Source organism: Dipodomys merriami, unplaced genomic scaffold, assembly GCF_024711535.1.
Source record: "Dipodomys merriami isolate MVZ:Mamm:240054 unplaced genomic scaffold, mDipMer1.0.p SCAF_6, whole genome shotgun sequence".
NCBI lineage: Eukaryota > Metazoa > Chordata > Mammalia > Rodentia > Heteromyidae > Dipodomys > Dipodomys merriami.
In genome coordinates, this window is record NW_027206179.1 from 1486040 (window position 1) to 1619233 (window position 133194).

The 133194-nt window shown below is 57.2% G+C and overlaps 11 protein-coding genes across 17 annotated transcripts in view; 6 read left to right on the plus strand and 5 right to left on the minus strand.

The window, feature by feature from the left end:
- The window catches only part of Pde4a (phosphodiesterase 4A), a 34825-nt gene extending 34247 nt beyond the window's left edge, over window positions 1-578 (minus strand). Inside the window, exon 1 of the mRNA XM_070002287.1 lies at window positions 262-578. Coding sequence (XP_069858388.1) covers window positions 262-563 — 302 coding nt within the window. The 5' untranslated portion in view covers window positions 564-578. The remainder of the gene's footprint in view (window positions 1-261) is intronic.
- A 12736-nt stretch (window positions 579-13314) lies between these two features.
- Window positions 13315-23396, plus strand: Cdc37 (cell division cycle 37, HSP90 cochaperone). The gene is made up of 8 exons (XM_070002292.1): window positions 13315-13559; window positions 20000-20275; window positions 20704-20812; window positions 20929-21044; window positions 21134-21256; window positions 21987-22169; window positions 22265-22336; window positions 22843-23396. Exons 1-8 carry the CDS (start codon window positions 13458-13460, stop codon window positions 22996-22998), a joined length of 1137 nt encoding a protein of 378 aa, XP_069858393.1. The 5' UTR covers window positions 13315-13457; the 3' UTR covers window positions 22999-23396.
- Window positions 23397-32154: 8758 nt separating this feature from the next.
- Window positions 32155-54558, plus strand: Tyk2 (tyrosine kinase 2). 4 transcript variants are annotated; one of them, XM_070002293.1, is made up of 25 exons: window positions 32155-32239; window positions 32911-33154; window positions 34650-34860; window positions 37557-37680; window positions 37756-37903; window positions 39421-39584; window positions 40457-40829; window positions 42031-42240; window positions 42324-42481; window positions 43743-43851; window positions 43947-44136; window positions 44232-44335; window positions 44683-44868; window positions 44984-45071; window positions 45939-46066; window positions 47454-47589; window positions 47673-47827; window positions 48802-48952; window positions 49159-49256; window positions 49478-49670; window positions 50362-50480; window positions 50894-51066; window positions 51322-51439; window positions 53479-53589; window positions 53664-54558. In XM_070002293.1, exons 3-25 carry the CDS (start codon window positions 34731-34733, stop codon window positions 53796-53798), a joined length of 3501 nt encoding a protein of 1166 aa, XP_069858394.1. In that variant the 5' UTR covers window positions 32155-32239; window positions 32911-33154; window positions 34650-34730; the 3' UTR covers window positions 53799-54558. The 4 variants fall into 4 exon arrangements, 3 of the variants coding, with proteins under 3 accessions (XP_069858394.1, XP_069858395.1, XP_069858396.1); XM_070002294.1 differs by having other exon boundaries at window positions 32157-32239; window positions 32951-33154; XR_011367867.1 differs by lacking the exon at window positions 53664-54558 and having other exon boundaries at window positions 50894-51034; window positions 53479-53566.
- A 1273-nt stretch (window positions 54559-55831) lies between these two features.
- Icam3 (intercellular adhesion molecule 3) lies at window positions 55832-61770 on the plus strand. Of its 3 annotated transcripts, none has more exons than XM_070002298.1 (7): window positions 55832-56233; window positions 57018-57284; window positions 58585-58890; window positions 59080-59361; window positions 60300-60554; window positions 61128-61376; window positions 61494-61770. In XM_070002298.1, exons 1-7 carry the CDS (start codon window positions 56029-56031, stop codon window positions 61685-61687), a joined length of 1758 nt encoding a protein of 585 aa, XP_069858399.1. In that variant the 5' UTR covers window positions 55832-56028; the 3' UTR covers window positions 61688-61770. The 3 variants fall into 3 exon arrangements, with proteins under 3 accessions (XP_069858399.1, XP_069858400.1, XP_069858401.1); XM_070002299.1 differs by having other exon boundaries at window positions 55832-56047; XM_070002300.1 differs by having other exon boundaries at window positions 55832-56047; window positions 57021-57284.
- A 237-nt stretch (window positions 61771-62007) lies between these two features.
- Raver1 (ribonucleoprotein, PTB binding 1) lies at window positions 62008-76438 on the plus strand. Its single transcript, XM_070002296.1, has 13 exons — window positions 62008-62266; window positions 64135-64201; window positions 66614-67083; window positions 71827-72018; window positions 72103-72232; window positions 72379-72485; window positions 72693-72780; window positions 72884-73095; window positions 73167-73460; window positions 74155-74229; window positions 74692-74832; window positions 75045-75128; window positions 75228-76438. Exons 1-13 carry the CDS (start codon window positions 62048-62050, stop codon window positions 75372-75374), a joined length of 2226 nt encoding a protein of 741 aa, XP_069858397.1. The 5' UTR covers window positions 62008-62047; the 3' UTR covers window positions 75375-76438.
- A 215-nt stretch (window positions 76439-76653) lies between these two features.
- On the plus strand, window positions 76654-84597 carry Fdx2 (ferredoxin 2). The gene is made up of 5 exons (XM_070001841.1): window positions 76654-76786; window positions 76853-76904; window positions 77375-77481; window positions 83822-83909; window positions 83977-84597. Exons 1-5 carry the CDS (start codon window positions 76660-76662, stop codon window positions 84131-84133), a joined length of 531 nt encoding a protein of 176 aa, XP_069857942.1. The 5' UTR covers window positions 76654-76659; the 3' UTR covers window positions 84134-84597.
- A 216-nt stretch (window positions 84598-84813) lies between these two features.
- Zglp1 (zinc finger GATA like protein 1) lies at window positions 84814-89694 on the plus strand. Its single transcript, XM_070002010.1, has 5 exons — window positions 84814-85232; window positions 85276-85677; window positions 88468-88553; window positions 88875-88968; window positions 89369-89694. The coding sequence occupies exons 1-5, from the start codon at window positions 84814-84816 to the stop codon at window positions 89496-89498; spliced, it is 1131 nt and encodes a 376-aa protein (XP_069858111.1). The 3' UTR covers window positions 89499-89694.
- A 2478-nt stretch (window positions 89695-92172) lies between these two features.
- Window positions 92173-99680, minus strand: Icam5 (intercellular adhesion molecule 5). Of its 2 annotated transcripts, none has more exons than XM_070002302.1 (11): window positions 99302-99680; window positions 98195-98464; window positions 97651-97971; window positions 97240-97527; window positions 96796-97050; window positions 96398-96646; window positions 95001-95243; window positions 94624-94902; window positions 94267-94506; window positions 93017-93280; window positions 92173-92579 (listed from the first exon to the last, which is right to left on the minus strand). In XM_070002302.1, exons 1-11 carry the CDS (start codon window positions 99381-99383, stop codon window positions 92308-92310), a joined length of 2763 nt encoding a protein of 920 aa, XP_069858403.1. In that variant the 5' UTR covers window positions 99384-99680; the 3' UTR covers window positions 92173-92307. The 2 variants fall into 2 exon arrangements, with proteins under 2 accessions (XP_069858403.1, XP_069858402.1); XM_070002301.1 differs by having other exon boundaries at window positions 98195-98467.
- Window positions 99681-101331: 1651 nt separating this feature from the next.
- Icam4 (intercellular adhesion molecule 4 (Landsteiner-Wiener blood group)) lies at window positions 101332-102487 on the minus strand. Its single transcript, XM_070001842.1, has 3 exons — window positions 102030-102487; window positions 101604-101909; window positions 101332-101509 (listed from the first exon to the last, which is right to left on the minus strand). The coding sequence occupies exons 1-3, from the start codon at window positions 102415-102417 to the stop codon at window positions 101379-101381; spliced, it is 825 nt and encodes a 274-aa protein (XP_069857943.1). The 5' UTR covers window positions 102418-102487; the 3' UTR covers window positions 101332-101378.
- A 1458-nt stretch (window positions 102488-103945) lies between these two features.
- Icam1 (intercellular adhesion molecule 1) lies at window positions 103946-111491 on the minus strand. Its single transcript, XM_070002303.1, has 7 exons — window positions 111384-111491; window positions 108843-109109; window positions 106377-106682; window positions 105790-106098; window positions 105124-105378; window positions 104716-104967; window positions 103946-104621 (listed from the first exon to the last, which is right to left on the minus strand). The coding sequence occupies exons 1-7, from the start codon at window positions 111439-111441 to the stop codon at window positions 104398-104400; spliced, it is 1671 nt and encodes a 556-aa protein (XP_069858404.1). The 5' UTR covers window positions 111442-111491; the 3' UTR covers window positions 103946-104397.
- A 5146-nt stretch (window positions 111492-116637) lies between these two features.
- Mrpl4 (mitochondrial ribosomal protein L4) lies at window positions 116638-121268 on the minus strand. The gene is made up of 9 exons (XM_070002304.1): window positions 121174-121268; window positions 121020-121086; window positions 120762-120912; window positions 119241-119292; window positions 118711-118828; window positions 118354-118460; window positions 118163-118272; window positions 117991-118067; window positions 116638-117430 (listed from the first exon to the last, which is right to left on the minus strand). The coding sequence occupies exons 1-9, from the start codon at window positions 121228-121230 to the stop codon at window positions 117285-117287; spliced, it is 885 nt and encodes a 294-aa protein (XP_069858405.1). The 5' UTR covers window positions 121231-121268; the 3' UTR covers window positions 116638-117284.
- Between the last annotated feature and the right edge of the window lie 11926 nt (window positions 121269-133194).

Genomic DNA, 133194 nt, shown 5'->3' on the forward strand with positions numbered 1-133194 from the left:
GCCTCTTTCAGGGCGCCCTCTAGGGTCCCCCAAGAAAGTCCAGCTCTCCCTGGGTGAACGCTGATCACAGCCCGCAGGCTGGTTACCCCCACCCCTAAACCTCGATCCACCCCCCCCGTAGGGAACCCCGGGCGCGGGCAGCGTGGGGGGGTCGGGGCCCCGCGCGCGCCCTCCCCCGCGCGCCCCCCCGACGCCGCCCGCGCACCGCCCCCCTCCCCGCGCCCCGCGCGCCCGGGACGCGCCCCGCCGCCGGGGTCTCACCGCCTGCCGCCGCCTCCGCCGCCGGTGCCGTGGAAGGACGAGGGCCAGGACATGCGGGTGGTGCGCAGGCCGGGCCGGTCGCCGGTGTCCACGGCGTCGGCGCGCTCCATGGGCCGGTGCGGCGGCCGCTCGGGCTCCGCGCGCTCCGCGCTGTCCGAGTAGCCGCGCTGCTGGATGCGGATCGGGGTCCGCGGCTGCCGCCACAGGTGCTGGGGGGGCGGCTTCAGCGTGGCCTGGCCCTCGCGGGGCCCCGGCAGGGACAGGGACAGGCTCCGCTCCGAAGGGGCGGCCGGGGGCTCCATGGTGCCGCGGCCCCCCACGCCCAGCCCGGACCCCCGCCCGGCCCGCGGCGCCCCCCGGCCTCTCCGCGCCTCAGCTCCGCCGCGCGCCGGCCCCGCGGGGGCGCCCGGCCTTAGTGGGGGCCATGGCGACCCGGGGGCGCGCTGGCGGGGCCGAACCCCGCGGCCCGAGCCCCGGGGCCGGGGCGCTGCGGTGTCCGCGCGGTGCCCGCGGGGGCGGGGGACGCGAGCCCGGCTGCGCTCTCCGCGCTCGGCGCCCCGCTCGGCGCCAGCCCCGGCTCCCCCCCGCCGCCCCGGCCGCCCCTCCCTCCCTCCGGCCCGCCCTCCGCCGCTGTCAGCGCCGCCCCGCCCCTCCCCCGCCGGGGGAGGGGGATCCCCGAGGGGGGAGGGGGAGGGGGGCCGCCGGAGCCCCGCGAGCTCCCCCGCGCCCCCGCCCCCCTCCCCCGGCCCCAGCCGCGGCGCCCGACCCCGGTCACCAAGGAGTTAAGCGGTTAATCCGATCGCGCAGACGACACCGGAGTGGCTGCCGGGGTGTCAGTCAGTCCGTCCATCACGGCGGGGGGCGGAGCCCGGGGCGGGGTGGGGGGGACCCGCCGCGTCCCGGCGGCCCCCTCCTCCCAGCCGCGGGGCGGGGTCCCGCCGCCCCTCCGCCCCCGATCCCCGATGCGGGATCCCCGATGCGGGGCGCGGGGCGCGGGGCGCCGGTCGGGCCCCCGCGCACGTGGCCCCGGTGTCTTGTTTTCGACGTCGGCTGCGAGTGTGGGTGCGCACGTGGTCGGCGGGCGCCGTCAGCCCGCGCGTCCCGGGGCTGCGCTGCGGGCGTCGGGGGTGCGGGGTGGGGGTGCGGGATGCGCGCGCACGTGCGCGGGGGGGAGGGGGCCCCAGCTCGGCGTCCGGGCCTGTCGGTGCGTCTGTCCGTGCAGGTCTGCGTTGGACGGCTTGGGGGGTGGGGTGGGGACCTCTTGTTTTGGGGGGCCACCCCCGCTGTGGTGGGGTGGAAGGCGCGGGGTGCGTGGCCGGCCCGCCCTCCGCTCTCAGTATAGCTGCTCTCGCCGTGGGTAAACTGAGGCAAGACCCCTCCGGCTCCTCGCTGCCCTTTCCGGGAGCGTAAACAGCCGAGCCTCTCCTCGGCGGGGGCCCCCCGCCCCTTTTTCCGGCACCTAAATCCGGAGTCGCCGTGACTCACGCTCCCGCCTCCCCCAGCGCCGCGCCGGGCGCGAGCCAAGAGCGGCGGGAGCCGCCCCCCCCCCGCCCGGGGGCTTCTGGGTTGGGGGTGCCCAGGGCGAGGGGGGTCCCCACCCCGGTCCCGCCCCCTCGGGGCCCAAAGCCCTGGGTGACCCGGGGCGCAGGTCGGTGTGACCCCCCCCCGTCCCACCATGGGGTCCCCGGGAGCGCGGGGCAGCCCCCCACCGCCTCCCCTGCCCCTCCTCACGCCATTGTTTTCTTTCTTTTTTTAAAAAACACAACCTTTCCATCTCCAACCTCCAAAGCCGCTTTCCTCCCCCGCGGTAGGGGGCTCGGGAAGTGTGGGAGGCGAATGCGGAGCAACAATGGGGTCCTCCCTCCCCCCATCACCGAGCCGCGGGGTACCCCCAAGGCCGGGACTCTAACCCCCCCTTCACCGCCGCACCCACCCCTGGCTTTGGGGTGGAGGCAGAGATTCAAGAACTCTGGGCCCTGCCCAGATCTGGAGGGGGTCCTGGGGCGAACCTCTGGATGAGGGGGTGGGGGGGCCAAGGTGGGGTTCGGGGCCACAGCTGGGATCTGCGGTAGGATGGAGGTGGAGGAGGAGGAGGGTACGAGGCAGAGGGCCAGGGCTCGTATTTTGGAGCTGTGATTTGAACCCCAAGATGGACCAAGCTGGACCTGAGCCAAGGAGAGGCTGGGGGGGGGAGTGAACCTCAGGCGCCCCTCGTTAGGCCCCATCCCCTTCCCTCTTTTCCCACCCCCCAAATCTGGAAGAGTGAAGCGGGAGCCCTCCAAGAGTGCACAACATTGGGGGTGGCACTGAGCTGCAGAGCCGAGGGGGGAGGGGGAGGGGGAGGGGGGCAGGACGAGGGACCGGCCGGCAGCCAGGACCAGCTCAGCTCTTTGGTTTTCAGACTCATCCATCCCTGGATAGAAGCAGGGCGGAGGGGGGGAGGGGGAGAGGCTGGTGCCCTAAGAAGACCCCAAATGAGAAATATCTAGAAAAAAATAACAGGATGATGATAAGGCTCTGGGATTCTCTCTCTCTCTTAAATTACATCTCTCCCAGAGAAAGGGAAAGTCTCAACTCAGACTTCTTTTTCAGATCTGGTTCTACTTCCAAAATCCTCCTAGCAGGGTAAAGTAGCTGGTGTACCCCCCCCCACACACACCCCAAGATTGGACCTGCGTGAATGTGGAGGGGCCCTCAGGGCCCTGGAGAGCGAAGCCCCTTTCCCTCCCCAGGCCCTTCCTGATCCAGGCAGCTTGGTTGGTTACCTGAGGCCCCAAGGCAGCCTGAGTCACCAGACCCACAGGGGTTGCCACCACCTGACCCACCAGTTTCCAGAAGTTTCTGTTTCCTTTTGCAAAACAACAAAAGAGCAAAGGGAGCCCAGCTGGAGCTTAGAAAGGGCTCGGAGGCTGCCAGTAGGGAACCCAGCTCAGTCCTGCGCCTTCCCCCCACCCCCCATTCTGATCTCCCCCCTCCCCCCCACCCCACCTGCCTACCTGGTGATGCAAATTCGCGGCAGGATCAGCAAGGGCAGCGTGGTGGGCCGCGGTGGCGCCCGGGGCCCCGGGTCCGAGGCGGCCTCAGGCTGCGCCCAGCCCAAGCCGGGCCCGGACGACAGGCGGCGGCGAGGGCGACGCAGGTCGGCCCCTAGCAGATTGGCACAGCCGGGCTCGGGGGTCTCCCCGGACCTCTGTGGAGGGACACGGGTCGGGTGGAGGCGTGGTTTGCCAGGTTTAGCACCCCTAATCCCTACCCCCCCAGGAACATGCCTGCTGCACCCTTCCTTTGGATCCCCAGTCTTGGACTCAGGGCCCTCCTGTCTCCCATCTTCTTTCTTCTGTGAGACCTCATCCTCTTGACTAAGGACTCTTTCCATCTTCCATATCGTTGTGCACTGGGGGCTTGAACTCAGGCCTTGGGTTCTGTTACTCCGCCCCCCCACCTTCAAGCCTGGAGCTCAGGGCTCCACTTTTGACCGTTTGGTGGTTAATTGGAGAGGAGTCTCATGGACTTTCATGCCTGGGTTGGATTTGAACCGGGATCCTCAGCTCTCAGCCTCCTGAGTAGCTAGCATGACAGGTGTCTCCATCTTATTTCTTCATGAGATTCCCAGCCACCAGCCCTCGTGTATAAAGGGTCTCATTCCGACCTCCGTGTCTAAAGAGGCTCTGTTTGATTGTCCTGTCCCCCCACCCGTGAGATCCTCAAGATCTTACCCCCAGGGCCCTGCGCACCACCTGGCCAGAACTGCCTCCCTGCATAAGCAGCCTCAAGAAAGACCCTTTCTCCCCGCCTCCTGTAGGCTGAGAAACCGTTCATCCGGGCAGCAAAAGTGGAAAGCCAACGGTGTAAACTGAGGCACCAAGCGCCCCAGACACCTGCTGGGCAGGTCAGAAAGCCAGCTGTGATCCGGTCACTAGGGGGCGCTGTCGTGCCTCCGCCCGGGCCCCGCCCCCTGCCAGGCCCCGCCCCCAGGGCCAGGCCCCGCCCCCAGGGCCAGGCCCCGCCCCCGCACCTCGTCCCCGAGCCCGGCCACCGACCACGCGCTGCGACTCCTCTTCATCCCGCCAGCCTAGCCGGTCCTGGGGGTCGCGGGGGTCATGCCGGCCCGGGGTCAGGACCACCTGCAGGACCAAGCGGAGGCATCTAGCCATGACCTCCCCAGGACGAGGGTGGGGGGGGGCCTGGAATCCGCCCCGCCCCCCCCCGCGCGGCGTGACGTCAGCGAGCGGCTGACGCACCGCCGCGGGTGACGACGCCAGCCCGTTGCCAGGGCGACGGCTGACGCACGGCCGGGCTGCGGACGCGCGTCAGTGCCGGGCTCGGCCGCTGGGGGGGGCCCGATCGCCGCCCCCCGCCCCGGGGGATCCCCGCGGAGGAGCCCGGGAGCTCCCCGCGAGCTGGCCGCCGGCGCCGCGCGTGGTCCGAGCCGGGGGCCGGAGGAAACGTCTCCTCCCAGCTTTGTGGGGCTTTTTTTTTTTTTCCTCCTTAATGTCTGTACCCCGAAATAGATGCGATGTGCGGGGGCCGGGCGCCGAGAAGAGCCGGCGGCTTGCGGGCGCAGATGGGGACGGAGACAGACAGGGACACGTGGAAATAGCAACAGACAGACAGGGCCGCAGACGCCGCCGGCAGCGGGGGCCGGGGGCTGCCTCACTTTACCCCTGCACCAGGCGCTCAAGGGTTGTGTTGTTGTTTGTGTTTGCTGTGTGACTTCAAGTCTCTGAGCCTCAGTTTCTCCTCGGGAACACCGAGTGATGATCATCTCCTCCCCCCCCCCATCTTTCTGCAGGGCTGACGTTGAGGACAAGAACTCACGCCAGATTGTGCAAAAAAGAAAAAGAAAAACCACAAGTGTCTGGGAGTCAGGAAGTGCGCTGCCAACATCTTGAGTCTGTGGAATAACATCAGATGACGGGAGGAAACCTCAGTGTCCTGAACCCCAGGCCCACGCACCCCTGCGGGGAGGAGGTGCTGCTCATCTCCCTGCCCTCAGGCCCCGTCCAAGGCTGGGCTGATCTCCTGGAAGATTCTCCACCGGTGAAGGGCGCTGCAGCCTCAGGGCCTTTGCATGTGCTGTTCCCGAGGAGCCACAGGTCCCCCACACCTCCTGCAGACCTCTGCTTATAGATCTCATCTTTTCCAGCACTTTTTCCCACTGTGCTGTACTCTTGATTTCAAGTTCTAATCCCTTGCAAAGCTTCTGAGTCCTCCTTTTTATTTATTTATTTTTGGCCAGTCCTGGGGCTCGAACTGAGGGCCTGGGCACTGTCCCTGAGCCTCTTTTGCTCAAGGCTAGCACTCTACCACTTGAGCCACAGTGCCATTTCTGGCTTTTTCTGTGTATGTGGTTCTGAGGACTCGAACCCAGGGCTTCATGGATGCTAGGCAAGCACTCTACCACTGAGCCACCTTCCCAGCCCCCTTCTGAGTCTTTTTAGCTTGTCCTGTGTTTCTCTTCCACATAATAGCTCAATCAAACTATTTATGATGTTTATTGTCTGCATCACATTAGAACATTACCTGTGTTTGGAACCAGTATGTGCTCTTACTGGGGCTTGAACTCAGGGACTGAGTGCTGTCCCCTGGTGCTTGGACTCAAGGCTAGCATTCTTCACACACACACACCACCACCACCACCACCATTTTATTCTATTCTATTTTGCAGTGCTGGATATTCAACACAAGATCTTGTGCATGCTAGGCAATGAACTCTATTACTGTAGCTTCCTAAATATTTGGGATGACAGACATATTAATGTCTCCCCAATGTCCTGAGCTTTTATTTATTCTTTCTGCTGGTACTAGGCTTGAACTCAGGGCCTGGGCACTGTCCCTGAGCTCTTTTGCTCAAGGCAAACACTCTATCCCGTTGAGCCACACCTCCACTCTTGGCTTTTTGGTGGTTCATTGAAGAAAAAGGCCAGGGTTGGCTTGGATCCTAGATCCTCAGATCCTGAGTAGCTAGAATTACAGGTGTGAGCCACCTGCGCCCAGTTTGTTACTTTTTTCGTGTCTTATTGCAGTAGCCAGAACTTCAGTTTCATGTGGGTGGAAGTGAGTTTGTAAATAGCACTTTGTGGTAGGGGAAAGTGCCACCAATTCACACATCTGGGCACAATCCCAGAGAATGTGGGAGTGGGATCTGGCTGCTTCCTAAATGTGGGGTGCCTGTGGCTCACGCCTGTAATCCTAGCTACTCAGTAAGGCTGAGATCTGAAGATCGTGGTTTGAAGCCAATGGTGGGCTGGAATATCTGTGAGATTCTCCCCATCTCCAGACAACCAGCAAAAAAGCCAGAAAAGCCTGGCAACGGTGGCTTGGGCCTGTAATCCTAGCTACTCAGGAGGCTGAGATCTGAGGATCACGGCTCAAAGCCAGCCCATTGAAGGAAAGTCCCTGAGACTTTTATCTCCAATGAGCCACCAGAAAACCGGAAGTGGCGCTGTGGCTCAAGTGGTAGAGCGCTAGCCTTGAGCTGAAGAGCTGAGGGACAGCGCCCAGGCCTGGAGTTCAAGCCTCATGACCAACCAAAAAACAACAACCAGAAAGTGGAGCTGTGGCTCAAGAGGTAGAGCAGTAACCTTGAGCACACACAGAATAAATCAGTAAATTAATAAATAAAGCTCAGGGACAGTGCCTAGGCCTTGAGTTCAAATCCCAGAATTGGGGCAAATAGTCGTAAGTGCCGGGAAACTCCACAGTGAGTGTTCTGGGATTTGCAGAGCGAAGAAGTGGATCTACCACATTAGGGGGCCACAGGACTCCCACATAAGGGAGAAACAGGACTTCAGGAGTTGGGGGTGGGGAGAGACGGGACAGGGGACTCTTAAGTCTGCCTTTCTTCTCTGGACAGCAGGCTGGCTTGGAGGGAGAGAGGTCCAGATGGCAGCTGGCACCAGACTCAGGCTGAGCGAGGCCATTTCCCCCTCCCTGTTCATCCACGTGGTCAGCTGCCAGCCCAGCCGGTGCCCCTCCCCCACCCCGTTCACATCCAGCCTGCATGGCCAGAGCAGTCCCAGGCCTGGGAGCCTGTCTTAAGGATGCAGGAATAAGTCATCCAGGCATGTACATGGAATGTGGATGCACCAGGCTGTGCAGTCTCACGCATGCAACTTTCTCTTATTTTTTTTGGTGGTCCTGAGGTTTGAACTCAGGACCTGGGTGCTGTCCCTGAGCTCTTTTGCTCAAGGAAAGCGCTCTACCACTCTGAACCACAACCCCACTTCCGGTTTTCTGGTGGTTCATTGGACATAAGAGTCTCATGGAGTTGGGCACTGGTGGCTCACACCTGTCACCCTAGCTACTCAGGAGGCTGAGATCGTAGGATCGTGATTCAAAGCCAGCCCAGGCAGGAAAGTCCCTAGACTCTTATCTCCAATAAACCACTCAGAAACAAGACGTGGCACTGTGGCTCAAGTGGTAGAGCACTAGCCTTGAGCTGAAGAGCAGAGGGACAGTGCCCAGGCCCAGAGTTCAAGCCCCATGACCGACCAACAAAAGAAAAAGTCTCATGGACTTTCCCACTTGGCTTCAGACTGTGATCCTTAGATCTCAGCATCTTGACTAGGTAGGAGTACCTAGGGCACCCTGGGCCCTAGATCCTCTTCTGCATACTTCCCACATGATACAGAGGTGAACCACCATACTCAGCTTATTGATTGAAATGGGGTCTTGCTAACCCCAAGGAAAGCCTTTTCTGTCTTCTGAGTACCTGGGATTACAGATAATAAACCATTGTGCCTGGTCTTGGACAGGCAGAACTCAATGGTAGACCATTTGCCTAGCAACATCGAGGTCCTGAGTTCAAATTTTAGTACCACAATTTTTTTTTGGTTGATGTTGGGGCTTGAACTCTGGGCCTGGGCAATGTCCTTGTGCTCTTTAGCTGAAGGCGAGCACTCTATCACTTGAGCCACAGCGCCATTTCCAGTTTTCTAGTGGATTTTCCTGCCCGGGCTGGCTTTGAACCATGATCCTCAGATCTCAGCCTCCTGAGTAGCTGGGATGACAGGTGTGAGCCACCAGCGCCCGGCTCACAATTTTTTTTTTTTTTTTTGTCAGTCATGGGGCCTGAACTCTGGGCCTGGGTGCTGTCCCTCAGCTCTTCAGCTCAAGGCTAGCGCCCTACCGCTTGAGCCAAAGCGCCACTTCCAGCTTTTTCTGCTTATGTGGTGCTGAGGAATCGAACCCAGGGCCTCATGCATGCAAGGCAGGCACTCTACCACTGAGCCACCTTCCCAGCCCCGACAATTTTTTTTTTAAAGCAGGTTTTGAGATGGGCTTGATGGCGTATATCTGTAATCTCAACATTTGAGGTTGAGGTAGGAGGTTCTGACTTCAAATCTCTGTTCAGCCACTGAATAGCCATAGAACTCTTGGGGGTGGGGTCTCATTCTCCTCCCCCCCCTCAACCCCTCCCTTTTTTCTAGGTATTTGAAAATGTGAATCTTTGTAAAAAGATTCTTTTTTGCCAGTCCTGGGGCTTGAACTCAGGGCCTGGGCACTGTCTCTGAGCTTCTTTTTGCTCAAGACTAGCACTCTACCACCTGATCCAGAGCGCCACTTCTGGCTTTTTTGGTGATTAACGGGAGAGGAAAGTCTCACAGACTTTCTTTCCTGTTCTGGCATTAAACTGAGATCGTCAGATCTCAGCCTCTTGAGTGCCTAGGATTACAGGTGTGAGCCACCAGCATCTGGCTGGTTTTCACTTCTCAATCCTCCTTCGTTCTGGGATTACAGGAGTGAACTACCATGCTGGACTTGAAGAGAACTTTAAGCATCTCTTTTTGTACATCTAAGTAGTACACTTTTTTTTTTCCCCAGTCCTGGAGCTTGAACTCAGAGCTTGGACACTGTCCCTGAGCTTCTTTTGCTCAAGGCTAGCACTCCACCACTTGAGCCACAGTGCCACTTCCAGCTTTTTCTGTGTATGTGGTACTGAGGAATTGCACATGCTAGGCAAGCACTCTAGCACTAGGCCACATTCCCAGCCCACTTTTTTTTTTTTTTTACTTCTTTTTTCCTGTGATGGCCTCAGTCTTATTTTATTATTATTGTTATTATTGCCTTGGTCCCCTTGTTTTGTTTTGGGGTGGCAGGAATCAAATCCAAGGCCTTGTAACTTGGTAGGCATATTCTCCCCTTCATTATAACTGCTTGTTAGATATTGATTGGTTTGCTTATAGCCTGTGCTGGTGGTTCCCACCTGTAATCCTAGCTATTCCGGAAGCTGAGGGCTGAAGATCCTGGCTCAAAGCCAGCCTGGGGAAGAAAATCTGTGAGAGTCTCATCTCCAATTAACTGGCTAAAAGCTGCAAGTGGAGGTATGGCTCAAGCTGTAGAGTAAAAAAAGCCTAGCACTAGCAACAGCACATACACAGGGAAAAACAAAAACAAAAAAACTTTTTTTTGCTTATTCTTACTTTATTTCCTCCACTAAACTTTGGATGTTGCGGGGAGTTGATGTTCTTTGCTGCTATTACTCCGCTCTTAGCACTGGGTCAATACTACTTTTTTTTTTTTTTTTGTCGGTCGTGGGGCTTGAACTCTGGGCCTGGGCGCTGTCCCTCAGCTCTTCAGCTCAAGGCTAGCGCTCTACCACTTGAGCCACAGCGCCACTTCCGGTTTTCTGGTGGTTTATTGGAGATAGGAGTCTCACGGTCTCTCCTGTCCGGGCTGGCTTTGAACCTCGATCCTCAGATCTCAGCCTCCTGAGTAGCTAGGATTACAGGCGTGAGCCACCAGCTCCCGGCTGGGTCAATACTTCTTGAATGAATGAATGAATGTAGGTGCTAAGTCCCTATCTATCAGGACTACCGGTCTGGTGTCAGCCCATTCCTTCACCTTCCCTCACATTTAGTGTTCTTGTTTTTGGTACTGGGGTTTGCACTCAGCGCTTTGAGCTGGGCATGCAGTCTACCACTTGAGCCACGCCCCGACCTGCCAAACCACGCCTATCCAGCACTAGCCACGCCCCCACTCAATGTAAGCCACGCCCCGATGCGCTAGCCACGCCCCCAGGCTCAACCTCATTTTTTAGAAGCTGACTACGTTGGACCACGCACCGCTAGACTGGCTTCTGGTCCCTTCGTTTTCTGGATCTATTCCGAATGTAATCTCGCTTTTGTGTTTCCTTTTCAAGGGACTACTTGGAACTCCTGCTTGATGGTGTTCTATGAGCCATGCCCTCAGCTAATGCTCAATTTAGTTTATTCAACACGGATTGAAAATAGAAAGAAAAGAAAAGCAGGGAGCTGATAGTTGACATCTGTAATCCCAACTAGTCAGGAGGCTAAGATGTTCTGTGAGATTCCCATATCCAATGAACCAGCAAAAGTCAGAAGTGGAGTTGTGGCTCAAGTAGTAGCATGCTAGCCTTGAGTTAACAAAAGAAAAAAAGCTTAGCCGGGTACCAGTCCTAGCTACTCAGGAGGCTGACATCTGAGGATTACAGTTCGAAGCCAGCCTGGGCGGGAAAATCCATGAGACTCCGATCTCCAATTAATCACAGAAAAAAGCCAGAAGTGGATCTGTGGTTCAAGTGGTAAGAGCTATAGCCTTTAGCAAAAGGAGCCCAGGGACAGCGCCCAGGCCATGAGTTCAAGCCCTAGGACGGGCCAAAAAATAAAGCCAAGGGAATGTTCCCAGATCCAGACCCAATGAATAAATAAATAAAATAAAACAATTGAATCCGCTCTGCAGTATTCGCTCTCCCCTCCCCTTTACGCCGCCAAGTCTGCCTGGCGACAGAACTTTTCCTTTCCTCTGTCTGACATCATCAGGGTTCTTGTTTATCCACCGGTCTTGGCGACCAGCAGGGATGCTGCGGGTTGGGTATCCCTGCCGGTCAGGTTGGTTGCTGCAGCCTGAGGATCTAGCCACAGTGCGTGGAATACAAAGCCAGGTACCTGGGAAACACGCAGGAAAACGGAGCAAGGAGAGAAAGGAGCCATGGGTCATCCTTGCCCACTTCATTCAGCCTGGGGAGGGGGGGGCGGGAAACTGAGGCTCCCGGAAGGCCCAGCGGCTGGGGCCCATCGGGGCGCCGCTGCGAGTGTGTGTGTGTGTACCAGAAGCCAGAGTCGTCGTCCCCAGCCCTCCCTACCCCCGCCCCACAGACACAAGACGGATGGACACGCTGATGGGGTTGGGAGACAGGCACATTGTACAGCGACTGGGGCGGGGGGAGCTCTTAGTCCCCAGGGCTAAATGGCGGGGGGTTGGATTCCTAGTTCTGGGACCTGGGACCCCCATTTCACCACCGAAGGCCAGGCAACACCAGTCTCTAAAAGCCTGGGAGCGATCCCCCGTCCCCAGCCGGGAACCCTAGCTATCCAGGGTCCTTTCCACACCCCCACACCCCCAAATCCCAGCGGTGTAAGGAGCGGGGCGGGGGGGGGGAGGAAGAAGCCCTCAAAATGCTTAGCGATGGAGGGAGCCGACTTTTCTGGGGGAGCCAGGAAGACCTCCCCCCCTCCATCGACTTGACTGCCCCCCCTTCCCCATCGTAATTCGCAACCCAAAGCTTACCTGGCTGGGGTGGCAGGGAGGGGGGTCCCCGCCCTCTCTCCGGCCTGGGGGGCCGGGGGGTGTGTGTCCAGAAGTGGATAAAGATGATCCAGACCCTTTGTTCACCGGCGTGTGTGTGTGTGCGTGTGTGTGCAATCGTGAGAGTCGCGGGGTGCAGGTCCGTGCGCGCGCGGCGTGCCCAGGCCCCGTCGGCCGCTGGTGTGCGGGACTGCCGCGGGGGGGGGGGGGGAGGAGGGGACGGAGGGGGAGGAGGCGGGGATCCCCGCCCACTCCCGGGTTTGAATGGGCTGCTGGGGGGGGGCAGAGGGAGGGGACAGCCAGGAGGGCGCTTGGGTGGCGGTGTGGGGGGAATCCCGCCCCTCCCCTCCATTTGCAGGCCTTTCCGCTAGGCCAGCCCCCTCCCCAACATCCGCTCCTGGGAACCCCAGGAAGAGGCGTCCCTCCCTCAGATGGCTGAAGAAGCCCCACCCCCGGTTCCAGCACCCCCCCTTCTCTGCCCCTGCGGAGCACCCGTTAATCTGCTATAATCCAAGCCCGTAGCTGCCACGGGTCGCGTTCTCCCAGTATTTGAGGAGGCGGCCGAGGTTCCCCCCAAAAAACTTGGAGTAGTAACAGAGTTCTTCAAGCCTCTGCGGTGGGTTTTTGGGGGGTGAGCGTCCCCAGACGAATCGGGAGAGGCTAGAAGCCCCGTTATCCGGCTTGCGACGTGACGGGGAGGGAAGGCCGCCCCCGACCCTGCCGGGCACCCCTTCCCACCTCCACTCACCACGAGCGGATCCAGCAGCATCGGTCGCCGGCGAGGCATGAGCGACACCCCGCGGCCAGGCGGGGAGCCCGGCGCTGGCCTGACACTTGTTAAGGGGGGGTGGCGGGGGTTTTCTGGGTGATTCCAAGGCAGGTGAGTGAGCACAGATGCTCGCCCACGAGTCGGCGGGAGCCGGGGGCCGAGGCTGGGCGGCGGGGGCGCGGGGGGATCACTCGTTTCCCCAGGCCGAGCGGCCATCGTCTTCCTAGCGCCCGGGCGATGTGTCCTGTGCTAGGTGGACCCCCCCCAGGGCCGGCCCGGGCCAGTCCCGTCAGAGCGCGGACCCCTCCGCCACCGAGGGCTCGGGGCCGCCGAGCCCAGGGAAGGGGGCGTGTCCTCCAGCCGAGGCCACGCCCCCTGCGGTAGGCCGGGGCTGACGTCGCGGAGACGTCAGCTAAGGGGGACAATCCTCTCCGTCTCGTCCACTGACACCCCACCCGGTGGCCGCGGCCAGGGTCCCTCCCACCCTCCCCGGGTAGCGGCGGAAGATGAAGAGCGCTCGAGGTTGGGGCGACGGTCCGTACGCCCCCCTGAGGCGCTTCACGGAGCCTCCCCGGCGCAAGGAGGCGGAGTTATGGCGGGAATTCCTGCGGCTCCGGACCACGTGCGTCACGCCCTTTAAGGCGGGCCGGGTCGCTAGGGCCGCCGGCACCGTTACCAAGGACGTGACGTGGGAGGGATGGGCCGGGCGTACGGAGTCCGCCCGGAAGCGGAAGGGCGGGGCTTCGCGGCCTGAGGCTCCAGCAGTACTGCTGCTGCCGCCGCCGCTGCCGCCGCCACCGCCGCCGCCAGCTCTGCTACCACCCCCACCACCACCGCCGACACCGGAACCCGAGCGGGCCTGGGCCGCTGAGGGAAGATGGTGGACTACAGCGTGTGGGACCACATCGAAGTGTCTGACGATGAGGACGAGACGCACCCCAACATCGACACGGCCAGCCTCTTCCGCTGGCGGCATCAGGTAGAGCGTGCGCGCCGCCCGTCCCCTTCCCCCGCCCCCCGCGCCCCGCTCCCCAGTGCTGACCCCCCTCACCCTGCCCGGGGGACCCCGCTGCTGACGTTGAGGAGTTCCGTGCCACAGTCTGGATTTGCATGCCCCGAGATTCACCTCAGGGGACCCCCCCCTTCCCCCCCCTCCGCCCCGGACCCTGAGACTCTTCTTCGTTCGCCATTTCGGGGGTCCCCTCTCTGCTTGCTGCGTGGGACTTGGGCGCTTTTTATTCTGGCCTAGACTCTCAAGCCGAGCCTTGAAGCGGGGGGCGGGGGGACACCCTGCCTCCCCGGGAACTTGCACGGAACACCCAGGATGTGTTCTTCAGCAGTCTGAACTTGAGAATTCTTGTCGCAGAACGATCCCTGATCTTGCTCATATATCCACTTTTGATTTGGGGGATTCCCCCCCCCCCCCCAGAGTCTCGTGCCTCAGTTACTAGAATGTTTTTCCCGGGGTTTTGATCAAGGATTCTCAGGTAGAGATCTCATTCCTCGTCCGAACGAAACAAGGAACTTTGTTCTAATCTCAAGATTTCTCTGCTCTGGGATACCGACCCTCCCCCCAACACCCAGGACCCCCTTTAGACCTTTTTTAGAACATGAGGTAGGGAAAGCCTGTTCTCCAAAGTCAACGACCAGTTCCACCCTGAGGTAGTGTGGACTGGCAGCCTCTCTTCTGGCCTCATCTCTTGTGGACCCCATTTCCCATTATTCCAGGAAACCCCGCCTACCTAGCTTCCGCCCCAGCCAGCGCCTTTTCTCCTGCCTAGTTTTGTAGTTCCCCATCGCTGCCCCCCCCCCCCAGACTGGCTTCCTTTTCAGCAGCACCTGATTCAAGCCAGGGACCCCCAAAGTCCACCCTGCTTTCTTCCCATTCCCAACTTGATGTGCTAGTCCCGGGCATTCAGAATGTCTAGCCTTAATTCAGGGATTTTCTTCCAAAATCAGTATCCTTTCCATCTTTTTTCAAAAGAAAGAAAAGGCGATGTACACAGGACAGATTCCCCTTGTCTGGATGGTCCGTATTTATTACCCTTTTCTATTTATTTATTTATTTTTTTGGTCGGTCAGGGGCCTGAACTCTGGCCTGGGCGCTGTCCCTCAGCTCTTCAGCTCAAGGCTAACGCTCTACCATTTGAGCCACAGCACCACTTCCGGCTTTTTCTGCTTATGTGGTGGTGCTGTAGAATAGAACCCAGGGCCTCGTGCATGCAAGGCAAGCACTCTACCACTGAGCCACCTTCCCAGCCCTCTATTACCCTTCTTTATGTCCAGCCTTTCTTTTTTTGGGGGGGGGCCCGGTCGTGGGGCCTGAACTCTGGGTCTGGGTGCTGTCCCTCAGCTCTTCAGCTCAAGGCTAGCGCTCTACCACTTGAGCCACAGCACCACTTCCGGCTTTTTTCTTTTTGCTTATGTGGTGCTGAGGAATTGAACCCAGGGCCTCATGCATGCAAGGCAAGCGCTCTACCACTGAGCCACCTTCCCAGCCCCTTTATGTCCAGCCTTTCTAAGGGACTAGTGGGATAGCTCGAAGACCCAGTGCTGTAGCTTCCTGTTCCTCCTAATCAAGTGCTTGTGCCCATGATCATCAAACGGAAGATGTATACACCTCCAAAGTTTCCAGTTAGGAATTTCTTTTCTTTTTTGATCAGTCCCGGGGCTTTAACTCAGGGCCTGGGCACTGTCCCTGAGTTCTTTTTGCTCAAGGCTAGTGCTCTACCATACCTCCACTTCTGGTTTTCTGGTAGTTGGTTGGAGATAAGAGTCTCACAGACCTTCCTGCCCAGGCTGGCTTTGAACCACAATCCTCAGGTCTCAGCCTCCTGAGTAGCTAGGATTATAGGCTTGAGCCACCAGTGCCCTGCTAGGAATTTCTTGGAAAGCTGTTCATCCCCCTCCCCCTCCTTTTCTGAGTATGCCTTGGTCTTCCCCTCCCCTCCCCAGGAAGCTAAAATCTCCTGGGCAAACCACTGGAGTGTGGGAAGAAAGTTCAAGTACTTCTGTGTCATGCCGAGTGTAACATTTCTTCGTGGAATACTTAAGATCTCAGCAGCCTATTCTTAGGAATGTCTATTTGTGTCACATAAAGAGGTTAATCTTACTACACCGTGATAATAATTTAGTCTTGCTGGGGGGGGGGGGGTGGCCTCCTCTTGCCTGCTGGGAGCTACAGCTTCCGGTCCTGGTGCTGTGGCCCCCATAGGGATGCGGGTGGCCTCAGCACCACCAGCCTTTCCTTTGAGGTCTGGGTTCTAAATCCAGCCCTGCCCCTTCTTGTCTCAGGATGGAAAGTGAGTCACAACCTCTCAGAGCCAGTGTGAGAGTCAGGGTCTCCAGGAAGCCCAAGCTGGCCTTGAACTCAAGATTCTCTTGTCTCAGCCTCCAGAGAATTAGGTACGCACCACCATGCCTGGCTTCTCTAAAATATTTTTTTTTCCCTTTTTCTTTTAATTTTATTTTCCTGTCGGTCATTGGGCTTGGGATTGTCCCTGAGCTTTTGTGCTCAAGGCTAGTGCTCTACCACTTTGAGCCATAGCTCCACTCTCAGGGCTGGTTCATTGGAGGTAAGTCTCACTGACTTACCTGGCCAGGCTGGCTTGGAACTGCAATCCTCAGATTTCAGTCTCTTGAGTAGTTAGCATTACCGCCACCAGTGCCGGGCTTGAGATCCTCTTTTTTTTTTTTTGCCAGTCCTGGTGCTTGAACTCAGGGCCTGGACACTGTCTGAACTTCTTTTGCTCAAGGCTAGCATTCTACTACTTGAACCACAGCACTACTTCTGGCTTTTTCTGGGTATGTGATACTGAGGAATTGAACCCAGGGCTTCACGCCTGCTAGGCAAGCACTCTACCACTAAGTTACATTCCCATCGTGGGGCTTGAACTCTGGGCCTAGACACTATCCCTCAGCTCAAGGTTAGTGCTCTACCACTTGAACCACAGCTCAACTTCTGGTTTTCTGAGTGGTTTATTGGAGATAAGAGTCTCATGGACTTTCCTGCCCGTGCTGGTTTTGAACCAGGATCTTCAGATCTCAGCCTTCTGAGTAGCTAGGATGACAGACGTGAGCCACCGGCGCCCGGCTCATCAGTGGTTTCTTATGTCTCTTTCCACGAGCTGTGTATCACTGAGATTCCATGAGCTTCAGTTTCTTCATCTGGAAGGCAGGATCATGACATGTCTAGAACCCTTTTCCTTCTACAGCTTCTGCCCTGCCCTGTGTGCCACAGCCCACACCCATCCCCCCCTGTGGAAGGTAAAACCTGGACCAGGAAGACTGCTGCCACCACCAGCTCCATGTGGCCTGGTTTGTTGTTTGCTGGCTTTGGAGTCCCTGGCAGTCATTCAGAGGACACTGGGGAGAATGGTGGCCGACCAGGAAGAGCCCAGCAGGGTGATAGCTTACCTCAGCGTTCTAGAACCAGCCCAAAGCCTGACCAAGGCCCCCATGGAGAGCATCAGGAAGGTTCCAGAGTGACATAGGCCCATGGTGGGGGCTTTGCCCAACTTCCAGAGGGGAGGGGGGTAATTGCTCTTCCCTTGGGCTCAGCACCGTATGTTTAGCAGCAGTGACAAGGACCTCAGGGATCACCAGGGGACACTGAGTGACACAGAACAATGTGCACTGTTGGGTCTCTTCCAGCACCTCCAGGAGCCCATTTCACAGAGAGGCAAAGCAAGGCCCGAAGAGCTGGGACACACCCTGGTCAGAGCTGGGACACACCCTGGTCAGAGCAGAAACAGCTGAGCACTGGTGGGAGCCGAGCTGTCCTCAGACTGGTCCCCAGAGAGAGAGAGAGTGTCCCCTTGAGCAGATGGTAATGCCAGTGCCCAGCTCTAGTGGGGCAGCCCTGCCTGGAAGGTTTCATTGCAATATTTCCTTTGCTTCTACTGTAGATAGTCCGTGCCTTACGATAATTGGTAGTTCCTTGGAGATTCCCCCCCCCCCCCCCACCTTCATTGTGAGGCTTGAACTCAGGGTGTGGGCGCTGTCTCTGAGCTCTTTTTCTCAAGGCTAGCACTCTATCACTTGAGCCATAGCACCACTTCCGGTTTTGGAATGGTTAATTGGAGATTAGAGTCTCACAGGGATTTCTCTGTCCCAACTGGCTTCGAACCATGATCTTCAGATCTCAGCCTCCTGAGTAGCTAGGATGACAGGCATGAGCCACTGACTCAGAGATTTTTTTTGTTGTTGGTCATTCATGGGTCTTGAACTTGGAGCCTGGTTACTATCCCTGAACTCTTTTTGCTCAAGGCTTGTGCTCTACTACTTTGAGTCACTGCCACTTCAGTTTTCTGGTGGTTAATTGGGCTGACTTCGAACCTCTATCCTCAGATCTCAGCTTCCTGAGTAGCTAGGATTATCATCTTGAGCCACTAGCACGTGGCTGCTAGGAGATTTTTTTTTTTTTTAATTGGAATTGAACTCATAGCTTCGACCTCTTGAGCCATGCGTCCAAGCCCTAATTGCTTTCATTCATTTTCAGATAGGGTCTGGGTTTTGCCTGGGCTGAATTTGGACTGTGACCTTCCTACCTTTGCCTCCCAATTAGCTGGGACCTCTGCTGTGTGCTACCATGCCCAGCTTATGTTTGAGATAAGGTTAGCTGCTATCTCCATGTCTCTTCCTCCTGAGTAGTAGCTGGGACAGTGGATGTGAGTCACCACCCCTGGCTGATTTCAGATTTTCTTGCTTTTACAACAGCAGTCCTTGTATATCTATCTATCTATCTCTATCTATCTATCTATCTATCTACTTTATTTTTGGGGGGAGGCGTCAGTTGTGGGCTTGAACTCTGGGCCTGGGCGCTGTCCCTCAGCTCTTCAGCTCAAGGCTAGCGCTCTACCACTTGAGCCACAGCGCCACTTCCGGCTTTGTTCTTTTTGCTTATGTGGTGCTGAGGAATCGAACCCAGGGCCTCAGGCATGCAAGGCAAGCGCTCTACCACTGAGCCACCTTCCCTTCCCCTATACTCTGTGTTTTACAGCAGTCATGAAATCACGGGTAGGGTGGTGCTCTCTGAGCGGCCCTGCAGCTACTTGGCAGGCCGATGCCGAGGACACTTTGACCCCAGGGTTTCCAGGCAGCCCGGGCGACTTAGGGAGATCCTGTCTGAATGAAATGAATAACACTTTGTTATAAAACAACTTAGTGTTATAAAATAACTTGGCACTAAGTGGTTTTTTAGCCTTACTGTGCGAGCTAAGCTGGCAGGCTCAGGATGTGAGTCTCTCAGCACCGTGTCTCCTTCCTGGTGTGCGGCTGTCACGTGACGCCGTTGTAAGGTAGGGCGCCTGCGCAGCCGCCTGTGCCTGCACCTGAGGTGCTGTGTAGACAGGTGAGGAAAACAAGGTTTCTAGAAGCTCGGAGATGGCTTCATCTGGGCTTTTGGGGTACATGATTGCCTTGGGTAGAGGTACGTGGGTACAGAATGAGGGTGTAAGCAGATAAGGGCAGAAGACTCCAGGGTTAGGGAGCCCTATGTGACAGGGCTGAGAGGAAGAGGGGGGCCAAACCCGGGGACCTCTGCCAGCCATGCAGAGCTCCATGGCAGTGCAGGCCTCCAAGATGGGTGTGTCAGGGAGGGCTACAGTCCCATGTTCGGGTTTCAAGGACCCCTCAAGTGGCTTTCCACGCCCAGATTGGAGCAGAAAGGGGTTTGAAAGCCAGGGTAGGGCTGGGAAGGTGGCTCAGTGGTAGCGCGCTTGCCTTGCATGCCTGAGGCCCTGAGTTCGATCCCTCAGCACCACATAAGCAAAAAGAAAAAAGCCGGAAGTGCTGCTGTGGCTCAAGTGGTAGAGCGCTAGCCTTGAGCTGAAGAGCTGAGGGACAGCGCCCAGGCCCTGAGTTCAGGCCCAAGACCAGACCCCCCCAAACAAAAAGAAAAGAAAGCCGGGGTACCCCTCAGCCATCACTCCGCAGCCCTGGGTGGGGCCACGCAGGGGTGAGGAGAGGAGAGGGCTGGTTGGGACGGAGATGGGGCCGCCGCCGCCGGCTTGGGGTTTGGGCAGCTGGTGGCGGAGGGGCTGGGCAGCAGCTTGCGGGGCGGACAGCAGGCAGGTGGGGGGGCTGAGTGGCCTCTGCAGTGGTCCTTGGCCAGGCTGGAGGTGCACAGAAGTGAAGAAGCAGGTGGAAATGAGATCCCAGGGGCTCGGAGCAGGCAGAGGGAGGAGGGGCAGCCAGGAGGTGGCGTGTGGAGGGGCCTTTGCTGGCCTGGGAGCAGCTAGTGCAAAGGCCCTGGGGCTGCCAAAGGAAGCAGTTAAGGGAACAAGCGACGAAGAGGCCGCTGGCGGCAGTCGGGAGGTGTAGGGAGTGTGCCCGTCTGCAGCGAGGCCTTGGTGGCCGCCAAGGGGCCGAAAAGCGCCCCGAGGGGAGTCCCGAGTGGTGGTCCTGTCGTGCCCGCAGGCCCGGGTGGAGCGCATGGAGCAGTTCCAGAAGGAGAAGGAGGAGCTGGACCGCGGCTGCCGCGAGTGCAAGCGGAAGGTGGCCGAGTGCCAGCGGAAGCTGAAGGAGCTGGAGGTGGCCGAGGGCGGCCAGGCCGAGCTGGAGCGGCTGCAGGCCGAGGCACAGCAGCTGCGCAAGGAGGAGCGGAGCTGGGAGCAGAAGCTGGAGGAGATGCGCAAGAAGGAGAAGAGCATGCCCTGGAACGTGGACACGCTCAGCAAGGACGGCTTCAGCAAGGTGGGCGCGGGCCGCGGGCCGGCCGGAGCCACGCATGCGCGGGAAGCCCCGCCTCCGGGGCGGGGCGGGGCGTGGGAACGGCCTGGGTCCAATCAGAGCCGGCTGGGGGCGGGACTTAGCCGTGCCTCACACCGGCAAGCCCTGGGGTTGGATGTCGTCCGCCCCCCCGCCCCGCCCCCGGCTCTGCTGAGAAAGGAATCGAGCGGGTCCGGGTGGGGAGCCCCGGGCCCTCTGAGCTGGGGTGGCGGTTAATGAAGCACCCCACCGGTCCCCCTCTGATCTGCCCCAAGGCCCGCGCCCACGCTCCCGCCACCTTGATGCACATGGCGTCGCCACCAGCTCCGCCGTGGACGGGATGGGCGCTGCGGCCGCGGCCCCCGCGCCCCGCAGCCGGACCCCAGCCCACTTCCCCTCTCGCCCTGTCACAGAGCATGGTGAATACCAAGCCTGAGAAGGCGGAGGAGGACTCGGAGGAGGTGAGAGAGCAGAAACACAAGACCTTCGTGGAGAAGTACGAGAAGCAGATCAAGCACTTTGGTGAGTGGGTCGGGGAGGAGGAGTGCCCCCCTCCCCACGAATGGAAGGTGAGGCCAGGGAGGGCCGGCCCTTGCCCTCCAAGGCCCTTCTAGACCTTTCCCCGTGGCCTTCCCTAGGCATGCTCCGCCGCTGGGACGACAGCCAGAAATACCTGTCAGACAACGTGCATCTGGTGTGCGAAGAGACAGCCAACTACCTGGTTATCTGGTGCATCGACCTGGAGGTGGAGGAGGTGAGCCGAGCCCCGCACGGGGACCCCCACTGGGAGATGGCCCGGTGGTGAGCCCCCTTGGAGACCTCGTGCCTCTTGTCCTCTGGCAGAAATGTGCGCTCATGGAGCAGGTGGCCCACCAAACCATCGTCATGCAGTTCATCCTGGAGCTAGCCAAGAGCCTGAAGGTGGACCCGCGGGCCTGCTTCCGGCAGTTCTTCACGAAGATTAAGGTAGGGTGCATCTCCTACTCCAGAAATCAGGGTTTGCTTCGGGACTCGGCCTCTGTGCTGGGGGGGGGGGGGGGAGGGGGCTAGGTAGAGAGCTTCAAGCCCGTGGACAGGTGAGCAGTGATGGACTGGCTGCCAGCGTTTGAACCTAGAGCAAAAGGAGGTGCCAGTGGCGTAAGTGGGGGTGTAAGTGCCCATGCCCGTATTTTTTGGCCCGGGCACTTGGAAAAGAAGCTGCCTTACTGAGATTGGGGAAACGGAGGCAGAGAAGCCTGGCACGGAGGAGTGATCAAAGCTGGGTGAAATCCCCAGGGTGGATCAAAGAGGAGGGAGGGGGCTGGGAAAGGTGGCTCAGTGGTAAAGTGCTTGCCTAGCATGCGAGAGGCCCTGGGTTCGATTCCTCAGCACCACATAACCGGTAAAAGCCAGAAGTGGCGCTGTGGCTGAAGCGGTAGAGGGCTAGCCTTGAGTTGAAGAGCTGAGGGACAGCGCCCAGGCCCAGCGTTGAAGCCTCGGAACCAACCAAAAAAAGAAAGAAGAAGAAGGTGTCATGGCACTGGAGTGGGGTTGAAGCTGGGGTTCAGCCGGGCACAGGTCATGAGCCAGGAGAGGGCAGAGGAGAGGGCAGGCCTTGGGGCATTGATTGTATAATTAGAGCCAGACCTGGGGAGCTGAGCCCCAGGGCTCTCTGGGATGGTCCCTGGTCCCTCAGTGAGCACCCCACCCTCCACAGACAGCAGACCACCAGTATATGGAGGGCTTCAATGATGAGCTGTCCGCCTTCAAAGAGCGCGTGCGTGGCCGCGCCAAACTGCGCATCGAGAAGGCCATGAAGGAGTACGAGGCGGAGGAGCGCAAGAAGCGCCTGGGCCCCGGTGGCCTGGACCCTGTGGAAGTCTACGAGTCCCTCCCAGAGGTGCGTGTCCCAGGCCGCCGCCGGCGGGCAGGGCAGTGAGGGGCGCCATGAGTCTCGAGGCTCTGACCCCTGACCTTTGACCCATGCCCTCGCAGGAGCTGCAGAAGTGCTTTGACGTGAAGGACGTACAAATGCTCCAAGACGCCATCAGCAAGATGGACCCCAGCGTGAGTAGCCCAGGCTCCCGGCCTCTGCACAGGGGAGGTGTAGAAGGACAAGGCTGCACCGGCCTGTGTTGGGCGCCTACTGTGTGCCCGGCACGCGGCCTGTGTTGGGCGCCTACTGTGTGCCCGGCACGCGGCCTGTGTGCCGGTCCTGGGGCTTGAACTTGGCCTAGGCGCTGTCCCTTAGCATTTTCAAGTCTGGGGATTCTGCCACTTGAGCCACAGCTCCACTTACTAGTATTTTGCCGTTCACTGGAGGTGAGAGTCTCACAGACTCCTGCTTGGGCTGGCTTTGAACCTTGACCCTCAGATCTCAGCCTCCTGAGTAGCCAGGATTACAGGCGTGAGTCACCGGCGCCCGGCCAGGGATACTAATGCCTGCCTGATGCATTCTGGGTTCAGTACCTAGCCCCAAAGACAAATTCCTTCCTTCAAGGCCCCGTAGGGTGCAGGTTCAGGGCCACAAGGTGTGGCCGGCCAGCCTCACCCCCTGCTCCTTCCCCCCGCAGGAAGCAAAGTACCACATGCAGCGCTGCATCGACTCTGGCCTCTGGGTCCCCAACTCCAAGTCCAGTGAGGCCAAGGAGGGGGAGGAGGCGGGCCCCGGGGACCCAGTGCTGGAAACCGTCCCCCAGCCGGGCGATGAGAAAGATGTCAGCGCCTGAACCCCCCACCCCCACCCCCTCCAGCCACTGCCACCAGCGGCCACCTGCCCGTGGACCTCTTGCACCCCTTTTCAGAAAAATGAAAATAGACACGTCTCCCCAGCTCCCAGCTTCCTCCACTTGCTGCTCTCCCAGCCCCCTCTCCCAGGGCGCCCCTTCTTCCTCTCCTCCCCCCCCACCCCCCGAGTGTCTGCTTTGAGTACAGGGGCCTCACTGCAGCCCCCATCAGCATTATGCCAAAGGCCTGGGGGTCCAGGGAGGGGGCAGAGGTGGCCGGGCCCATCCTCTGGGTGGGGCGTGCGTGCCAGCCAAGGGGCCATCACTGTGGGTCTTCATTTCCCGGTCCCTCTGCTGTCCGTTCTTCTATGAAATGGTCTAATAAAGGATGTCAGATGCTCGTGGGGGCCCAGCCCTTCCTTTGCCAGGGGGACAGGGCGGGGGGCAGGCGTGGAACCCAGTGGGCTTGCTGCTGCTTCCTCGTTTCCTGGCCCTGACACATGCTGTTCCGCCACCTGGAACAGTTTTCTTCCGATGCCACTGCATCAAAGGAGGTCCCTGGCTCCCTGTCCCCGCCCCATGCCCCCCCTCCCCGAAAAAGGGGGATCTGGGATCTCCCCTCTATTCCATACTCTTCCTTGCCAAGGCCTAGGTCCCCATTGCACCCTAAAACCTGTTGCCACCTCTTGCAGGACACCCAGGCAGCCGCCAGGGGGCGTCTGTAAGCCCCGCATCAGGGCAGCTCCCTCCGGAGTCCCGCTTGGGCTACTCACCAGGCTAGAGCCGCAGTTTTTATACCTGACACCCCTTTCTTTCCAGCCCACTCACGCTCAACTGAGCCGTATAAACTTTTTTCTTTTGCTCTCTCTCTTTGCCAGTTCTGGTGCTTGAACTCTGGCCCTGGGCACTGTCCCTGAGCTGCTTTTGCTCAAGGCTAGCGCTCTGCCACATGAGCCACAGCACCACTTCCAGCTTTTTCTGTGTATGTGGTACTGAGGAATCGAACCCAGGGCTTCATGTATGCTAGGCCAGCACTCTACCACTGAGTCACTTTCAGGGCCTGGGCCTTGCTTAAATCAGGCCGCTCTACGGCTGAGCCATGCCTAGGGCCCTTTTTGGCAATAGTGATCTTCACCTAGGATCTAGGATCTCTGGTTTTTACCCTAGCCAGCCTGGATCAAGACCCTCTTATCTATTCTTCTCATAGCTGAGATTACAGAAGGGGACTGCTATTCCCAGCTTTTTCTTCTCTCTCTCTCTCTCTCTCTCTCTCTCTCTTTCTTTCTCTTTTTTTTTTTTTTTAATTTTCCCTCTTCATTTTCTCATTTCCTTTCCCTTTCTTTTGCGTTCCTTTGCTGGAGGATGAACCCAGGACCTCATGCATTCTATGTATACATGGATTCTGCCCCTGGGCTGGCCTGCCCCAGTTCTTCATAATTTGTGCCAATGTCTGTAGTCAGCTGAGCCACTTTGTTGATTTTTTGTTTGTTTGTGTTGCTAGTCCCTGAGTTTGAACTCCGGCCTGCCCACTGCCCCTGAGCTCTTTATGCCCAAGGCTAGCACTCTACCACTTAAGCCATAGGCCTACTTCCAGCTTTTTCTCAGTAGTTAATTGGAGACAAGAGATTCACAGGCTTTTATTGCCCGGTCTGTGTTTCAACCGTGATCCTCAGATCTCGGCCTCCTGAGTAGCTAGGATGACAGGCGTGAGCCACCAGTGCCTGGCTTGTTGGTGTTCAGTTTTTTGTTTTTTGTTTTTTTTTTTTTTACTTTTTTCTTTTTGCACCAGTCCTGGGACTTAAAACTCATCCTGGGCACTGACCTAGCTTTTTGCTCAAGGCTAGTGCTCTACCACTTGAGCCACAGCTCCATGTCTAGCTTTTTCTTTCTTTCTTTTTTCTTTTTGCCGATCAGTGCATCAGCTTCCCCGTGTTCCAGAGGTGCCATGCCCTGTGGTGGCCATGTTACTGGTGAAAGAGCCTGGCACACAGCAGGCCCTCAGGAAACCTTTGCCAAAGCAGTATTTGAAAGAGCTGCCAGGATGCTGCTGTTCCCACAGAGTACCACCGGGTGGCAGTGGCGAGCTGCACACCGAGTGGCATCTCAGCGTACTTGGTGTATGTGCTGGTCCTGGGGCTTGAACTTGTGGCCTAGGCACTGTTGCTAGAGCTTTTTTTTTTTGCCCAAGGTTAGCACTCTACTGTTTGCTCCTTGGCTTCATGTCCAGCTTTAATTTTTTTTATTTTTTTTTATTTTTTTTTTTTTTTTTTTTGCTGGTTAAATGCACACAAGATAAACAGCAAAAAGAAAACTAGCCAAGACTTTTTTTTTTTACGTGTGCCAGACTTGGGGCTTGACCGGGGTGTGGCTACTGTCCCTGAACATTTGTGCCTGAGGTTAACACTACCACTTGAGCTTTTTTTTTTTTTTTAGTTTAAAGAAGATAAGAGTCTCCAGCTGGGGCTGGGAAGGTGGCTCAGTGTAGAGTGTTTGCCTCGCATGCATGAGGCTCTGAGTTCGGTTCTTCACTACCACATAAACAGAAAAGGCCAGACGTGGCACTGTGGCTTAAGTGGCAGAGCGCTCGCCTTGAGCTGAAGAGTTCAGGGACAGCTCAGGAGCCTCCTGAGCAGCTAGGATTATAGGCATGAGCCACTGGCTGCTAGATAAGGGATGTTTAAATGAATAGCTCCTCACTCTGGACTTCACTCTTCTCTGAATAGAGCCAAACCTCCAGCCTATTTTCTCTCTCTCTTTTTTTAATTCTGAGGATAACGTACAGAGGAGTTACAATTACATGGACAAGATAATGAGTACATTTCTTATCAAGCATTGTTGCCTCCTCTTTGTTTCCCTTTCCCATCCCTTCCCATGCTCCCCCCACACCCCCCTACCTGATCGTCCCCCCCTATTTTCTCTTATTTTCAGAGTATTTTCTTTTTTGCCCAAGCTATTCTGTGCCACAGGAGTGTTTATGCTTCACAGGTAGCTACAATGGCAGGTGTACACCACCATACCAGCTTATGAATTGAGATGGGGTCCATCAGATGTCAGTTGGTGTGCAGCCATGATTTTCCCTAACCTGCCCCCAGAGTTGCTAGGAGTACAGGAATACACCACTGGCCCCTAGCTTTGTTTTGTTATGAGAGTCTCACTCCATAGCCTTCAAACACAAGCTCCTCCTGTTTACCCTCCCCAGGTTCTGGGATTATACGCATGCCCTACCACAGCTAGAAATAGTTCCATTTTTACAGAGTCAAAAAAAAAGCCGGGCATCAGTGGCTCACGCCTGTAATCCTAGCTACTCGGGAGGCTGAGATCTGAGGATCGCGGTTCAAAGCCAGCCCGGGCAGGAGAGACCGTGAGACTCCTATCTCCAATAAACCACCAGAAAACCGGAAGTGGCGCTGTAGCTCAAGTGGTAGAGTGCTGGCCTTGAGCTGAAGAGCTGAGGGACAGCGCTCAGGAGCCCAGAGTTCAAGCCCCACCACTGACAAAAAAAAAAAAAAAAAAAGGCGGGCATCAGTGGCTCACACCTGTAATCCTAGCTACTCGGGAGGCTGAGATCTGAGGATTGAGGTTCAAAGCCAGCCCAGCAGGAAAGTCCAAGAGACTCATCTCCAAGAAACCACCAGAAAACCAGAAGCAGCACCGTGGCTCAAGTGGTAGAGCCGCTCGCCTTGGCACTGAGTGAGGTTGAGTTGCGGCCTAAAGTCATGCAGTGGCAGAATTGAGGTTTGATTCAGTGCCAGCCTTTGTCTATGTACCTTGCTGTGGTTGCCCGTGTGAAATTTCCCAGGGACTCTGGGTTCACACGTGTGTCTAGCGAGGCACGGAATCGTGAAAAGATTCCCAGGAAACTCACAACTCCCCTCATGGTCTCCGGGAAGGGCCAGCGACGGGCTGAGCTCTCACCGTGAAAAGCACGCGGGGCTTTGTTGGAGCTTGCCAGCTCTCGGCTTTCCCCAGGTCCAGCGGGAGCTGCCGGCTAGCTTAGGGGAAACCCCCAGCCCTGAAATGTAGCTAACCTTCCTGCTTAGACCAGGACAGTCCCCATTGTTGAATGGAAAGTCCCCAAGCTGGGGAACCCCCCTGAAAGCTCTAGTAAGTTTATGGGGCCTGGTGCCTCCCTGCTCGGCCCTGGTCAAGTCTAAAACAGGCAAGTTCTGGAAGAACCAAGACCTTACCAGCCCCCTGATCTCTTCTCCAAGGTGAAGAGGAAGGGGTGTTGGGGGTTCAGCCCCCCTTGGAAAGAAAGAAGGCAGGGCTGGGGGTAGAGCTGGAAGGGAAACCCCTTTGCTTAGCAGAAGTGAAGCTGCGGGCCAGTCACTGGGGAGGAAGAAGAAGAGGGGGGAGGAGGAGGGAAGGAAGGAAGGAAGAAAAAGAAAGAAGAGATCAGAGGAGCTGGACGCCAGTGGCTCAAGCCTGTCATCCAACCTACTCAGGAGATTGAGATCTGGGGTCAGGGTTCAAAGCCAGCTTGGGCAGAAAAGTCTGTGAAACTTACCTACTAATAAACGACCCCCAAAAAGCAACAAGTAGAGCCATGGTTTAAATGGTAGATTGCTAGCCTTGAGCAAAAAAAAAAAAAGATCAAGAACAGTGCCCAGGCCCTGAGTTCAAGCCCCAGGACTGCCAAAAAATAAAAATATTGGAGAGAGAGAGAGAGAGGAAGAAAGGAAGGAAAGAATCGGGCGCCTGTGGCTCACGCCTCAGGAGGCTGAGATTTGAGGATCAGGGTTCAAAGCCAGCCAGGGCAGGAAAGTCCATTAAACTCTTATCTCCGATAAACCACTAGAAAACGATAAGTGGCGCTGTGGCTCAAGTGGTAGAGCACTCGCCTTAAGCTGAAGAGCTGAGGGACAGCGCCCAGGCCCAGAGTTCAAGCCCCATGACCAACAAAAAAAAAAGGAAGGGGAAAAAAATAAACTTTGCAATAATAAACATCCAGCCCTTGCCCTCCTCTGCCTAAGGGTGAGCTGGTGTTTATTATTATTGCTGGGTTTATTACCTCCATTATTGTAATGAATTATGGTGCCAAACATTAACAGCAGGTCCTGGGTAGATGAATAGAGTCTCCCCCCCTCCCCCCTTCCACACACCCCTCCCTCTATAGTTCACCATCCAAACCTTGGAGCGAGCTGCCTGTTGATTCTGGCACCTTCTGTTTCCTGCCTCTAAGCCCTGGTGGGGACCCTCAGTAGAAAAGGAAGCCCCCACCGGAAGGCCATGGCCGGTCCTTCCGCTGCCCAAAAGACAATGGCCTAGGCCTCTCAGCTCTAGGCTTGGCTTCAGTAGCGGCTGCCAGGCCCAATTCCAGGTCCTGAGCAGACAAGCAGGCCCCTTCCTCCCTTCCTTCCCCTCTCACAGGGCTAACATTCCAGAACGGGACAGTTGCTCGAAGAAACTTCCAGCCTCACACTGGTGACTCACGTCTGTAATCCTAGCTACTCAGGAAGCTAAAATTCTCAGGGTTGCAGTTGGATAACAGCGCGGGCAGAAAAGTCCAGGCGATTCTTATCTTCCAGACTACTAAAATGCTGGAAGTGGAGCTGTGTGTGTACCTGCACACACGTGCACATTCACACACACACACACACACACACACACACACACACACACAGAATTGAGATCGTGCTTGGGTGAAAATGCAGCAAGGAAGTAGTCGCTGAGAAAAAGCTGATTGAAAACAAGAAGCGGATCTGAAACACTGCAGGTGTTTTGGGTTTTTTTTTTGGTCCATTTTGGGGCTTGAACTCAGAGCCTGGGCACTGTCCCTGAGCTCTTTGGCTCAAAGCTAGCACTCTACCACTATGAGCCACAGCGCCACTTCGAGTTTTCTGGTGGCTCATTGGAGCTGAGTCTCATGAACTTTTCTGCCAGGACTGGCTTTGAATTGTGATCCTCAGATCTCAGCCTCCTGAGTAGCTAGGATGACAGGCGTGAGCCACAGCACCTGGCAGGTTTTGTTGTTGGTTTGTTTTTGTTTTTTTGTGTTGGTCCTGGGACTTGAACTCAGGATCTACCTGGAAGTTGTCCCTGAGCATTTTTGCTCAAGGCTTGTGCTCTATCGAGGGACCCACAAATCCACTTCTGGTATTTTTCTTAGTTGATTGGGGAAGAGTTTCACAGGCTTTCCTGTTGGGACTGGTATCAAACCATGATCCTCCGATCTGTCTCCTGAGTAGCTAGGATGACAGGCGTGAGTTACAGGCCCCTGGCTATTTTGTTGTTGCTGTTGAACTGGTTCTCCACTTTGAACTCAGGGCCTGGTCACTGTCCTTGAACTTTTGCTCAAGGCTGGTGCTTTACCACTTGAGCCACAGCTCCACTTCTGGCTTTTTACTGGTTAATTAGAGATAAGTGTCTCACAGACTTTCTTACCTGAGTTGTCTTTGAACTGTGAACTCAACCTCCTGAGTAGCTAGGATTACAGATGTGAGCTACTTGTGCCTATATTATTTCTCAACTTGGGAGCTTTGTGGTTTATCATTTGAAATCTGTTTTTTTTTCTTTTGGTCAGCCATGGGGTTTGAACTCGGCCTGGGCACTGTCCCTCAGCTCTTCAGCTCAAGGCTAGCGCTCTACCATTTGAGCCACAGTACCTACTTCCATTTTTATATTGTGCTGAGGAATCAAACCCAGGGCCTCATGCATGCCAGGCAAGCACTCTACCACTGAGCCACCTTCCCAGCCCCATTTGAAATCGTCTCTTATTTTTATTTCTTAGTACTGAGGATCAAACCCAGGGCCTCCTGCTTGTTCAGCAGTTGCTCTACCACTTGAGCTACAACTCCAGGCTGGCTTTGCACTGCGATCCTCAGGTCTGCCTCTTGAGTAGCTAGGATTACAGGCCAGAGCCCTCAGCCCTCTGATTTTGTTATTGTAAGAGAATTCCACACATCCATCCCAGGGGACCACGCAGAGGCAGGCAGGCACAGGAGAAAGATTATTATAAGGTTTATTAAAGGAGCCATATTTCCCCCAAGAGGGAGCACATGGCCTCGGTCACCATGCAGGTAGCAGGAGGGTCTGAGGGAGAGGAAGTGACATGGATGGGAGTTCAGGAGGGTCTGGGCAGAGAGAGGGAGGGGCCAGCTGTATGGAGGGAACTCCAGGAATGGGAAGGGGCCTAGGTCTAGGTGGAGCTGAGGACTAAAGGTAAGCATAATACTAACAGTTATCGCTTATTTGAAAGAGAGTCTCTCTATGTTAAGGCTGGCTAGGAATTTCCAGGATCAAGTATTCCTTCTACCTCGGTTTCCCCAGTGTTCTAGGGAAGTGCTAGAGCTAGGAAGCCAGGCAGCCTCTGGCCAGCAACCATCTAGAAACTGCATCATTACGGTTGGATGCCAGTGGCTCATGCTTAATAGTCCAAGCTACTCAAGAGGCTGAGATCTGAGAATCAAGGTTAAAAGCCTGCTGGGGGCAGTAAAATCCTTGGGACTCTTTATTTCCAATTAACCCACCAAAAAGCCAGAACTGAAGCTGTGGTTCAAGTGGTGGGGGCTAGCCAAAAATGCTGAGAGCTATTCAAGTTCTAGCACTGTTACACATGCGGACAGACAGACAGACAGACACACACACACACACACACACACACACACAGCTGCTTGAGTTCAGAAGCAGATCTTATGAAGTTTTCCTATGACATCTCAGCCCCTGTTGTCCAGGTTTTGTGAGAGATCTGGAAACTCAGATGATCAATGTGAGGTCTTAGAAAGGACAAGGTGCTGGAGGGACTTATTATGAACAATAAAAGAGAATTAATTCAATAACATTAATTTCGTGTTGGGACTGGGGTTTAAAAATCAGGGGTCCTAGCCGGGCGCTGGTGGCTCACGCCTGTAATCCTAGCTACTCAGGAGGCTGAGATCTGAGGATCGCGGTTCAAAGCCAGCCCGGGCAGGAGAGACGGTGAGACTCCTATCTCCAATAAACCACCAGAAAACCGGAAGTGGTGCTGTAGCTCAAGTGGTAGAGCGCTCCTCTTGAGCTGAAGAGCTGAGGGACAGCGCCCAGGCCCAGAGTTCAAGCCCCACGACCGACAAAAAAAAAAAAAAAATCAGGGGTCCTTCTCCCCCATGGATAACCCCTGTTTTCACTGTATTTGATGTCGGTATAATTTGTGGAGGGGGAGGGAAAAAAACAAATCGTTTAAATAGGGATACAGGTGGACCCATTGCAACAATGAGATGTACAAGTCGTTATGTCAAAAACGAACTTTACAACTTTGGTGGGGGGGGGGAGGATTGGGAAGGGGGAGGAAACAAAGGAGGCTACAATGCTTGATAAGGAATGTACTCATTATCTTGCCCATGTAATTGTAACCCCTCTGCACAGTATTTTCACAATAAAAAAAATAATAAAAATCAGGGACCTTTAGCTATTTGGCTCAAGGCTGACGCTCCACCACTTGAGCCACAGCTCCAGGCTGGTTTTGAATCAGATCCTCAGACCTCAGCCTCCTGAGTAGTTAGGATTACAGGCGTGAGCCACCATGCTCGGCTGCTCTACCACTTGAGCCACAGCTCCAGGTTGGTTTTGAACTGGAGCCTCAGATCTGCCTCTTGATTTTTTTTGGGGGGGGGTGGGAGGGAGTCCCTCAGCTCCTCAGCTCAAGGCTAGCGCTCTACCACTTGAGCCACAGCGCCACTTCCGCCCTTTTCTGTGTATGTGGTGCTGAGGAATGGAACCCAGGGCCTCATGCATGAAAGGCAAGCGCTCTACCACTGAGCCACCTTCCCAGCCCCCAGATTACAGGAGTGAGCACTGGTGCCCAGCTTCAAGCTCACTTTCGCAAAGGCAGCCCGGATCTGACAGCCAAAGCAAGGGTCAAAAGGGCCAAGCCCACCAAGGACTTGACAGTGAACGCTCCAGGTCGTGCCCCGGGGTCACGATCGACCCACGGGATCCACACACTCTGCCCAGAGACCACACGCTTCCGCCCGCCCTAGCGGTCATCCTTTTCCACATCGCCGCGGGCACACTGGCAGCCAATCATGAGCTCAGTTTTGCTTCCGGGTTCCGGACCGACCAATCGCCTTTGAGTCGAGCGCCGCCACAACCAATCAGCGTGAAGCTCACCTGGAGACACCACCAATGGGGACACGCGGCGGGCCTCCCGCGGGCATGCGCGTATCTGGGAGCCAATGGGAAGGGGCGTCCGCGCGGCCCGGCGGCAGCGGCTCCCCGCGGCGGTGGGGCGGGTCCCGGGTTCCAGCCTGAGCCCCCTCCACCCAGGGTGAGTCTGGAACGGGGAGGGCAGGGGGAGGGGAGGGAGAGGGGCTCCCAGGGGGCGCGCCGGGGAGCCAGCAGGGCGCATGCGCCTGGCGGGTCTGGCGAGCCCCGGGTCCGGATGTCCAGCCAGTGCCCCCCGCAGTTACCGCCCGGAACCGCCGGGTTTGGAGGCGTTGGTTTATTCTGGGGGGGCGGGTGCAGGTTCCACCCTGGCTGGAGCTCTCCGGAGGCCGAGGAAGGGAGCTAGCACGCCCATCCCCAGCGGGAGCCGGCCCAGCCTCTGGGAAGCGCCGGCTGTATACCCAGGCAGCTCTGGCCGCCGCTCTCCAGTCTTCCTCACAGTCCTCTGCGGCAGGCACCCCGATCGATCGCGTCTTATTCTCCAGAGAGAAGCCCCAGGCCAACATTCCCCTCTTCCCAGTTCCTTGCCATAAACCAGTAACAACCACCCCCCCCCCCATCTCTGGAGTCCTGACTCTGGATTTGGGGGAACCTAGCTGGACAGGAAAGTCCGCAGGGCCTGGAGGTGCAGGGGATTGAAATCATGACAGGAAAGAAAACCGATCCCGATACTGAAACCCAAACCTTGGTTGAATTAATGAACTCCTACTTTTCCTCGGGCCCTCCCTCTTCCACGCTACGGTCCATTCTGATGGTGATTTTATTCTGATTTAGATCGCATTTGTTTGCTTGTTTGTTTCCTACTGGATTCAAGGACCGTGCTGAAGATGTAACACGCAGAACCATGTTGACCGCGGGCTGTTTTTCCACACCACCCCCCTCTCCTCCCCCCCCTTCTCTCCTCCCCACGGGCAACCAGGACCAGAGTAGCTGAGCGAATCGCCTGAGCTGACTCAGGAAACTACAGCACAATCCCCATGTCAGCATTGTTTGAACACAGCCTGATTATTTCAGAAAGGTTGGTTCCGGGTGGATTTTTGGGAGGGAGGGAGGAAGGACAGACTTTTCATATTGCCCACTACCGTATAGAGCTAGAGTGGATTTTTTTTTTTTTTTTGGTGCCTATCCTGGGACTTGAATTCAGGGCCTGAGTATTATTTCTGAGCCACGGTTCCATTTCCAGTTTTTAGTTGCTTAATTGGTGATAAGAGTCTCATGGAGGGCTGGGAAGGTGGCTCAGTGGTAGAGCACTTGCCTTGCATGCATGAGGCCCTGGGTTCGATTCCTCAGCACCACATAAGCAAAAAGAAAAAAGCCAGAAGTGACACTGTGGCTCAAGTGGTAGAGCGCTAGCCTTGAGCTGAAGAGCAGACGGACAGCGCCCAGGCCCAGAGTTCAGGCCCCATGACCGCACCCAAAAAAAAAAAAAAAAAAAAAAAAAAAAAGAGTCTCATGGGCTTTCCTGCCTGGGCTGGCTTCCAACTTGGATCCTCAGATCTTACCCTCCTGTGTAGCTGGGACTACAGGTATGAGCCACAGGTGCTCTGCTTCTTTTTATTATTTTTATTTTATTTATCTTAATTTTAATGTTATTTCTGAGTCAAATCTCTAGCCCCGAAGTGGATTCTTATATTGGTGCAAATTTATCCACAGAAGAGAACTTTCACACCACAGAAGAGAACCTTCACACTGTGCTTACTAGTGTCCACCTGTAGTCCCAGCTGAGGCAGAAGGATCTTGAACCCAGATATTCTCAAAAAACAAAAAAATAGGGGGGGCTGGGAAGGTGGCTCAGTGGTAGAGTGCTTGCCTTGCATGCATGAGGCCCTGGGTTCGATTCCTCAGCACCACATAAGCAGGAAAAAAAGCCGGAAGTGGCGCTGTGGCTCAAGTGGTAGAGCGCTAGCCTTGAGCTGAAGAGCTGAGGGACAGCGCCCTGACCCAGAGTTCAGCCCCCACGACCGGACCCAAAAAAAAAAATACTTGGACACTGGTGGCTCTGACCTGTAATCCTAGCTACTCAGGAGGCTGAAAGCTGAGGATCACAGTTCAAACCTAGCCAGGGCAAGAAAGTTTGTCAGACTCTTATCTTGAATGAGCCATCAGAAAAGCCAGAAATGGCTCGAATGGTAGAGCACTAGCCTTGAGCACAAAAGCTTAGTGATAGTGCCCAGGTCTTGAATTCAAGGCCGGGGACCAAGAAAAAGAAAGAAAAAAGAGGAGCTGGGTGCTGGTGGCTCACACCCTAAAACGTGGGGGGAAGGGAGGGGTTGATGTTAGCATGGCTGACAGGTGGTATAGGTAGGGTCCCGCCCACCCCAAATGAGTTGATTGACAACCCATTCTCCAATTAAGCATGGACATTATTGCCAGGGAGGAGAATTGGGTACTTAAGGTTCCTCAGACCCAGGGAGCCCCAAATTTGCCCCTCAGGCCTCTGCCCAGGTGGATGCAGCTAGTAGGGCTATCTAGTGAGGCTGGCCTCGTGGCTGACACTGTCTGTCCCTCCCCAGGTGTCTGCCGTGAGGAGCGTGTCCCTTCAGAAACGATTTCCAGCCCAGTCCAGCGAGCCCACAGCGGTGGACGCACGGCCCATGGCTGCCGTGGGAAGTGTGAAGGTGCTACTGCACTGGGTCGGCCCCGCAGGTGGGGAGCCCTGGGTCACCTTCAACGATTCCCTGCTGACTGCAGAGGAGATCTGTGTTCAGATCGCACACAAAATTGGTGAGTGGGGGGGGGGGGGGCTGGAGGCGGGGCACAAGACCAGCCCCAGTCAATTTTTTCCTTTTTATTTTTCACTCAAAGCTGGCATTTTACCACTTGAGCCACAGCTCCACGTCCAGCTTTTTGGTGGTTCATTGGAGATGAGAATCTCATGGACTTTCTACCTAGGCTGGCTTTGAACTGTGATCACCACATCTCAGCATTTTAAGTAACTAGGATTACAGGCATGATTGGGGTCTTGCTAATTTTGCCTGGGCGGACCTCACACCCCCTATTCCTGTCTCTGCCTCCTCAGTCGCTGGGATTACAGGTGTGCACCACTGTGCCTGTTCATCAGCTCCAGTTCATAGGAGGGAAGATGACAGAAAATGTAATAAGTGATATTGAGAGGATGACTATTTGGAGCGCTGAGAAGGTTTATTCGAGGAGGTGTTGTTTGAACAAAAACCCTTCAAATAGGGCAAGGGGAGATGGTACCAGGCAGAGCACACAATATGTGCAAAGGCCCTGGTGTTGGAACTTGCCAGGGACAGAAGGAAGCCTGTGGGGCTGGAATGGGGTGATTGAAGGGAAGAAGGGAGGTGGCGACAAGGGAGATTGCCTTGTGAACCTGTGGGAGGATTTGGGATTTTATTCAGTGTAAGGAGTGAGGCGTAAAGGGTTCTGAGCAGAGAAGGACGTGTCTAGACCGAGTGCTTACTCACCTGTGCTCTTTGGCTGTGGTCCAGGAAACAGAGTCTGATACAGAATGGATTCTGGGAAATGATGGGAGAGAGAGAGAGAGAAACAATCTCTCGCCAGGCTAGATGTTACCTTGCCTGGTAGGATGGAGGAAGGATTCTTTTTTTTTTTTTTTTTGGTTGGTCATGGGTCTTGAACTCTGGGCCTGGGCGCTGTCCCTCAGCTCTTCAGCTCAAGGCAAGCGCTCTACCACTTGAGCCACAGCGCCTCTTCTGGTTTTCTGGTGGTTCGTTGGAGATAAGAGTCTCACGGACTTTCCTACCCAGGCTGGCTTTGAACCTCGATCCTCAGATCTCAGCCTCCTGAGTAGTTTAGGATGACAGGCGTGAGCCACCAGCTCCAGGCTTAATTTCAGTGTTTTATTGTAGCTAGGATGACAGCTTCATACCACCAAACCTAGCTAGGGGTTGAGATGCTATTTCACTGAATTTTTTTTTGCCCAGGCTGGCCTTTAACCACAGCCCTCTAGATCACAGCCTTTTGAGTAGCTAGGATTGAAGGCATAACCAACTGGTACTTCCTTTTTTTCTTTTGGTCAGTCTTGGGCTTGAACTCAGGGCCCGGGCACTGTCCCTGAGCTTTTTCACTGTAGGCTAGCGCTCTACCACTTGAGCCACAGCGCCACTTCCAGCTTTTTTCTTTTTGCTTATGTGGTGCTGAGGAATCAAACCCAGGGCCTCATGCATGCAAGGCAAGCGCTCAACCACTGAACCACCTTCCCAGCCCCCTCCTCTACTTCTTATAAAGCCACAAATACCATTCTAGGGGCCCCACCTTCTAGACCCATGTAATTTCCCAGAGACCCTTCTGGAGATGAATATCCCAGCATTGATTCACTCCTCTGGCCATCTTTTCCCCCCTCACCACCCCACAGATGTCTTTCTTGATGTTCATGCTAAGAAAGGGGTGTGCCTTCCTTCATGGAGAAGTTGGTTCTGCTGTCAGAGGGGTACAAGGAGCCACAAAGAGCCCTGGATAGTTCCTCCAACCACCCAGCCGAGGGAACGGTGCCCCCTCTATGGGTTTGAGGAAGCAGGGGAGCTTCGGGGTGACTGGTGTCCATTCTCAGAACTGGGAAGGAGAAGCAGGAACAGAATCCAGGGCATGATAACAGATGCCGGCGAGAGCTGTTCAGGCTGAGGGCTCAGACCTTCTCAGCAGGAAGTGGGGAACTCAGACATTGTGTGACTGTTTTCTCTCACAGAAAACCAATGCCTCGCCAGGCGTCAGTAGCTCATACCTGTCATCCTAGCTGAGATCTGAGGATTGTGGTTCAAAGCCAGTCCAGGCAGGAGAGTCCGGGAGACTCTTATCTCCAATGAACCACTGGGGAAAAAAAAGTATGGAAGTGGAGGAGCTGTGGCTCAAATGGTAGAGAACTAGCCTTGAGCCAAAAAGCTCAGTGACAGCACCCAAGCCCTGACACACACACACACACACACACACACACACACACACACACACACACACACACACACACACACCAATGCCTGAGTGAATCAAGGAGAAGAGGTTCACTGTGACTCACAGTTTTGTAGGACGTGGCCCAGTACTGGTTGCTTTGGGCATGTGGTTGAGACAATGTAAGGGAAGCAGCTTGTGTCAGGGCCAAACTGCCCTCATCATAGCTAAGAAGCAGAGAAGTCAGCAGAGTCTAGTCTCTGGGACATTCGACTGCCAATAACCTAAAGACCTCCCGCCAGGCCTTGCCTTGTTCCATAACCTCCTAATAGCACCCTCCTCAGGACCAGTCCTTTAATGCACAGGCTGACTTGAAGAATGAGTCTTATAGAATGTATATTTGGCGGAGGGGACATACTTGGGGACCTTGGATGAGATGTGTCTGGAACAGAGCACATCAAAGGAGTCCTTTGACAGCAGGTCGTAGTGGGATATTTCTTTGGCGTTAGAGTTACAGGCAAATCTGAGCTGATCTCATTGCTTTCCTGTCCCAGGCATCACTCCGCCCTGTTTCAATCTCTTTGCCCTCTTCGATGCCCAGGCCGGAGTCTGGCTGCCCCCAAACCACACCCTGGACATGTCCAGAGACACAAATATGACGCTGTTATTCCGAATGAGGTGGGTAAAGCCTGAGGGAAGGCTTGTCCCTGCGTGTCCTGGCGTGGGCCAGGTATATTCCTTCCCTTCTTGCAGGTTTTATTTCCGCAACTGGCATGGCCTGAATTCTCAGGAGCCTGCTGTGTACCGCTGCGGATTCCCAGGGGCTGAAGCACCCTCAGAACGGGCAGAGCAGGGGGTGCAGCTCTTGGACTCAGCCTCGTTTGAGTACCTCTTTGAGCAGGTATGCGCAGACTGTAAAGAGTCGTCAGCTCCCTCTCTGATTCATGATAGCGAATCCGTCTCAGCTCATGTCAGCTGGTTTCCTTCAGTTGCCGGAAGAGTAAAAGACCTTGGGCTGGAGCTGGGGATGTGGTGTCTTTCAAAGTCAGGCTCATCGGGGCTGGGAAGGTGGCTCAGTGGTAGAGCGCTTGCCTTGCATGCCTGAGGCCCTGGGTTCGATTCCTCAGCACCACAGAAGCAAAAAGAAAAAAGCCAGAAGTGACACTGTGGCTCAAGTGGTAGAGTGCTAGCCTTGAGCTGAAGAGCTGAGGGACAGCGCCCAGGCCCAGAGTTCAGGCCCCATGACCGGACTCAAAAAATAAATAAATAAATAAACAAAGTCAGGCTCATCACAGGGACAGCGCCCAGCCCAGAGTTCAAGCCCCATGACCAACCAAAACAGAGAAATGTACTCATTGCCAAAGTTAGGCTCATGGAAGGCTGAAACAAAAGAACCATGAGTTTAATGCCAGTCTGAAATCCATAACAAGACATAGTTGTAAACCTATTTGGTTATTATAAATTCATATTTTTTTAAAAAAGTAAAAAACAGCTACTCAATGGGGCTGGGAAGGTGGCTCCGTGGTAGAACACTTGCCTTGCATGCCTGAGGCCCTGGGTTGGACTCCTCAGCACCACATAAGCAAAAAGAAAAAAGCCGGAAGTGGCGTTGTGGCTCAAGTGGTAGAGCATTAGTCTTGAGCTGAAGAGCTGAGGGACAGCGCCCAGACCCAGAGTTCAGACGCAATGACTGGATCCAAAAAAACAACAACAACAAAAAAAACAGCTACTCAAGAGGCTGTGATCTGAGGATCACAGTTCAAAGCCAGCCCAGCAGGAAAGTCCCTGAGACTCTTTTTTTTTTTTTCCCCTGCCCACCCCTCCCATTCTCCCTGAGACTCTTATCTCAAGTAAACCACCAGAAAACTGAAAGTGGCACTGTGGCTCAAGTGGTAGAACACTAGCTTTGAGCTGAAGAGCTGAGGGACAGCGCCCAGGCCCAGAGTTCAAGCCACATGACCGACAAAAACAACAACAACAACAACAATGGGGCTGGGAAGGTGGCTCAGTGGTAGAGTTCTTGCCTTGCATGAGGCCTTGGGTTAGATTTCTCAGCACCACATCCGCAGAAAAAGCTGGAAGTGGTGCTGTGGCTCAAATGGTAGAGTGCTAGCCTTGGGCTGAAGAGCTGAAGGACAGCGCCCAGGACCAGAGTTCAGGCCCCACAACTAACAACAACAACAACAAAAAAACAACAAACCAGTGTGGATTGAGTACTGGGATTGATTAGTGATGTCTATTAGTGGCCTAGGATTAATTAGTGATGTCTGTTACAGGCACAGGATTGAATTGATAAGATTGTATTTAGCCTTTCCTAAAAATGATGACTTCTCCCTCTACAAAATGCTTACAGCCAAGCAAGTAAATTTCTCTAGCTATAGAGAGTAAATCTGTTCTCCCTCTTCTCCCCACTCTCAGGGCAAGCATGAGTTTGTGAATGATGTCGTCTGCCTATGGGAGCTGACTAGTGAGGAAGAGATACACCACTTTAAAAACGAAAGCCTTGGCATGGCCTTTCTGCACCTCTGCCATCTCTCTCTCTGCCGTGGTGTCCCTCTGGAGGACGTAGCCAAGGAGATCAGGTGTCTGGGGACACTGAGTTGATGGGTGGAAATGCCTTTCCCATCAGGTGGCTGGGATGAACCACAGTGTTGAAAGAAGAAAGGAAATAGAGAATGGGAGAAGAAAGGAAGAAGGGAGAGAGGGAGGGAGGGAGGGAAGGAGGGCAGGCAGGAGGGAGGGAAGGAAGGAAGGAAGGAAGGAAGGAAAGAAAAGAAAAGAAAAGAAAAAAGAAAAGAAAAGAAAAGAAAAGGAGAGAAAAAAGCAAGCTATCTGCCATACCGGTGGCAGGTGCAAGGGATGACAGGGGGAAGAGGACAGACTAGGGAGCACAGGGAAGGATTTTGTGACCAGAGCTGTGCCTTTTAGTGATCATCTGAAAATGAAAGAATGGGGCTGGGAAGGTGGCTCAGTGGTAGAGCGCTTGCCTCGCATGCATGAGGCCCTGGGTTCGATTCCTCAACACCACATACACAGAAAACGCTGGCAGCGGCACTGTGACTTAAGTGGCAGAGCGCTCGCCTTGAGCCAAAGAAGCTCAGGGCCAGCGCCCAGGCCCGAGTTCCCACCCCAGGACTGGCAGGACATAAAAAGTAAAAAAAAGGAAGAACTCCAAGTGGGGCTTGGAACTCAGGGCCTTGAGCTCTGGATGGCTGCCCGAGGCTCCACGCACTCCCAACCCTGAGCCACACCTTCAGTTCCAGCTAGAGACTTACCTGCCCCGGGGCTGGCTTCGAACCTGGATCCTTAGCCCTGTGGAGTTGCTGGGATTACAGGCGTCATGGAGCCACCAGGGCTGGACCGTTGTGTGTGCCTGTTTTCTAGACAGGTGACAGCCACTTGGCCTAGGTGATGTCACCCAGTGTGTCACCCCGCCCCCCTCTCCCCACCCCAGCTTCAAGGACTGCATCCCGCGCTCCTTCCGCCAGCAGATCCGCCAGCACAACGCGCTGACGCGCCTGCGCCTGCGCAGTGTGTTCCGCCGCTTCGTGCGCGCCTTCCAGCCGCGCCAGCTGTCGGCGCACGCCGTCATGGTCAAGTACCTGGCCACGCTGGAGCGCCTGGCGCCGCGCTTCGGCGCCGAGCGCCTGCCCGCCCGCCAGCTGCAGCTGCAGGCCCAGGCCCCGGGGCCGCCCTGCTACGCCCAGGACGCCCGGCCGGGCCCCGAGGACCCCGGCCCCGACTCAGCCCTCCCCCCCGGGCCCCCCACGCACGAGGTGCAGGTGACCGGCACGGGGGGCATCCAGTGGCGGCCGGTGCGGGCCGAGGTGAGCCGGGCCACGCTTCTGCCCTCGGGGGCCGGGGGTGGGAAGGGGGTGTCTCCATTCATCCCCGGTGAGGCTGCCCAGGGCCTTCTGTGCTTGGGAACTCTGTGTCTGTGTGTGTGTGTGTGTCTGTCTGTCTGTCTGTCTGTGTGTCTTGGTCCTTTGGCTTGAACTCAGGGCCAGGGCGCTGTTGCTGAGCATTTGTACTCAGGGCTGGTGCTCTACCATTGGAGTCACTCTTTAGAAATTTCGAATTCTACAGATTGCCCTGCGCAGGACACGGCTTTGAACTACATGATCCTCAGATCTCAGCCTCCTGAGTAGCTAGAATTACAGGCGGGAGCCACCAGCGCCCAGCTTTGGGAGCTATTTTTTTTAGTGTTCTGTTCTACGAGTTGACATCTGCGCCATGAACCTCCAGGGGCCCCAGTGCAGGGGACAGAACCCAGGGCCTCATACATGCCAGGCAGGCAGGCGATCAGCCACGGATCTGTACCCCAGCCCTGGGTTTTTTTTTGTGTGTGTGCTTGAACTCAGAGCCTGGGCACTCTCCCTGAGCTTTTTTGCTTGGTGCTCTGTCACTTGGGCTGCAGAACCACTTGGTGGTTAATTGGAAATGAGAGGCTCACAGACTTTTTTTGCCCAGGCTGGAACGTGGCAGGGAGGGTGGGGAGTGGATGAGTTGGGTCTCTCTTCTGCTCTGCCAGAGATTCTGGCTTCTGCCCTGGATAGTTTGTATTACTTGTGGCCATAGGTGGCAGGTTCCCCAGCTCCTGTCTTGCCCCTGGGGGTATAATCAGGCATGATGTATGTGTGGGGCATGGGCTGGCCTGGTAACCTCCCATTCCAGCTAATCTATAGCCTAAGACAGAGGATTACCTGAGCTTCATAGGCCGCTTGGGATGTGGCTCAAGTGGTAGAGCACCTTCCTTACAAGCATTAGGACTTGAGTTCAAACCCCAGTACCACCAAAACCAAACTTTTAGCTCCAGTAGCTCTCTCCTGAGCTTCTACCTACTCAGGAGGCTGAGATCTAAGGGATCATGATTTGAAGCCAGCCAGGGCATGAAAGTCTGTGAAACCCTGATCTCCAATGAACCACCAAAAAGCCAGAAGTGGAATTGTGAGTCAAGTGGTAGAATCTCAAGAGCACAAAGCCCTGAGTTCAAGTAAACAGGCCTTGTTCCCTATGTCTCTACCCCAGGTCCTGGGTTCCCAGGATCCCAAGGGCGGCAGCAGGAACCCCCAGGCCCGCCCGTCCCGGAAGAAAGGCAAGGCCCACCCGGCAGGACAGCAGGTGGTGGGCAGGCCCTGGGAGTCGCCCTGGACCTACTTCTGTGATTTCCAAGACATCTCCCACGTGGTGCTGACAGACAGCCGCGTCAGCATCCGCCGGCAGGACAACCAGTGCCTGGTGCGGCCCGGGCCGCAGCCCGGGGAGGGGCAGCGGGGCAGCTCGGACCCCCACTGCCCACCTGACGTCCCCCTGGCCCACAGGAGTTCAGCCTGCTTTCTCGGGCCAGCGCCTTGTCTTTCGTGGCGCTGGTGGATGGCTACTTCCGCCTGACGGCCGACTCCAGCCACTACCTGTGCCACGAGGTGGCGCCGCCCCGGCTGGTGATGAGCATCCAGGATGGCATCCACGGACCCCTGCTGTGAGGGGGCGGGGCAGGGAGGGGCGTGGTCAGCACACCGGGGAGGGGGGCGTGTCTGGGAACCTGTTCACTGTTGAGTGCATGTGCACTGTCCACATAGGGGTGTCAGCTCTAATGTGTGTGTGTGTGTGTGTGTGTGTGTGTGTGTGTGGTCCTTAGTGCACAGGGTTTGCCTTCATCAGCATGCATACGTGTTTCCAGGAATTGTGCACATGTGTCTGTGAGTGTGCAGGGGCAAACACCCACCTGTCCCAGGGCACTTGCGCACATGTGCCCGGGTGTGGGCGTGTATGCCCAAGTGTGCAATGTATCTGTAGCACTCACGTGCATGGCACTCAGTGCGCTCACAGACATGGACATGTGTGCAACATGTATGTGTCCTGTACATGCACACATGTGGTACACTCATGCATGCATGCTGTATTTTATACGCATTTGTGGACACCCACACATGCACGTGTGCCTATGGGGCACGTGTGTAGACGAGGGCTTGGGTGGTGTGGGTACCCGGGCTAGGTGTGGTAGCACGTCATGGTGAAAGTGTCACTCTGGAGCTGTCAGCCCATTTCCTTGGATGTTTAACTGCTTGTGTTTGTCTCTTATGTTTGTGATTGGCACTACCTACGTGTCCAGCAGCTTTTACTGTCCATTTGTGCTTTTGTTGTGCTTTTTTTGGGATTGAACTCAGAGCCTGAAGCGTGCTAGGCTGGCACACTCGTTGAGCCATACTTCCAGCCCTGTTTTGCCTGTTTTTTCTGTCGGTTGAGGGGGTTGAACTCGGGGTCTCTGTGCTGTCCCTCAGCTCTTCAGCTCAAGGCGAGCGCTCTACCACTTGAGCCACAGCACCACTTCCAGTGTTCAGGTGGTTCATTGGAGATAAGAGTCTCCAAGGACTTTCCTGACCGGGCTGGCTTTGAGCTGTGATCCTCAGATCTCAGCCTCCTGAGTAGCTAGGATGACAGGCATGAGCCACCGGCACCCAGCTTGCTCTGGTTATTTTTGTGTGTACATGTGCCAATACTGGGGCTTGAACTTAGGGACTCACGCTCTTGCTTGTCTTTTTCCACTCAAGGCTAGAGCCCTACCACTTGAGCCACAGCTCTGCTCTGACTTTTTGGTGGTTCTTTGGGGATAAGTCTCAGACTCCTATCCTGGCTGGCTTTGAACCTTGATCCTCAGATCTCAGCCTCCTGAATAGCAGGGATTACAGGTGTGAGCTCCTGGCCCCTCGCTTCATTAAGTCCTCTTGTTGCCCCTTCAGGGATCCGTTTGTGCAAGCGAAGCTGCGGCCGGAAGACGGGCTGTACCTCATTCATTGGAGCACTAACCACCTGTACCGCCTCATCCTCACAGTGGCCCAGCGTGACTCGGTGGGCCTGGGCTGGCGAGGGGTGACTGACGGGAGCCTGGCTGGGCCACACTGTCTGCTCAGATCTCTGCTCACTGTCCCTTCCTCCCACCGCAGGCACCCGGGGTGCGGGGCTTGCGCCTCCGGAAGTTCCCCATCCTGCAAGAGGCCGGGGCCTTTGTGCTGGAGGGTTGGGGCCGCTCCTTTGCCAGCATCAGGGAGCTGCGGGTGGCTTTGCAGGGCTGTGCCCTGCGGGCTGGCGAGGACTGCTTCCCCCTGCGCCGCTGCTGCCTGCCCCGACCTGGAGGTAGATGCGGAGGGTGGGGACCAGAGTCTGGGCCTGGCATCTCTTTCCCCCCTCCCCAGCCAGCCCCTATCTTGTGATTTCGCTTCTGCCCCTAGAAATCTCCAACCTCCTCATCATGCGGGGGTCGCGGCCCAACAGCCAGCCGCCTAATCTCAGCCAGCTCAGCTTCCACCGGGTGCATCAGGACGAGATCACCCAGGTGGGTGTGGCCGTGGTGGGCGGGGCGGCCAGAGGAGGCTGGGATACCGGGTCCAATGGGATGCAACACTCCCCCAAGTGGGCGTGGCCATCAAGTCCACTAAAAACACCTCAGTGGGCGTGGCTACAGGGCTCTGGTGGGCGGGGCTTGGTCTAAGGGCTGGGTGGCAGGATTTCAAATCACTGGCCGTGTTCGTGGGCGGGGCGTGCGGTGGGCGGGGCGTGCGGTGGGCGGGGCGTGCGGTGGGCGGGGCGGGCGGTGGGCGGGGCGGGCGGTGGGCGGGCCCCTGGCTGCTGCCCCATGGTGCCAGCTGGGCCTAAGGTCCTATCCTGTGCGGCTTCCCACAGCTCTCCCACCTGGGCCAGGGTACAAGAACGAACGTGTACGAGGGCCTCCTACGTGTGGGGGTCCCTGAGGAGGAGGAGGAGGACAAAGTGGACAGTGGGAGCTCCCTGGAGCCATGTGGAGGTCGTGGGCAGGAGCTACGCGTGGTGCTTAAAGTCCTGGACCCCAGTCACCACGACATCGCCCTGGTGAGAGCGAGCCACCAGCCCTGAGCTGGCTGTCGTGGGGAGGGGAACGGGACAAGCGGGGGGGGGGGGGAGAGGGGAGCTTTGCAGCCCCACGACCTGCCCCGTTCCCCCTCAGGCCTTCTACGAGACTGCCAGCCTCATGAGCCAGGTCTCCCATGCACACCTGGCCTTCGTGCACGGCGTGTGTGTGCGTGGCTCCGAGAGTGAGTTGGGACCCCATCCACACCCACAGCCCTTTGCAGACACACCCATTTCCCTGGCTGTACCCCCACTCCAGGCTTTGCATGTTTTCTGAGCCACCCCCCCTCCCCAGCCCCTCTGATTACCCAAACATGGCCTGGATCCTGACTCTGAGCTAACCTTGACCTTCCCTCCATCACCCACCCCTGACTGCCAACTCTCTTCCTACATCCTAACCCCAGATTACACTTTGCCTGCCCTCAGCTGTACCCCAACTTTCCATCTACCCTCTGATGGCTAGCTACACCCCCATCTCCATCTTCCACTTTGCCTTCTGCACCCCAGTCCCCATCAACCTTCCAACCGTAGGGGCACAGTGGCCCGTGCAGTCCCCCAGTCCTGTTGTGACCCACCCCCCAATCCTCCCACACCTCTAGCTCTGCCATGCAGCCTGCTTAGAGCTGGTGCCATCCATTACCCCTCCCCATGGGGCCCTCCAGGAGTCTTAAATAGATCCCAAGCCAGGCTCCTGTGGCTCACACCTGTCATCTTAGCTACTCAGGAGGCTGAGATCTGAGGATCGCAGTTCAAAACCACCTGGGGCAGAAAAGTCTGGCTGAGAGACAGCTCCCAGGCCCAGAGTTCAAACCCCACAACTGACCCCCCCTCCAAAAAATATAGTGGGATCCCAGTCTTGCCATAGTGGGACCCAAGTGTGTAGTCATCCTTCCACTCCATCCCCCCATTTCTCTTGTGAGTCTCTCCCAAACCACTCCCCCCTCCCCCCACACACATTCCCCAACCCCGACATTCTGCCCCGGCCCCTGGAGAAGGGGGGCAGATGGGAGATGTGGGGAGGGGAGGGTCCTGGAGCAGCTGGATCTTCGCAGACATCATGGTGACGGAGTACGTGGAACACGGGCCCCTGGATGTGTGGCTGCGGAGAGAGCGGGGCCACGTGCCCATGGCCTGGAAGGTGGCAGTGACCCAGCAGCTGGCCAGTGCCCTCAGCTACCTGGTATGTGGCCTGCAGGTGGCACTGTTGTCAGCCAGAGGGGCTGGGGAGCCTGGGCATTGTCTGGGGAGAGGACACACACAGCCCTACTCCACAAGCTGGTATCTGGCCTTGACTGCCTTTTATTATTATTATTTTGTGTGTCCTGGGACTTGAACTCTGGACCTGGGCGCTGTCCCTGAGCTTTTCTGCTCAAGCCTAGCACTCTACCACTTGAGCTACAGCACCACTTCCAACATTTGGTGGTTCATTGGAGTCTCACAGATGTTCCTGCCCAGGCTGCCTTTGAACTATGATCCTCAGAGCTCAGCTTCCTAATTAGCTAGGATCACTAGCACCTAGCTTCTCTTTCTTTTTTGGGCTGGTAATAGGGCTTAAGCTTAGGGCCTTGTGTTCTGCTCCAGGCCGGCTCTCTACCCCTTGAGCCATACCCTAAACTAGGACCTGGGATTTTTTTTTTTTTTTTGTCAGTCATGGGGCTTAAACTCTGGACTTGGGCTCTGTCCCTGGGCTCTTCAGCTCAAGGAGAGTGCTCTACTGCTTGAGCCACAGTGCCACTTTCGGTTTTCAAGTGGTTTATTGGAGATAAGAGTCTCACTGACTTTCCTGCTCCAGCTGGCTTTGAACCATGATCCTCAGATCTCAGCCTCCTGAGTAGCTAGGATTACAGACGTGAACCACCAGCACCCGGCTTGGGACCTGGGATTTTTGTTGGGAAGAGACAAGGACAATTCATAATTCATAGTTCCTTATGCGTTCCAGGGTTCTTGAATGTTCAAGTTCCTTCTATGAAATGATACGGTGTACATTGGGTATGGTGGCTCATTGATATAATTCCAGCTACTTGGGAGGCAGAGATAAGAGGATCACAGATGGAGGCCAGCCAATCCCCCCACAAATAAAACATAGGAAAACCCTATCTCAAAATAAGATAGGCATACTAGCACACATCTATGATCCCAGCACTCCAGAGGCTTAGACAGGTGAACGGGGAATTCTAGGTCAGCCTGAGGCTACAGAGTGCCATGTCTCAAAAATAAAGGAATAAATAGGTGGGCTGGGGAAGGTCTCACTCATTATGGAGGTGAGGGAAGGAGTGGGGAGGATGGGGGTGGGAGAATGTATCAGGGGAAGGAACAGGTAACGCCAAGGCCCTGGGGCAGGAGGGTGCCTGGCACAGGTATGAGATTAGCAATGGGGTCTTCTGGCCTTTGGTCCTTGGAAAGAGCCTTGGCCACCAACTCAGCCCCCTCGTGCTGTTGCCTGGTTACAGTGCCAGAGTATGGGCATCCCATAATGACCATGGTGCCCTTTGCACATAAATGTCAATAGAGTTTGGGGACACAGTCTGTGGTCACCCCTTTCCGTTCCTGTCTCCCACCACCCCCAGGAAGACAAGAGCCTGGTTCACGGTAATGTGTGTGGCCGAAACATCTTACTAGCCAGGCCAGGGCTGGCAGAGGACACCAGCCCATTCATCAAGTTGAGTGACCCCGGTGTGGGCCTGGGGGCGCTCTCCAGAGAGGGTGAGTGTCCCAACGGGGCAGGGCACCAGGGACGGGGTGTCCCTCCTCTTTCCACCCTCCGTGACCTCTGGCCTTGTCCGCAGAGCGTGTTGAGCGCATACCCTGGACGGCTCCCGAGTGCCTGACCGGCGGAGCCAACAGCCTGAGCACCGCGGCCGACAAGTGGGGGTTTGGCGCCACCCTGCTGGAGATCTGCTTTGATGGGGAAGCCCCGCTCCAGGGCCGTGGCCCCTCTGAGGTACATCTAGGACATCCCTGGGCCTCCAGCTCCTAGGGTTCATCGCTGCGCTTTTGCTTTTGCTTTTTTGTCGTGGGGCTTGAACTCTGGGCCCGGGCGCTGTCCCTCAGCTCTTCAGCTCAACGCGAGCGCTCTACTACTTGAGCCACAGCACCGCTTCCTGCCTTTTCTGTTTATGTGGTGCTGAGGAATCAAACCCAGGGTGTGAGGCAAGCACTCTACCGATGAGTTAGTGGACAAGTGTGGGAGTTTATACCTGTAATCCAGATAATTAGGAGGCAGAAGTAGGAGTAAAAACAAATCTCAAGACTTGGGACTTGGGACTCACGCCTCTAATCCTAGCTACTCAGGAGGCTTTGATCTGAGGATCACAGTTTGAAGCCAGCCCAGGCAGGAAGTCTGTGAGTCTTGTATCTCCAATTAGAAAACCGGATGTGGCACTATGGTTCAAAGTGGTAGAGTACTAGTCTTGAATGAAAGAGTTCAGGAGCACCACCAGGCCCTGAGTTCAAGCCCCTGGATCACTGCCTACATCAACAACAAATCTCAGGACCCTATCCAAAAAATTATAAGCCAAAAGGGTTGGTGGTAGAGTGCCTGCCTCACACTGAGTTCAGTTTTAAGTACCAAAAAAAAAAAAAAAAAAAGTACAGAATTAGCTCACTGTGCATGGCTAGAAAGGATAACTATATGGCCCAGCCTGTGCAAAGGCCCTGAGGCCTTTCAAGCATTGAGGAAGCAGTATTACAAATCACCACAGGCTTCAAGGATGGGTGGAAGCCAGGGCACTAAGGACCCACAGGGAACCTGGAACTTGTCTCTGCCGCTCTCTGGGAGCCTTCCCTTCCTGTAACACTTGGGAATGAAGAGTCAGGCACTTAGCTGGGGGCCTTATGCTCCTAGAATTTGGCTGGGCTCTTGGAGAAGGGTGTCATAGATGGGGTACTCACCCCCTCCCATCTCCTGGTATGTAGAAAGAGCGTTTCTACCAGAAGCAGCACCAGCTACCCGAGCCCTCGTGCCCTGAGCTGGCCACACTCACCAGCCAGTGCCTGACCTATGAACCTGCCCAGCGGCCGTCCTTCCGCACCATTCTGCGCGACCTCACGCGGCTACAGCCCCACGGTGAGCCTCAGGGCCGCGCTGGGCCCCTGGGGAGTGGGGATGGACAGGGGTGGGGTCCCTGAGGTCTCCATACAGAGGCACATACAGGCAGCTGGGGGAGGGGAGGGGGGCTCACCTTGTGATCCCCAGAGTGGGTTGGGCTGGCAAGTGGCTGGAGGTCTCTCTCTCTCTCTCTCACACACACACCCCCACTGTGGCTCTAACAGATCTAGTGGATATCTCTACCGTGAACCCCGACTCCCCGGCCTCGGACCCCACGGTGTTCCACAAGCGATATTTGAAAAAGATTCGGGATCTGGGCGAGGTAAGGGGGGGCCGGGGATGGGGGGGTCTTCTGAAGCCAGGTGGTCCCTAGGGGGGATCTGGGGGTGATGCAAAGCCCGCAGCCGAGGCCCGGGTGCATGCAGCCCGGAGGTCCTCCATGGCAGGGCTGGGCGGGGCCCAGGACTTCCAAAAATGGATCATTCCCGAGGCCTGGCCTGGCAACCCGAGGCTGAGGGCCGACCCTCTCTCCTGCGGACACAGGGGCACTTCGGCAAGGTCAGCCTGTACTGCTACGACCCCACCAACGATGGCACCGGGGAGATGGTGGCCGTGAAGGCGCTCAAGGCGGGCTGCGGGCCCCAGCCCCGCTCGGGCTGGCGGCGGGAGATCGACATCCTGCGCACGCTCTACCACGAGCACATCGTCAAGTACAAGGGCTGCTGCGAGGACCCAGGTGGGCGGGGCCAGGTGGCGATTGGCTGGGCGCGGGTGGGCGGGGCCCCTCCGGCCAATTAGAATGTCATGACGCACCAGGGGGCGTGGCCAGCCAGGCTCCTCTTCCCTTGAATGGATTGAAGTCCAGGGGGGGCGCTGGTGGCTCGCACCTGTCAATCCTAGCTTCCCAGGGGGCTGAGATCTGAGATGCGCAGTTGGAAGCCAGCCTGGGCAGGAAAGTCCGGGAGAGGTTTGTTGTTTTGTTTTGTTTCGGTTGTAGGGCTTGCATTCAGCGCCCCCCGGGTGCTGTCCCTGAGTTTTTGTGCTCCAGGCTAGCGTGGTAGCACTTTGAACCCCAGTGCCACTTCCCGTTTTTGAATGGTTAGAGAGTCTCACAGGGACTTGCCTGGGCTGGCTTACAACCACCATCCTCACATCTCAGTCTCCTGAGTGAGTAGCTAGGATCTCAGGCTTGAGCCACCAGCACCTGAGACTCTTATCTCCAACTAAGTAGCAGAAAACCTCGAAGTGGAGTTGTGGCTCAAGTGGTAGAGCAACTGGCCTTGGGCAGAAAAGCTCAGGGACAGTGCCTCCACCCCTGAGTTCAAGCCCCAGGACCTTTCCCCTCCCCTCACACGCTGGGCCTTGGGCACATGTGGGTGGGTAGTGACTTTGCCTTCTCTACCATGGCCCCGCCTCCTCCGTGCCAGGCGAGAAGTCGGTGCAGCTGGTCATGGAGTACGTACCTCTGGGTAGCCTCCGGGACTACCTGCCCCGGCACAGCGTCGGGCTGGCTCAGCTGCTGCTCTTCGCCCAGCAGATCTGCAAGGTGGGCCGGGCTGAACCCCTGCTTCCAGAACCTGTTACCTCTGCTATCTTCCTGCCCTGGACCAGCCCTGTCCAGTCTGAACCTGCTCATTAGGCCTGATCATCTTGTCCTTGGACTGACCTGCCTCTGCCCTCCCCCAACCCTCTTCTGCAATGCCTAACACAGGTCCTACTCCTCTTGTCTGGCCACGCCCACTAATCAGACCACGCCCACCATCCTGGCCACACCCAGCCCCGCATCCGCCTGTACCCTCTAGCTCCACCTGCCATCCTGCCCTCCCAACCTGACCGGTTCCCCTACAGACTCAACCTGTCCCCTTCCCCTGGCCATCAACTCAGGCCCTGCCACCCACTGCTACCCCCACCCCGAAGCCCCAACGACCCCTGACTCGCCCCGCCCCGCCCCGCCCCTAGGGCATGGCCTACCTGCACGCCCAGCACTACATCCACCGAGATCTAGCCGCGCGCAACGTGCTGCTGGACAACGACAGGCTGGTCAAGATCGGGGACTTTGGCCTAGCCAAGGCCGTGCCTGAAGGCCACGAGTACTACCGCGTGCGCGAGGATGGGGACAGCCCCGTGTTCTGGTGACCAAGGGAGGGGGGGTGTCGCAGTGTGAGGGAGATGCCATTTGGAATAGCAGTAGTGCAGCAGCCTGCACAAGGGCCTGATGCTAGGGGAGCTGGGTGTGGCCTAGGGACTTGAGGGGGGCGGAGCCAGCTGGGCTTGGCCCTAGTAGATCTTCCCCAGGGACGGCGTCCTCCCCGCCCCCCCACCCCATGAGAGCTGGACTCCCCCACTCAATACAGCCTCAGCCCTGAGAGGCCCCCCTCCTCGCCCAGGTACGCCCCAGAGTGCCTGAAGGAGTGCAAGTTCTACTATGCATCTGACGTCTGGTCGTTTGGGGTGACACTGTACGAGCTGCTGACACACTGTGACTCCAGCCAGAGCCCTCCCTCGGTGAGCGCCAGCCCCCACCCCACGCGAGTGGGAAGGTGGGCAGTCAAACCACATCCTTGGGAGGTTGAGGCAGTAAGATCAAGAGCTTGAGGCCAGTCTGGACAAAAAAAAAAAAGCACAACCCTTTCTTACAAAATAAAAATAAGAGTTGGGGTGTAGCTCAAGTGGTAGAGTGCTTACCTAGCAGGTGGGTTCAATCCCTAATACCAAGAAAACAAAATCCCCCTCTCTATCCTAGCCTTACAATTCTGATATTTAACATGGGCCGCTTATAGTTCAGGCCTTTTTTTGAGGGGGGGTCGGTTGTGGGGCTTGAACTCTGGAGTGTGGGTGGGGCTGGGTGCCGGTGGCTCATACCTGTCATCCTAGCTACTCAGGAGACTGAGATCTGAGGATCCCAGTTCAAAGCTAGCCTGGGCAGGAAAGTCCATGAAACTCTTATCTCTAATGAACCATCAGAAAACCGGAAGTGGCGCTGTAGATCAAGTGGTAGAGCGTTAGTCTTGAGTTGAAAAGCTAAGGGACAGCACTCAGGCCCAGAGTTCAAGCCCCACAACCGACCAAAAAAAAAGTGTCTCATGGACGTTCCTGCCTGGGCTGGCTTTGAACCACCATCCTTAGATCTCAGCCTCCGAGTAGCTAGGATTACAGGCGTGAGCCACCGGTGCCTGGCTGTTGGTTCGTTTTGACAGGGTCTCACTATGTAACCCCAGCAAGCTCCAAACTTGAGATCTTCTTTTGTTTGGATTTTTTGGCTTTTCCTTTATTTTACTGGGGAATCGAACCCAAGACATTGCACTTGCTAGACAACCACTTTGCCACTGAGATACATCCCAGCCAGACTTGAGGGCTTATTCCATAATGGTTTGTCATGGTAGCATGACAAACAGGATGAGCCTTTTCTGTGGCCACAGGGACCCCCCCCCCTTTTTCTGGTGTAATTTCCATGACTTTCTCTGATTGGCCCTGGGTGCATTTGGTAACCAATCACTGAATAGCCATGAGCCACTGTGAATGGCCAGGCCTGATGTGGGTGGGGCAGCCAGGAGAAGGTTCTGTTATTCAGAACGTCTTCATAGCCCCAGCTACTGGAGATTGAACCAGGAGCAGCACTGAATCCTAAGAGTTCTGGACCAGCCTGGGCAACATAGCAAGACCCACATCTTATTGTTGTTGTTGTTGTTGTTGGGCATGGGACTTGACCTGAGGGCCTGGGCGCTGTCCCTGAGCTCTTTTGCTCAAGGCTAGTGCTGTACCACTTTGAGCCACAGCGCCACTTCTGGATTTTTAGTGGTTCATTGGAGATAAGAGTCTCATAGGGACTTTCCTGCCTGGGCTGCCTTCAAATCACGATCCTCAGATCTCAGCCTCCTGAGGAACCGGGATTACAGCCATGAGCCACCGTGTGGCTTAAATTTTTTTAAGTTTATCCATTTGGGTTTGATCGTTCATAGCTTTGATCCCTGATACCCTGATGCCCTAAGGATCATGAGTTTGAAGCCAGCCTAGGCAAAGTGAGTGAGAAGGGAAGAGAAGGAGGGATGAAGGGAGGGAGAGACCACTGGAGGGAGGGAGCCTTAAATGGTAGAGCGCTTGGAGAGTGTGCAAGAGACCCTGGGTTCCATCTCCAACACCAAAAGGAAACATAGCCAAGCGCTAGTGGCTCAAGCCTGTCATCTTAGCTACTCAGGAGGCTGAGATCTGAGGATCGAGGTTCAAAGCCAGCCAGGTAAGTCTGTGAGATTCCTATCACCACAATTCACTTCTATCACCACTTGAGCTGTGGCTCAAGCCGTAGAACACTACTAGCCTTGAGGGAGGAAAAAAAAATGCCCAGAACAGTGTCAGGGCCATGAGTTCAAGCCCCAGGACTGCCTCCAAAAAAAAAAACAACAAAAAGCAAAAACAGGAAAAATGGCTTCTGGGCAGAGCCGCAGTCCTGCAGCCAAGGTGGGATTTGAACCCCCACAGTGGAGAGCCAAGCCCCCAGCCTCTACCCAGGCTTCTCACCCTGGCCGCGTCGTCTCTCTATGCCATAGAAATTCATCGAGCTCATCGGCCTCACCCAGGGCCAGATGACAGTGCTGAGACTCACCGAGTTACTGGAACGAGGAGGGAGGCTGCCGCGGCCCGACAGGTGCCCCAGTGAGGTGAGCCGGGTCCCCTCCACCCCACCGCCCCCCACAGACGAGCAGCACCCCACCGCCCTATTCTCCTGCCCTAGGTCTATCTCCTCATGAAGAACTGCTGGGAGCTGGAGGCCTCCTTCCGCCCGACCTTCCAGAACCTCATTCCCATCCTCAAGATGGCTCATGACAAGTACCAGGCCCAGGCCCCTTCGGTGTTCAGTGTGTGCTGAAGCGCGGGGACAGGTCAGCGCCCGGAGCAGGCCTCCCGGACCTACAGTCTAGACACCACCTCCACTTCTGTAAACTTGTTTTTCTGTGTGCCAGCCCTGGGGCTTGAACTCATGGCTTGGGGGCTGTCCCTGAGTTGTTTTGTTTTGTTTTGTTTTGTTTTGTTTTTCTTAAAGCTAGCACTCGGCCATTTGAGCCCCTGCTCCACGTCTGGCTCTTTGGTGGTTCATTGGAGATAAGAGTCTCACAGACTTCCCTGTTTGGGCTGGCCTCGAACCACAATCCTCAGATCTCAGCCTCCTGAGTAGCTAGAATGACAGACATGAGCCACCAGCGCCCAGCTAACTTTTAAACTTCTGCTCACCCCTAAGCTACTAGCTAGGCTGGGGTATAGCTCAGTGGCACAGCCTACAGTTTAGCCTACAAGATGCCCTGGATTCCATCCTCAGCACCCAACACAAGCGCACACACACAAGAAAGGCTAAATCACCAACTCGATCAGTTTCCGGTACGCAGAAGGCGCTCAGTAATGACTTGTTAAATGCCCAAAGTATGTGGGGAGCCACCTTCCCGCTGGGTAGGACGCGGCCGGGCTGGACCCGTGTGTGCTGTGAGGCCTAGGTAACGCTGGCCCGGCCTCTCTGGGCTTCACTTTTGCGCCTGTGGGAGCGGACGTGTTTGCTACCTCGCAGGACTGATGTGGAGGAATGCTGGGGGTGGCCCCGAAATGGTGGTAATAAACATTCCATTTTTGTGACCCTGGTTGTTTGTCACCGTTGCTGCTTGAGTCACACGCATCTGTGCACGGTAATGCCATCATTACCTTCTTCAAAAAGCACTTCTGAAGACTGTGTGGCCGAGAGCAGTGGGTCACGCTAGTAATCCCAGCCGTCTTGGGCTCCACCTCAGTTAGAGGTAACACACTGTCTGAAAGAGCTGTGCATGTAGCTCACTGACAGCACTGTTGCCTAGCGGGAGTTTAACACACACACACACACACACACACACACACACAATCCTCTTGATCCAGGTGTAGTGATACAAACCTGAAATCCCAGGATTAAGAGTCTGAGCCAGTCTGGGCTACAGACCAAAATTCTGTCTCAAAGAACAAAACCAAACACTAAGCCTAAGAAAGACAAAAACTAAACACCCTACAGGAGGTGAACTCAGTGGCGAAGCGAAGGCCTAGCACTTGGGGGGTAGGCTGATTTTCACAATTGCTCGTCTCAGTGTTCCCCACATTCTTTTTTTTGCCAGTCCTGGGGTTTGAACTCAGGGCCTGAGCACTATCCCTGAGCCTTTTTTGCTCAAGGTTAGCGCTCTACCACTGGAGCCACAGCACCGTGTCTGACTTTTTCTGTGTCTGTGGTACTGAGGAATCGAACCCCGCTTCATGCATGCTAGGCAAGTAACTGTACCACTGAGCCGCATTCCTAGCCCCCAAATTCTTTTGTTGCTCTCCTGGGGCTCAAACTCCAGGCCTGGGCACTGTCCCTGTGCTTTTTCACTCAAGGCTAGTGCTCTGGCACACAAGCCACAGATCCGTTTCCCACTGTTTTGGTGCTTAACTGGAGATAGTCTCACAGATTTTTTTCCTGCCTGGGCTGGCTTGGAGCCATGATCTTCAGATCTCAGGAACGGGGATTCTGGCCCCTCCCTGAATGCCATCATCTCGTAAAAACCCTCTGAAGCAGGTCTGGCACTGCTCCCATTGTTGCCCCCTTTGCAATGCTGCCTTGCAATCCCACCTTTAGCCGGGTGTGGTAGCACACACCTGTAATCCCAGCTACTGGGGGAAGGGGGTGGAGTTGAGGCAGGAGGATGGCTTGAGCTCCAGAGCTTGAAGCCAGCCTGGGAAGCAAGGCTAGATGCCTTATGAGAAACAGAAAGGGAAAAGAGAAGAAACGCACTTTGAAGAAGAAACAAAATCTCACCTAGATTCCCTGACCCCCTTAACTTCCTCTCTACAGACAGAAGTCACCCTATGCTACAAGTTCAGCCGGAAGTTTTCTCACCCTTCCCCCCGCTTAACCCCCCCTCCCCAGCCCCAACCCACAGTTTCTGGGTACTGAGAACAAGAGCAACTGCCGATTCTGTGAACTTGAGGAAACAACAAATTTGAGGTGCATCTGAGGCCTGCGGAAGATCTCCCCCCAACTCCCAACTGTGTGTCTCTCTGAGGGATCCCCAACTTACATCACCCCAGATCTGGAACCTCACCACTTCAAGATGCCAGGCCTGGTGAAAGGTGCAGCCCCTGATTGCTCCAGCCCTGACCGCCCCGGCTTCCGCCGCCCTCCCTCGGCCCCTCCCAGCACCCCTTCCCCGGGCCCTTCCCCGCTCAGCCTACCCACCATGGCGCCCGCCCGGCTGCCACCCAGCCGCCGCGCCCTGCTCATCTTCCAGCTGTTGGCCTACTGTCCGCTGGGCCTGGGTGAGCTGACACACGGGGCTGGGCTCAGGGTTGAGGGTCGAAGGGGACTGAGAAATAAAGGGAAGTATGGGCACAACCTGCCACCCCGATTATTTCCTGCTCACTCAAGCTGGTCTCCCCAGGAGAAAGTTCTAGCTCCAAAGTTGAGTCTTTTTTTTAATCACTTGTGGGGAATTGAACTCTGGGCCTGGGCGTTGTCCCTGAGATTTTTTTTTTTGTTGTTCTCACCAAGCTAGGATGGCTTGGAACTGTAATCCTCCTATCTCAGCCTGCTGAATAGCTGGGACTACAGGAGTGAGCTACCAGTGCTGGATGACACCTGCCCCCTTTGTTACTTTGATAGTAAGGAGGACTGAATTCCAGCCCTCATCCTTGCAGGCAGATGCTCTACTATGTGAGCCCATGTGTCTAGCCTGTTTTGTTTTAGTTTTAGAGGGTCCTCCACCCCCCCAACACCCTGTTTTCTCAGACAACAATGCACTTACCTACAGCTGTCTCACTAGGATGAGGGACATGCCCTCCTATGCCCAACTTATTGAGATTGGGGGGGGGTTCCCACTAATTTTTGGCCCTGATTGGCTTTGAAACATAATCATCCTAATCTCTGCCTTCTGAGTAGCTGGGATTACAGGCGTGAGCCACTGTGCCCAGCCCTTGGCCTCTCTTATCAATCCTTTGTCTTCCTCTACTGCATGGTTGTGAGTGTTCTTGCTTGAGGGGGAGAATCTATGCAGGGTAGATTTGGGGTACCCAACCCCCACTGAATCCCCTCCTGTTCCTCAAGGAGACCTAGTGCGGGGCTCCCTTCTGCGGGTGGAGCCCCGAGCCCCTGTGCTTCTGGCTGGCGGGACCCTGGTAGTGAACTGCAGCATGGACTGTCCCCAGCCTGAGCTCCTCTCGCTGGAGACGTTGCTTGCGAAGGTCCCTGCGGGCCGTGGCGTGCGGTGGGCGGCCTTCCAGCTCAGCAACATCACCGTCAGCAGCCAAGTCTTTTGCTCCGGATACTGTAATGGCTCCCAGATGACAGCCACATCTGAAATCATGGTGTTCCGTGAGTGCATGTGATTGGGGGGGTGGGGGTGGGGAAGATGGGTCTGCGCTCTGCCTCAGAACTTAGACATGGGCCTATGAGTATGTGACAGACATAGACAAAGACACACAGACATTCATCTCAGTCAAATGATGGACTAGCTGGGTGCTGGTGGTTCACGCCTGTCAGCCGAGCTACTCAGGAGGCTGAGATTTGAGGATCATGCTTCAAAGCCAGCCCAGCAGGAAAGTCCATGAGACTCATCTCCACTAAACCACCAGAAAACTGGAAGTGGTGCTGTGGCTTGCCTTTAACAAAAGAGCTCTGCCAGGTTCTGGTGGCTCACGCCTGTAATCCTAGCGAGACAAGAGGCTGAGATCTGAGGATCATGGTTCAAAGCCAGCCCTGGCAGGAAAGTCTGTGAGACTCTTTTTTCTTTTTTGTCAGTTGTGGGGCTTGAACTCTGGGCTGTCCCTGAACTCTTCAGCTCAAGGCTAGCGCTCTACCACTTGAGCCACAGCGCCACTTCTGGTTTTCTGGTGGTTCATTGGAGACCAGAGTCTCATGGACTTTCCTGCATGGGATGGCTTTGAACCTGGATCCTCAGATTGCAGCCTCCTGAGTAGCTAGGATGACAGGTGTGAGTCACAGGTGCCAGGCTCCTGGCTCTTTGGCTTGCTAATTAGAGTCTTCCACTGGTTTCAGGGAAACCCAGATCTCAGCCCCTGAGTACCTAGGATTACAGGCCAGAACCCCAGGCACCCAGCTTAGGTGTGGGTTTTCTTTTCTTTTTGGCCAGTCCTGGGGCTTGAACTCAGGGTCTGGACTCTGTCTCTGAACCTCTCTGTGCTCAAAACTTAGCACTCTTAAAACTTTTTGAAAACAAACAAAAAAAAACTTAGCACTCTACCACTTGAGCCCCAGCACCACTTCTGGCTTTTTCCGTGTATGTGGTACTGAGGAACCAAACCCAGGGCTTCATGCATGCTAGGCCACTGAGCCACCTTCCCAGCCCCCTAGGCGTGGTTTTCTGAGCTCCAACACTGGCAGGGTGCCTGACAACACAGGAAATAATAATCCTGCTGTTAATGACAGGCCAACACTTCTGCTGGTGCATTGTGTTCACTCCAAGCTCACAGGCTGGGGCGGGGCTCATTAGCAGACTGGGGCAAGGACAAGGCCCTGGGTTGGGGAGGGAGTATGGGGGGGGGGGCCTCCCAGATCACAGATCAGAGCAGGAAAATCCTGTTTCCCCTTCAGTCTGTGGGGTGGGAGGATTGCAGGGGGGACTGCCCAGTGCCATTCAGTGCTCTTCCGCCAGGGTTCCCAGAGACGGTGGAGCTGGCCCCCCTGCCCCCCTGGCATCCGGTGGGCCAGAACCTCACCCTGAGCTGCCTGGTGGCGGGCGGGGAGCCCCGGGCCCAGCTCAGCGCGGTGCTGCTCCGCGGGGAGGAGGAGCTGAGCCGGCAGCCCGTGCTGGGGGAGCCGGCCGTGGTCACAGCCACGGTGCTGGCCGGCAGGAGCGATCATGGTGCCAATTTCTCCTGTGCCACGGAACTGGATCTGCAGCCACACGGGCTGGGATTGTTCCAGAACACCTCGGCCCCCAGGCAGCTGCGAACCTTCGGTGAGGGAGGGCGGCAGAGGTTGGGTGATGAGCTGGGGCCTTCAGGGGGAAAGCTTGCCCTTGGAAGGGTCTGGGAGCTGGGGAGCAGGGGGGGGCGTGAGCTAGACTGAAAGACATCTGCAGAGAAGGGGACCCTGACTGTGTGTGGGGAACCCCTGCAGCCTTCAATCATGCCCCTGTGCCCCCCAGCCCTGCCCGGGAGGCCCCCGCGCCTCGAGGCCCCGCCGATCCTGGAGGTGGGGTCGTCCACGCAGGTGCGGTGCATTGTGGATGGGCTCTTCCCGGCGCCTGAGGCCCAGGTCCACATGGTGCTGGGGGGCCAGAGGCTGCACCCCACAGCCACGAGCCGCGGGGACACGCTCACAGCCACGGCCGCAGCTCACGCCCACCACGAGGGCTCCACGGACATCAGCTGCAACGTGACCCTGGGGGACCAAAGTCGCCAGGCCCGGAAGAACTTGACTGTTTACAGTAAGCTGGGTCCCCAGACCCAAACTGCGGAGGGGCGGGGCCTCCGCAGGATGAGGGTGGAGACTTTGGAGGGCGGGGCCTCAAGGTCAAGGGGCGGGGCATAGGGGGCGGGGCCTCTGCAGAATGTGTGGAAACTGGAGGGCGGGCCTCAAGGGCAAGGGGCGGGGACTTGAGAGGGCGGGGCCTCTGCAGGATGAGGGTGGAGACTTTGGAGGGCGGGGCCTCATGGGTGAGGGGCGGAGTCCTGGGGGGGCAGGGCCTCAGGGGTGAGATTTGTGGGGTGGGACCTCATGGGTGAGGGGAGGAGGTTTGTGGGGTGGGGCCTCATGGGCAAGGGGCGGGGACTTGGGGGGGCGGGGCCTCATGGGCGAGGGGAGGTTTGTGGGGCGGGGCCTCATGGGCGAGGGGAGGTTTGTGGGGCGGGGCCTCATGGGTGAGGGGCGGGAACTTGGGTGGGCGGGGCCTCATGGGTGAGGGGCGGGGACTTGGGAGGGCGGGGCCTCTGCAGGACCAGGCTTCAGCCTAGCACGGGGCGGGGCGCAGGGTGCTGACTTGGCAGGGCGGGGCCTGTCCGGAGGTCCTCCGGTTGCAGCGTGGGCGGGGCCTGACATCCACCTTAGACCAGGCCACAAAGAAGGCGTGGCCTGGAGAGCCCCTCCCAGTGGGGACGGCAATCGCAGAGCAGAAGTTCCCCAGCTTTGGGGCTGAGAAGGTGGCTCAGTGGTAGAGCGCTTGCAGTGCATGCCTGAGGCCCTGGGTTCGATTCCTCAGCACCACATAAGAAAAAAAAGCCGTAAGTGGCGCTGTGGCTCAAGTGGTAGAGCGCTAGCCTTGAGCTGAAGAGCTGAGGGACAGCACCCAGGCCCAGAGTTCAGGCCCCACGACCGGACCCCAAAAAAAAAAAAAGAAGTTCCCCAGCTTTGTCCTCTGGTCTTCAGGCTTTCTGGGGCCCGTTGTGAACCTGAGCGAGGCCGTGGTTGCTGAGAGGTCCACAGTGAACGTAACTTGCACGGCCGGACCCCGAACCCAGGTCATGCTGGATGGGGCTCCAATCCCCCTTCTGGGGCAGCCAGCCCAGCTTCAGCTGCATGCCACTGAGCGCGACGACGGACGCCACTTCTTCTGCAGTGGCACCCTTGAGGTGGACGGGCTCCTTCTGCATAAGAACACGACTGTCCGGCTGTCTGTCCTGTGTGAGTTGGTCACTTCAGACTGTTCATTGCCGGTGTTGGTTCTTGAGCTCTGGGCCTGGGCGCTGTCACTTAGCCTTTCCACTCTAGGCTGGCGTGCGGTCACTTGAGCCACAGCTCCTGGTCTTTTGGTTATTATTGATTAAATGAAGATAAGCTCCTCATAGCCTTCCCTGTCAGGGCTGACTTCAAACCATAATCTTCAGATAACAGCCTCCAGAGTAGCTAGGATTACAAGTGAAAGTCACTGTGGCAATAGGCTATTATTTATTTAATGCTAGTATTGTCATGACCTCAGGCCCTGCCCCTCCTTGTTTTTGCATAAGGTTAGTGTTCTACCACTTGAGTCACAGCTCCACTTGTGGCTTTTTGGTGGTTACCTGGAAATAAGTGTCTCATGGGATTTGTCCACCCAGGCTGGCTTTAAACCTGGGATTCTCAAATGACAGCTTCCTGAATAGGATTACAGACGTGAGCCGTAGGCTCCTGATAGATATACTCACATCTGTTTTAATCCCTCACCCTAACCATCCTGGTGTGGAGTTTCCCTTGTCTGATCGCATGGTGGTTCCACAGATGGTCCCAAGATCGACCGGGACAAATGTCCCCAACACTTGGTGTGGAAAGAGAAGACTACCCAGGTCTTGCGGTGCGAGGCCGGAGGCAATCCGGCCCCTAGGCTGCAGTGTTTGCAGGAGGATTCTGGGAATGTGGTGCACGTCGGGATTCCATTCGTCGTCCGGCTAAATTATAGTGGCGTTTACTGTTGCCAGGCAACGAGTCCAATGGGCTCCGCCACCTTGCCCGTGGAGATTGACGTTCGTGGTAGGTCAAAAGGGGAGGGGCGCGGAGGAGGGTGAGGAGAGGGACAAACCCAGGGCTTGGGGATCCAGAGAAGCCCGTTAAAAAAATATATATATAATTCCGAGCTTTTCTGTGCAGAACGCAATCCCGCCGGGGTAAGCATCGTCTTATGGGTGCTAGCAGCCCTAGGGGTGCTGACTGTCGCGGTGGCCTTGATGTTTGTCTTCGGGTCGAAATCACGGAGAGGCAGCTACCCCGTGGCGAGGCAAAGCGCCTTCGTACCCCTCACGACGATGACACCGCAAGAGACAGAGGCGGAGGAGGTGCCTTGAGCGGCGGGACGCCGGGATCCGGGGCCAAGGACGGGGCAGGGACTTTGGCTCCAGTTCCCCACCAATAAAATCCTTCCAACTACCGCGTTCAGTCCCATGAGCCTCCTACTCCCGCCGCAAAGCTGTTCCCACCACATCAGGCAACTCCTGAATGGCCTGGCCGAGGCGGAAGGGGGAGGAGCTCCTGGCGCTACTGACGTAGCTCAGACTCTGAGAGGCTGGCTGAGCCTTGGCCAATAGGCTGAGGGGGACGAGGGGAAGGCGGGGCTTTGGCTAGCCAATCGGAGGGCGCGCCTTCATTGCCGCTCTATGCCGCTCCGCCTTGACTCGCTGGTCCCAGAAGGCGCCGGGTTTCCCAAGATGGCGGCCGACGTGTCCGTTACTCACCGGCCCCCGCTGAGTCCGGAGCCCGGGGCCGAAGTAGAAGCTACTGATCCTGCGGAACGCCGGGCACCCGAAGAAGAGCTGCCGCCTCTAGATCCGGAAGAGATCCAGAAACGCCTGGAACACACCGAGCGCCAGTTCCGTAACCGCCGTAAGATACTGATCCGAGGCCTCCCGGGGGACGTGACCAACCAGGTACGGCCGGGGGGGGCGGGGCGGGCGGCGTGGGAGCGCGGCGGGAAACGCCGACGTGCGCCTGCGCGCGGGGGGGGGGCGTCAGGCGACGCCAGTGCGGGCCTCCGCCGGGGGGGGGGGGGCGTCCCCAGCGCGGGATCCCGGGGGAATCGGGAGAGACCAAGCGGGGCGCGGGGGGAGCGGGAGGAAGAGACCAACTGCGGAGCGCGGGGAGCCGTTGCTAGGGGCGACCACAGGCCTGGGTGAGCCCCGAGGCTTGAGCTTTGGCCTGGGAGGACCGTGGGAAGGGATTGCTGCATTGGGAGGTGTGGGACTGAGAATCAGTGTCCCACCCCCCTTCCACCCCCCTGCCCCGATCCTTTGGATTGTGTCACACACACACACACACACACACACACAACCTGAGTGGCGAGACCTTCCGTCCCGAAGTTTGTGAGGACCTAACCCTGCCTCGATTCATACCTCTTTAAGATGCAGAGCCGGAAGTTGTAGCACCCTTCCTCCAGGAAGTCCAGGAGTCATTTGGGAAGAGGTTTCCTGCCACCCTATCTCAGATCTTCAGAGGCAAAGGCTCTGTGCGTGGCGCGGAGTTCACCTTGGCCGATCTTCCTGCTGCATGCCCTCCCCCACTACGCCTACCCAGGACAGCCCTTCTTCCTGCTCTTTGGACCCAGGAAATGGCATCTCTAGCCATGGATAGATTTCCTTCTCCCTGTTCCCCCCCCCCCCCCCCCGCCGCCCACTTTGCCCACACGATGGGGGACACAGCTGAAGGAGCCCTTAAGAGGGTGAGGGGACAGATCTGGGACCAGGCGCCACAAGGCCTGGGGCTGGTCTCCCATCTAGTGTCCACAGAACGCAGCTGCCCTTCCTGGCACCTGTACGGGTTGTCAGACCCAATGTCTCCATCTCCTATCCCTCTGCTAGGAGGGCGGCCCTGCCAACAAGAGGGACTTGGGAGGCACAGTCATAAATACATGCACCCTCTCCAATTCGGTGCCCCTGGATAGTATTTCTGCTGTTGCGACCCACTGCCCAGCGTGAGGCATATTTATTCACCTCTCTGAGCCTCAGTGTCTTTGCCCATGATATGGGTTTGTTAATATTTAGCTGTAGAGTTGTAGGAAACAGCCTTGCAAATAAGTCAGACAGGTTCAACAACTTCCCTTTTAAAGCTCTGCTTTCTGAGCAGCATGTGGACACTTTTTTTTTTGGTAGGTCATGGGGCTTGAACTCTGGGCCTGGGCCCTGAGCTCTTCAGCTCGAGGCACATGCTCTACCACTTGAGCCACAGTGCCACTGCCGGTTTTTCGGTGGTTCATTGGAGATAAGAGAGAAGAGTCTCAGGGACTTTCCTGCCCACTGACTTTGAACCTCAATCCTCAGATCTCAGCCTCCTGAGTAGCTAGGGTTATAGGCGTACACTACTGGCGCCCAGCTTTTTCCCCCTCTAATACTAGGGCTCAAACTCAGGGTCTCAGGCTCTTGTTGGGCTTGCTTGCTCACTGCTTGCACCTTACCCCTTGAGCCCCCCTCTCCAGCCTGGCTTTCTGGTGATTAGAAATAAGAATCTCCTGGGCTTTTCTGCCCAGGCTGGTGTGAAATGGTGATCCTCAGATCTCAGCCTCCAAAGTAGCTAGGGTTACAGGCATGGGGGCCACCAGTGACCTGACTTTCAGCCAGGCTCTTGACTCTTGCTTTGCCAGTGATGGCCTCTAGCAGGTGAATGACCTCGTTGAGAGCTCAGGTTCCTTCCTCTCGAGGCAGGCTTGCTAATCCATCTGCCTTAGTAGTTGGGCTGCCTGGAAGAAGCGCCCAGCTGTTCCTTCATCCCTCGGTAACTCTGTCTCTGGTTTCTGTCTCTGCAGGAAGTACACGACCTACTCAGCGACTATGAGCTCAAGTACTGTTTTGTGGACAAATACAAAGGGACAGGTTGGTGGGGCGGTGGGGCGGGTCTGGGCAGGAGGTGACAGCACCTGGAGGTGGGAGGGTCATATCTTGTCTCCTAAACGTCAATCCAAAAGAGTCCGGGCACTATCCCTTCGCTTCCCCACTCAAGGCTGGTACTCTACTGCAGCTCCACTTCTAGCTTTTTGGTGGGTTCATTGGAGATAATAAAAAAGACTCAGAGACTTTCCTGCCCAGGCTGGCTCTGAACTGCAGTTCTCAGAGCTCAGCCTCGAGAGTAGCTAGGACTACAGGAGTGAGTCACCAGTGCCCAGATCTTCCTGCCTCTTGCAGACGCCTGCCCCTAGCCTGTTCTAATTCCCTTGCAACATCTTATTTTGTCCCTAATCTTTTTCCCTCAAAACCACTCTCCCACTCCTCCTCCTAGCACTGTTTTGTAAAGCTGTGTTGTGGAAGGTTCCAGGCTGTCTCTTCTGCCTGCCATCATGACACCGTCCACCCTTGGCTGTCATTGCTGGCTTATAGGCCTGCCTTCTACCTAGCTCCAAGAAATTGGGAAGGTCTTGTCAGCCTCGGCCACTGTTAGCCATTGTGCCAGGTGTTAAAGAGCTTCTAAAGCCTTCCCTGACAGTCTGTAGGGTGAGGTCAGTGATTGAGATCTTGGAGGTACAGAGAGACGGCATGTTGGGATCTTGGTCTGTCTCCACTCAGGCTGTGTCAGGTAGCAAGGAGGAGGGCAATGCTGTGGCTGCATAATGACTAGCCAAAGAACCAGCCAATCATGTGCTTGCTGCCTCCCAGGTGCAGCTGTGCCTCTGTCCACAGGCCCGTTCTGGGGCTCCAGGCTCTCAGGGGGCTCAACACAGCCTCCCAAGACTTCAGCACCTCTAGATGACTTAGCGCAGCTAATACCACGTAAATACTGCATGCAGAGTCTAAAGATCATGACAAAAATCTGTCTGTGCTCAGTGCAGCCTGAGCCCACTTTGGCTAACCTGTGAATGTGGGGGCCTGTGCCACACGCATCAGGGCTCCAGATGTTGAATGATGTTTTCTATTCATGCCACCTTTCAACAAATCCTTACTGAGCACTTACTATGTGCCGGGGGCCAGGGACATGGCTTGCCACCAAACAGCCCGGGCTGGAGAGGAGGAGGCTACTCAAATAGTTGCAAATGTGAAGGTGAAATGGGCCAGGTATGGTGGCGCACCCCTGTATCCCAGCGCTCCAGAGCGAGAGGCGGAAGGATTGTGAGGTCAAGGCCAGCCTGGGCTATTATAGGGAGACCCTTGTCTTAGAGAAAGAAAAGGAATAAAAAAAGCATCTTGGGACCTTTAAAAGTGACAGAAAAGGCACAGTGGGTGGAGAGAGCAGGGATCCTGAGCCGGAGCAGCTAGGACGGGCTTCATGAAGAGATGAGCTTGAGGCCCGATCGGGGGGGGGGGGGGGGGGGCAGGATTGAACAGGGGTTTGTGGGGCTCAGTGTTCCTTACCTGGGGGAGGCAGCTAGAGGCCTGGGTTGGAGTCTCGTCTCATGTTTCTAGAGGCGGCTGTGGGGCTGGCAGAGGAGGTGACGTAGTCCCAAGGAGGGTTTGGAGGAAGGAAGAGGATGGTGCAGTTGTCGCAACCTAGATTTAGCTCTTTTATTTGTTTGTGACAGCCCTGAGGCTTGAACTCAGGGCTTGGGCGCTATCCCTGAACTTTCTACTTACTTATTTATTTATTTTGTTGGCTCAAGTTAGCCCTCTACCATTTGAGTCACAGCTCCATTTCCTGCTCTTTAGTATGTGGTTGGTCCCATGAACTTTCCTGGCCTGGCTGGCTTTGAACCCTGATCTTCCAACAGATCTCAGCCTCCTGAGTAGCTAGGATGACAGGCGTGAACCACTGGCTTCTCAGCTTATTTTACCTTTTTTTTTTTTTTTTGAGCTAGGATCTCATTCTGTAGTTCAGGCTGTGTTCAAACTTAAGATCTTCCGGCCTCCATTTCCTGAGTGCTGTGAATATGACATGTACATCCATCCATATAGCACATGATATATGTATGTGTATGTACATATATATACATAAACACATGCATGCGTGCATATGTGTGTGTATATTATATCACTAGCTGCCTGGAATGCCCTAGAACTCAAGATCCTCCTGTTTTGAGGTTGGGATTACGGGTGTGCGCCACCTGGCGTGGCTCTGGACGGCCTTCTTAGCCGCTCTCCTGGGAGAGGCAGGGAGCAGGTGCAGGGGGGTCGGCAATAAGGGGGAGCCCCTGGGCCCCGCCGGCTTGCCCCGAGCTGTGCGGATCGCCAGTGGCAGGTGACTGGGGGTCCCCCGGGGCTGCACCCGTGATCTCACCAGGTAGAGAGCGGGTCAGGACCCCCCGGGGCCCCCAGCAGGCCCGGCCCCGCTGACCCGCCCCGCCCCGCCCCGCCCCGCAGCCTTCGTGACCCTGCTGAACGGCGAGCAGGCCGAGGCGGCCATCGGCGCCTTCCACCAGAGCCGCCTGCGGGAGCGGGAGCTGTCGGTGCAGCTGCAGCCCACCGACGCCCTGCTGTGCGTGGCCAACCTGCCGCCCAGCCTGACGCAGGCGCAGTTCGAGGAGCTGGTGCGGCCCTTCGGCAGCCTGGAGCGCTGCTTCCTGGTGTACAGCGAGCGCACCGGCCACTCCAAGGGCTACGGCTTCGCCGAGTACATGAAGAAGGACTCGGCCGCGCGCGCCAAGTCGGACCTGCTGGGCAAGCCGCTGGGCCCGCGCACGCTCTACGTGCACTGGACGGACGCGGGCCAGCTCACGCCCGCCCTGCTCCACTCGCGCTGCCTCTGCGTCGACCGCCTGCCGCCGGGCTTCAGCGACGCGGACGCCCTGCGCCGGGCGCTGTCCGCCGTGCACACGCCCACCTTCTGCCAGGTGAGCCCCGGCCCGTCGGGGACCCGGAGCCGGGCCTCGGCGGTCACCAGCCTCCTCCGGTCGGGCCCCCTAGAAAATGAAGCGGTGCTGCCGCCGGGCCCTGTGGCGCACGCCTGTAATCCTAGCTACACAGGGGGGCTGGGATTCGGAGGATCGAGGTCCGGGGCCAGCCCAGGAAGGAAACTTCATGAGACTCTTTATCTCCAAGGCTCCATCAAAGAGTCGGAAGTAGAGCTGTGGCTCAAGTGGTAGAGCGCCAGCCTTGAGCAAACAATAAAACAGCTGCCGGGCGCTGGTGGCTCACGCCTGTCATCCTAGCTACTCAGGAGGCTGAGATCTAAGGATCGCGGTTCAAAGCCAGCCCGGGCAGGAGAGACTGTGAGACTCCTATCTCCAATAAACCACCAGAAAACCGGAAGTGGCGCTGTAGCTCAAGTGGTAGAGCGCTCGCCTTGAGCTGAAGAGCTGAGGGACAGCGCCCAGGCCCAGAGTTCAAGCCCCATGGACCAAAAAATAAATAAATAAATAAAACAGCTCAGGGATGGCGCCCAGGCCCTGAGTTCAAGCCCCAGTACCAACACACACAGAATGAAGCAGTGCCCCCTGACTTTTAAGTGGGCTCGTGGGTGCTGGGGGCGCCCCGGGGCTGGGGTGCAGCCTGGGGCCCCGGGCTTTATCACTCCCTCGGGTTGCCTGTTTCTCCAATGCCGGGGGCTCCCTGCCGGGGGCCGGGCGTGGAGGATTCAGAATCCTCCCATGCTTCCTTTCAATCCCTCATGCTTGGACTACAGGCATGCGCCCCACACATGGCCCTCATCATCATGAAATAAGCATAGTCATGCTTTGCTGCTCACTTTTCTTTTTTTTTTTGAGACAAGGTCTCATTGTGTTCCTCACACGGGTCAAAGTGTGAGCGAGCCTCCTGCCTTAGCTCGGATTGTACTACCGGCGTGTGTCGCCATGCCCAGCGCAGCGCTCTGTGAGTAGTACACTCCTCCATGATATGGCCACTCACACTCTGTTGTTAGTGATTCACTTATTTTTTTGCTGGTCCCACTTGGCTTTAGTTGTTCTGCCTGAACCACATCTCCAGCCCTACTGTCTATTTTGTGATAGGGTCTCAAGGTCTCTTACTGTCCAAGCTGACTTCAAACTGATCCTCCTCAGCTCCTGAGTAGCTAGGATTATGGCTGTGAGTTGCCTGCTGTCTGTCTATTTTATTTACTTATCTTATTCATTTTAGACCTAGTTGGTGTTGGAGATGGAATTTAGGGCTTTGTGTGTGCTAAACAAGTGCTCTACCATTGAGCTACACCCCAGCTGCTCATCAGACATTTATGAAACACCTGGGGACAACCCGATTTGAGGTGATACCCCCCAACACACCTACAAATAGCTGTCAGGCCTTGTGTATCAGAGTCAGGTTGGAGCCTCAGCCCCGCCCCGCTCCCGCCTAGTTAGGAGTCACGTGACCCTGGTCACCCTTTGGCCCCTGAGTGTATCTGTTCATAAGAACAGAAGGATTCTATATCCAGGCTTTGGCCCTACCCTTGACTAGGGGCGAAAGCCAAGTGCTGTGTAAACTGGGCTGGCATGTGCAAAGGCCCTGGGGTCCTTCCCAACAGCATTAAAAAAAAAAAAAGGATGAAACCAGCATGTGTGGCCAGGGTGCTCTGAAGGTGCTGGAGTGGTAGCCCAGCAGCCCCTTGGCACGTCTCGGCACTCATAACAACCCCACCAAGTGGGTCCGGGTGCTGGCCTCAGTTTCTGTGTTAGGAGCCAGGCCTAGGGCCGGTCTGCCAGGCAGATGCCAAGCAGGGAGCTGGCCATCCTGGGGTTGTTTCTTGTCTCCAGTCAGGAGGAGCCCAGGGAAACTGGAAGGGCTCCTGACTGGTTTCAGGCCAGTTGGCTTCCATTAACTGTTACTGTATTACAAAGTTGCTTAGACACTTGCCTGGTAGGGGGCACAAAATACTGCTCGAAAATAAATACAGAGCAAATACAGAGCGTTTCACAGGCTGGGTGTGGCTCCAGTGGTAGAACACGCAGCCAGGCCCAACACCAGGAAAAAAAGAAGAACAGCAGAAAATAAATCATATCATAAGACCAGGGGTGTTAACCCAAAGCTGCTTCTGATTGTGAGTGGGCCAGCCAGGCAGCTCAAAACTCAGTGTGTCAGCTGGGCCTGGTGAGCGCGGTGGCTCCCGCCTGCCATCCCAGCTACTCAGGAGGCTGAGATCTGAGGATCATGGTTCAAAGCCAGCCTGGGTAGGAAATTGCCAGTGAACCGTTAGAAAACCAGAAGTGGAACTATGGCTCAAGGTGCTAAGGATGCTAGCCTTGAGCAAAAGAGCTAAGGGACAGCGCCCAGCCCTGAGCTCAAGCCCCAGGGCCCACCAAAAGAACCCCAGAAACACAAATTTCAGTGTCCTGAAAGGCCAGGATTAAAGTGTTGTCCTTCCCTGATGACCCCACCCCCAGAACTTTCTCTGGGTGACCTTGCTCGTCCCTGATCCCACAGTGATCTAAGAGATGCCCTGAAATGTGAAACCTATGTGTGTATGTATGTATTTATTTACTTATTGTCAGTCCTGGGGCTTGAACTCGGGGCCTAGGCACTCACTGTCCCTGAGCTGCTTCTGCTCAAGGCTAGCACTCTACCCCTTGAGCCACAGCGACACTTCTGGCTTTTTCTGTGCATCTGGTACGAAAGAATCGAACCCGAGGGCTTTGTGCGTGCTAGGCGAGCACTCTACCACTGAGCCACCTGCCCATTTATGTTTTATGTTGCCCAGGTTGATCTGAAACTTGGTCCTGAGCCAGCCTGTGCCTCTTAAGTAGACAGGTGACACTGAACCCATCGCCCAGTGTCTCTGTCCTTTTTGTTGGTCATGGGGCTTGAACTTGAACACGGTCTCAGCCTCTTTGTGCTCAAGGCTTAGTGCTCTGACCACTTGAACCACAGCACCACTTCCGGCTATTGAGTGGTTAATTAAAGATGAGTCTCTGGGTTTTCTGCCCAGGATGGCTTCAAACCCGGATCCTCAGCTCTCAGAATTCTGAGTAGCTAAGATTATAGGCGTGAGCCACTGGCACTTGGCTCCAATTTTTCTTTTGGTGGTTAATTGAACGCTGAATTCAGGGCCTTGGTGCTAGGCTGGTGCTCTCCCACTGAGCCATGCTTCTAGTCCTGTTTTTGCTAGAATTTGGGTATGGGTGTGGGTGGTTGTTTTTGTTGTTGTTGATCATGGGGCTTGAACTCAAGGCCTGGGCTCTGTTCCTCAGCTCTTAGAGCTTAAGGCTAGAGCTTAGAGCTTAAGGCTAGCACTCTACTGATATGAGCCACAGTGCCATTTCCAGTTTTCTGGTGGTTCATTGAAGCTGAGTCTTATGGACCTTCCTGCGTGGGCTGGCTTTGAACCGTGATCCTCAGATCTCAGCTTCCTGAGTAGCTAGGATGCCAGGGGTGGAGCCACCAGCACATGGTTGCTAGTTTTTTGTTTGTTTGTTTTGGTTTGTTTTGTTTTTTGATCATGGGCCTCAATTCTGGGCCTGGGCGCTGTCCCTCTGCTCTTCAGCTCAAGGCTAGCGCTCTACCACTTGAGCCACAGCACCACTTCCGGTTTTCTGATGGCTCACTGGAGATAAAGAGTCTCCCAGACTTTCCTGCCTGGGCTGGCTTTGAACCATGATCCTCAGATCTCAGCCTCCTGAGTAGCTAGGATGACAGGTGAGAGCCACCGGTGCCCGGCCCCACCCACACTTTGAGCACCTCAAATGCTATGAAAACCAAGAAGCTTCGTGGCGAGTCCACTTGGTACAGCCTGACCTGAAGCGGATCATTTGTAACTCTTTGGTTTTGTTTCCCAGACAAGGTCTCGCTATGTAGCCAGGCTGTCCTTGAACTCGTGGTCTTCCTGCCTCTGCCTCCTGAGCGTTGGGATGATGGGCTTATGCCACCATGCCCAGTGTCTGTGGCCCTGCACTTCCTACCTTGTTATGAAACAATCCCTGGGGAACTTGAAGTATACAGGCTTTTTTTTGTCGGTCATGGGGCTCAAACTCTTGACCTGGGCACTGTCTCTCAGCTCTTCAGCTCAAGGCGAGCACTCTACCACTTGAGCCACAGCACCACTTCCAATTTTCTGGTGGTTTATTGGAGATAAAGAGTTTCATGGCCTTTTCTGCCCGGGCTGGCTTCGAACCGCGATCCTCAGATCTCGGCCTCCTGAGTAGCTAGGACGACAAGGGAGACACCAGCACCTGGCAGTGCAGCGCGTTTTATGCACACAATGTGTGCAGCATTAGGCCAGTCCAGCCTCTAGCCCGTTTTCCTCTGACCCCGGGGGTCCTGACGAAGGGCTGTGGGTACGAAGCCTGGTGACTGTCAGGCGTGTGGAGAGATGGCTCTTGTCTGGCTTTGGTGGTTCTGTGCTGAGACTCCAGACTCCTGCCCACTTCCTGGCAGCAGAAGGCCCAGCGGAGCTGCCTGGGCCTGGCTCGGCTTTCCTGCGTGCCCTGGGGCCCTGGGCATGCGCACATCTCAGGTCTCTGAACCGTGGGTTTGAGGGAGGCGGGTCACTAGGATTAGCGGCTGATGAGAGGCAGAAGCAGGGCTGGAGACCAAGAATGGCACCCCGCTGCCCCTCCCAGGAGGGGTCACTGTCACCACCTAGAGCCCCATCGTGGCCCCTGTGGTCACTCCATGACCACATCCTGGGCTCATGACCATGCCCCCTGCAGCTCGCGTGCGGCCAGGATGGACAGCTGAAGGGCTTCGCCGTGCTGGAGTACGAGACGGCCGAGATGGCGGAGGAGGCCCAGCAGCGGGCTGACGGCCTGGCCCTGGGGGGCAGTCACCTGCGCGTGTCCTTCTGCGCCCCCGGCCCCCCAGGCCGCAGCATGCTGGCCGCGCTCATCGCTGCCCAGGCCACGGTGAGTGGAGACGAGCCTGGGGGCGCCCTCAAGATGCCAGCGTGGCTGCCAGCCCTCTAAGCCACCATCCCTTCCCCTCCCCAGGCCCTCAATCGGGGCAAGGGGCTGCTGCCGGAGCCCAACATCCTCCAGCTGCTCAGCAACCTGGGCCCATCCGCCTCCCTCCAGCTGCTGCTCAACCCCCTACTCCACGGTGGCGCCGGCGGCAAGCAGGGTAAGTCGAGGCTGCGCGGCCTGGGGTGGGTGTGGAGTGGGGGCGAGGGGACGGTTCGCCTCCTCTTTCTGGGCCCTGCCAGCACGGCCACAAGGCCTCCGAGGGTCTGTGTCCTGCCGTCAGCAGGCCTGGGTGTATCCCCGCAGGCCTCCTGGGAGCCCCCCCAGCCATGCCTCTGCTCAGCGGGCCCGCCCTGTCCACAGCGCTGCTGCAGCTCGCCCTGCAGAGCCAGAGCCAGAGCCAGGCTCAGAAGGTGAGGCCACGCCCCGCGGCGGCCACGCCCCTGCCCAGGCCCCGCCCCTGCACGCCCGGTCCGCTTGCCCATGCAGAGGGCGAGGGGGGGGTGCCACTGTGGGTTTGCCTCACTCCCCCCACCCCCCCAAGCTGGCATGGGGCGGCCAGGCCCGTCTGCTGTCCAGGTTACACCGGCCTGTCTCCAGCTGACTATGCTCTGTTCTAGAAGCCGGGCATTCTGGGAGACTCACCCCTGGGCACCCTCCAGCCGGGCACCCAGACGGCCAGCCCTCTCCTTGGGGAGCTGTCTGCAGGTAACACCCCCTCCTCGCCCCCCCCCCAACACTGGCAGAAGCCCATGGCGTGGCCTTGGCCGAGGTCACTGGCTCCTGACCCCCCCCCCCCCTTTGTCCATAGGGGGAAATCTGCCCTCAGAGCTGCTGCCGGGACGGGGAAAACCACCCCCCCTGCTGCCACCGCTGCTGGGCCCCTCAGCGGGCGACCGGGACACCATGGGCCTGGGTCCCCCGGCCGCCCAGCTCACCCCGCCTCCTGCCCCTGTGGGGCTGCGTGGCCAAGGAGTCAGAGGCCTGCAGAAGGACAGCGGGGCCCTGCCCGCGCCCACCGGGGTAAAGCGCCTTCCACCCCTCCCCCACCCCCTCCGCCTGGGACCTTTGTAAATCTGCTCCTTTCTTCCCAGGTGTCGCTGCTGGGGGAGCCCCCCAAGGACTATCGGATCCCCCTGAACCCTTATCTGAACCTCCACAGCTTGCTTCCTGCCAGCAACCTGGCAGGGAGTGAGGCCCGGGGCTGGGGAGGTGGCAGCCGAGGCCGCCGCCCACCCGAGACCCCCACACCCCCTCCCCGGAGCGCGGGGGGAGGGGGCAGCAGCAAAGCCTTTCCACCCAAGTCCCGCCTGCTCAGCCCCCTCTCCAGCTCCCAGTTACCCCCTGAACCAGGGCTGCCTGACAGCTTTGGCTTCGACTACCCTTCGGTGAGTACCTGCAGCGGACCTGGGGCTGGCCAGCTCTTTTGTTTATTTTTGGTCGGTTGTGGGGCTTGAACTCTGGGCCTGAGCGCTGTCCCTGAGCTCTTCAGCTCAAGCCTGGCCCTCTACCGTTATGAGCCACAGCGCCCCTTCCGGTTTTCTGATGGTTTTATTGGAGATAAGAGTTTCATGGACTTTCCTGCCCGGGCTGGCTTTGAGATCTGGTCCTCAGATCTCAGCATGAGTAGCTAGGATGACAGGCGTGAGCCACTGGTGCCCGGCTGTGAGACTCTTTTGTGCCCAACTCATCAGCAAAATGCCCCGAGAAGGAGGTGTGACTCAGGTGGTAGACTGCCAGCCTTGAGCAAAAAGAGCTAAGGGACAGTGCCGCCCAGGACCTGACTTTGAACCTCTAGTACCAGTGCCCCCCAAAAAGGAAGGAAAGGAGGAAGGAGAGAGAAGGCACGCACGCATGCGCGCACGTCAGTCTTGTCAACATTCATGCATGGCGATTCCTGTTCTCCACAGTGGCTCCTGGGATGGGCGGCCGCATCTGTGATTCTATGGCCACTTCAGGACCACATTTGCCTCTTGGGGGGGGGCAGGACATGGATCTATGGGGCCAGCCAGGCTGTGAAACTGAGACAGGGTGAGGCTGGCACAGACGCTCACCTCTTGTGCTCCTGTGCCTTTCCTGCAGGACGTGGGACCTCGCCGGCTCTTCCCCCACCCCCGGGAGCCAGCCCTGGCGGCGCACAGGCCCAGCCGGCACAAGGTAGGAGCTCCTGTGCGTCCAGCGCTGTGGCTGTGCCGACGCCTTGCTCTATCATTGTGTAGCCTTTTTTTTTTTTTTTTTTAATTTTTTCTGAGATGTTGTTGGGGCTGGTGTTGAACTACTGGGCCCACAGGATCCACATTGTGCCTCAACCTCCTGAGTAGCTGGGACTATAGACGTGTGCTACCAGGCCTGGCTGCGGACATTTTTTCCTTTCTTGCCATTCCGCAGCGTGGCAGGTGGTTTCCTTGGTTGCTTGCTCCCTAGGGGCTCAGTGGCTGTCCCCAGGCTGTTGAAGGTCAGGGCCCCCCCCCCAGGTGTTGGTCACTGGCCATCCCAAGTCCAGCCCAAGTTCATTTGAAGATGAGGGGAGAGCCTGCATTGCCAGCTCTCTGTAGGGTCTCACTCAGCCTTGTTTGGGGGCCCCTCCAGTGGCCTCAGTCTGTCCACCCCTCTCTGCAGATGTCCCCCCCACCCAGTGGCTATGGAGATCGGAGTGGCGGAGGAGGCGGGGCCCCTCTTTCACACTTCTACTCGGGCTCCCCGACTTCCTACTTCACCAGCGGCCTGCAGGCCGGCCTCAAACAGAGCCACCTCAGCAAGGTGAGGAGGGGCACTTTCCTGCAGGCTAGCCAGGATGCCGGGGTGGCTGGGGTGCCAGGGATCAAACCTGCCCACAGTGTGCAGAATGCCACACTTCCGGTTTCCCCATCAGCCCTCAGATGGGGAAACTGAGGCTCCGGGAAGTGGAGTCTGCCTAGGGGAGAAGTTCCTGCCCCAAGAGCGACCCCCCCTCACCTGTGCCCTTTCTCCAGGCTGTTGGATCCTCCCCGCTGGGCTCCAGTGAGGGGCTCCTGGGCCTTGGGCCTGGGCCCAATGGCCATAGCCCCCTGTTGAAGGTATTGGCAGGGAGTGGGGGGACACACGGGGCTGGGGAGCCCCCCTGCCTCCCCCGCCCCCCTCCCTGATGCAGCCCTTCTTGTCCTCTTTGTCTCCAGACCCCGCTGGGCGGCCAGAAGCGTAGCTTTGCCCACCTGCTGCCCTCGCCCGAGCCCAGCCCCGAGGGCAGCTACGTGGGCCAGCACTCGCAGGGCCTCGGCGGCCACTACGCAGACTCCTACCTGAAGCGGAAGCGGATTTTCTAAGGGGCCTCCCCCGCAGCACAGCGCTTTGGGGGGGGGGGTTCCTGGGTTTTGTGAGATGTCCCTCCCCCTTCCTTCCCCCCCCCCCCCAATTTTCTTTCAGTACTAAGAGAAATCTCGGGAAAGACTTTGCTGACCAAGGAACTGGAGCCCAAGGAAATAAGAGGGCTTTGGGAGCCCCCCCCCCCCATGTCCGGGCCTGCTCCCACGCGCAGAAACCCTGCAGCCTTAAGAGAGAGGCACCCGCCTGCTCTCTCCTTCCTGGGCCCTTCCTCCCGTGCCGGCTCTCAGGGGTCCCCCGCCCCCCTCGCCTCATCACTCCTGTGTTTTGGCCTTTCCAGTGCCTTGGAGGCCCCTGACCTCCCGCGAGGATCAGAGACTGTCTGGCCTTTTTTAACTTTTGACAATGGACTTTGGTTTTCTTTTATAATTTTTATGATTCCTTTTTGTTTTTTAACCATCGAGAAGCCCCCTCCCCGGCTCGGATTCCTGCCGGGACGCTCATCTCTGCCGGGCCTGCAGCGCGCGCTGCACTGCGGGGTCTGCGGCTCCACTCTCTCCTCCCCTGTGTGCTGTGGGCATGGCGGTGTCCGCTCCCACAAGCCCACTCTGGCCAGTACCCCCCCCTGCGATTCCCCCCTCACCTCCTGATGCCTTAAAGTTGGGCCCCAGGCTTCGCCAGCCAGAGCTTCTCAGACGCCAAGCTCCCCCCCCCCAAGCTTGACTCAGGACCAAACATCTCTGGCCTGAAGATTGGGCCCCCTCTCGCCAGATCCTCCCCTCCATGCGGACCGAAGGCCAAACAAAGCCTTGGTCTTGGCAGCCCCCCCCTCCCACCGAGCCTAGGCACAGAGACGCCCCAGCAGCCGCGCTCTGTAACAGAGCCACCCCGGGCGCCGCGTCCTTCCGGCCCAGGACACACGTCCTGCTCCGCCACCGGCGGGACCTGTCCACTCGCTCCCCCCCGGGACTCTGGGGCGCACGTCCACGCCAGGGGGTGCCTTCCCCGTTCTTTCCACACAGAGACCTTTGCTGAATTAAAGTTTGTAAGTAAACGGTTTTAAAGAGATCACAGCTGGCTGGTTTCTTGGGGACACACTGACGCCGGGGTGGGGGGTCCAGGATGGCCCCCCACACAAGTCCTCGAGCCGGGGACGCACCCCGCTTCCCTCCCAGCCACGCCGCCCACTCGACGCTGGCCAGCCGGGACGCGGCTGCGCGTCTCTTCCAGGTATTACGGGCGCTCGGCGCCGCGCATGCTCAGTGCCCGGGTCACGTGACGCCCGTCATGGCCGCCTCCACGGCTCGAGGCGGCGTGAATGCCGGGTTCCTGCTCCGGGCGGCCCGAGGCTCCTGGTGGAGTTGGTCCCGGGAAACGGCGGCCCCGGAGGCGACCCGGAAGCTGGGGAGCGCGGGTACGCGGGGGGCCGGGGGGCGCCCGGGCGCCGCGGGGGCCGCTGACCGCCCGCCGTGTCTTCCAGGCTCTGCATCCGCGGGAGAGGCGGCCGGAGGCCCCGAGCGCCCGGGGGACCTGTGAGTGCGGGGGGGGGGGGGGGGAGGGCGAGCCCGCGTCCCGCACCCCGACCCCGCGCCCCGACCCCGCACCCCCCCCCGCGCCCGACCCCGCACCCCGACCCCGCACCCCCCCCGCGCCCCGACCCCGCACCCCCCCCCCGCGCCCGACCCCGCACCCCGACCCCGCACCCCCCCGCGCCCCGACCCCGCACCCCCCCCCCCGCGCCCGACCCCGCACCCCCCCCCCGCGCCCGACCCCGCACCCCCCCGCGCCCCGACCCCGCACCCCCCCCCCGCGTCCGCGCCCCGACCCCGACCCCGACCCCGCACCCCCCCCCCCGCGTCCGCGCCCCGACCCCGCACCCCCCCCCGCGCCCGACCCCGCACCCCCGCGTCCACCCCCCCCCGCCCCTGCCCCCCCCAGCCGCGAGGCCCGCACCCCCAGAGCGCCTCCCCCAAGCCGCCCTCCGCCCCGCCCCGCCCCGCAGGGTGAACGTGGTGTTCATAGACCGCGCCGGACAGCGGATCCCCGTGAGCGGCAGAGTCGGGGACGACGTTCTTCACCTGGCCCAGCGCCACGGGGTGGACCTGGAAGGTAGGGCCCGCACCCCGCGCAGAGCCACGGGGAAGTGTGTGTGTGTCCGTGTGTCCTGGAGCTTGAACTCGGGGTCTCCAGGGTCTGGACGCTGCCCCTGAGCTCTATCACGTGATTGTTCCACTCTGCTTTTTTTTTTCCACGGTTAGTTGGAGATAGAGACACAGACTTACCTGCTTGGGCGGGCTTTGGAGTGCTACCCTTAATCTCAGCTTCCTGCATGGGGAGGATTACAGGCCTGAGCCTTCAGGGCCTGAGCACACTGCCATTCTTTCTTCTTTTTTGCCAGTCCTGGGACTTGAACACAGGCCCTGGGTTTTGCCCCTCAGCTTCTTTTGCTCAAGGCTGGCACGCTACTACCTGAGCCACTGCTCCACTTCTGGCCTTTTCTGAATGGCTTATTTATTCAGAGAGTCTCAGAGACTTTCCTGCTCAAGCTGGCTTTGAACTGTGATCCTCAGATCTCAGCCTCCTGAGTAGCTGGCATGACAGGTGTTGTAAGCCACTAACAAGAGCCCAGATCACACTGCCATTCTTTCTGGTTGTTTTGAGACAGTCCTGCCCTGCTCTGTCGACCAGGCTTGCCTGCAGACTCTTGAGTACTGAGCACACAGTAACTTTCTTGATGTATTTAGCAGCCAAACTCCCGCCTCAGGACCTTTGTATTTCCTGTTCTCTGCGCCAGGTATATCTTCTCAGTAAATGTCACCTTCCTGACAGGTCCATCTTCCTTAGCCAGTTAACTCAGTCATGTCAGTATTTTGGCGTTTGTTTCCTGTTTTGGCATTACTTTTTTTTTTTTTTTTTTTGGGTCAGTCGTGGGACTTGAACTCTGGGCTTGGGCGCTGTCCCTGCACTCTTCAGCTCAAGGCAAGAGCTCTACCGAGTGAGCCACAGTGCTACTTCCGGTTTTCTAGTGGTTTATTGGAGATAGGAGTCTCACGGACTTTCCTACCCAGGCTGGCTTTGAACCGTGATCCTCAGATCAGCCTCCTGAGTAGCTAGGATGACAGGCGTGAGCCACCGGCACCCAGCTTGGCATTACTTTTAAGTTTTAAGATGTTGCTAGGCAAGAATGCTACCACTTGAGTCATGTTATATCTCAAATAGGGTATTGCTTTTTGTATGGGGCTAGCCTCCTAACATGATCCTCCTATCTGTGCCTCCTATGAAGCTGAATCACAGGTGTGAACCACCATGCCCAGCTCCATTGAGGCAGAGGTCTTGCTAACTTTTCGTCTGGGCTGGCCTGGAACTGTGATTCTCCAGATCTCCACCAGCCAAGTAGCTGGGATTTCAGGCATGAGCCACACAGCACTTGACCTAGTCTGTTTTATTGTCCTCATAGCACTTGTCAGTGTTTTGTTCCCTTTCTTGTCCTGTGTCCCACAGGGAGCTGGGAGATTCAATTCCCACTTAATTAGCTGCCTCTCGTGATAACAGGATTGGAGATTGGTATTGTTAAAGAAAGACGGACTGGGAAGGTGGCTCAGTGGTAGAGTGCTTGACTTGCAAGCATGAGGCCCTGGGTTCGATTCCTCAGCACCACATAAACAGAGAAAGCCAGAAGTGGTGCTGTGGCTCAAGTGCTAGAGCACTAGCCTTGAGCTGAAGAGCTGAGGGACAGCGCCCAGGCCCAGAGTTCAGGCCCCACGACCAGCAGAAAGAAAGACAAACAGCAGCTAATGTATGAACTGACTGGTGCCGGTCCTGGGGCTTGAACTCAGGGCCTGGACACCGTCCCTGAGCTTCTCTTGCTCAAGGCTAGCACTCTACCACTTGAGCCCCCTGACTGAATCTTCATAACAACTCTAAATAGAGATGAACTCCAATTTAGCGGTGGAAAATCAAGCCCCAGCATCAATAGACCTGGTCCAGCCTGTAATCCTAGCTCCTCAGGAGGCTGAGATCTGAGGATCACGGTTCAAAGCCAGCCCGGGCAAGAAAGTCCATGAGACTCTTATCTCCAATGAACCACCAGAAAACCGGAAGTAATGCTGTGGCTCAAGTGGTAGAGCGCTCACCTTGAGCTGAAGAGCTGAGGGACAGCGCCTAAGCCAGAGTTCAAGCCCCATGACTGACCAAAAAAAAATAGACCTGGTCCAAAATCAAGGGAACCTAGATTGAAATCTCATTGTAGCCACTCATGTTGCACCTTTGTGGATACTGAAAACCTACTAGGCATTAGGTAGCACTATATAAGCTAGACATGGCTTCTGGAGGGACAATAATCCCTGGGCTCATGCCTGTAATCTCTGCTCATCAGAGGCTGAAACCCAGAGAATCACAGTTTGAAGCCAGCTACGGCAAAAAGAGAGAGAGAGAGACTCCTATCTCTAAATAACCGCTAAAAATTACCAGTAAAAATCTAAAAAGGGGGGCTGGGAAGGTGGCTCAGTGGTAGAGTGCTCACCTGGCATGCATGAGGCCCTGGGTTCAATTCCTCAGCACCACATAAACAGAAGAAAAACAGAAGTGATGCTGTGGCTCAAGTGGTAGAGTGCTAACCTTGAGCAAAAGAAGGTCAGGGGCAGTGCCCAGGTCTTGAGTTCAAGCCCCATGACTGGCAAAAACAAACTAACAAAAAAAACCTCTAAAAAAGGCCTGTAATTCTACTAATTCAGGAGGCCGAGATCTGAGGATCAGAGTTCAAAGCCAGCCCAGGCAGGAAAGTCCACGAGACTCTTCTCTAATGAACCACCAGAGCACTGGAAGTGGTGCTGTAGCTTAAGTGGTAGAGCGCTCGCCTTGAACACAGGAAGCTGGGCCAGGCCCAGGCCCCATTTCAGGCTCCAGGACCAGTAACAAAATAAACATGAAAATGAAAAAAGTCTCCCTAGTAAACATGATGATGGGGGCTGGGAAGGTGGCTCAGTGGTAGAGTGCTTGCCTTGCATGCCTGAGGCCCTCGGTTTGATTCCTCAGCACCACATAAGCAAAAAGAAAAAAGCCGGAAGTGGTGTTGTGGCTCAAGTGGTAGAGCGCTAGCCTTGAGCTGAAGAGCTGAGGGACAGTGCCCAGGTCCAGAGTTCAGGCCCCACGACCGGACCCCCCCAAAAAAAAACAAAAATGTAAACATGATGATGCCATATTCAATGGGGAAGGCAGAGATCTACCAGGAAATATACTGAGATTTTTTTGTTTTTGTCTTTACAGTTTTTGTTTCTTTTTTTTTTTCTTCTTCTTTTTTGCCTGTCCTGGGGCTTGAACTCAGGGCTGGCTGCTGCCCCTGAGCCTCTCTGTGGCTGTGCTCTACCCCTTGAGCCACTGAACCACTTCTGGCTTTTTCTGAGTGGTTTATTGGAGATAAGTGTCTCATGGACTTTCCTGCCCGGGCTGGCTTTGAACCGTGATCCTCACATCTCAGCCTCCTGAGTAAAGATTACAAGTGTGATCCACCAATATATAGAGTATTTTTTTTCCTTTTTTGTGTCAGTCGTGGGGCTTGACCTCTGGGCCTGGGCGCTGTCCCTCAGCTCTTCAGCTCAAGGTAGTGCTCGACCACTTGAGCCACAGCGCCACTTCCAGTTTTTTCTGTTTATGTGGTGCTGAGGAATCGAACCCAGGGCCTCATGTATATGAGGCAAACACTAAGCCACATTCCCAGCTCTGTACAGAGTATTAGGAGACTATTGGAGCCTGACTTGAGCATTAACGAGGAACAGAAATGTCGGAAGGTCCTGTGAGGTCACTCTGTTCTAGAATCTGAGCAGTAGCATTCCTGGAAGCTGATTAGGAGGCGAGTGTCCTGTGTGGCTGGTATGACGCTGAGCTAGGAACTTAGCTTCTCTGGAACTGTTTCCCCTGCTGTTTTTATGTTGGTTGTGGGACTTGAACTCAGGGCCTGGGCGCTGTCCCTCAGCTCTTCAGCTCAAGGCGAGCGCTCTACCACTTGAGCCACAGTGCCACTTCTGGTTTTCTGGTGGTTCATTGGAGACAAAAGCCTCATGGACTTTTCCTGCCCCAGCTGGCTTTGAACCCTGATCCTCAGATCTCAGCCTCTTGAGTAGCCAGGATTACAGGCGTGAGCCACCGTCACTTGACTTCCCCAGCTATTTTATTGAACTGAAGGGTTTGAACTCAAGGCTTTGGGTGCTTTCCCTGAACTTTTCTGCTTAAAGCTAGCACTCTGTAACAATTCGAGCCAAGCTCCACTTCCAACTTTTCGGTGGTTAATTGGAGATGAGTCTCATGGACTTTCCTGCCCGGGATGGCTTTGAACTATGACCCTCAGATCACAGCCTCCTGAGTCGCTAAGATTACAGGCGTGAGCCACCAGTGCCTAGGCTCTCCAGCTGTTTTAAAACCAGGTGGCTTTGTTTTTTTGTTTTGGTTTTGGCCAGTTCTGGCTTGAATTCAGGGCCTGGGCGCTGTCCCTGAGCTGCTTTTGCTCAAGGCTAGTGCTCTACCACTTGGGCCACAGCATCATTTCCAGCTTTCTCTGTGTATGTGGTACTGAGGAGTTGAACCCAGGGCCTCAGGCATGTAAGGCAAGCACTCTACCACTGAGCCACCTTCCCAGCCCCAACCAGGTGATTTCTTTGTTCTCCATTGAGTGGCTGGGAGTGAAACTATTTGTAATACTTTGTACCTGGCACCTGTTGCAGAGAGGCAGGCAGGTCACATAACTATGTACGGGGTTGGAAGCGTGGCTCAATTGATGAGTGCTCGCCAGTGAGCTAAAGCATCAGGTAAGCCAGGCACAAGTGGCTCACACCTGCCATCCTCGCTCCTCACGAGGCTGAGATCTGAGGATCGCAGTTCAAAGCCAGCTCAGGCAGGAAGGTCTGTGAGACTCATCTCCAGCGAACCACCAGGAAACCAGAAATGGTGCCGTGGCTCAAAGTGGTAGATCACTAGCCTTGAGCAAAAAGAGCTCAGGGAACAGTGCACAGACCCTGAGTTCAAGAGTTCAAGCCCCATGACCAACAACAACAACAAAAAAGGATCAGGTTCAAGTCCTGGTCAAGACCAAAAGAGAAAGGGAGAGTTATAAGCCAGGCACAGTGATTCACCTTTGGCGAATCTGGGACCGGCACACGAAAAAAGTAATAAACCAGGGTTATTTATGGCAATGAATGATGCACTAAATTAAGAGGGAGAAGGGAAAAGAAGCAGAATGAGAGGGAGTCTGGGGACAGTCAAGTTGAGTCAGTGGGGAAAAAGAGCATTGCAGTCTTTAGGGACAGCAGGAGCAAGGGCCCTGGGTGGTAGATCAAGGAGGTAGTTGTGGAGCCAGTCATAGTAGTGTATGTCTGTAATCCCAGCTGTTCGGAAGCTGATTTGTTGTTTGTTTGTTTTTTGGTCGGTCATGGGACTGAACTCTGGGCCTGGGCGCTGTCCCTCAAGCTCTTCAGCTCAAGGCGAGCGCTCTACCACTTGAGCCATAGTGCCACTTCCAGCTTTTGCTGCTTATGTGGTGCTGAGGAATCGAACCCAGGGCAGGGCTTCATGCATGCGAGGCAAGCACTCTACCACTGAGCCAACTTCCCAGCCCGTGTTGTTGTTTTTTGTGAGTCTTGGGGCTTGAACTCAGGGCCTGGGCGCTGTCCCTGAGCTGCTTTTGCTCAAGGCTAGCGCTCTACCACTTGAGCCACAGCGCCACTCTTCCAGCTTTTTTTTTTTGTATGTGGTGCTGAGGAATCGAACCCAGGGCTTCATGCATGCAGGGGAAGCGCTCTACCACCAAGCTACCTTCCCAGCCTCTTCCTATCTTTTTTTTTTTTTTTTTGTCGGTCGTGGGGCTTGAACTCCAGGCCTGGGCGCTGTCCCTCAGCTCTTCAGCTCAAGGCGAGCGCTCTACCACTTGAGCTACAGCGCCACTTCCGGTTTTCTGGTGGTTTATTGGAGATAGGAGTCTCATGGTCTCTCCTGCCCGGGCTGGCTTTGAACCGCGATCCTCAGATCTCAGCCTCCTGAGTAGCTAGGATTACAGGCGTGAGCCACCAGCGCCCGGCTGCCTCTTCCTATCTTATCTGCACAGAAATTAATGGCCACGATCTCTGTGGATGGTGCCTGGGGCCCGCTAGGCCGTGTCTTTGTAAGACCTTGGGCTGTGTGGGGTGCTGGCGGCTCCTGCCTGTAATCCTATCCTCTCCGGAGGCGGAGATCCAAGACTGCAATTCAGAGCCAGCCGGCACAGCTGAGCCACCAAAAAGCCGGAAGTGGAGCTGTGGCTCAAGCAGTAGAGCATCGCCCTTGAGCAAAGAAGCTCAGGGACAGGGCCCAGGCCATGAGTTCAAGCCTCAGGACTAGGCCCCCTTCCCCCAGGACTCCCCCAAACCCTTGGGGTGCTTGGGACGTAGAAGTGAGGCCTCTCACCCCCCCACTTCCTCCCCAGGGGCCTGCGAAGCCTCCCTGGCGTGTTCCACCTGCCACGTGTACGTGAGCGCGGCCCACCTGGACCTTCTGCCTCCCCCCGAGGAGAGGTGAGCCGGGACGGGGGGTCCCCCAGCCGCGGGTCCCCGCGCTGACCGCTGACCCCCCCCCCCCCAGGGAGGACGACATGCTGGACATGGCGCCCCTGCTCCAGGAGAACTCCCGCCTGGGCTGCCAGATCGTGCTGACCCGCGAGCTGGACGGGGCGGAGTTCACGCTGCCCAGGATCACCCGCAACTTCTACGTGGACGGCCACGTGCCCAAACCCCACTGACGTGGCGGGGGGAGGGGGTGCGAGCCACGGATCGGCCACGGGACCTGCGGGAGAGCCGCGGGCGGCCGGCCGCGCGGGGCCCGGCCCGGGCTCGGACGGGGGCGGAGGGGACGCAGCCGGCCCCCCACCCGGCCCCAGCTCCCCCCCCACACACCCGGCCCCGGATCCCCCCCACGCCCTGACACCCCCCTCACCCGGCCCCGGATCCCCCCCACGCCCTGACACCCCCCTCACCCGGCCCCGGATCCCCCCCACGCCCTGACACCCCCCACACCCGGCCCCGGATCCCCCCCGACCCGGCCCCGGATCCCCCCCCCCCCCCCGCCTCGGCTCCCCCCAGCCCCGGCTCCCCCCCGACCTCCCTCCCCCCCGGGCCCCGGTTCCCCCAGGCCCCCCGCCCCGGCCCGACCCCCCCCAGCCTCTGCCAGCAGGGGCGTGCGCCAAGCTTGGGCTCAAATTGAGCCGCAATAAAAACTGTCGCGGACCCCGGCTTGTGAGTGTCCTTGGGGTGCTGGGGTGCTGAGCTCGGTCCCCCCCGCCCCCCGCGGCCCGCCCCGCCCAGGTGGCGCCCATCGCCCCGCGCCGCGGCGCCCCCGCGCGGCCGCGCCAGCTGCGGCCCATCTGCGGCCCCTCGGCCCCTCGGCCCCTCGGCGGGCGGCCGGCCGGGCGGGGCGGGGGCCATGGAGGCCGGGGCCGACCCCCGCTTGCTGCTGCTGCCGCTGCTGACGGAGCTGCTGGCGCCGCCCTGTCTGGACCCCGAGTCGCCCCCGGGACCCCCGGCGCCGCCCGAGCCGCGACCCCTGCGATGCAGGTACGGAGGGGGGGCGCGGCCGGGGTCCCGGGGTCCCGGCGCGGGGGCGCCCGGGGGCGGGGCGGGGGCGCCACGCGCTGCCATGGCGCCGGCGCCGGCCCACGCGGGGGTCACGAGGGCGGGGTGCACGCCGGGGGGCGGCGGCTCGGGCGCCGGGTTCCGATCCCGCCGCGCCGGCCGCCTAGAAATGATCGGAAGGAAGAGCTGCACGACCCGGCAGGCCGAAGATGGCCGGGGCCCCGGCGGGCCCGGGGGGGCGGGGAGCCCGGGCCTGGCCGGTGCCACCAGGTGGGTGACTGCTGCCCCTGCCCCCGCTCGCGCGCGCGCGCAGCCCCGGCCCGCAGATAACCCCGACGCCCCCCTGTCCCGCGCCCCACCCCAGGTCCCTCTGGCCTGTCTGCCAGGCCTCGCTCCTGCGCCTCCTCCGAAAGGCGGAAGAGGAGCTGGCTCGGCCCCCCATCGCCAGCGCCCAGGCCCCGGGCCCCTGCCGGGAGCCGATGGCCCTGGGGTCCCTGGGGCCCCTGGCCATGGCCCAGGGCTCCAAGAACCTGCGGAGAGCAGCCAGCCCCAAGCGCCGCCTCCCTGAGCACCCCCAGGCGCCATCGCGGAGAAGGCCCCGGAAGCAGCCGCACCCTCGCCAGGGCAGCGAAAAAGGCGATCCCGAGTTCAAAGGGGTGACTCTGAAGTTCCAGATGAACCCCGACTGCAGCCTCCGAATCTCACCTACCTACAGGTAGGACCAGGCCGAGAACGGCCCGCTTTTCCCAGTCACCCCTTAATAATCACAGGAGCCGCGCGCCGGTGGCTCACGCCTGTCATCCCAGCTACTCAGGAGGCTGAGATCTGAGGATCGCGGTTCAAAGCCAGCCCGGGCAGGAAAGTCCGTGAGACTCTGATCTCCAATAAACTAACTGAAAACCGGAAGTGGTGCTGTGGCTCAAGTGATAGAGCGCTCGCCTTGAGTGAAGAGCTGAGGGGAGCGGGGCTCAGGATTCCCAGAAACACTCAACATCCAGCAAGGTTCAAGTCTTCTAAACAAAATGGCTGCCAGGCACCGGTGACTCACACCTATAATCCAGGCTTCCTAGGAGGCTGAGATCTGAGGATTGAGGTTCAAAGCCAGCCTGGGCAAAAAAGACCTTCAGAGTCTTATCTCCGATTAACCACCCCAAAAAAAGCTGGAAACCGAGCTGCAGCTCAAGTGATAGAGCCCACCCTTGAGCAAAAAATCCAAGCAAGAGCAGGAGGAGAATCAAGCCCTGAGTTCAATCCCCAATTCCAGCATGCGCGTGTGCACGCACACACACATGATCAAATGGCATAGTGTTTGCACAAAAGCCCTCTAGACTTCATGTATTTTTGTTTTTGTTTTTTTGCCAGTCCTGGGGCTTGAACTCGGAGCCAGGGCACTGTCCCTGAGCTGCTTTGACTTAAGGTTAGCGCTCTACCACCTGAGCCACAGTGCCCTTTCTGGCTTTTTCTGCATATGGGGTACTGAGGGATGGAGCCCTGGGCTTCGTACATGCAGAGCAAGTACTCTACCACTAAGTCATATTCCCAGCCCCCTAGACTTTATGTTTGGAGACAGGATTTCGCTGTGTAGGCCAGGCTGGCTTGAAACCAACTCTCCCTCCTCCTGTCCTAGCTTCTTAAGTGCTGAGATTATAGGCATGCTCCACTGTGCCCAGCCTTCTCATAGACTTTATTTTTTATTTTATTTTTTGTCAGTCATAGGGCTTGAACTCAGGACTTGGGCACTGTCCCTGAGCAACTTTTTGCTCAAGGATAGCTCTATCACTTTGAGCCACAGCACCCCTTCTGGTTTTCTGGTAGTTAATTGGAGAGAAGAGTTTTGAACCGTGATCCTCAGACCTCAGCCTCCTGAGTAGCTAGGATGACAGGCGTAGCCACTGATGCCCAGTGTCTCCTCTTCCCTCCCTCTCTCCCAGTTTTTCCCTCTTTCCCCACCCACAAGTTGTTTGTTTTCCCACATTGTGTTTACCAAATACTGCAATTTTTCTGCACTCTCCTGCATTCATTCACCCTTTGTCCCCTCCATTTCTCTGTGCCCTCCTAAACACAGATAAATGAACAAACAAGACAGAAAGAAAAGAAAACAAAAACAGCAACAAAGAAAATAAAAAACCTTGCCTGGGAAGGTGGCTTAGAGGTAGAGTGCTTGCCTAGCATGCATGAAGCCCAGGTTCAATTCCTCAGTATCCCATAAATGGGAAAAGCCAGAAGTGGTGCTGTGGCTCAAGTGGTAGAGCGCTAGCCCTGAGCCAAAGAAGCTCAGGGACAGTGCCCAGGCCCTGAGTTCAAGCCCCAGGACTAGCAAAAAAAAAAAAGAAAAAAGAGAACAAAAAAACCCCAAACCTCTTGCTTTCATTTCCTTTTATTTTTTAGTTTTGTCAGGTGTGCAGATTGAACTCGGGGCTTGGTGCTGTCCCTGAGGGGCTCTGCTCACGGCTCTCTACCACTTGAGCCATGCCACTACTTCCCTCTTTTTCTGAGTAGTGTATTAGAGATAAAAGTCTCAGGAACATTTCTGCCTTGGCGGGCTTCCAATCTTGATCCTCAGATCTCAGCCTCCTGAGTAGCTGACAGGCGTGAGCCACTGGCGCCCGCTTCGATATTATTTAGTATGATCAGGTGTACATAGGCATTGCGCCTTTGTGTTTCTCGCCTACGAATATCCTCCTTCGGTCTCACTGTGTGTGATTGCCTAAAATTCTATATATTTTACCGTGTTGAGGTGTATTTTAGATCTAGCTTCTGCATATGAGAGAAAACATGCACCATTTTTCTCTCTGAGCTTGGGTTACCTCACATAACACAATTTCTTCTACGTCCATCCATTTCCCTGCAGGTGACATCATGTTATTCTTTCTAGTGTCTGTGTAAAATCCCATTGTGTATACACATGTCACATTTTTGGGGGTCCACTCATCTGTTCTAAGGCATCTGGTTGTTCCCACAACTTGGCTCTTGTGAATAGTGCAGCAGTGAACATGGGTGTGCAAGTGTCTTCATGGTATCCTGGCTTGTGATGTTCAGGGTAGATGCCCAGGAGTAGTACGGCTGGGTTGTAGGGAAGGTCTATGCTTTGTTTTTTGAGGAACCTACACTTGGGTAACAGGCCATGGGGCCCAGTGAAGCCTCTGAACCCCATTTCACACAGGAGGAACCCAGAGCACAGAGCGGGAGGTAACGGGGCCAGGGTCACACTGCAGAGATGTGAAACATGTGAGCTTTAAATAATACTTGTGTTTGTTGGGCTAAGCCAAGGTCTTGCCAGGTAGCCCAGGTTAGCCTCCAATTGTTTTTCCTCCTCTTCCTTCCTCTTTTTGAGGGTTGGGATTACAGGTGTGTGCTACCATGCTTGTATCAATACTACTGGACTAGCAGAGCACAAAGCCTGACTTCTCCTGGAGTGCCTAGTGCCTGGATAATTACCTTCACTTTAAGGGGAGTAAGATGTGGACCCCCACCCCCCCATAGTAATGTTTTGTCTCTCCTGCAGCCTGGCCGGTACCAGCCTCGCTCAGAAACCCTTTCCCAACCCAGCCAGGGTCCCCGAGCCCAACCATGGTGGCAATGAGATCTTGGGTGAGTCCTAAAGTGTGAGAGCTATAAATATTGGGGGGGGGGGACTTTCCCAGCTTCCATGTCTTTCTCCCTCCCCCTTTCTCCATGAGGCTTCCTCATTTAGCCCAAACAGCACGTTCCCCCCCCCAGCTGAGTCACCCCACCCCCAGCTTCCCCTGCACAGCTCTGCCATCTGTCTCCTTCCTGGCGCTCCCCATTTTCAATGTGACAACACCCAAGGCTGGCCCAGAGCTACCCAGCCCTTCACAGGAGACACCCCAAAAATTACCCTAACCCCGCTTGAGCCTCTTAATGCTCACTCTCTGACCCCTGATCCTGCAGAACCCCGGCGCTGTGCTTCCTGCAGAACCCAGAGGACCCCGCTGTGGAGAGATGCCGAGGACGGGACGCCGCTCTGCAACGCCTGTGGAATCAGGTCTCCCAGCCGGACATGGGGGCGGGGACCCCACATGGAATCTGCTTACCCAGGGCCGGGGAGGGAGCAAAAATCCAGCCGCCTGGGAAAAACGGTTTCTGGGAGGCGGCTTCAGCCAGGCGCCGTGGCTCCCGCCTGTCATCCCAGCTACTCAGGAGGCTGAGAGCTGAGGATCAAGATTCAAAGCCGGCCGGGGCAGGAAAGTCCCATGAGACTCTCATCTCCAGTAGACCAGCAAAAAGCCGGAAGGGGAGCTGTGGCTCAAGTGGTAGAGTGCCAGCCTTGAGAGAAAAAAGTCTGGGACAGCGCTCAAGCCCTGAGCTCAAGCCCTGAGTTCAAGCACACGCACACACTCACTCACTCACTGAATGATGGTTTCTTGTCTCCCCCAACCCCCCAGATACAAGAAATATGGTACCCGTTGTTCCAGTTGCTGGCTGGTGCCCAGGAAAAGTGTCCAGGCCAAGCGTCTGTGTGGCAGGTGTGGGGTGTCCGTGGGATCCCATCCAGGCCCCACTCAGGAAACCTAAGTGTTTGTTCCCCCAGCTGAGTAGGTCCTGCCTCAGTTTCTCCGGGAGAGGAGAGGGCAGACCTCCTCGGAATCCCGTCTACTCTCAGCTACTTCCCACTCAAGTTCCCAAGTTGGAGAGCCAGGCCTCGGGGGGCTGCAGGACCCCAGGCTCCTCCCTTCTCAGTCCAGCCCCGCTGGGCGCCAAATAAAGGAAATGCCAGAGCAGACGTGGTTCACTGTCATCATTAACACAACCGCCACGACGCAGCCCCACACAGACACAGCTCAGTGGACGTGTCAAAGGACGTCCCCTGGTGTCAGGAAGAGGACAAACATCCCAGCCCTCCGGAGGCTCAGACAGGAGGATGAGATTTGGAGGCTCGGTCTGGGCTACCTAGGGAGAGCCTGCCTCACCCCGGTGCCGCCCACCTGCAGTCCAGCCGCTCAGGAGGCTGAGCTCTGAAGCCGAGGTTTTGAAGGCAGCCTAGGCAGACTACACTTGAGATTCTTATCTCCAGTGAGCAAAAAGCCGGAAATGGAGGCGTGGCTCAAGTGGTAGAGGAGCTGCCTGGCCATCACATTGCCCGGAGTTCAAGTCCCAGGATTGCCAAAAACTGTGCAAGGTGTGTCAGAGGAAGACATGTTCTCCCTTTGTGGGGGGCCCAGGCTGTGTGACCTTCCTGTCACTCCTGTGGAGAAGCTCTGGGACCACTTGCCATGTGGGGGGATGGCCCCAGTGTCACCTCTATAGGAAAGGCCTTCGGGCACCGGGGGCTCACGCTGTCATCCGAGCTACTCAGGAAGCCTCGCTGACTCCTGCCAGGGCTGGCTTTGAACCTCAGATCTCAACCTCCTAAGGAGCTGGGATGACAGGAATGAGCCACCAGTGCCCAGCTGAGTACAGAGATTTTGAGGAGAGGACTCCTCAGTGAAAAGGTGAATGCAAAGGCCCTGGGGTGGGCTGGGTTTGGGCTTGCGGAAGCCTAGAGGGAGGCAGTAGGGGTGGAGTAAGATGTGTGTGTGTGTGGGGGGGGTGACATATCATTTGTTTTTGTGTCTTCGTCCTTGGCGAACCATCTTGCCATCCTCGGATAGCAGCCAGCGAGGGAGGGCGGGGCTGCCCGGGGCCCACTTCCTGCTGCAGGAACCAGTGTTCCTGCTTTTCAGGGAGCAGGGAGAAGGGGGAGGCACCCAGCTGCTCTCTCCTTCTGCTGTGGGGGGTGAGGGAGATGTGCCACCTTGGGGGCTGCTGCTCATCCGTTGTTTGTCTGCTTTTAATCATGAAGGGCCCAGCCAAACTTGGCTTGGGGATAAACTGAGGCACTGGGGTGGACACATGTTGGAGAAGGCCTTGAGGGTGGGGGAGGGGGGAGCCCTTTTTTTTCCTTGCAGGTCCTGAGGCTTGGAGGCCTGGGCGCTGTCCTTGAGTCTTTGAACTCAAGGCAGGTGCTCTACCTTTTGAGCCACAGCTCCACTTCGGGCTTTTTGGTGATTCACTGGAGATAAAGGGTCTCACTGACTTTCCAGCCTGGGCTGGCTTCAAACTGTCATCTTTAGATCTCAGCTCCTGATGAAGTAGGATTACAGGCATGAGCCACTGGACGTGGCAGGAGGGACGTGGCTTAGTCATTCCTGTCTGGGGTGGGGGGTAGGGAGGAGCCTGGGGGTTTGTCCATCCTGATGCTGCTCGTTATCTTGGCGAGGTGACCGTGCCCTGCCAGTAACCTGGGAAGCACGTTAGCTGCCACCTCCAGGAAATCAGAGTCAGAGGGCAATGCTGCGCAGGGAGGAGGAAGGCTGGAGTCCCCACCTCTCCCCAAGGGGCTACTGATTGCAGGAAATGGGGCACAAACTGGACAGGATGCAGGTCACACGACCCCCAGATGGCTCTCAACGTTCCCCATGAATACTAGGCCTCCAAAACAAAAAGTAGAACTTTTTTTGTTGTTGTTTGTGGAAGTACTGGAGCTTGAACTCAGGGCCTACGTGCCGACCTTTAGCTTGTTTTTTGCTCATGGCTGGTGCTCTACCAGTTGAGTCACACCTCTGCTTCCAGCTTTGTATTGGAGGTAAGAGTCACAGCCGGGCAATTGTGGCTCATGCCTGTAATCCTAGCCACTCAGGCAGCTGAGTTCTGAAGATTACAGTTCAAAGCCAGCCCAGGAAGGAAAGTCCATGGCACTCATGTCCACTGAACCACCAGAAAACCAGAAGTGGTGCTGTGGCTGAGTGGTAGAGCACTAGCCTTGGGCAGAAGAACTCAGGGACAGCCGGGCACTGGTGGCTTACACCTGTCATCCTAGCTACTCAGGAGGCTGAGATCTGAGGATCCTGGTTCAAAGCCAGCCTGGGGAAGAAAGTCTGTGAGACTCTTATCTCCTATGAACCACTCAAAACCAGAAGTGGTGCAGTGGCTCAGGTGGTAGAGCGCCCGCTTTGATCTGAAGAGCTGAGGGACAGCGCCCAGGCCCAGACTTCCAGCCTTACGACAGACAGAAGAAGAAAATAAAGCACAGACTTTCCTACCTGGGTTGGCTTCGAACCTCCGTCCTCAGATCTCAGCCTCCTGAGTGGCTAGGCTCAGAGGTGCGAGCCACTGGCACCCAGCTGTTCTTTGTTCACTGAATTGACCTCAGGATTCCACCTCGTGGCAGAGAGAAGCAGAGATGGCCTCCAGACAATCCTTTATAAAAACTTTATTGGGGGATGGGTAGAAAATGGGGTGGTGAGGCCCCTGAAGTTGAATAAATACCACAATAAATAAGCCCCCCCCACCGTGTGCGTCTGGGAGGGGGCGGCCCCCGGCCCGCGGGGAGAGGGGTGCAGGCTCAGGCCGACGTCAGCTGGATGGAGAAGACCTCGCCTCCCTCGGGGGACTCGGCCGCGCCCCCCTGCTCGGCGCCCCCGTCTGCGCCTGCGCCCCCGGCACCTGCGCCTGCGCCATTGAGACACACGGCCTCGCCCGAGCTCTCGGCCTCCTGCACGTTGTATTCGCCTTTCTTGCAGGCCGTGGACTGCACGTAGAAGGCCAGGCCGGCCCCCGCCGCCAGCAGCACCGCGCCCCCGGCCGCGCCCCCCACAGCGATCCACAGCCAGGGACCTGGGGGACGGGGAGTGGGGGGGACACCCTCACCGATCGGGGCTCCCCCCCCACCCGCCACTCCGAGCCACCCCATGCCACGAGCTCGAGGGCAGGCCTCGTGCACCTGCCATGGGAATATAAGGTGGTGTTATTGGTGGTGTGTGTGTAGCCAGCTCCATTGGTGTTCTACCACTCGAGACAATGCCTCCAGCTTGACATTTTGCTGCTTAATTAGAAATAAGCGTTTCACGGGCCTTCCTGCTCGGGCTGGCTTTGAACTGTGATCCTCAGATCTCAGCCTCCTGAGTAGCTAGGATGACAGGCCGCGCGCCTGGCTGGGTCTCATCCTTGAGTGCGTGCAGGAGGCCCCGCCCTCACGTAGGCTCCACCCCGCTAGACTCCGCCCCTCTCCCTGGCCACGCCCCCTCTGCGGCCACGCCCCCCGCCCCACTTACCGGCCACGCGCACCGTGATGCGCCGCGCGTGGCGCCCGTGCGCGTTGGTGGCTGCGCACTCGTACTCGCCGCCGTGGCTGCCCAGGGCGCCGGCCACGCTCAGGGTGCTGTTGTTGCTCGACAGGCCGAGGTTGAGCGCCCCCGGGGGCGCGCGCCAGCTGATCTGGGCGGGAGGCCAGGCCTCGGCGCGGCAAGTCAGGGTGAAGTTCCCGCCGGGTCGCACGCTCGGGGGAGAGGCGGCCAGCTCGGCCACCACCGGCCGGTCTGCGGGGGACGAACGCGGGGGTGGGGTGATCAAACGTGCCCGGGTCCGTCCTACGCAATCCAAGGCCACCCTCCGGTGATGGGGAGGCGGAACTGGGGTCTCCCATCGCAGCCCTCCCCCGCCGTCGGATAAAAGGTGGTTTGCTTGTTCTTTTGTCGGTCGTGGTCCTGAACGCTGGGCCTGGGCGCTGTCCCTCAGCTCTTCAGCTCAAGGCTAGCGCTCTACCACTTGAGCCACAGCGCCACTTCCGGCTTTTTCTGCTTATGGGGTGCTGAGGAATCGAACCCAGGGCCTCATGCATGCGAGGCAAGCGCTCTACCACTGAGCCACCTTCCCAGCCCCTTATTGATTGATTAATTGATTGATTGATTAATGTCAGTACTGGGGCTTGAACTCAGGGCCTAGGCACTGTCCCTGAGGCTCTTTTTGCTCCAGGCGAGCGCTCTACCACTTGAGCCACAGCGCCACTTCAGGTTTTCTTGTGGTTCATGGGAGATAAAGAGTCTCAGGGAATTTCCTGCCCGGGCTGGCTTTGAACTGGGATCCTCAGACCTCAGCCTCCTGAGAAGCTGGGATGACAGGGTGAGCCACCCGTGCTGGGCTAAGCATTTTTCTTTTTCTTTCCCTTCTGCGGCGGGTTTGGGGCTGGAGCACGGAGCCTGGGCCCGGTCCCTGCACTTTTTCACTCAAGACTGGTGCTCTACCACTTGAGCCACAACTCCACTTCCAGTACTTGGCTGTTGAATCGGAGATGAGCTTCTCAAGGACGTTCCCAGCCCAGGCTGCCCAGGCTGGCTTCCCACTGTGATCCTCAGCCCTCAGCCTCCTGAGTAGCTGAGACCACAGGCGTGAGCCACCGGCGCCCAGCACTGGTCGGGTTTTGAGAAGGACCCAGCTTGCTGGGCGCCCCGATTTCCCCCCACACCCCCAGCATCCCCGCGGATTCGGCAGGAGCCCCTCCCTCCCGCGTGGGGGGCTCACTCACATTCCACGCCCACGGTGACGGTCCTGGAGTCCGTGCCGTGGGCGTTGGTGGCCACACAGTGGTAGGTGCCCGCGTCCTGGCGGGACACGCGCTGCCGCTCGGGCCGCGCCGCGCCGTCCCTGGCGCAGCGCACGCGCGGGGCGGGGCGGCCCCGGGCGGCGCAGGCCAGCGCCGCGGCCTCCGTCCCTTCCAGCCACGTCTGGTGACTTGGACAGCTGGACTCATCCATCTGAGGCGGTGCTGCGGTGAAGCCACGGGGTGGGAGGGCGAGAGGGAGGCGGCGTCAGAGAGAGGTGTTGGGGTGGGGGGAAGCGGGGGTCCCCCCCTTCCTCCCCCGCCCATCTGGGCCCCGCTCACACTCCGCGCTCACGACGACGGTTTTGATGGCCGAGCCGTGCCGGTTGGTGGCGTTGCAGAGGTAGACGCCGGGCGTCGGGTCGCTGGGGCTCCCGGGGTTCCGGGGTTCCGGGTTGGAGAAGGCCAGCGGCAGCGCCACCCCCTCCCTGGCACCCTCGGGTCCCACGCACTCCACGCTTGGCTCCGGCTTCCCGTCCACCTCACAGGAAAACAGCTTTCCAGACCCTTCCACCCAGGTCCAGTTGCTGGGGCAGCTCAGCTCCTCAAAACGAGGGCCATCTGGGGACCAAGGAAGGCAGAGGGCGGCTCAGGGGACCGGCAGGGAGCCCCGGGCGGCGGGGATGGGTCCCCGCGGGCCCCCGCACCGCGATGCTCACATTCCACGGTGACAACCACGTTCTTGGCTGCTGCGCCTCGGGCGTTGGTGGCCTGGCAGCGGTACGTGCCCGCGTGCTCCCGGGCGACCCGCAGGCGCCCCTCGACCCTGGCCACCTCCCCGGGGCGCACGCAGCTCACGTGGGGCGGCGGGACCCCCTGGGCCACACAGCTCAGCGACGCCTCTGTTCCTTCCAGCCACGTAAGACGTTCGGGGCAGCCCACACTGTCCAGCGCCGGTGCGTCTAGAAGAGGGCCGTACATATCTTTGGGGTTTCTAAGAGACTGATTTTTGGCAGGGGGGAGAAGAGGGGAGGAGGCCGGTCTTGGGGCTTGAACTCAGGGCCTGGGCACTGCTCCCCTCCCCCCCCACAGCCTCTTTGTGCTCAAGGCTAGTGCTGTACCACTCCAGTCACAGCTCCATGTCTGACTTTTGTGGGTAGTTAATTGGAGAGAAGAGTCATACAGAACTTTCCTGTCTAGGCTGGCTTTGAACTGTGATCCTCAGATCTCAGACTCCTGAGGAGCTAGGATTTAAAAGGTGTGAGTCACCTGCGCCTGGCCTGGCTGAGATCCATCTTTGGTCCCTATGTAATCTTTTGCTGCATCCCAAGGCCAAGAGGAAAGGTTTAGTCCATGCTTGGGCAGTAAGGGGAGGAGTCTCTTTTTCTTCAGTTCGACCATTGGTCCCTCCTCCCAGTCTTCAGCCCAGCTTTGGCAGACTCCGCCCACCACCACGCCCCAATCTATGGACACGCCTTCCCCCTTCCCTTCATCCTTTCTCAAAATGTTGCCCAAATCTTGTTGCTCAGCAGCCTCTTCCCATCCCCAAAATGCTGCCCAAAGGCTGGGCATGGTAGTGCACCTCTGTAATCCCAACTACTTGGAAGGTGGAGATTCAGAGGATTAAAGTCCCAGGCCAGCCAGCATAAAAAGTTAGCCAGATCCCCAAGAAACCAAGAAAGGGGGGGGGGGCAGGGTAAGGACAGGGGATGGACGAAGAGCGAGACATCATAACTAAAGCCAAAAAGAGGTTAGACTTCCGGCCTACCAAGCATTAAATTCAAACTCGTATACTTAGCTGGGCACCAGTGGCTCAAGGCTGTAATCCCAGCTACTCAGGAGGCTGAGATCTAGGATCAAAGTTCAAAAGCAGGAAAGTCCATGAGACTCTTATCTCCAATTTTAACCACCAAAAAGCCGGAAGTGGAGTAGTGGCTCAAGTGGTACAGCACCAGGCTTGAATGAAAAGGCTCAGGGATGGCATTCACGCATGCCCTGAGTTCAAGCCCCAGCACACACACGGACACACAGACACACACACTACTGCCCCCCAAAAGACTCTGACTCTTTAAAGACATAGAAAACCGGAGGAGGTGCACCCCGGGTCCCTACTCACACTCCACGGTCAGCGTCACGTCCTTGACCGCCTGGCCCTGCGCATTGGCCGCCGTGCAGCGGTAGGTGCCGGCGAGCGCGCGGGTGACGGGCCCGGGCAGGCCCAGCGCCAGCACCGCCCCGCCGTCGGGGCGCGCGCAGTGCACCGCGGGCGCGGGGTTCCCGCGGGCCTCGCAGCGCAGCGTCTGCTCGGGGCCCTCGGGCCACGTCCAGCTCCTGGGACAGCCGGAGTCGTCCAGCCGGGGAGCATCTGCGGGCGGGGACATGGGGCACAGGGGGCTCTTTTGCAATGATCCCCTCGTCCACGACGGGGTCAGGACCCGGCCCCCGCTCCCCCCGCCCCGGGCAGGTCCTTGGAGTCGCCCGGGATGGCGGGGCGAGGGGTTGGCACCGACTTACACAGGACGCGAAGCTCGGCGCTCTCATTTTTGCTCAGCGTCTCCCCGTCCACCTCGAGGGCGGCATCACAGAAGAAGTCACGTTTGTCGTCGTCTTCGGTGACGTTGATTTGCAGCTGGACCGGCTGTCCCGGGACAGCCGCTGGAATTCCCTCCAGCGTGACCCGCGCCTGAGCCCCGCCAGTGCAAGTCACGGTGACCAAATGCCCCTCGGGCGCGTTAGGGTCGCTCAACGCCAGGCGGGGCGCTGGGAAGCCTGCGGGCGGGCATTGGCTGGGAGCCTGCGCGGGTAGGCTCCGCCCACCCGTTAAGCCCCGCCTGCTGCACGCCAGAACCTTCCCATTGGCTGCAGGCAAACCGAGGCCCCGCCTCTGGGCCCCGCCCACTCCTCGCCACGCCCCTTCGTTCCTGTAGCTCCACCCCCAGCCGCCTCAATGGCTCTTACTATAGACAGTCACGTTTTCCCAGGTCTCGCGGCTCTCGCCCCCCAAAGTCACGTTGCACACTAGCTGCCTAGTGCCCTCGTGTTCGTGGCCGGCGGCGGCGGTGGCGGTGGCCCTCAGGGCGTCGCCCTGGAGGGTGACATCAGGACTGAGCCTCTGGTCTCCCAGCGCGAGGTAAACCTCAGCCTCTGAGGCTGGAAACAGCCCGTCCAGGCTGCAGCTCACAGGCCTCTCGGAGCCGACTTCTAAGAGCCGGGGAGCGGTGAGGTGCGGGGGGTCAAGCGGCAGAGCTGGGGGGGGAGCGGGGAGAGCAGAGGGTGAGCTTCAGAACTGCGCAGGGACGCAAGACGGACAGGCCCTGCCGAGCGGCCTCGCCCGCCCGCCCCGCGCGGGAGGGCTCTCCACCGACCCACCGAAAGTTCGGAGCTCTCTAGGGGCTGAGCTGTTTGCGAACAATCCCAGGCCGTGCGGCCGCAGATCCAGCTCGGCACGGCAGGAGAAATTCGCACCATGATCCTCCCTCCGCGCCAGGACGGTGGCGGTGAGCACCGCGCCCCGCGCTCGGGGCGGCTCCCCGGAGAAACGACGGCGGATCAGCTCCTGGGTGCCCCGCAGCAGAGACAGCGTGAGGCTTCCCCGGGGTCCGGCGCCGGGGACCCTACAGCTCAGGGTGAAGTTCTCCCCCACGGGCTGCCAGGCAGGCAGCGGAACCAGCTCCACGCGATCGGGTCGCTCTGTAATCGGGGGTGGCGGGGAGAGGAGGGAAACGCTGGGATTTGGGGAGACGAGGTGGGGTGGGAAGGTGCTGGGGAGGAGGGCCTGGGGCCTCCGAGGGGGTGGGGCCTCCGGGGAGGGAGGAGCTCGCGTCGTCTCCTCCTCCTCGCCCCGCCCCCGAGGGTGGGGCCTGGGAGGGGAGGAAGCGTAGTGGAGTCGCCTCGTGACCACCCGGAAACTCACGGAAAGTGCGAATGAGCCCACGCGCCTGGAGCGTGCGGCGCGCGCAGCGGAAGAAGCAGACGGGCTGGCTCTCCGGCTCGCGGATGTCCACGAGCTGCCGCGCCAGCCAGCGCAGCCCCCTCTGGGTGCCGTTCCGACGCAGCGAGGTCTCCAGGCCGCCGCGCTCCGGCCGCGGGCAGTTGGTGCTACAGTTCAGCCACAGCGAACCCCCGCGCTCCACCAGCGCCACGCGCGGCTGCAAGTCCGCCCAGAAGGGCTCCTGGGCGACCGCTGCTGCCCCGGGGCGGGGGGGGGGACGCGGGCTCAGCCAACTCCGCAAGATCTTAGCCATCACCCCCACACACACACCAGGCCAAATGGGGGGGGGGCTTCCCAGAAAGGACGGACCCAAAAGACTCCAAGGAAGGGGTGGGGAAAAAATATAAGGGAGAGGAAGTGGGGAGAGGAAAGATGGGGTCTTAGAGGCTCGTTGGGAGACAGGCGATTCTCAGTGGGGGGGATGGGACGCAGACGGATTCTTAACATCCTGGCACATCGCCAGGAGAAGGGGGAGAGAGATCGGGGTGAAAGCAAAGGAGATGGGGTTGGGTCAAGGACGAAGGAGGACCCCCCCCAGCCTAGGTAGAGAGCGTGGAAAGCAGCCTCGGGGCCCCGGGACCCAGCCGCCAGGGCTCCAAGGCGGAGCGTTTCAAACACCGCTTCTGTTCTGAACCCTGAGAGTTGAGATGGGGTCTCTCTGCCGATCGCGAGTAAGGAAAATGCCAGTCCGCGCACCGAGGTGCAGCCCCAAGCCGGAGGGGCGGGGACAGGGGAGCGTCGCGGCCCTCGGGGCGCGGGACCGGGTGCTGGAGAGCGCCCCGCATGTCGAAGCGGGTTAGAGGGGAGCGATCTGGGGCGAGCAGGGAGTCGGAAGGCTGGCTCTCGGGGTGTGTTGTGTATGTGTGGGGGGGGAGGGGACAGGGGTAAAGACCTGGCTCAAGGTGGGGGGCCGAAGCGTGGGAGCGCGGAGAGGGCGGAGCCGGGAGGGGCCTGGGGCCGCCCCTCGGGTCCGGCAACTCCGCCCCCGCCCGGTCCACCCGCGCCCCGGCGGCGGCGGGCTCTCCTTACCTGAGAGGCCGAGGATCCCCAGGCCCAAGGCAACCCAGAGGCCGAGTAGCGCTCGGCGCAGCCCTGGCGAAGGCCCTGGCATCGCCGCCGCCGTGGGGGGAGCGCAGAGGCGAGGGAGCGCGAGCGACGAGCCGGGCTGGCGGACGGCGCGGCGCGGCGCGGCGGGTGCAGTGTGGGGGAGGCCGACTTGCGCTCGGGGATTGGTTTAAACGTTGGTAACTTGGTTTCCAAGGAGGGGGCGGCGGCAGAGGCGGCGGGGAGGGAGGGATGGGGGGCGGGCGGGAGGCGAGCGTGTGCGGGGCTCCAAGGCCTCGGTGAGATCCAGCCGGCGGCAGCGCGCGAGCCCCCGGGGTCTACGTTGGAGGTCGGCCCCGGTCGTCTGCAGTCATCCCTGGGGGAGGGGGGAGGCGTGGAGGGAGGGAGATGCGGGGTGGCCCTACCCACCCCCCCACCCCACCCCCGTCCACCGACCCCCGGGTTCCGAGGCTCGGTTCACGCGCCGGACTCGAAGCTCCGCCCCTCTGGCCTTAGCTCCGCCCACCGCGCCCCTTACGGGGATTGATGGGGGGCTAGCGTGAGCCGCGCGGGGGGAAGGGCGGTTCTAGCGGAGGATGGGGCGGCGCCTGCGTTTCACGGATCCTTCTTGGACCCCCGACCCCCCCCCCACACACACACCGGAGGATGAGGATTCCCTCCCGCTCCGGCACGCGATCGCGGCGGGGGTGGGGGGCGGGGACACGCGTGTGCGCGCGCGCCGCGTCGGTTCGCGGGCGTCTACAGTGCCAGTCGGCTGGGCTCCGGGGTCTGCGTTTACCCAGCGTGCAGCGGGCACGAGCGCGGCCCCCTCGGCGGGGGTGAGCCCCGGAAGGCGCCTCCCGGGATGGTGGGGGGGCAGAGGGGAGATCTGGACCCCCCCACCCCCTCCACATGCAGCCCCCACCCGCCCGGTCCTCGGCGCGGGTCCGGCTGGCTCCGGCGTCCGAGCGAGACCCCGAGAGCGGCGGTGACACCGGCCCCGCCTCGCTCCCCACCCATCCCGGACGCCCGTCCCGGCTCCCGGGCGCTCCCCAAACATCGCCGTCCCATGTGCACCAACTCTCCGAGTCTCTCCTCCCTCTGGGGTTTCACGCCCTCGGTCTCTCTCGTTATTTCATGTGAACCCCCACCCACCCAGGAGTGACCTCGTCCCCCCCCCGCCCCCCAGCTCCTCCCGCTGATAACCGCGCTGGGAGTAAAGTGGAAGGGGTGGGCGGGGCGGGCAGAGGAAACTTGGCGTCCAATCAGAGCTGGTGAGAGTAGCGGCAGGGCCAATCAGGAAGAGACGTGCCGTGGCCCCGCCTTCCCTACACCTATTGCTCGGCTCGTCCGCTCCACCCTGGGATGAGGGCGCAGGAACTTTTACTACGTGGTCTGCAAACGCTGAAAGGGGGCTCTGAGACCCGCGCGTGCTTCTTTGTTTCTTTTGCCAGTCCTGGGGCTTCAGCTCTCGGGCTGGGTGTTGTCCCTGAGTCCCCCCCTTTTTTTTCCCCTCAAGCCTCGCACTCTACCACTTGAGCCACTAATTGGAGATAGAATCTCACAAGCTTTGCTACCCGGGCTGGCTTCGAACCGCGATCCGCAGCTCTCAGCCTCCTGAGTAACTAGGATTATAGGCCACCAGCGCCCAGCCCGTGTGGATCTTGATGCAGAAATCTTAGGTATTTGAAGGAAACAAGGAATTCGGGAGAAAAAAAAAAAAAGCAGGGCCCAAAATGAAGAGGACAAAGTGTGGGGCTGCTTCGGTGGCTCACCTCTGTCATTCTAGGTCCCTCAGGAGACTGAGATCTGAGGATCCTGGCTGGAGACCAGGTGGGGAGACAAAGTCCCGGATGCCTGACCTCCCAGTTTGCTCACCAAAAAGCTGGAAGTGGAGCTGTGGCTCACGTGGTAGAGCATCAGCCTTGAGTGGAAAAAAGCGCAGGGCCTGAACCCAAGCCCTGCATTCAAACCCAGCACAATAAACAAATAAAGGAGACCAAACCACTGGCCCATCAAGGTTTTACTGATGGCAGAGCAAGGTTCTTCCCGCTCAGCTGGCCTAGAACACCCCTGTCTCTGCCCGCGGCTGCATGGCCAGGTACTTGCACAAGGAGACAACTCCCACACCGAGAAAAATTCCTACCACGACGACGATGGAAGTGGAGGCCAGGGCTGTGGTGCGGCTCTGAGCTGAGGATGCGAGGTGAGGATTAGGAAGGAAGATGCCCTCCCTTCCCGGCCACCACCCCCCCAGCCTCCCCCTGGGCCAGGGAGGGGTCCTCACCCAGGAGGAGCAGCGTGACCGGGGCGGAGTTGCTCTGGATCACCAAGCCATCGAGATTGAGGCGCGCGTGGCACGTCCAGCGTTGCCAGAAGTCGTGGGGCCTGGCGGGCACCACGTGCGTCAGGGTGACATTGGCCAGATCGGGACCCTGGAAACGCTCCAGGCTCTCGGAGTAGATGAGCCGGCCGCCGCGCCGGAGGCTCACCACCAGGAAGCCCACGGGGAACACGTGCGTCACGTGGCAGCGCAGGGTGTACTGGCGGCCCTCGAGCACCGGAGGCTCCAGGATCACGCTGCGCGGCCGCTCTAAGGCAGGGCAGAAGGCGGAGGGGTCCTCCAGGAGGTCCGCGGGCGCCCCCCTCCTCCCTCCTCCTTTCCCTCACCCCCCCTCAGTCCTCCCCGGGCCTCGAACCCTGGGATCCTCACTGTAAGCGTTGATCCTGGCCGTGGCCTGGCGCGTGTGTCCCGCGCAGGTGACGAGGCAGACGGCGCTGGAGCTCCAGGCTCTCACCTCCAGCAGCTGGTAGCGGACCCAGCCCGGACCCTCGAGCGCCGGGCCCCGCCGCAGCCGGGTGCGCAGGCTGGGCGTCGCCGGCAGGGGGCAGCTGTGGCTGCAGTTCAGCCACACCGAGGCCCCGGGCGGCACCTCCGCCAGCTTCGGGGTTAAACGCACCCAGAAGGGCCCCGAGGGCCCCGAGGCGGCGGAGGGGCTCACTCCATACCCCTGGGCGTGCCGCGGATCCCGATGGCTGCCCCCCTCTCCCGGGTAGGCGGCCGCCAGCAGAAAAGGGAGCCACAGAAACGTAGGCCTCATGGCCGGGAGCCTACCCCAGAGGGGCCCAGAGCCGAGGGAGCCCAGGCTGGCGCTGGAGATAAAGAGGCCTGGAGCCCCACCTTTGCAGACCCGCCCTGGAGAGGAACTGGAGGCCCCTAAGAGGTAGGGAACCCCCACACACACACACACAACCACCCTTCCAATCCAGATCCAAAATGGTATTGCAGTTTCCTGGTCAAGAGTCTTTGGTTTTCCCCAAAGATTATTATTTTTTTTTTTTTAATTTAAGTCCTAGCTCTGGGATGGCCGCCTCAGGGGTTTTTGCTTTTGCTTCCAGAAGGAAGTGAGCCTTCAAGGGCCTCCACCAAGCAGCTTAGAAAGAACTGGAACGGAAGTGACACCTGCCTCCAAGCTGAAGCCCATCAAAAAGCTTTATTGGCACCAAGGAAGTTTCCAGAGCTGGGGGGGGTGTGGAAGGGTGCTCCAAGCTGGGAGAGGGGCGCGTGCAGCCCCCCCCCCACACACACTGCTTGGGGGGGTTTGATCAATGCAGGAAGTGGAACTGCAGAATTCTCCCCAAGCATGGTCCAACTGAGATGAAAATGGGCAAGCTCAGGCAGATCACCTGACTGGGACTCCAGACTTGAGCTGCCAAGCGCTGGGCACCCCTGTTTAGGCACTGTGAATGCTGGCAGAGACGTGGGTGAGGAAGATGGCTGGAAGTACCAGGGCTGGAAAAGGGGCACAGGAAAAGGCTCTGGGAATGGCCACGGACCACGTAACTATGGTCTATGGTGAGGCCATATAGTGCTTTTGTGTCTGGTGTGTGTGTGTGTGTGTGTGTGTGTGCGCGCGCGCACACGCCAAAACTGGGGCCTGAGCCACAGGGCTCTGCTTGATTTTTATTTATTTATTTTTGTCGGTAGTGGGGCTTGAACTCGGCCTGAACACTGTCCCTCAGCTCTTCAGCTCAAGGCTAGTGCCCTACCATCTGAGTCACAGCGCCACTTCCGGTTTTCTGGTGGTTTATTGGAGATAAGAGGCTCTTGAACTTTGCTGCCTGGGCTAGCTTTGAATCGGGATCCTCAGATCTCAGCCTCCTGAGTTTCTGGGATTACAGGTGTGAGCCACCACTTGCCTGGCTGATTTTTAATTTTTAAGAAAGAAAGAAAATTAAAAACAAAAAGCTCATCTCCAAGCAGCTCAGTCAATGGAATGAAAATCCCAGCCCCACATGATCTCTTTTTTTTCTTTTTGTCAGTGATGGGCCTGGGTGCTGTCCCTGAGCTCTTTTGCTCAAGGCTAGTGCTCTACTAATTTGAGCCACAACTCCACTTCTGGCTTTTTGGTGGTGAATTAGAGATAAGAGTCTCAGGTACTTTCCTGCCTGGACTGGCTTTGAACCAGGATCCTCAGATCTCAGCCTCCTGGGTAGTAGCTAGGAAGACAGGCGTGAGCCACCGGCTCAACTCCAACAGGCTGGGTATCCCATAAAGACAGAGGATCTGCGTTACCTGTGGACATCTTTCTAGCTTCCATGGAAGGTACTCAATAAATAGAAGAAACATCACAAAATAATAAATACATTATCATGGGGAGCTGGGGACAAGTCAACTGACAGCAGGGCCTGAGCCGGCCTGGGTCCAAGGAAGGCTGGACATCTGAGATTGCATCTGGGGTCACTTGTCCCTTTGGGCCATGGGGGCCTCAGGCCAGGCAGTAGAAGGTGATTACAGTGCTTCCTGGCTGTAGGGCCCACGTGGCCATTTTTACAAGATCTCCATCTCCATCTGCCTCCTTCTGTCCACCCAGGTCAGGTTTCCAGGTCTGATCCTGACTTCTTTTGGCTCAGTCTCAACACTACAGGTCAGCTTGTTGGCCTGGGGGGGTGGGGGGGAAGGGCCCAAGGGGTGAGGCTGTCTTGACCCCCCCCAATGCTGCAAGCATCAGGAGGCCACGGCCCCTGGCCTCTGTCACCCTGAGGAGTGGCTGTGGCTAAGTGACACGCAGGTCTGCCGTTCAGTTCAATTCACCAGCAGTGCAGCCAGTCAGGGGGTCCCCGGAGGTGGGCGGGGCACCGGGGGGCGTGGCCTGCGCCTTCAGTTTCAGGGCCGCGGCTTCGCGAGCCTTTTGTAGCTTGTACTTCCGGATCTTTCGCTGCCGGTTGTAAAGGTAAGCACCGATGGCCACAGCGCCCAAGGTCAGTCCGATGGTCACCAGGATGATGACTACTAAGTTCACGCCTGTCCAGAGGAGGCAGGAGAAGGGTTGAGGGGGGGTGTTGGGGAGCAGGCCTCACAGCCCACCCTTGCCAGCTGTGCACACTGAGATACTCACCACTGATCACTTTCAGGACCACCTCGCGGGTGACCGCCCCTCGGGAGCTCACTGCCCGGCACAGGTAAGTGCCAGCGTGTCCCTGCTTGACCGGCCTCAAGTCTCCGATGGGCAGTGGAGCGCCATCATTTGTCCGATTACAGCTCAGATGCGGGGCTGGGTTCCCCCAAGCTTGGCAGATCAGAGTCTGAGAGGACCCCTCTTCCCAAGTCCAGTTGCCCAAGCAGTCTCTCTCGTTTAGTCGGGGGCCATCTAGAGGAGAAGAAGAAAAAAAAAGGAAGCAAGATGAAGGGCAGATGAAGCAAGCAGGTGAAGGACCCGCCTCCCCATCTTAGGCTGGAGGGGTGTGGCCAGGACCCCACCCCCCCAGCACAGGGCTGGCTCATTGTCTCCAGACGCCCCACTCACACAAGACACGGAGCTCCACGGTCCGGTTCTTGTACAACACCTGCCCAGACACCTCCAGTTCAGCAGAGCAAGAGAAGCGACGCCCATGATCCTCGGCGCTGGCGTTCATGTGGAACTGGGCCTTGGCGGACGGCGGCTCGGCTGGGGCGCTGCTCAGGGTCACTCGAGCTCCAGCTGGGGCTTCACAGGACACCATCACCAGGTTCCCTTCCGACACCTCGGGCTGGCTCAGGGTCAGGTTGGGACTGGGGAAGCCTGTGGGTGGGGCGCACAGTGAGCCCCAGCCCTGGTCCTTGGTCGTCTTCCCTATTGAAAGCCTTCCCGCTCATGCCACAGATCTGGCCCTGTCCACAGCGACACCCACACAGCCACGCCCTAGAGCCGGGCCACGCCCCGCTGAAATCCACCACTTCCAGGCCACGCCTCCATAGGAAGCCCACTCGTGGTGCAGGCTCTGCCAATCCAGGCTCCCTCTAGCGTCAGGCCCCGCCCCCAAAGCAACAGACCACGCCCCCAAGGAGGCCCTATCCAGTCAGACTGGGCCTCCTGAAGAGCCCCGCCTACTGCAGACTACACCTCCAAAAATCACTCAATCCCGACTAAACCTCCAGCGTAGCCCCGCCCCACTCTAGGCCACGCCTCTGACGAAGCCCCGCCCCTCCTTACTGTAGACGGTCACTGTCCTCTGGGTCTGCCGAGTCCGGTTCCCCAGGCTGACCGCACACAGCAGGCTCTGGGGGCCCCCCTGGTCCGCTGTCACCTCCACTGTGGCCGTGGCTGACACAGAGTCCTGGCTGTAGGCCGTGGTGGAGTTCAGCCTCTCGCCCCCCAGCTCCAGGTGTATCTGGGCCTCCAAGGCCGGGAACAGTCCGTCCAGCGAGCAGCCCACGCGCTGCCGGGTGCCAGCCTCCAGGGCCACGGGCACCTCCAGGACCCCGGGCGGCATGGAAAGTTGCGGGGGATTCATCGGCAGGACTGCGGAGAAACGGTGGGCGCGATCAGAGGCCTGCTCACTGGCTTTCTGGAAGATTCTCCTACCTGGAGATCTAACACCTGGGCCACCCTGATTACGTAAACCCTTTAAGGAGGGTCAGCTTCTCCCACGAGAGCCTGCAGCCACCAGCAGCTCAGCCCCTGGCCAAAGGCAATATTCCTTCCAGAAACTTCTACAAGCCAAGCATGACTTCTCAATACCCCCAAGCTAGGGTTCCCTACCCTCAATCCAGGAAGCCCACCCTTTCCCAATGCCTCACCGAAGGTTCGCAGCTGCCTGGGGGCCGAGGTGTTCTGGAACAATCCCAGCCCGTGTGACTGCAGATCCAGTTCCGTGGCACAGGAGAAATTGGCACCATGATCGCTCCTGCCGGCCAGCACCGTGGCTGTGACCACGGCCGGCTCCCCCAGCACGGGCTGCCGGCTCAGCTCCTCCTCCCCGCGGAGCAGCACCGCGCTGAGCTGGGCCCGGGGCTCCCCGCCCGCCACCAGGCAGCTCAGGGTGAGGTTCTGGCCCACCGGATGCCAGGGGGGCAGGGGGGCCAGCTCCACCGTCTCTGGGAACCCTGAAAGGGAGACAGGGGCGGAGGGAGTGAGTCCCCTACATTTGCCAAGCCTTCTGGCTGCAGACACACAGGCCACACCTGTCTGGGAACTTAACTTTCTTCTTCAAACAGTGCAACACCACCTAAGCACGCAGGAATGCCAAGAGCTTCAAGGGAAAATGGAGTGTCTGCAAGTGTTTATCCAGGAAACAAACACATTCTTAACTCACTGACACAATGTTTGACGAGGAGAAAAGAATCTGGGCCGGGCGTCGGTGGCTCACGCCTGTCATCCTAGCTACTCAGGAGGCTCAGATCTGAGGATCACGGTTCAAAGCCAGCCCAGGCAGAACAGTCCGTGAAACCCTGATCTCCAATAAACCACCAGAAAACCAGAAGTGGCGCTGTGGCTCAAGTGGTAGAGGGCTTGCCTTGAGCTGAAAAGCTGAGGGACAGTGCCCAGGCCCAGAGTTCAAGCCCCACGACCAACAAAAATAAATAAGTAAATAAAAATAAATCTAAGCAGCTCACTCCACAAGGCATAGATTAAAAGAAGAAACTGGAGGGCTGGGCATGAAGGCTCACACTTGTAATCCTAACTACGCACACACATGCAAACACACAAAGACACTTGAGGGTTAGTTTGGGGCACTTGCCTGGCAAGAATAAAGGCCCTGGGTTCTATCTATTCCCAGCACCATATACACACAAGTCCCAAAAAGTTACCCAATAATGCCAAGGAGGAGCAGAACCAAAGAAACTGTATGGCATTCCCAACTTGTATGCCTGTGTTTGTGTGACTTGGCCTTTCTGAGCCTCAGTTTCCTGAGCTGTAAAATAGGGCTACTAGAGGCAGACATGGCTCATGCCTGGAATCTTAGCTACTCAGGTGGCTGAGATTTGAAGACTGTGATTTAAAATCAACCCAGGCAGGAAAGTCCATGAGAATGGCACACACATTAAAAGTCAAGACAAATCTTGCCCATGGAATTGTAACCCCTCTGTTCAGTATTTTCACAATAAAAAAATAAAATAAAAGTCAAGACAACTCTCAGAGATCTAGCGCTGAGGTCTAACCACTTTCTATAAGGTGTAGCAGATAGAATTTTGAGGTCTTTTAAACCTCGACCCCACAAATTGGGACCCCGCAGCCCTGAGGCCAGTTCCCTGTCTGAAGTAAGACACAGAACTGGGGGGAGCCTGGGAGCTCCCAGCTGCTCCCTGACCCTGCCTGACCTTCAGTCCTGCACCAAATCCCGCTCACTCCATTCTTCAAATATTTGTCTGCTCCTCCCTTTTTGGATCCTGCCACACCACAGCCTGGTACAGCTCATGGTCAGAGGCTGGGGTGTGTGTGTCTGCGTGTGTGTGTGTCAGTCATGGGGCCTGAACTCTGGGCCTGGGCGCTGTCCCTCAGCTCTTCAGCTCCAGGCTAGCGCTCTACCACCTGAGCCATGGTGCTATTTCTGGCCTTTTCTGTTTATGTGGTGCTGAGGAATCGAACCCAGGGCCTCGTGCATGTGAGGCAAGCACTTTACCACTGAGCCACCTTCCCAGCCCCAGCACCTGGCTTTCTCCCCCTCCTCCTTTTGACGTAGGTTCTTGCTATGTTGCCCAGGCTGGTCTCGAACTCCTGAAGTCAAACCATTCTCCTGCCTCAGCTTCCTGAGTAGCTGAGACTGCAGGTAGAATTTATTATTCTTCCTTCTTTTCCTTCTCTGGCTCCTGTATTTACCAATGCAGCTTCCCCCAACCCGTCCCCCGCTGCTCCTAGGAGCGCAGTCCCTCCTGGCAACAGACACGTCCTTGTTCTTTTATACAGTTGTATACTATTCCCTGTATGCTCCAACCACCACTATGTCACTGACTCTCTACAGTGGCTGAGAGACAGGCTCAGCCCTAGGGGGCGTGGCTCTGGTGCAGTATGGGACGTGTCTTAGCTGTGGAGGTGTGGCCCAGTCATGGGGGGCGTGGCTTAGCTGTAGACTGGTTCCACTGTGGGAGGCAGCGGCTCTGCATCAGGGGCGTGGCTTCGCTTGGGGTAGGGCGTGGTCCCATGGTGGGGGGCATAACTCATTGGCTCCGTGGTGGGGGCGTGACTTGCGCTGGAGGCGTGGTCCCTTCTGCCTGACTCCGCCACCATTCCCTCCCACCCCAGCTTTCTCAGTCCAGCAAACTCACTGTACACGGTGATGGTGGCCTCGGAGGACACCTGGACACCGTGGCACGTAGCGTAACAGATGGGATTGCTGGTTTCGTTGATTTCACTCAGTTTGTACAGCTTCCAGTTGCCCCCAGAAGACAGATTCATTTTGGGCAAAGGTGTCTCCAGGCCCAGGTCGCTGGGCTCAGCACAAGGAGCGCTGCAGTTGAGCTCCAGGGACCCCCCTCGGGGCAGGACGGGCTTCTCGGGGCGTACCGAAGTGGACTGCTGCGCACCTCTGGGGCCTGGAAGCAAAACGGGACAGACACATCAGTTGCTATGACAGGACCGACTGGGTGCTGGCACGCGGCCGTGAGCCAGACCCACAGCAAGAGTCAAAAGCAAACAAGATAATTAATAACCGATGTTAATAAGAGCTCTGGCAAAAACAAGACAGGGCCAGAGAAAGCCAGGCTTTATGGCTTAGTGACTGATTTGAGCAGAGAGGCCGGAGTGATGGGAATGGGCTGGACTTTCAGAGAAGGGGGAAATGGGATTTCAAGCAAAAGAACATCACATGCAAAGGTCCTGAGGCGGATAGTGGGAGTCCAGAGAACAACTGGGGAAAAGAGGAAATGAAGCCAACAAGGGTCACGTAGGCAGTGCTAGCCGCGATAAAGTGCTGTCGCTTCGGGCTAGGAGTAGCTCTGGGGTACCACGTCTGTGTGGCATGTGCTAAGCCCCTGGGTTCCATCCCCAGCAATGCAGCAAAAAATAGCCTGAAAAGTCTGTCTAAACCCACCCTGCCGCTCCCCCCAGATTCCTTGTCCTCAGATGACATGGAGACTGGATGTTCACCAAGGAGAAGGGGGAGGCTCCAATCACAGAAGGAACAGGGGAGGATTGCAAATCTCCCAGAGATCCAATAGCTAAAGTTCTATTTCTACACACACACACACACACACACACACACACACACACACACACAATTGTGAGCAACCCAGTTTTTGCTAAAAGTGGCTAGAAGGCATTTCTCAAGCAACTTCTTTCACAAAACACATGTGAGGAACAGGATCTGGCTCTTGCTCTTATTTCCTACAGGATTCCTTGGGCCCATGATTTTTTTGTGTGTGCCAATCCTGGGACTTGAACTCAGGACCCGAGCCCTGTCCCTGAGCTTTTATGCTCAAGGCTAGCACTCTGTTATAACTAGAACCCCAGCTCCAATTCTGTATTTTTTTTGGGGGGGGTTGTTTTTTAGTGGTTCATTTGGAGCTAAAGAGCCTCTCAGACTTTCCTGCCTAGACTGGCTTCCAACCTCAGTGCTCCAATCTCAGTCTATCTGAAAAGCCAGGATTACAGGCATGAGCTACCCAATCAACATTGGCTAAGAGCTGCTACAGCAATCTGGTCACCAACCAATTGGAGATGATCCGTTCGGAAAGATCAGAAGGACAGAAGGGAGGCAGAGACCGAGATCAGATTTGATTCATCGCTGAAAAGCGGTGCCCAATACCAACGGGCAGAGCTGGAGACCCAAGAAGCAGGTAAAGTAGGGAGTCCAGAGTTTCAGAGTACAAACAGGAACTGGGTTCTGGCAGTTGGTAAAAGGTTCCTTCCCGGGCCGTGCATAACGCCCCACACAGGTGTAGTTTTTTCAGAAAACTGCTTTAAGGCGAAGACTTCCAAGAATGGCGGGGAGGTGGGGATGGGGGAGCACAAGTCCGAGTCCCATCCCCACCGGCCTCCCCCCCTTCTCTAGCAGGGCTCTAGTCGGGAGGGCAGGCTTGGGGTGTCCTGGGACGCCCTGTGTCTTAACTTTTGGCCCATAATTAAGTCAGCCACTCCTGGAATTCCCCCTGCCTGGACTTCCCCAAGGGAAGGGGCCGAGTGTCTGTACTTGGGGACCCCCTTCCCCCACCCCCCTGTGGCTTAGCATGGGGGCCAGAGCAAACTCCTGGGGTCAGGGGCTGTGGGGCCTGTGGGGGGGGTGGGGGGGTGTCTGGCTTTCTAACGTTCCCCAACAGCTGAGAAATGGACGGCGAAGGCGCTGGCCTGCCCGGCATAGTGGCTCAGGCCGTGCGCTCTAGGCAGGGGGCACCGGTGGCTCAGGCCTGTAATCCCAGCTCCTCAGGAGGAGGCTGAGAAGGGAGGCTGGCGGTGTGAGGCCAGCGGGGGGGGGGGGGAAGCGGAGGAGGAAAGGTTTCCAATGAAGCAGAGGAAGCAAGAAGCGGCACTGTGGCTCAAAGCTCAGGGCCAGTGCCCAGGTCCTTGAGTTCAAGCCCCAGGAGTGGCACACACACACACACACACACACACACACAGACACACACACACACAGAAAATCTACCCAGACCACCCCACACACAAGGGAGGACTTGAACTCAGGGCTAGCTGTTAATGCAATTGGTGGTTTTAAGTCCCCCCTTCCACACCCTCTTCTCATGAGAGCTGCCCAAATCGCAAAGGGCCTGTCGGGGCTCAGGGGACAGGGGTGTGTGTGGGGGGGGGTCATCGTCCATTGCACCCCAGATCTGAGGATCCGACCCCCGTCCCGCCCGGTCCCCCGGCCCGCTCACCTGGAAGCAATGCCGCGATCAGGGCGAGGAGCAGCGGCCCGGGGCGGGCGGGCGCCATGGCCGCGGGAGCCGGGACGCGGCGCGCTCGGTGCGGACCGCGGCGGGGCCGCGCGCGCCCGCCTTTATAGCCGGCCGCCCCACGGGCCAAAGGGCGGTCCCGCCGCTTTCCCGGAAACCTCCCGCCTTCCCCCCCGGAACGTGGGTTCCGGCATTTCCGTTTGGGGAGAGCGGCCCGGTCCGCCGGGGGGGGGGGGGTCCCGCCCCGCGCAGCCCCGCGCAGCCCCGGAATTTCCCAACTGAAGCAACGGGGGGGGGGGGGGGGGCGCGGGGGGCGTGCACCGGGAGCGGAGGGGCGGGACCCCGAACCCCCAGGGTTCACCCTGACCCCCCCCGGCCGGCCCCGGACATTGTCACCGCCCCCTGCACCCCAACTGTCCCCCGCGTCCATTGCGCGGGAGGGTAAACTGAGGCTGGCGCTTTGAAGAGATCTGAACCCAGTCTGGATGGCGCGCCCACCCCTCGCACACGCCCACCCCTCGCGCACACAGGGTTCGTCTTTCGGGGTGCAGCCCCCCCCCGCCATCGCTTGGCGCTGCGCCCCTTCCCTCCCCGCCCAGGTGACTCGGAGACTTCCAGAGAAGCGAGGCGAGCAGGTCGGGACACCTGCCCCCCCCCCCCCCCGCCCGGTGACGCGGCGTCCGCCCTCCCGCCCCCCTCCCCGCGCCCCCCCTGCCCCCTCGCTTCCGCTTTCGGTTCTGGGCGCGGGGAGGGGGGCGTCTCGATGGTGGCGGGGAGAGGAGGAGGGAAAAGAGGAAGTCCCACGGCCGCGTGGCGTGGATCCCCGCTGCTGCAGCCCCCGGTCCTCCGGGGAAACTGAGGCACCGCTGAGTCCTGGGCCCCCGAGGAAGGACAGAGGGCGCTGGGAATGCCACCTGTGGGGAAACTGAGGCAGCCCTCGGGCGGGGTGTGCGGCTGGGCCCCTGGAGCTCACGGTCGGGGATGGGGGGCCGGGGGGGCCGGGGGGGCCGCGGGGCCGCGGGGCGCCGGGTCTGAGGCTTCCTGTTGTGCGCGGTCGCCATGGAGACCGCGGAGGGGCCAGGGAGGTCGCGGCGCAGCACGGGAAGGGAGGGGAGGGGAGGGGAGGGGAGGGGGGCCGGGCACGCGCGCGCCTTCCCGGGGTCACCGCCCGCCCCGCCGCCCAGGCTGTTCCGAAGGAATTTCCACGGGGATCTTCGCGTCCTGGGGGGCCCGGGCCGGGGGGGGGAACTGCGTCCCTGCCCCGGAATGGCCTGGCGCAGTCACAGGGAGAAATGAGGGACCTGCCCGCTCCCGGCGGGGTCCGGAAAGCCCTGACCCCCCCGGCCGCCCCCGGCCCCCCAAAGGGGGCAGAAGGCTCCAGCTCGGGTTCTTCGCCCCTTTCCCGGTTCCCGCGCGGCGCGCGGGCGCCCCCGCGCGGCCGAGCCGTGGACCTGCAGCTGCGCGCTGAGCTGGGGATCCCGGCTTGAGTGTGTGTGTCCCGGGGCTTGAACTCACGGCCCGGGCGCTGCCCCTGAGCTCTTCCGCGGGAGGCCAGCGCTCTACCACGGCTCCACGTCCTGTTCCTGAGTGGCTCATTAGAGATAAAGAGTCTCCAGAACACTTTGGTGCCCAGATTGGCCTCAAATCATGATCCTCCGATCTCAGCCTCCTGAGTCACTGGGATGACGCACCAGCCCCGAGCCACCAAGCACCTAATGAATGAACGTTTTAGGTTATTCTGGGAGACTTCACAATGTGACCTGAGTCTGGGCAGGTGGCTCAGTGGTTGAGTGTTTGCCTAGCATGCACGAAGCCCTGGGTTGGATTCCTCAGTTCCACAGGAAAACAGAAAAAGCTGGAAGTGGCGCTGTGGCTCGAGTGGTAAAGTGCTTGCGTTGAGCTGAAGAGCTGAAGGACAGCGCCCAGGCCCAGAGGTCAAGCCACACAACTGACCCCCCCCCAAAAAAAAGTTGGGGTGTTGGTTGGAGGTCTGAGCCGATGGCAGGCCCCTTCCTGAGGGGGGATGGTAATGAGGAGCAGGCTGAGCAGGGGAGCATCTCCCAGGCGCACTGCCCAGCCCCGGGCTCGGCCTGGAGGAAGGGCTAGGCTTCCTCCCTGGTGCCAGGCAGTCGCAGGCCCGGCTCACTTCAGGCCCCGGCAATCAGCAGCTCTTTTCTCCCACACTCAGGGACGCCTCACAGCTCCCCATACCTAGAACGCTCTTCCACTCAGTGTTGGTCAGTTGTGAGGCTTGAACTCAGGGCCTGGGCGCTGTCCCTCAGCTCTTCAGCAAGGCTAGTGCTCGACCACTTGAGCCACAGCACCACTTCCCGTTTTCTGGTGGTTTATTGGAGATGAGAGTTTCACAGACTTTTCTCCGCGGGCTGGCTTTGAACCGTGATCCTCAGCTCTCAGCCTCCTGAGTAGCTAGGATGACAGGTGGGAGCCACCAGCACCCAGCTTTCCACTCATTTTTTATGCCCTTCTTGGGATTTGAACTCAAGGCCTGAGCACTGTCCCCTGAGCTCCTTTACTCAATGAAAAAGGCTAACACTCTACCACTCCACTCTCAGCCACAGTGCCATTTCTGGTTTTCTGGTGGTTTCTTGGAAATGAGTCTCATAGGATGGCTTTGAACCATGGTCTTCAGATCTCAGCCTCCTGAGTAGCAGCGATTACAGGCAGGAGTCATTTGAGCCTGGGTGTTCTTTGTGTGTGTGTGTGGGAGGGAAGAGTTGAAGCCCAGGCCTGGCCTCAAATTCTCCATCTTCTTGCCTTGGTCTCCCCAGCGCAGGGATTATAAATGTGCGCCACAGCGCCCAGTATGAGCCTCATTATTCCCGGTACTGAACTCGGGGCTTGCTGACATTTTTTGGATCTCATTTGTTGCAATTCTACTTGTCTTTACATCTCATCTCCCATAGACCCCACGGTGCAAGGGGCTGGAAGAGGGGGGGGGTGAGGCTGGCCTCAGGAGAGGCTGCGATTACACGTGGGAGACAACCAGCGCAGCTTGCTTTCTTCAGTTGTGTGAGGGATGGAACCCAGGGCCTCATGCTCAAAACAAACAAGCTGGCTACCCCTTGCTCACGTCTGTCATCTTAGCTACTTGGACAGCTGAGTTCTGCAGGATCAAGGTTTGAGATCAGCCCTGGGCAGAAAAATCCGAGATTCCATCTCAACAGTAGCTGGGTGTGGTGGCACCAACATCACCTTAGCTACCCAGGCAAGTGTAAAATAGGATGACCCTCTCAAAGTGACCAGCATACAAAAGAGCTGGAGAGCCGGGTGCCAGCGGCTCACACCTATAATCCTAGCTACTCAGGGGGCTGAGCGCTAAGGATCACAGTTCAAAGCCAGCTTAGGTAGGAAAGTCAAGAGCTAAGGGCCAGCTCCCAGGCTCCGAGTTCAAGGCCTGGGCTGGAGGCTGCAAATGTGCTAAGGTAGAACAACAAAATGATTGTCAGCAAAACGCCAGAGGTGAGAAGTGTGATTTTTTTTTCTCCTCAGAGAACCAGCTTTGCCAATGCCCAACTTAGACCTGTAGCCTTGTAGACCGGAGACCCAGGCCTGTCATCTAAAGCCAGTGGGTGGTACTAGTCTTATTTTTTAGTAAGTCCTGGGGCTTGAACTCAGGGCTGGGGCACTGTCCTGAGCTTCTTTTGCTCAAGACTATTGTTCTACCACTTGAGCCACAGCACCACTTCTGGCTTTTCCGGAGTAGTTTTTTGGAGCTAGCCTCATGGGCTTTCCTGCCCTGATTCTCAGCTCGCAGCCTCCCGAGTAGCTGATTACAGGTGTGAGCCACCTGTTACACCTGCTGGTTCTATTTATTACAGGGAACCTGTCACCCTCTGCTGTATCAGAGCCCTACATACATCCCATAACTGCTTTCTTCTGTGATACTGGGGCTGGGAACCCAGGGTCTTGTGGTCTGCCCAATAATTATTCAAACAGGGTCACTATGTTCAAACTGGAACTCCTGGGCTCACATAATCCTCTTATGTCAGCTTCCTCCTCCCTGTAGCTGGAACCACAGGCATGACACACAGTGCCCGGTTCCATGTCTAGATTAGAAAGCGCCTTCTGGACATGCCATCCATTCCTTGATACTCTGGGCATCTGGGCAGGGCGGCTGGGTGAGCTGGGGAGGAAAGAGTTCGTGTGAAGAAACGAGTTACAACACATTCTTAGGAAGTCTGTGTGGGCATGGACTCAGTTTCCTGAAAGTTCTCATGTGCTTGACAATGTGTCTGTGCATGTAGCGGTGACTTCTCCAGGTTGTGGGGCCTCCGGGGCCCAGAAGGCTCAGCGGTCCCTGGACCTCCCGGCCCCACCCAGCTGCGGCTATTCCCGGGACCTTGCTGTTTGAGTTAACTCTGAGTTCTGGAAGCAAGCCCGCAGTCCAGGGAGGCTTCTAGCCCCAGGGCCCAGGGCCAGGCAGAGGTCACCATGGTGGCCACCCCAAGCCAGCTTCATTTCTCAACTTATTGTCAGTTGTGGGGCTTGAACTCGGGGCCTGGGCACTGTCCCTCAGCGCTTCAGCTCAAGGCAAGGGCTTTACGGCTTGAGCCACAGCACCACAGCACCACTTCCGGTTTTCTGGTGGTTCATTGGAGATCAGAGTCTCACAGACTTTCCTGCCCAGGCTGGCTTTGAACTGCGATCCTCAGATCTCAGCCTCCTGAGTAGCTAGGATGACAGGCATAAGCCACCAGCACCTGGCTTCTCAATTTTGAACAGGTGAGTTCTTGTGCTGTAGTCGGGCGGATCCCAAACTCCCTAAACTCATGGGATCCTCCGGCCTCAGCCTCCTATGAAGATGGCATAAACTGCCTGGCCTAGCTGGTTTTCAAAGAAATCCTGTCTGATGTGGCTGGTTTAAAAACTGGATGAAAGCCGCGCACCTGGCTCACACCTGTAGTCCCAGCTGCTCAGGAGGCTGAGATCTGAGGATTGTGGCTTGAAGCCAGCCTGGGCAGGAAAGTTCTTGAGACTCTAACTCCAATAAATTTCTCAGAAAACCAGAAGTGGTGCTGTGGCTCAAGTGGTAGAGCTCTAGCCTTGAACTGAAGAGCTGAGGGACAGCGCCCAGGCCCAGAGTTCAAGCCCCCCCCAAAAAAAGAATGGGGATGTGAGAGGCGGGGTGTGGCTCGGTGGTAGAGCACTTGCTTAGCATGTGCAAAAGCCCTGGGTTCCATCCCTAACACTGAAAGACAAGAAGGCAGCAGGATACTGGTTTAGTATGAAGATGTTTATCTGCTTGTTTCCCAGGAGACCAGAGATAGTGGCTTTTCTGGTCTGTTCTTAGGGGAGTTGGTGACCAGGGCTGGCCCGGAGATACATGTGGTGACATGTGGTGACAATGCCCAGATGGAGACTGTGCAGAGACCCAGGCCCTGGGTCTGACAGCTGGGGCACGTTCACTCTGGTACTTTCCACAAACAGCCTGGAGATGCCATCAGAGCAGCCTGCAAGCCCTGGCAGTAGTCCGGTGTGCTCAGCGGTTCCCACTCAAGGAGACCGAGCCCCAATGGGGACATTCAACGCTGCGGGGAGCCTGTGTTCCCTGGCCTCCAGCTTTTTCCATCAAGGCTGGTGCTCTACCACTTGAGCCAGAGCTCTACTTTCAGCTTTTTGTTGGCTAATTGGTGACTGGAGTCTCACGGACTTGGCTGCCTGGGCTGGCTTTGAACAGCGATGCTCAGATCTCTGCCTCCTGAGTAGCTAGGATTACAGGTGTGTGTACCTGCGCCTGGCTCCAACCCGGATTTAATGCCCAGCGAGAGCAGCTGGCTCTCCAGGCTCTCGGCCCAGCGTGGAGGCCCGGGGCCCTGGCTGGCCCAGGTCAGCCCGGGGAAGGCAGGAGGGCGTCAGGCGGCGTCAGGGGAAGTCACCGTAGGGCAGGCGGAAGGGGTAGAGCGGTGTGTAGCGCGAGTCCTGCCACAGCAGCTTCTCCTCCAGGAAGGCGATGGTGGGCAGCGTGAGCACCAGGGTCTGGTGCTTGAGCATGCTGTACACATTCAGGCCTGAATGGGGAGGGGCCTGGTTAGGATGGGGGCGTGGCCAGGGCAAGGCCAAGCCTGTCAGCCTCATCTGCAGCCCCACACACCTGCCCTGGCAATGGAGAGGCATGGTCAAGGCGGGCGTGGCCAGACAGGGGCCCCACCCATTCCTGGACCAGGCTAGGCAGGAGAGGGCGTGGCAGTGGTGGGGGCGTGGCCAGGGCAAGGCAAAGCCAGACGGCTCCGCCCACAGGGGGAAGCAGACCTACCCTGGCAATGAATGGGTGGGGACAATGTTGGGCATGGTTATGGCAGGCGTGGCCAGTCAGCCAGAGGAGCAGAGAAGGGGCAGGGCAAATCGGCAGCCCGCTCCACCCCTCCCTGGTGGAAGCCAAGGGCCTGGGGCTGCCCTCTGGTGACAGCAGAGGGAGGAGGCCAGGCATTTCTGTAGCACCTGCTAGGCAGGGGCAGCTGCAGCTGCAATTACAGGCGTGCACCACCACACCCGGGATCTCCTGAGGGCGGAGCCTGGGGTCAGACTCCAGCCTCCCGGAGTGTGGAGGGGGGCCCCCCGCCATGCTCACCCACAGCCGGGACCAGGTTGAAGGTCTTGAGCTTGGAGGTGGCCTCCACGATGTTCTGGGGCATCCCCTCGTGAGTCCTGCATCAGGAGGCCAGGAGGTGAGGCCCGGGGGGCGTGGAGGCCAGGCTTGGGTGACCCCCCCACCCCGAATCCCAGGGGACCTCCCCCCTTACAAGTCCACCAGGAGCACGGAGTCCCCCCAGCGGCGGTAGCGGGCCAGCTCCGTCAGGTACTGGGGGTCCGAGGTGGGCAGCTCCAGTGAGTCCACCACGTGCAGGTCGTCCTGGGGAAGGAAGGGTCACACGAACCGAGTCCACAGCCGCACCCCCCCCCCAGTGCTGGGGCTCCTGACCACCTCACCCACCTGTCTCAGCTTCACGGTCAAGGCCACCCTGAGGCCCAGCGCCCGGACCTTCATGGGCAGCATGTAGTAGTAACTCGTGGGGCCCCGGGGGCCGTGGGCGATGCCTCCTGTGGGGACAGAGGAGTACCAGCAAGGTCAGAAATCTGCCTCAGTGGCCCCCAAAAAAGATGGTAGAGGAACCGGTGGTGCTGGCACCCAGGAGGATGGGCTAGGAGAGTTGCTTGGGTCCAGGAGTTCAAGACCAGCCTGAACAATAAAAAAGCCCAGTGCAGTGGCGCTCACTTATAATCCCCGCACTCGGGAAGCAGAGACCACAGGATTAGGAATTTGACACAAAGCGGGGCGCTAGCCACTCACCTCCTCTCCAGATGGGGGAGCGGATGCTGCCGTGCCGGGCTCGCCCGCTGCCTTTCTGTTTCCAGGGCTTGCGGCCCCCGCCTCGCACCTCCGCCCTTGTCTTGGTCTTTGCATAGCTCTGTGATGGCAGAGCCAGGAGGGGTCAGCTTCACAAGGCTGACGACCCGGGGGGGGGGGGGGGGGGGGGGCGGGGTGGGAAAATCAGGCCCAGGAGAAGGGGTGAGCCAGGCAGCAGCTTGTGGGAGCAGCGTAGCTCCCAGGGGGAGGGACAGGGAGAAATCGGTCTGGGCCTATACTAGAAAGCCAGGCAGGGCCTGCTTCATGCTGCCCCCTGCCACAGGACTATTGCACATGCTCTCCCCTTTATCTTCGAGCTGGCCCACTCCTGGGAGCTGTGAGGTGCACACTCAAACATCCGTCTGCAGCTGTACACACACAGAGACAGCGTGGTGACATGCGTTCACCTCTCCCAGTGACCCCCCAGTTCTCCCAGAGCACTCCCTGCCACCCGCTTCTCCCAAGACACTCACAATTCTCTTGAAGTTCCTCTGCCACACAGCAACCTGATACAGGATGTCCATTCTGGGAATGAGCAGGAGGCATGAGAAGTTCACCCACTTAAAACTGGCCCACAAGCTAGACACTGGTAGCTCACGCCTGTCATCCTAGCTACTCAGGAGGCTGAGATCTGAGGATCATGGTTCAAAGCCAGCAAGTAGCCTGGGCAGGAAAGTCCGTGGGACTCTTATCTCCAGTGAACCACCAGAAAAGTGGAAGTGGCGCTGTGGCCCTGAGTTCAAGCCCAACAAAAAAAAAATAAATAAATGAAAAAATAAAAAAACCTCCCCCTGCAACCTCAGGGCCTTAGGGGGTCTGCCATCTCCACCAGCTCACACCCCTCCAAGGTGGAGTCCATCAGGGCATGGAGGCACAAGCCTGTAGTCCCTGCACTCAAGAGGCTGAGGGGGGAGGATCACTTGAGCTCAGGAGCTGGAGACTAGGTAAAGAGATCCGACCTCCAAAGTGGGGAGAGAAAACTACAAAGATGAGCTGGGTGCCAGTGGCTCATGCTTACTACAACCTTTCTAAACTTGGCTAGTGCTCTACCACTTTCAGCCACAGCGCCACTTCTGGTTTTCTGGTGGTAAATTGGGGATAAGAATCTCACTAACTTTCCCACCCAGGCTGCTTTCAATCCATGCTCCTCTGATCTCAGCCTTCTGAGGAGCCAGGATTACAGGCTGGAGCCACAGGTGCCTATCCTCAATCCTCAGCCCCTTTACTGTCAGTTGGTCATAATTTTGACTGCATTGGCCTAGACTTCCATTCTCCTACTTACACTTCCTGCTATAATTGGGATGACAGACATGCCCCACTATACTTAGCTTTTTCTATTGAGATGAGGGTTTCTCAAGCTTTTTTTTTTTTTTTTTTTTTTTTTTGCCAGAGCTGGCCTTGAGCTTCAAGATCTTCCTAATCCCAACTTTTCAAGAAGCTACGAGTACAGCCTTCTCACCTTGGCACCTAGCTTGGTTTGGTCTTTTGAGGCTGTTTCTCTCTCTTTTTTTTTTGGTCATGGGGCTTGAACTCTGGGTCTGGGCGCTGTCCCCTCAGCAATTCCACTCAAGGCAAGCACTCTAAGACACTTGAGCCACAGCGCCACTTCCGCTTTTCTAGTGGTTTATTGGAGAGCAGAGTCTTACGGACTTTCCTGCCCAGGCTGGCTTTGAACCGCAATCACCAGATCTCAGCCTCCTGAGTAGCTGGGATGACAGGCGTGAGCCACTGGCGCCCGGCTGTTAGTCACTTTGGAGGCCCAGGCTGGTCTCAAATTCTGGATCCACCTGCCTCAGCCTCCTGAGTGCTGGGATTTTACAGGGGCAAATCACCACACCCGATCCAGTGGCCGGAACAGCCATTGCCCCTAACTCCTTTGCCAGGTAGGGACACTGAGTCTCAAAGCGACAGACTGCGATCCTAGGTCCTGCAGATTCTTGAATGCAGGAACCGCCCCCCCACCCGCACCCCCACTCTGGCGGCCCTGGGCTCACCTGGGCGCTGTGGCGAAAACATCGGGGTGCAGGTCGGTCAACCCCACGCGTTCCTGCTCATAGCCCCGCAGGGACTCGACCCAGGCCTGCACGGGTCGCTGGTGCGCGGGAACCCGGAGCTCGCATTGGCGTAGAACGGGATCCGGGACACCTGGAGCGGACGCCGGGTCAAAGGTCACAGGTCAAAGCCTGCTCCCCACGCCTGCCCCCCCCCGCCGCCGCAGTCCCGGGATCTCGAGCGGGCCCCGGCGGCCTCACCTGCACCCGACCCCGGCTCGGGGGCCTCCGCCGGCCGCGCGGCCTCTTCCACCGGGGAGTTCAAGCCCTGCAAACAAGCGGGGGCGACGGAGGTCAGACCCGACCCGGGGCGCCCCTCACGTTCCCCCTCGGCCCTGCACCCCCGCGGCCTCACCCGGCAGCCCCAGGGCCGCCAGCAGCCCCGCGCCGCGGCCCGCACCCAGCGCAGCATCGCCGCGCCGCGGCCCGCACCGCCGAGGTCGCGCAGGCGGCGCCGGGCGATGACGCAGCGCCGTGACGTCACGCGCGCAACGGCGCCGCCCCGCTCCCGTGCGCGTGTGTGTGGGAGTCAACGGCTTCAGGGCAGAGACCTTCTACGCCCTCCCTCCACGAAGCCACGCCCTCTGGCAGGCCTAGCTCCACGTAGCCCCGCCTCCACTGGGCGGGTGCAAGGGCAAAAAACTACCCAATGAGAGCTTTCTGCTTGAAATGCTGCTCCCCAATCAACCAATGAGTGTGAAGGGTGAATAATGGCACACCCATAGGTGGGCGGTTCTGGGGGGGGGTGTTGCCTACGGGAAGGCAGCCAATCAACGTTAAGGTTTTCAGTTGGTTGCCCTCCCTAGGTGAGGCATCCCGCCCTGGTCAGTCCCAGGGCTTTAACCCAGGGCCTGGGCGCTGTCATTGAACTTTTCCGCCTAAGGCTGGCGCTCTACCATCCATCCGAGCCCCAGCCCCAGCCCCAGCCCCAGCCCCAGCCCAGCCCCAGCCCCAGCCCCAGCCCAGCCCCAGCCCCAGCCCAGCCCCAGCCCAGCCCCAGCCCCAGCCCCAGCCCCAGCCCCAGCCCCAGCCCAGCCCCAGCCCCAGCCCCAGCCCCGAGCCCCAGCCCCAGCCCCAGCCCCAGCCCCAGCCCCAGCCCCAGCCCCAGCCCCAGCCCCAGCCTCAGCTCCAGCCCAGCCCCAGCCTCAGCTCCAGCCCAGCCCCAGCTCCAGCCCAGCCCCAGCCCCAGCCCCAGCCCCAGCCCCAGCTCTAGCTCCACTTTTGGCTATTTTGGTGGTTTACTGGAAATAAGGATCTCACAGACTTTCCTGCCCAGAATAGCTTTGAACCACGATCCTCAGATCTCAGCCTCCTGAGTAGCTAGGATGACAGGCGTGAGCCACCGGCACCAAGCCTTTGTTTTGCGCTGTGTGTGTGTGTGTGTGTGTGTGTGTGTGTGTGTGTGTCCCTGTCCTGGGGCCTGAACTCTGGGCCTGGGCACTGTCCCTCAGCTCTTCAGCTCAAGGCTAGCGCTCCACCACTGGATCCACAGCACCACTTCCGACTTTTTTTTTTTTTTTTTTTTTTTTTTTTTTGTCGGTCATGGGGCTTGAACTCTGGGCCTGGGCGCTGTCCCTCAGCTCTTCAGCTCAAGGCGAGCGCTCTACCACTTGAGCTACAGCGCCACTTCCGGTTTTCTGGTGGTTTATTGGAGATAGGAGTCTCACAGTCTTTCCTGCCCGGGCTGGCTTTGAACCGCGATCCTCAGATCTCAGCCTCCTGAGTAGCTAGGATTACAGGCGTGAGCCACCAGCGCCCGGCTACTTCCGACTTTTTCTGTGTATGTGGTGCTAAGGAATCGAACCCAGGGCCTCATGCATGCGAGGCGAGCACTCTACCACCGAGCCACCTTTCCAGCCCCTTGTTTTGCTTTTCAATCTAATTTTTAAAATGGTATTATTATAAAGGTGATGGATAGCGGGGTTGCAATTACATAAGTTTTAATCCAATTTCATTTTTATTGTCTTGTATCTCCGTCCTTTCTCTTTTTTCCCTCCTGTCCTTCCTTTCCTCCCTCCATCCATCCTTTCCTCCTCCTCCAGCTCCTCCTCCTCTTCCTGTCAGTCGTGCAGCTGGAACTCCAGGCTGGGCGCTGTCCCAGAGCTTTTTTTGCTCAAGGCTAGCATGCTATCACTTGAGCCACAGCTCCACTTCTGGTTTTCTGGTGGTTCACTGGAGATGAGTCTCATGGGGATTTTCCTGCTTGTGCTGGCTTTGAACCCTGATCCTCAGATTTCAGCCCCTTGTATAGTTAGGATGACAGGCGTGAGCCACAGGCACTTGGTCTTCGTGTCTTCTTTCCCTCTCTTCCTCCCTGCTCTCTCTTCTTTTTCCTATCTTCTTCTTCTTTGCCAGTCGTGGGGCCTGAATTCTGGGTCTGGGCGCTGTCCCTCAGCTCTTCAGCTCAAGACTTTTACTCTACCACTCGAGCCACAGCACCACTTCCAACTTTTTCTGCTTATGTGGTGTTGAGGAATCGAACCCAGGGCCTTATGCATGCAAGCCAAGCACTCTACCACTGAGCCACCTTCCCAGCCCTCTTTCCGGTCTCCTTTAATCTCGTTTTCTTTCCTTCCTTTCTATCCAAGAACTAAGCAGAAGTGGGGACTGTCACCCAACTGGAATCTTCACATACCCTGCTGCGGCGCTAGGGGGAGCCGCGAGCCCACAGCTGGCCGGGGCCATCTACCCTGAGTCCAGCCAAGTCCAGACCCAGCTCCGCAGCAGACCACGAGGGCTCCAAGCTAGACTCAGGGTCTTTATCTGGAAGAAACAGAGAAGTTATGGTGTTTCCATGCAATGAAAGCACAGAACAGAAAGTCAGTAAACACACAGCTTTGGTGCCAATATTGGAGCTTGAACTCAGACCCTGAGTGCTCGACTTAGCTGTTTTTTTTGTTTTGTTTTGTTTTGTTTTTTGCTTAAGGCTGGTGCTCTACCACTTGGGTCACAGCTCCATTTCAAACTTTTTGCTGGTTAATTGGAGATAAGAGTCGTATGGATTTCTCTGCCCAGGCCGGCTTTGAACTGCAATCCTCAGATCTCAGCCTCCTGAGTAGCTAGGATGACAGGTGTGAGCCACCAGTGCCCAGCTTCACATATTCTGGTGGTTAATTGGAGATAAGAGTCTCATGGGGACTTTTCTGCTTGTGCTGACTTTGAACCATGATCCTCAGTCTCAGCCTACTCAGCAGCTAGAAGTCTGGCTTGCTACCTTGGCTAATATGAACAGTGCTTCAGTATTTTTAGTCTTTATCTTTTTGGAGGTACTGGGATTTGAACTCTGAACACTTGAGCTATACTCCCAATCCTTTTCATGCTCTATCCTTTATATACAGTCCTATAAATACATCCCCCCCCCCCCCCCCAGAGCTGAGGACCGAAGTCAGAGCCTTGCATTTGGCAGGCAAGCGCTCTTCCACTGGGCTAAATTCCTAACCCCCTAACACATGGCTAAGCGCTGGTGGCTCACACCTGTTATCCTTGATACTCAAGACACTGAGATCTGAGGATCACAGTTCAAAGCCAGCTTGGAGAAAGAAAGTCCGGGAGACTCTCTTTTTTGTTGTTGTTGTTGGTTGTGGGGCCTGAACTCTAGGCCTGGGCACTGTCCCTCAGCTCTTCAGCTCAAGACTAGTGCTCTACCACTTGAGCCACAGTGCCACTTCCAGCTTTTTTCTGCTTATGTGGTACTGAGGAATCGAACCCAGGGCCTCGTGCATGCAAGGCAAGCACTCTACCACTGAGCCACCTTCCCAGCCCTGTGAGAATCTTATCTCCAATGAACCACCAGAAAATGGGAAGTGGTGCTGTGGCTCAAAGTGGTAGAGCACTCGCCTTGAGCTGAAAAATGTCAAGGACAATGCCCAGGCTCTGAGTTCAAGCCCCACACCTGGAAAAACCAAAAAAAAAAATCCCTCACACACTGTCCTGGAAGCTTGATCCTCCGATCCTAGCCTCTGAAGTAGCTGGGATTACAGGCACATGCTGGTACATCCGACTAACTAAGATATGTCTTTCATATACTGGTTTCGTTTCCTTTGGTTATATGCCTATGCCCAGGAGCGGTATGGCTGAATCATATGGTCGTTCTATTCTTAGCTTTTTGAGGAACTTCCATACTGTTTTCCATAATAGCTGTATGAATTTGTGTTCTTCGCATGTGTCAGTTCCTCCTTCTTCCTCTGCATCTCCTAGCACATTCATTGGTTTTTCACTTTTTGCTTAAAACTAGTCTAAATTGAGCCAGAGGCTGCATTAATGTGGTTTTGATTTGCATCTCCCTGATGATGAACAATGCTGAGTATTTTTCATATTCTTGTGATCCTTTCACTTTGCTATTTTAACTAAAGCTTTTTTTTTTTTTTGCCAATCATGGGGCTTGAACCCAGGACCTGAGTGCTGTCTCTGAGCTTTTGTGCTCAAGGCTAGCGCTCTACCACTTTGAACCACAGTCCCATTCCTGGTTTGCTAGTGGGTTATTGGAGATAAAAAATCTCACCGACTTTGCTGCCTGTGCTGACTTGGAATCGTGATCCTCAGATCTCAGCCTCCTGAGTAGCTAGGATTACAGGCATGAGCCACGAGCGCCCAGCTTAACAACTCTATTTTCTGTGTGTATCGGTCCTTGGATTTGAATTTAGGGCCTGGGCACTATCCCTGAGCTTTTCTGCTCAAGGCTGGAGTTCTCCAACTTGAGCCACAGCTCCACTTCAGTTTTGTTTTTTTTTTTTTCTTTTTGTCATGGGACTTGAACTCTGGGCCTGGGCGCTGTCCCTCAGCTCTTCAGCTCAAGGCTAGTGCTCTACCACTTGAGCCACAGCACCACTTCTGGTTTTCTAGTGGTTCATTGGAGATAAGAGTCTCATGGACTTTCCTGCTGGGGTTGGCCTTGAACTTCAATCCTCAGATCTCAGCCTCCTGAATAGCTAGGATGACAGGCGTGAGCCACCAGCACCTAGCATTACTTTTGCTTTTCTTTTTTGTTTTTGGTCGTACTGGGCCTTAAGCTCATTGCCTAGGTACTTGCTGGGTAGGTGCTCTCCCACTTGAACCATGCTCTCCTGTACTTTTTTTTTTGGTCCGTAGTGGGGCTTGAACTCTGGGCCTGGGCGCTGTCCCTCAGCTCTTCAGCTCAAGGCGAGCACTCTACCACTTGAGCTACAGCACCACTTCCGGTTTTCTGGTGGTTTATTGGAGATAGGAGTCTCACGGTCTCTCCTGCCCGGGCTGGCTTTGAACCGCGATCCTCAGATCTCAGCCTCCTGAGTAGCTAGGATTACAGGCGTGAGCCACCAGCGCCTGGCTGGTTCCTGTACTTTTATCTGGAGCTGACTTGGTCCACAGTCCTCCTTCTGACTCACAAGTAGCAGGGATTGCTACCTACCAGGATTACAGGTGTGTACTACCATACTCGGCACTGGTTCCCTAAAACCTTCTCTTCCCCCTCTCCCCCCAAATCCAATGCTGGGGATGGAACCAAGTGCTTCAGGCTTGCTAGCCCAGGGCTCTTCCTCCAAAACCTGCCAAATTTCCTTCTTCCTGGTCTCCAGCTGCAGCCTCAGTGTGAGGCATGTGCCCGTGCCTGAAACACCCCGGTGCTCAACAAATGCTCTTGAGTGAAGTTCCTTCCTTCATCATCTGGTTGCAGGATCCTAGGTCCTGACCAGCACAAAAGTCATCTACTTCAATGATTTTTGTACTGTGCCAGTATTGGGGCTTGAACTCAGGGCCTGTGGCCGAGTTATTTTTTCCCTTCAAGCTGGTGCTCTACCACTTGAGCCATAGCTCCACTTCAGGCTTTTTGATATTTACTTAGAGATGAGAGTGTAATGGCCGGGCTCATGCCTGTCAGCCTAGCTACCCAGAAGGCTGAGATCTGAGGATCATGGCTTGAAGCCAGCCTGGCAGGAAATTCCATGAGACTTATCTGCGATCAGCTACTCAGAAAATGCTGGAAGTGGAACCTGTGGCTCAAGTGGTAGAGCTCTAGCCTGAGCAAAAGAAGCTCAGAGACAGTGCTCAGGCCCTGAGTTCAAAACCCAGGACTAGCAGGGGGGAAAAAAAGCATCTCATAGACGTTCCTGCCTGGGCTGGCCTCAAACAGTGATCCCCCCATCTTAGCCTCCTGAGTAGCTAGGATTACAGGTATGAACCACCAGTGCCCAGAAATGATTTTTTTTTCCCAATGGCTCCAAAGTCCTATATACACACACGGGAGCAAATCCAAGGGCTGCCACTTATTGGCTGGATGTCTTGGGAAAGCGGTGAGTAGAGATTCCGCCTTGTACTCTGTACGCGGCTATTCACTGGCTCTCCCACACAGTGCTTGCAGCTGGAGTCGATTTCCCCTGAAGGGTGTGTAAATACCTCACTTAGATCATGTCTCATTTCTTTTACACCCAGTAGTCTCCAGCAGGATCTTCTCCTCCACTTCCCACCTCTGTCTCTAACTCCCTCCCCTCCCGGTGGCTAAAATGAAAACAACCTCTTCCCTTTCACGTTTCAACCTCAGGGCCTTTGCACAGGTCGTATGTTCCTTCTGCCCTGTTTTCTCTGCTCCCAATTCCCCCAATACTTGTATGTCTCTTTTCCCTTCTTCTCCTCATTCATTTACCTTCTTTGTTGCATTATCTGTAGAACTTTCCTCACATTCTAAGAAAACAAAAACAGAATCTGTTGTTTTGGAGTACTAGGTATTGAACTCAGGGCCTTACTTAGGCTAGGCCTGCTCTACTACTAAGCCACACTGCCAACTTGGAGTGTGTGTGTGTGTGTGTTTTCCCTGATGGTGGGAATTGAACCCGGGGACTTGTGAATGCTAGGTTAAAAATAAATAAGGGCTGGGAAGGTGGCTCAGTGGTAGAGTGCTTGCCTAGCATGCATGAAGCCCTGGGTTCCATTCCTTAGTACCACAGACACAGAAGAAGCCAGAAGTGATGCTGTGGCTCAAGTGGTAGATTGCTAGCCTTGAGCAAAAGAAACTCAGGGACAGTGCCCAGGCCCTGAGTTCAAGCCCCAGGACTGGCAACAAACAAACAAACAAACAAACAAAACAAATCCCAGCTCCCATTGGGTGCCAAAGGCTCATTCCTGTAACCCTAGCTACTTGGGAGACTGAGATCTGAGGGCCTCATGCATGCAAGGCAAGTGCTCTACCACTGAGCCACCTTCCCAGCCCAGTGGGCAATGATTTTATTTTATTTTATTTTATTTTTTTGGTCGGCCGTGGGGCTTGAACTCTGGGCCTGGGCTCTGTCCTTCAGCTCTTCAGCTCAAGGCGAGCACTCTACCACTTGAGCTACAGCGCCACTTCCAGTTTTCTGGTGGTTTATTGGAGATAGGAGTCTCACAGTCTCTCCTGCCCGGGCTGGCTTTGAACCGCGATCCTCAGATCTCAGCCTCCTGAGTAGCTAGGATGACAGGCGTGAGCCACCAGCGTCCGGCTCTGGGCAATGATTTTAATAGAAGGCAAATGGCGATGTGGACACCTACACACCAAGGCTTAAAATTTGACCATTTTGGCTCCAGTTTGAGTGGAGGTCAAAGGTCGATGTAATTCTCCATTTCCAGTGGGTCAAAGATTATTGGCCTGACCTCTGTCCCCGTTAAAGTAGGACCAGCATCAGCCTCACAGATCCCAGAGGGTCTTCCATGGCTGTGGATTTCACAGCAAATTAGAGGGTACAACACTGAACTCTGGAAGTACACCCCCCACTCACCCCGAATCTGCCTCCTTTTGCAAAGCTCAGGGCTCAGGACTACATATTGGGGAGACCACCCCCCTCCCCCAGGTATCAGCTTGCCGAGGCTCCCCTCCCCCACCAACGGTTCACACACCTGCTGCGGCTTTGTTTTTGGCTCCGTTTGTGGGTAACTGACAAACCCCAGGAGAAATTTCCCATTGAGGTAACCCACGAGCAGCCCCTGGGCTCATTTGCATGTGCCTGTCCATTTACTGCCCAGGGGGCTTATTCGCGTGGGCAATGCCCCATTGGGGGCCAGTGCTCATTTGCATACTGTATGTCCATTGTCTGCCAGGGTTCATTTGCATGGGCATCAGCATTGGCTGCAGTTTCCAGGGCAACCACAACAGAGATGCGGAGAGACTCAGGCTTTTCAACCAGGTGTTTCCAGTCAGCTGAGGGGCTGGAACATCTGGGGGAGTCACAGCTGGTCTCTGGGCCTCAGTTTCCTTCCCAGGAAAGTGGGTCTCTCGTTGCCATTGTACACAATCAAGCTTCGTTTCCATTCTTTTAATTTTGTGTTTTGTAGTGCTAGAAACGGAGCCCCAGGCCTCAACAAGCTATACCCCGGCCTTTGTACGCTAAGTTTTACTTTTCGTCGTGTGTTTATTCATTTGTTTGTTTTTATTTATTTCTGGACAGTTGTGAGGCTTGAACTCAGGGCCTGGGTACTGACCCTCTGAGCTTTTTTTGTTCAAGACTAGCAAACTACTACTTTGAGTCATAGTGGCACTTCTGGGTTTCTGGTGGTTCATTGGAGATCAGAGTCTCATGGACTTTCCTGCCTGGGCTGGCTTTGAGCTGGGATCCTCAGATCTCAGCCTCCTGAGTAGCTAGGATGACAGGCGGGAGCCACCAGTGCCCAGTTTCATTTGTTTATTTTATGGATTTTTTTTTGATAGGCCCAGCCCTATCCCTAAGTTAAGACTGTGAAGGTTTTGTTTTGGGTTTTGGTGATTAAAGACATTTTATTTTTTATTTATTTAATGTTTTTGTGCTGTCCCTGAGCTCTTTTGCTCAAGGATAGTGCTCTACCACTTTGTTTTTGTTTTTTGTTTTTTTGTTTTTTTTGGGTCCGGTCATGGGGCCTGAACTCTGGGCCTGGGTGCTGTCCCTCAGCTCTTCAGCTGAAAGCTAGCGCTCTACCACTTGAGCCACAGCGCTACTTCCGGCTTTTTTCTTTTTGCTTATGTGGTGCTGAGGAATCGAACCCAGGGCCTCAGGCATGCAAGGCAAGCGCTTTAACCACTGAGCCACCTTCCCAGCCCCACTTTGGTTTTAATTGGAGATAAGAGGCTCTCAGAATTTCCTGCCCCAGGCTGGCTTTGAACCACGATCCTCAGATCTCAGCCTCCTGAGTAGCTAGGATGACAGGTGTGAGCCACCAGCACCCCCTGCAATAAAGATATTGTCATTATTTTTGAGAGATCACATAAGTTTTTGAGTCTGACCCAAGAATCATGATTATCCTGACTCAACCTCCTAAGTGCTAGAATAAACAGATGTACACCATCATACCATGGTCCTGATTTCAACAGTAACATTTAAATCCACAGGTGGTTAAAACCAAGTGAGGTAGCTCACTCCTATAATCCTATCTACTTTGGAGGCTTAGAACAGAGGATGGAAATTTGAGGCCAGCCCAGGCATGGACATTTATGGAACCCCATGTCAACCAGTGGCTAGATGTGGTGGTTCATGCCTGTGATACCAGCTCTGTATAGAAGCACCAGTAGGAGCATCACAACCCAGGCCATTCCTGGTAGCAAATGAACTCCCGCAGAAAAAAGGGTAGGAGGGGGCTGGGAAGGTGGCTCGGTGGTAGAGCGCTTGCCTTGCATGCATGAGACCCTGGGTTCGATTCCTCAGTACCACATAACCAGAAAAAGCCGGAAGTGGCGCTGTGGCTCAAGTGGTAGAGCTCTCGCCTTGAGCTGAAGAGTTGAGGGACGGTGTCCAGGCCCTGAGTTCAGGCCCCACAACTGGCAAAAAAAAAAGGCTGTAGGAGGTATGGCTCAGGTTGTAGAGCTTCTGCCTAGCAAGTGTAAAGCCCTGAGTTCAAATCCCAGTAAAGTCAAAGGAAGAGGAAGAGGAGGAGGAAGAGGAAGGAGCTGGGAGTGTAGCTTACTGGAAGAGTCTTTGCTTTGTATACATGAAGCCCTGGGTTTAATTCCTCAGTACCACATAAACAAGAAGAAGAGGAGGAGGAGGAGGAGAAGGAAGAGGAGGAGGAAGAGGAGGAGGAGGAGGAGGAGGAGGAGGAGGAGGAGGAGGAGAGGGAGGAGGAGGAGAAAGAAGAGGATGAGAAGGAGAAAGAGGAGGAGAAAGAGGAGGAGGAGGAAGAAGGAGAAGGAGAAAGAGGAGGAGAAAGGAGGAGGAGGAAGAAGGAGGAAGAGGAGGAGGAGGAGAAGAAGGAGAAAAAGAAGGAGAAGGAGGAGGAGGAGAAGGAGGAGGAGGAGGAGGAGGAGGAAGTTGTTGAGGGGCTGGGAAGGTGGCTCAGTGGTAGAGTGCTTGCCTAGTATGCATGAAACCCTGGGTTTGATTCCTCAGTACCACATAAACAGAAAAAGTCAGAAGTGGCGCAGAAAAAAAGAAAGAAAGAAAGAAAGAAAGAAAGGAAAGAAAGAAAGAAAGGAAGGAAGGAAGAAGTTAGCCAGGTGCTGGTGGCTCATGCCTGTCTTCCTAGCTACTTAGGACACTGAGATCTGAGAGCTGAGGATCGCAGTTCAAAGCCAACCCAGGCAGGAAAGCCCATGAGACTCTTATCTCCAATGAACCACCAGAAAACCAGAAGTGGCTCTGTGGCTCAAGTGGTAGAGCGCTGGCCTTGAGCTGAAGAGCTGAGGGACAGCGTCCAGACCTGGAGTTCAAGCCCCACGACCAAAAAAAAAAAAAAAAAAAAGTTGTGGAAGCTAAACCTTCTGGCCTTCACAGAATGGCTGCATCCCTGACCAGGGTGTTGACACACATGTAGCTCTTGTTTTGGTTGCTGTGATCAGATATTGGTCAGAACTGAGCTTAGAAATCTTTGTTTTCTGTTTTGGAAAGGACAGGCAGCCTTTTTTGGAATAGGCTCATCTAGGCAGAGATGTATAATTTATTAACTTGTTTATTTGAGACACAGGGGGCTGGCTATGTAGCCTAGATTAATTTCCAATTCATGATCCTCCTATCTCAGCCTCCCTAGCGTTGGGATTACAGGTGTGTGCTGCCAAGCTCTGACTTTTCCCTGTTTCTTTTCATTTTTTTTTGGGGGGGTATGCCAATCCTAGGGCATGAACTCAGGGCCTGGGCGCTGTCCCTGAGCTATTTTATTTTGCTCAAGGTTGGCCCTGGGTCATCTGAGCCACAGCTCCACTTCTGGCTATTTTGTTGGTTCTTTAGAGATAAGAGTCTCATGGGCTTGTCTGCTCAGGTTGCTTTCGAACCTCGATCTTCAGATCTCAGCCTGCTGAGCCCCCAGCGCCTGGCGTCTTGTTTTGAAGCAGAGCTGTGGCCTCCAGCTAGCCTCGTGAGTTCTTAATCCCCCCACCTCCGTTTCCCAACTGTCAGGATTCCAGGCAGGTACTACCACACGGGGCTGATCCATGAAGAGCTGTCACATACACACACGTACTCAGGACAGGAGTTGGCACATTGTACACATGTTAGCGTTATTGTGCAAGGGGGAGGGGGTTTGCCGGAAAGCGCATGGCCCTCTCTCCATTCGCACATGTCTGCCTGGGCTAGAAAAGCCAGTCTACCCTTCCCAGGCGTGTAGGGCTAAGCCTGCAGCTGTTGGAGACGTGGCAGGGGCCTCCTCCTGCTCTCTCTACCCATAGCTCCCCGTGGGCCCCTGGCCCGCGGCCGGCTGAGCTCAGGCAGCTGCAGCTGTGCAAGCTGCCAAGGTCAGCATCTGGAAGGCTTCTCTGCAGCTCCTCGGCGCTGGGCCCCTTCCCCCCAGGACTGAGCCAGGATGGGAAAAAGAAAACCTCCTCCAACGCGGCTCTTCCTGCCAAGGGCCAGAGCCCAGGGTGGGGCCTGGGAAGGGCCAGAGAACAAGAGGGAACACAGGCTGGGCCTCGTTCTTTGGGGGGAGTCAGCAATTTACGGGGTAGGGCATCAGCGGAGAGCTGAGGGACCGTATCACCTGGATATTATTATTATCATTATTATTGTTATTATCATTATCATTATCTCCTCCTCCTCCTCCTCCTCCTCTCTTCTTCTTCTTCTTTCTTCTTCTTCTTCTTCTTCTTCTTCTTCTTCTTCTTCTTCTTCTTCTTCTTCTTCTTCTTCTTCTTCTTCTTCTTCTTCTTCTCCTCCTCCTCCTCTTCCCCCTCCTCCTCCCTCCCTTTCTCCCCCTCCCCTCCTCCTCCCTCTCCTCTTTCCTCTCCTCCCCCTCCTCCCCCTCCCTCTCCCCCTCCCCCTCCTCTTCCTCCTCTTCTTCTTTTACTGGTCCTGGGCTTTGGGGAATGAACTCAGGGCCTGGGCACTATTCTCTGAGCTTGCTATTTATTTATTTATTTATTTATTTATTTATTTTGTTGGTCATGGGGTTTGAACTCTGGGCCTGGGCGCTGTCCCTCAGCTCTTCAGCTCAAGGCAAGAGCTCTACCACTTGAGCTACAGCACCACTAGTGGTTTCCTAG

Excerpts from the sequence above, each read along its gene's own strand:
- Fdx2 (XM_070001841.1), top strand. The coding sequence starts at position 76,660 with ATGGCCGCCTCCACGGCTCGAGGCGGCGTGAATGCCGGGTTCCTGCTC. Across the intron at positions 76,905-77,374 it reads CCCGAGCGCCCGGGGGACCT|GGTGAACGTGGTGTTCATAG; the intron begins GTGAGTGCGGGG and ends CCCGCCCCGCAG. Across the intron at positions 83,910-83,976 it reads CTGCCTCCCCCCGAGGAGAG|GGAGGACGACATGCTGGACA; the intron begins GTGAGCCGGGAC and ends CCCCCCCCCCAG.
- Icam1 (XM_070002303.1), bottom strand. The coding sequence starts at position 111,441 with ATGGCGCCCGCCCGCCCCGGGCCGCTGCTCCTCGCCCTGATCGCGGCA. Across the intron at positions 109,110-111,383 it reads GATCGCGGCATTGCTTCCAG|GCCCCAGAGGTGCGCAGCAG; the intron begins GTGAGCGGGCCG and ends TTTTGCTTCCAG. Across the intron at positions 104,968-105,123 it reads CGTGGAGCTCCGTGTCTTGT|ATGGCCCCCGACTAAACGAG; the intron begins GTGAGTGGGGCG and ends CTTCTCCTCTAG.
- Cdc37 (XM_070002292.1), top strand. The coding sequence starts at position 13,458 with ATGGTGGACTACAGCGTGTGGGACCACATCGAAGTGTCTGACGATGAG. Across the intron at positions 13,560-19,999 it reads TCTTCCGCTGGCGGCATCAG|GCCCGGGTGGAGCGCATGGA; the intron begins GTAGAGCGTGCG and ends TCGTGCCCGCAG. Across the intron at positions 21,257-21,986 it reads AGTTCTTCACGAAGATTAAG|ACAGCAGACCACCAGTATAT; the intron begins GTAGGGTGCATC and ends CACCCTCCACAG.
- Raver1 (XM_070002296.1), top strand. The coding sequence starts at position 62,048 with ATGGCGGCCGACGTGTCCGTTACTCACCGGCCCCCGCTGAGTCCGGAG. Across the intron at positions 64,202-66,613 it reads GGACAAATACAAAGGGACAG|CCTTCGTGACCCTGCTGAAC; the intron begins GTTGGTGGGGCG and ends CCCGCCCCGCAG. Across the intron at positions 73,461-74,154 it reads TTGGCTTCGACTACCCTTCG|GACGTGGGACCTCGCCGGCT; the intron begins GTGAGTACCTGC and ends CCTTTCCTGCAG.
- Icam4 (XM_070001842.1), bottom strand. The coding sequence starts at position 102,417 with ATGAGGCCTACGTTTCTGTGGCTCCCTTTTCTGCTGGCGGCCGCCTAC. Across the intron at positions 101,910-102,029 it reads GGCCAGGATCAACGCTTACA|AGCGGCCGCGCAGCGTGATC; the intron begins GTGAGGATCCCA and ends GCCCTGCCTTAG. Across the intron at positions 101,510-101,603 it reads GGTCACGCTGCTCCTCCTGG|CTCAGAGCCGCACCACAGCC; the intron begins GTGAGGACCCCT and ends TCGCATCCTCAG.
- Icam5 (XM_070002301.1), bottom strand. The coding sequence starts at position 99,383 with ATGCCAGGGCCTTCGCCAGGGCTGCGCCGAGCGCTACTCGGCCTCTGG. Across the intron at positions 97,051-97,239 it reads GGAAAACGTGACTGTCTATA|GCTTCCCAGCGCCCCGCCTG; the intron begins GTAAGAGCCATT and ends GCCCGCCCGCAG. Across the intron at positions 96,647-96,795 it reads CGCCGAGCTTCGCGTCCTGT|ATGCTCCCCGGCTGGACGAC; the intron begins GTAAGTCGGTGC and ends CCCCGCCCGCAG.
- Icam3 (XM_070002298.1), top strand. The coding sequence starts at position 56,029 with ATGCCAGGCCTGGTGAAAGGTGCAGCCCCTGATTGCTCCAGCCCTGAC. Across the intron at positions 57,285-58,584 it reads ATCTGAAATCATGGTGTTCC|GGTTCCCAGAGACGGTGGAG; the intron begins GTGAGTGCATGT and ends CTCTTCCGCCAG. Across the intron at positions 60,555-61,127 it reads TGTCCGGCTGTCTGTCCTGT|ATGGTCCCAAGATCGACCGG; the intron begins GTGAGTTGGTCA and ends GTGGTTCCACAG.
- Zglp1 (XM_070002010.1), top strand. The coding sequence starts at position 84,814 with ATGGAGGCCGGGGCCGACCCCCGCTTGCTGCTGCTGCCGCTGCTGACG. Across the intron at positions 85,233-85,275 it reads GGCCTGGCCGGTGCCACCAG|CCCCGGCCCGCAGATAACCC; the intron begins GTGGGTGACTGC and ends GCGCGCGCGCAG. Across the intron at positions 88,969-89,368 it reads TGCAACGCCTGTGGAATCAG|ATACAAGAAATATGGTACCC; the intron begins GTCTCCCAGCCG and ends CCAACCCCCCAG.
- Tyk2 (XM_070002293.1), top strand. The coding sequence starts at position 34,731 with ATGGCTGCCGTGGGAAGTGTGAAGGTGCTACTGCACTGGGTCGGCCCC. Across the intron at positions 44,336-44,682 it reads ATCAGGACGAGATCACCCAG|CTCTCCCACCTGGGCCAGGG; the intron begins GTGGGTGTGGCC and ends GGCTTCCCACAG. Across the intron at positions 51,067-51,321 it reads GGGGACAGCCCCGTGTTCTG|GTACGCCCCAGAGTGCCTGA; the intron begins GTGACCAAGGGA and ends CTCCTCGCCCAG.
- Mrpl4 (XM_070002304.1), bottom strand. The coding sequence starts at position 121,230 with ATGCTGCGCTGGGTGCGGGCCGCGGCGCGGGGCTGCTGGCGGCCCTGG. Across the intron at positions 120,913-121,019 it reads CGAGCCGGGGTCGGGTGCAG|GTGTCCCGGATCCCGTTCTA; the intron begins GTGAGGCCGCCG and ends CGTCCGCTCCAG. Across the intron at positions 118,068-118,162 it reads TCCGTGCTCCTGGTGGACTT|GACTCACGAGGGGATGCCCC; the intron begins GTAAGGGGGGAG and ends CTCCTGATGCAG.